Source organism: Biomphalaria glabrata, chromosome 5 (genome assembly GCF_947242115.1).
Source record: "Biomphalaria glabrata chromosome 5, xgBioGlab47.1, whole genome shotgun sequence".
Lineage (NCBI taxonomy): Eukaryota > Metazoa > Mollusca > Gastropoda > Planorbidae > Biomphalaria > Biomphalaria glabrata.
Genome location: NC_074715.1, coordinates 23,137,439 through 23,281,617, shown reverse-complemented (window position 1 = coordinate 23,281,617; position 144,179 = coordinate 23,137,439). Strand labels below are relative to the sequence as shown.

General features: G+C 36.1%; 4 protein-coding genes across 7 annotated transcripts; 1 reads left to right on the top strand and 3 right to left on the bottom strand.

Moving 5' to 3' along the window:
* Nucleotides 1-8,445: 8,445 nt before the first annotated feature.
* Nucleotides 8,446-30,566, bottom strand: LOC106063084 (ferric-chelate reductase 1-like). 3 transcript variants are annotated; one of them, XM_013221403.2, is made up of 5 exons: nt 30,409-30,566; nt 14,002-14,235; nt 13,184-13,314; nt 9,968-10,065; nt 8,446-8,984 (listed from the first exon to the last, which is right to left on the bottom strand). In XM_013221403.2, exons 2-5 carry the CDS (start codon nt 14,231-14,233, stop codon nt 8,831-8,833), a joined length of 615 nt encoding a protein of 204 aa, XP_013076857.2. In that variant the 5' UTR covers nt 14,234-14,235; nt 30,409-30,566; the 3' UTR covers nt 8,446-8,830. The 3 variants fall into 3 exon arrangements, with proteins under 3 accessions (XP_013076857.2, XP_013076858.2, XP_055886733.1); XM_013221404.2 differs by lacking the exon at nt 30,409-30,566 and adding an exon at nt 30,261-30,382; XM_056030758.1 differs by lacking the exon at nt 30,409-30,566 and adding an exon at nt 23,181-23,335.
* On the top strand, nt 15,558-19,605 carry LOC129926304 (G surface protein, allelic form 168-like). The gene is made up of 6 exons (XM_056029614.1): nt 15,558-15,717; nt 16,132-16,394; nt 17,257-17,271; nt 17,440-17,543; nt 17,643-18,629; nt 18,795-19,605. Exons 1-6 carry the CDS (start codon nt 15,558-15,560, stop codon nt 19,603-19,605), a joined length of 2,340 nt encoding a protein of 779 aa, XP_055885589.1.
* A 14,717-nt stretch (nt 30,567-45,283) lies between the features above and the next one.
* LOC106063085 (putative defense protein Hdd11-like) lies at nt 45,284-57,549 on the bottom strand. The gene is made up of 6 exons (XM_056030759.1): nt 57,390-57,549; nt 52,091-52,159; nt 51,657-51,890; nt 51,282-51,412; nt 47,060-47,157; nt 45,284-45,619 (listed from the first exon to the last, which is right to left on the bottom strand). Exons 3-6 carry the CDS (start codon nt 51,874-51,876, stop codon nt 45,478-45,480), a joined length of 591 nt encoding a protein of 196 aa, XP_055886734.1. The 5' UTR covers nt 51,877-51,890; nt 52,091-52,159; nt 57,390-57,549; the 3' UTR covers nt 45,284-45,477.
* Nucleotides 57,550-64,496: 6,947 nt separating this feature from the next.
* On the bottom strand, nt 64,497-115,952 carry LOC106063087 (acetylcholinesterase-like). 2 transcript variants are annotated; one of them, XM_056030743.1, is made up of 13 exons: nt 115,706-115,952; nt 95,600-95,709; nt 86,781-86,999; nt 82,404-82,579; nt 81,408-81,559; nt 80,686-80,871; nt 77,743-77,945; nt 72,967-73,105; nt 70,744-70,923; nt 70,254-70,327; nt 68,595-68,727; nt 67,811-67,946; nt 64,497-66,522 (listed from the first exon to the last, which is right to left on the bottom strand). In XM_056030743.1, the coding sequence occupies exons 3-13, from the start codon at nt 86,988-86,990 to the stop codon at nt 66,183-66,185; spliced, it is 1,929 nt and encodes a 642-aa protein (XP_055886718.1). In that variant the 5' UTR covers nt 86,991-86,999; nt 95,600-95,709; nt 115,706-115,952; the 3' UTR covers nt 64,497-66,182. The 2 variants fall into 2 exon arrangements, with proteins under 2 accessions (XP_055886718.1, XP_055886719.1); XM_056030744.1 differs by lacking the exon at nt 115,706-115,952 and adding an exon at nt 108,201-108,334.
* Nucleotides 115,953-144,179: the final 28,227 nt, after the last annotated feature.

The following is a 144,179-nucleotide window of genomic DNA, read 5'->3' as shown; positions in this document are numbered from 1 at the left end:
CTCTAAACTAGTACATAGCACTGTGTATCTTACTCTCTAAACTAGTACATAGCACTGTGTATCTTACTCTCTAAACTAGTACATAGCACTGTGTATCTTACTCTCTAAACTAGTACATAGCACTGTGTATCTGACTCTCTAAACTAGTACATAACACTGTGTATCTGACTCTCTAAACTAGTACATAACACTGTGTATCTGACTCTCTAAACTAGTACATAACACTGTGTATCTTACTCTCTAAACTAGTACATAGCACTGTGTATCTGACTCTCTAAACTAGTACATAGCACTGTGTATCTGACTCTCTAAACTAGTACATAGCACTGTGTATCTTACTCTCTAAACTAGTACATAGCACTGTGTATCTTACTCTCTAAACTAGTACATAGCACTGTGTATCTTACTCTCTAAACTAGTACATAGCACTGTGTATCTTACTCTCTAAACTAGTACATAGCACTGTGTATCTGACTCTCTAAACTAGTACATAGCACTGTGTATCTGACTCTCTAAACTAGTACATAGCACTGTGTATCTGACTCTCTAAACTAGTACATAGCACTGTGTATCTGACTCTCTAAACTAGTACATAGCACTGTGTATCTGACTCTCTAAACTAGTACATAGCACTGTGTATCTGACTCTCTAAACTAGTACATAGCACTGTGTATCTGACTCTCTAAACTAGTACATAGCACTGTGTATCTTACTCTCTAAACTAGTACATAGCACTGTGTATCTTACTCTCTAAACTAGTACATAGCACTGTGTATCTTACTCTCTAAACTAGTACATAGCACTGTGTATCTTACTCTCTAAACTAGTACATAGCACTGTGTATCTGACTCTCTAAACTAGTACATAACACTGTGTATCTGACTCTCTAAACTAGTACATAACACTGTGTATCTGACTCTCTAAACTAGTACATAACACTGTGTATCTTACTCTCTAAACTAGTACATAGCACTGTGTATCTGACTCTCTAAACTAGAACATAGCACTGTGTATCTGACTCTCTAAACTAGTACATAGCACTGTGTATCTTACTCTCTAAACTAGTACATAGCACTGTGTATCTTACTCTCTAAACTAGTACATAGCACTGTGTATCTGACTCTCTAAACTAGTACATAGCACTGTGTATCTTACTCTCTAAACTAGTACATAGCACTGTGTATCTGACTCTCTAAACTAGTACATAGCACTGTGTATCTGACTCTCTAAACTAGTACATAGCGCTGTGTATCTGACTCTCTAAACTAGTACATAGCACTGTGTATCTAACTCTCTAAACTAGTACATAGCACTGTGTATCTGACTCTCTAAACTAGTACATAGCACTGTGTATCTGACTCTCTAAACTAGTACATAACACTGTGTATCTGACTCTCTAAACTAGTACATAGCACTGTGTATCTGACTCTCTAAACTAGTACATAACACTGTGTATCTGACTCTCTAAACTAGTACATAGCACTGTGTATCTGACTCTCTAAACTAGTACATAGCACTGTGTATCTGACTCTCTAAACTAGTACATAGCACTGTGTATCTGACTCTCTAAACTAGTACATAGCACTGTGTATCTGACTCTCTAAACTAGTACATAGCACTGTGTATCTGACTCTCTAAACTAGTACATAGCACTGTGTATCTGACTCTCTAAACTAGTACATAACACTGTGTATCTGACTCTCTAAACTAGTACATAGCACTGTGTATCTGACTCTCTAAACTAGTACATAGCACTGTGTATCTGACTCTCTAAACTAGTACATAGCACTGTGTATCTGACTCTCTAAACTAGTACATAGCACTGTGTATCTGACTCTCTAAACTAGTACATAGCACTGTGTATCTGACTCTCTAAACTAGTACATAACACTGTGTATCTGACTCTCTAAACTAGTACATAACACTGTGTATCTGACTCTCTAAACTAGTACATAGCACTGTGTATCTGACTCTCTAAACTAGTACATAGCACTGTGTATCTGACTCTCTAAACTAGTACATAACACTGTGTATCTGACTCTCTAAACTAGTACATAGCACTGTGTATCTGACTCTCTAAACTAGTACATAGCACTGTGTATCTGACTCTCTAAACTAGTACATAGCACTGTGTATCTGACTCTCTAAACTAGTACATAGCACTGTGTATCTGACTCTCTAAACTAGTACATAGCACTGTGTATCTGACTCTCTAAACTAGTACATAACACTGTGTATCTGACTCTCTAAACTAGTACATAGCACTGTGTATCTGACTCTCTAAACTAGTACATAGCACTGTGTATCTGACTCTCTAAACTAGTACATAGCACTGTGTATCTGACTCTCTAAACTAGTACATAGCACTGTGTATCTGACTCTCTAAACTAGTACATAACACTGTGTATCTGACTCTCTAAACTAGTACATAGCACTGTGTATCTGACTCTCTAAACTAGTACATAACACTGTGTATCTGACTCTCTAAACTAGTACATAACACTGTGTATCTGACTCTCTAAACTAGTACATAACACTGTGTATCTGACTCTCTAAACTAGTTCATAACACTGTGTATCTGACTCTCTAAACTAGTACATAACACTGTGTATCTGACTCTCTAAACTAGTACATAACACTGTGTATCTGACTCTCTAAACTAGTACATAGCACTGTGTATCTGACTCTCTAAACTAGTACATAACACTGTGTATCTGACTCTCTAAACTAGTACATAGCACTGTGTATCTGACTCTCTAAACTAGTACATAGCACTGTGTATCTGACTCTCTAAACTAGTACATAACACTGTGTATCTGACTCTCTAAACTAGTACATAGCACTGTGTATCTGACTCTCTAAACTAGTACATAACACTGTGTATCTGACTCTCTAAACTAGTACATAACACTGTGTATCTGACTCTCTAAACTAGTACATAACACTGTGTATCTGACTCTCTAAACTAGTACATAACACTGTGTATCTGACTCTCTAAACTAGTACATAACACTGTGTATCTGACTCTCTAAACTAGTACATAGCACTGTGTATCTGACTCTCTAAACTAGTACATAGCACTGTGTATCTGACTCTCTAAACTAGTACATAACACTGTGTATCTGACTCTCTAAACTAGTACATAACACTGTGTATCTGACTCTCTAAACTAGTACATAACACTGTGTATCTGACTCTCTAAACTAGTACATAGCACTGTGTATCTGACTCTCTAAACTAGTACATAGCACTGTGTATCTGACTCTCTAAACTAGTACATAACACTGTGTATCTGACTCTCTAAACTAGTACATAACACTGTGTATCTGACTCTCTAAACTAGTACATAGCACTGTGTATCTGACTCTCTAAACTAGTACATAACACTGTGTATCTGACTCTCTAAACTAGTACATAACACTGTGTATCTGACTCTCTAAACTAGTACATAGCACTGTGTATCTGACTCTCTAAACTAGTACATAACACTGTGTATCTGACTCTCTAAACTAGTACATAGCACTGTGTATCTGACTCTCTAAACTAGTACATAGCACTGTGTATCTGACTCTCTAAACTAGTACATAGCACTGTGTATCTGACTCTCTAAACTAGTACATAGCACTGTGTATCTGACTCTCTAAACTAGTACATAGCACTGTGTATCTGACTCTCTAAACTAGTACATAGCACTGTGTATCTGACTCTCTAAACTAGTACATAGCACTGTGTATCTGACTCTCTAAACTAGTACATAGCACTGTGTATCTGACTCTCTAAACTAGTACATAGCACTGTGTATCTGACTCTCTAAACTAGTACATAGCACTGTGTATCTGACTCTCTAAACTAGTACATAGCACTGTGTATCTTGACGGTGACGGTGAAGGGATAGATCGTGTTCCACATGATGTTTTGTTTTTAATGTTTAAAATCTTTTCAGCTTTTTAAAGAATGTTTTCTCTATTAGGACTATACTATTGTCTAATGAATGTAACAACCTTTACAAATTGTAAAAATGTTACATCTGTGTAGGTCAAGGTTACTGCAATAGCGCGCACTTTTGTTTGAAAACATTCACACAATTATACAAATGTATTTTCAAAATCAAGACAGAGCGTTTCAACCCGAAACTTATATGTAACCTGAATGTCTCTGAACAAAACCTGAACAAAAGTCAGATTATTTGCAGACGATTGCATAATATATAGAACAATAAAAACAACACAAGATACAGAAATTTTACAAAGAGAATTAGATGAATTACAGAAATGGGAATCAAATTGGAGCATGTCTTTCTACCTAGAAAAATGTCAGTTATTAAGAGTAACAAAAAACTAAAACAAATTTATTCACTTATCTTATTCATGGCAAACCATTAACGCAGACTTAAAAACGCAAAATACCTAGGTGTTATAATAAATGAAAAACTGTCATGGAATCCCCATATTGATAAAACTATCCAAAAAAAAAAAAATCAAACAAAGCATTAGGGTTTATTAAAAGAAATTTCTATAAACCAAATAAGACCATAAAACTAAAATGTTTTTTAACCTTGGTTAGGCCAGTAATAGAATATGCATCCTCTGTTTGGGACCCTTCAACTCAAGAATACAGAAAATAGGAATAGATACAAAATAGAGCAGTAATATTCATAACAAACGAATATTCACATTTGACTAGAGTAACACCTTTAGTAAAATCACTAAATTTAGAAAGCCTTCAGGATAGAAGGCTCAAAAGTAAAGAAGCAATTATATATAAAACATTGAACCGTAATCTTCAAATACAAAAACAAAATTTAATAAAATACTCTGAAAGACACAAAGATAAAGGCACACTCCTCGTTCCTTATGCTAGGAAAAAATGTGTACAAATACTCCTTCTTCCATAGTGCTATTAGAGCATGGAATGGGTTGCCTGAGCTAGGCAGAATTTAAGTCATTGGTTAATATGCATGACTAAATGCATGCGTAGGACGTAATCATCTTCTTTTTTTAAAGTAACGTCTGTATCATATAAGGTAATAAATAAGATATGAGGTAATATGAAAGTACGACTGACCACAGGCGTAGACAAAAACTCTATTTGACACAAATTCCCTTTATTATCTTCCTAAGTAAACTATTAGAATCTGTTACAAAGCTCTCACAAAAAAAAAACACACACTAATTCTTGTCTCTAGAATCAGTACAACTCTAATATAGACTCTGGCCGAACGTAGACAACTACTGTGCACTAACTTCACCAGACAAACTTCATTCCTCCATTAGTTTGATGGTGAAAAGATGTCAAGTTTTGATCGAAATAGTCGATGGTAGCCTATGCTCAAGTTCAGTTCTATGGACTTCTATGTCGCATTGTTAGAAATAGTTTTTTCATGTGTTCTGGTAGAAAATGATTTTTGTTTAGGCCTAAATAAATAAAATTGCTTGAAACAGTGCTCTTTAAATAGAAGTTATGCTCAGACGGGAAAGGAAATTATTCCTGAGAACATATTCCAAATATCAGGGCCACCAACAATACCGTTCTCACAATAATTTATTTATAAAAGAATTTAATAATTTGTGCACCGCCATACAAATTACAACACTTTTATTTTGTTCAAGGGACATAAAAGATAAATTAAGGTTTTCAAAGTATATAATGCATTATTTCCCTTAATTCATGTCAGCGCTTATACAGGCTTAGGTTGTGTTTTCACTGGTCACAGATGTAGTGCATTTGAAATAGATCTAGGGCCTATGTCGTACATGGCGAAATGTTCCCTTAACACATTTTAATGTTCACTATGCAATGAAACTAGACGACATAGCCATCTAATCCTAATCTATATATTTTAGAGGGTTTTGTGTGTGTGTGTGTTTTTTTTTCAGTAAATTAACTTTGATTTGATTTTTTGATTTGAGGCACATCGGCACAATTTAGGCCATGTCGTGCCTGCAGTCCCTTAAGGACTACTCTCTCTCTAAACAACAAGGGCCAGATTCTATACAGTCATATAATTAAAATCAAGGTCTATTCACAGTTAAAATAGTAAAGGTAGTAAAAATTTAAATATTTGGTAAAAATCTAATGTAAATAGTGCATGTTCACAAATTCAGAAATCACATCTTCGTAGATAGCCCCACTTCCCGAATAAAGCCCAGTACCTTCCCAGGGTCGACATTATTAAATAGTGTTTTTAGATTAGTGGCTCTAAAATATTTCGCCCTGACATCCTGGTATCTGGGGCAATCAACGAGGATATGTTCCACGGTGAGGCGAGAGTCACAGTACTCGCAAAGTGGGGGCTCCTCTCTCTTCAGTACAAAAGAGTGCGTGATGTAGGTGTGTAAATTAACTTTGATATGAATGCAGTTTTATCTTAATGTTTTACATGTTTCGGATGTTCCTTCAGCATTCAGATAGTTTTCTTCCTAGTTCAAACCTCCCTCAGGACGACGGGGGATGGGTGCGGGCAGGGTTTGAACCCGGGACCATCGATAAATCCAAACGGCAGTCCAGCGCGCAAACCGCACGACCAGGCAGCCATCTTTTAAAAATTGTATCAAAAGAATGTCTGAATTTTGAAACAATAAAAACATTTTTTTAAAAAATTGCACTAAAAAAAGAAAGTCAATATTTTAAAATATTTTTTTTTTGTGTGTGTGTTTAAAACTGAGGGATCGAGCTCGTGATGTTGAGACCGTCAGTTTCTTGATTGGACGATTGTACTAATCAGGCCATTAGCGCCATTGTGTAAGGTAGAAGGTATTTATTGATACTTTTAATACTTCTAAGATGTAGTCTACATCTAGATCTACTTCTAAGGATCTAGTTTAGATCAGTGGCGGGCAACCTTTTTGTATCGAGGCCCGCATTGAAAAGATTTTGGGAATGGGGGGAATATATGTGTGTGTGCAACTTACACAAATACTCTAGCTAACTGTGTATAAAGTCTTTTTATTCCTATTTATACTGTATTATACATTCACTTTATATTTTTTTTTTTTCACAATCCCAATTGAGGAATTACAACAAGAGTTAGCAATTTCTGAAACCAATTTTATGATTTAAAAAAAATGTTCCGGAACTGTGTAAATAGCTTATTAGTCGTTGTTCATGTGGCAGATGTCAAATTACAGTCAGTCACCATCGAACTTTGATTACACTTGTTTAGTTTAAAAAAAAAAACTTGTTTACAGATGTATGTATATCCAAATTATATAAAAGTTTAGAATCTAATTTTTTTTTAAGTGTGTAAATACAGCTTCCATAAAAACTCCCGCGAAAGAACTGACTGGAACTTTTATTTCAGGTCATAATTTGCTTGGAGTTAAGTCCTCTGTAATTTGCCCACCCCTGGTCTAGATCTAGGTCTACTTCTAGATCTAGAATCTAGACGTTATCTATATTAGATTTACACAAAAATATAGGCCCTAAGCAAAGCTTAGATAATCCTTGGATAATCTATCAATAAACTTATAGCAACTTTAAATTTAATTAACAACTTTTTAAATTAAATAATTCCAATGATATAGATCTTGTATAGACTTAGAAGAAGGTGCGCAAAATGTTCTTGAACATTCATTTATTCAACTCTTGAATCAATAACGATTCATTACGAAATTCCCGAACGCGATACATTAACTGTTAAATCTCTAGGAAAATCGTTAGAGCCGTTTCTGAGATCAGGGTCCAGACTGGTTCCTGGCTGGTTCCAGGTTCCACGAAGTTCTGACTTAAATAGAGGTATTGTAAAAAGAAAATTATAAAAATATAAAAAATCTTTTTTTACAAACAAAGCTTATCTAAGGTGAAGAACTCCGCACTTACAACTATATTTCTCTATAGTGTAGAGGCTATTTCCCTTATTCGATATCAAACAATATAATTTATGAACAATAATTAATTGATTGATTGGTAATTTTTAAAAATTGATTCCTGTTTTGTTTAGGTACAATAAATAATTGTTTCAAGTTTCAACTGGATCCCAGAATATGGGCGTGGCAGAGAAAACGTGTACAATTATGTATGGGGACAAAACCCTAAATATTTAGCGATATCTATGAATACTGAAGGATTAGTTTCCCTTCTTGGTATCAAACAAAATAGTTCATAACCAGTAATTAATTGCAGTGGCGTAGCTAGGAATTTGCCATCATTTGGGGTCCCAGGGGACTTGATCTCATTGGGCGGCCCCTACATTTTGCATAATATTTAATGTAAAAAAACACTGATTTGGAGGCCCCCTCAAGTTGGGGCCTGGGGGGGGATTTTCAAAATTCCCCCTTCCTAGCCCCACACTAACTACGCCTCTGATTGACTAATTTGTAAAACAAAATTGGTTCATGTCTTGCCAATGAATAATTGTCTAAAGTTTCAACTTGGTCCGAGAATGGGTGTGGGAGAAATAACGTGTACAAACTTTTTACCAGACAGATTGAGTGAGTTGATATCAGCTTTGTAAAAATAGTCTGGTTTAATAAAGAAATGATCGAAACATCATCTGTATGTAATACATTTGACATATTAGAAGGACTATGTGCCACAATAACTACATAGTACATTAACTATGTATTATAATAATCATTTGAAAGACAGATATGATTTCAGTATAGCAAGAATACACAAATATTGAGAGATATTATCTGACATGTACCGGTACATTACTTATTTCTTGTTAGAGATGTTACATAACATGAACATAATTCATACAATATTAAATAGTTCATATGACTCGTATATTGTTAACGATGCCATTTGACATTCACATCGTACATTCAATGTTAAAGATGTCATATGACAACTACATCACTCATATAATGCTAATGATGTTATATGACGTCTACATCAATATGGTCAACATAAACGCTTGGAGCACAGTGAATGTCAAGATGTTAACTGATGACAAAATGTCGCCTGTTGATGATCCAGACAATTCCACAACATCAGATTCCACATTCATAAAGTAGGTCTTGTAACCTGTCACCACTGTGGCTCTGGAAACGTGAAAGTACAACGTAAAAACACAAATACAAGTTTCTAGGTCAACAGTTTACGTGAGTACAATAACTTAGTGACTGAACGAGATGTTTTAGTAGAACGAAGATTAATTGTATTTTATCATTAATCAGAGAGACTTCAATCAGTACAAAGTTAATTCCTTATTGAGCATAAATGTCTTAGGATCTACTTGGATTGAGGCTTGTGAAGACCTTAAGCTATTTGAGATATGTGCCCCCCCCCCTCGTAGCTATTTGAGATATGTGCCCCCCCCTCGTAGCTATTTGAGATATGTTCCCCCCCCTCGTAGCTATTTGAGATATGTGCCCCCCCCCTCGTAGCTATTTGAGATATGTGCCCCCCCCTCGTAGCTATTTGAGATATGTGCCCCCCCTCGTAGCTATTTGAGATATGTGCCCCCCCCCTCGTAGCTATTTGAGATATGTGCCGCCCCCCCCATCGTAGCTATTTGATATATGTGCCCCCCCCCTCCTCGTAGCTATTTGAGATATGTGTCTAACAATGACATGACAGCCAACCTCTAACAATGACAGTCAATGTCTAACAATGACATGATATTCTACCAATGAGATGACAGTCAGTGTCCAACAATGACATAACATGTCTAACAATGACATGACAGTCAATGTCCAATAATAAGATGACATATCTCACAATGACATGACATGTCTAACAATAAGATGACAGTCAATGTCCAACAATGACATGACATGTCTAACAATAAGATGACAGTCAATGTCCAACAATGACATGACATGTTTACCATTGAGATGACAGTTAATGTCCAACAATGAAATGTCAGTCAATGCCCAACAATGACATGACATGACGTGTCAACTAATGAGATGACAGTCAATGTCCAACAATGAATTGACAGTCAATGTCCAACTATGAGATGAAGGTCAATGTCTAACAATGACATGACTGCCAATGTCTAACAATGGGATCTGTTACTTACATAAACTTGATTTTTTCTTGAGTATCTTTTGATGCTGTCCAACTAAAAGTAATATTTGGCCACTTGTAATGTTTGCTGTGTGTAATGCCAGCACCAGACTGAAATCAAAGATAATAAATTGTTTTAAATATCATGACACATTTACTCCTAAACAATGAATATGAACTGAGAATTTCTTAAACACACCACGTGACCCGAGAACCATTGTCATAGCAATAAAATGCATGAATTATATTTTAAAGTAGGTCATTGTAGAACTAGTAAGAACAATTGGAGAATCTTGCTGCAGCTGTTATGGTGAAGTTGCTTCTTTATAGACCTGGTAACAAAACCCAGAGCTGCCTTTAAGTTTAAGATAGACTAAAGCCTGTCATTTAATTTTCTAGGACAGTGATGCCCAACCTAATTTGACCTTCTGGCCATTTTAATTTCCACCACTCGTGTCGCGGGCCACATGACCATACATGTACAAAACGATATGAAATTGACCTGAAACTATTTTTTTTTGAGAACCTCTGGATCTGGTACGTATATTAAATAATGGGTTATTGGAAGTTATTTTTTTACGCGTCGGAATATAGTTCAATTTAAATAATTAAAATGTGAGCAACATTGTAGCTAGCCTTACCACCGACTCATTTTCTTGTTTCTTTTTGGTAAATATTCCCATCGATCCTCCTATCTCTAGGCATAGTTTGACAATATTTTTATTCGCGGCTCAAACTAAGAATGCCGCCATATTTGGTTTATAATGCCATTTATATTACATGCTTTGTTTTTTAAACAGACTTAGTCTCTTAATAAAACAAATATGCTGGCTTATTATCATGTACCACAACTAAGTAAAGATCCGTGTCACTTTTCCTGGTAGATTCTACATTGGAATCCACTTGTAGTTTCTTCGGCTCTTCCATTTCGTAAACGTACAAATATTAAATGTCATGGTAACAATCCATCTGAGAAAATGTCAAGGCCCTAACGTAAAAAAAAGTAAAGTAAAGTTCCCCTTTCAGATTTTTTTTTTAAAAGGGGAGATTTTTTCTACACTTTGTGCTGACGTTTCGGCGGGCCGGATGAAACCACGTCGCGGGCCGGATCTGGCCCGCGGGCCGTATTTTAGGCATCAGTGTTCTAGGATATCTTGTTAGCGTAGTGGGGGGTCTGAGGCTTTAGCTATTGCATACAATGCTTTTTATAAGGAATCAATGTACTTTTGAATACAATACCTTTATAAAGAATCAATGTACTATTTTCTATGGTATTATCATAAAGAATCAATTTTTATTCAAGCTTATATTTATTTTTATATACATATTTTTGTGGTTACATTAACAACTGAAACTATTGGAACACTTGGTCAATAACCAGGGAGGCATGTGATAAATACATTCTCTAAACCCCAACCTCGTTAAGCGTGGCAAGACTTTGAGTAGTCTTGGTGTCAGTACTATGAACACATATCCAGGACTTGGAACCCACCGAAATCTTTTTTTATTCAAAGGAATTGTCTTTTGTTTGGAGGGCTATAAATAATTTTAAATAGACTAGCAGTAAAACTTACGGATACAAAAAAGAAAACTTTATTTGGAACATTTCATGAAAAGTTCTTCTTTTCTTTCCATTCTAAACTCTTGTGCTGTGAGATGCAGGATAAGCTTCAATGGTGCTGCTGTTTTCGCGTTACGAAAACTAAGGTCTTAAAAGGAAAGGGAGACAATACGATATTAAGTTATTCGTTAGAATAAAATATAGAGTTAATCCTCCCTGAGGGGTTTCTATCTATGCCAAAGTATGCTGTAAGATTAAGAGTCTATTAAAGTTGAGGGTTTGAATAAATGTGAATGTTGGACATTTTATTTTTCAATTGGACTACTCCCACGCTTACCCCACCTCACCCAAATAAAAAAAAGTCAGATGTGAATTAAATGCTCGGTGACCAGAGACCTACACGCAAAGATTAAAATTTACAGGAGAACAAAGCTTTAAAATAGAGGACAAAGAAAAAACTCAACAAACTAGACTTCATGTGTCCGCAAGTAAAGGTCGTCTAATCACTATATGAACAAAAAAAAAACATTTTTCAGACAAAGTAGTTTTTCACAGTTCATCATTCGCGCATACACAGATTACGTGCGTATACCTGGATTACGTGCGTATACCTGGATTACGTGCGCATACCTAGATTACGTGAGTATACCTAGATTACGTGCGCATACCTAGATTACGTGCGCATACCTAGATTACGTGCGTATACCTAGATTACGTGCGTATACCTAGATAACGCGCGGCACTTTTTGCACAACATTTTCTTGGGATTCTAGGCTCTCCTACATTTCAGTCTCTGACTGCGTTGTGCGCGGATCAGCGAAAACACACTTTCAAACATCATTGACACTAAAGGTCTGAAGTAGACAACAGAGTCCAACTCAACATCTTCACAATTTAGCCCAATGTCTGTCGGACAGAGGACACCACACACAAATGACACACAAAATAGAGGACGTGACTCCTTCTTTTGACAGACGCCAGGTAAATGTACCCTCTGCCACATTTCAATATAGTTAGTACAGTTAAAAGGTCTTGAGTAGGCCATGCACCACATCAAACACATATGATAAGACTTAGTACTTTGGTTAGACAGTCAGACACGTATGATACGACTTAGTACTTTGGTTAGACAGTCAGACACGTATGATACGACTTAGTACTTTGGTTAGACAGTCAGACACGTATGATACGACTTAGTATTTTGGTTAGACAGTCAGACACGTATGATAAGACTTAGTACTTTGGTTAGACAGTCAGACACGTATGATACGACTTAGTACTTTGGTTAGACAGTCAGACACGTATGATACGACTTAGTACTTTGGTTAGACAGTCAGACACGTATGATACGACTTAGTATTTTGGTTAGACAGTCAGACACGTATGATACGACTTAGTACTTTGGTTAGACAGTCAGACACGTATGATACAAATTACTTTTGTTAGACAGTCAAACACGTATGATACAAATTACTTTTGTTAGACAGTCAGACACGTATGATACAAATTACTTTGGTTAGACAGTCAGACACGTATGATACAAATTACTTTGGTTAGACAGTCAGACACGTATGATACAAATTACTTAGGTTAGACAGTCAAGATTGTGCGGCATGTACAATACCCCTCCCCTGCTCGCTAGACTTTGGTCAGAAACTTTGTACTCACACAGATAAGTTTAGCGTCCTCATCCAGGGGTTTAAAAGTTCCGTATCTCTTGCTGACATCTAAAGTATTGGAGGCACTTCTTGCTTGTAAGATAAAGCCTTCGAAATAGGACTGATCAGCTTGAAGTAGAACTGCGAACAAATCAAATGTAACGTTTTTGTTTGATACTAGATCCAGAAAGTAAAGTTCAGGCCTTGCCCCAACTAATGTCAGGTACCCATTAGAGCTGGTTGCACTAAATATCCCAAAATTAAAAATCCCACTAACCCGGGTTTCGGAAACCATGCGGTTTACCCCTCAGCCAGCACGTCTCACTGGCGGGGGGTGGGGGGGTATACAAAATGTTGATACTTTTATTCGATCAATGCATCTTGTTGTAATGACTAAGTTTGACTACTAAGATGTACACTTCACAACGATTACTAAGACTTCACTAAAGGTATGGCCAGAAAACTTTCCAATCTTGACATTCAAATGATTTGATTGGCACTTCAAAGATAAGGTAAATATTTGAATATTGCGCAGCTATGTATTTACATGTGGGAAGAGACTTTGAAAATGTCGCCTAAGAAATAAAGTAAAGAAATACTTATTTTAAATAAAATACTAAGAGAGAAGATTTTAGCCTAGCAAGATTTAAGCCTAGCAAGATTTTAGCTTAGCAAGATTTAAGCTTAGCAAGATTTTAGCCTAGTAAGAGTTTAGCTCAGCAAGATTTTAGCTTATCAAGATTTTAGCGAATCAAGATTTTTAGCTTAGCAAGAGTTAAGCTTGGAGCATTATGATTGTACTGATCGTGAAACTATTAAAGATTTTACCTTCAACAGCCTGTCCAGAACTGACGCTCATCCTGCTCACGTGGATGCTATAATTTAAAGGTTGACTCAAGTTCGGCTCCCAAAGTCCAGAGCTTGTGTTACCCTTTATTTGATAATGCTTCGGTTTTAATGTGTTACAAATCTCTGCATTGTCTGGGGCTCCGTTAGGATAACCTTGGACAGTTACCACAAGCAGGAGAATGAACACAACAGCAAAATTTGATGGCGTCATCACTGTTTTGGAAAAAAGAAATGGAGTCATTAATGCAATTAATTTGATTTAATGATCAAGAGCCTGCTAAATAGCAGGTAAACAGTTCTTCGCATCAATTTGTTTCTCTTTGACACAAGTTCTTAGTTCTTACACCAGTTTCTCTCTACCAACAAGGCCTTTGGAAATATAGATCATGTGAAAGTAATAGGTCTAATTGATGTTTTTTTCAAAAGGCTTAGGATAATAATGAGCAATAGATGTGTAATGTACTAGTTTAGAGAGTAGGTTAGTTTTGTTAGACAAATATATTGTGTATAGTTTGAGCGACTGTAAAAGTAGTGACGTAGAAAGACAGACTAATGACGTAGTAGACTTAGGCGAACAAGAAACCAACATGGCGTTATGTTAGAAGTAGGCTGTGTTTTAAATAGTAGTTGGAAATAACGACGTTTTAGGAAGACTGGACGGATTTCCCAGTGATTAATAAAGTCTCATTTGATAGAACTGAATGTTGTTATCAAGTATATTTAATTAATAATGTTCTGTGGCTAATGTTAAGTAATAAATGATACATAGTCGAAGTCAGATTAGATTAGCCCATAACATTATTTTGGCGACCCGAGACGAAACCGAAGAACGCCACGCCATTATTTTGACGACACAGAGACGGGATCGAAGAACGCCAGAACATTGCCTGGAGTGAGCCAGAATTTTTTTTTTTTTAGCAGTTGAACTAAGAGTTCGAGGGGCTTGAGAAGTCGACAGTTTCACTTCGCTGTCAAGTAAGTCGTCTTGAAGTACAGTATTTGGAGCTGAGCTCGTTATTAACATTGAAAGGTCATCGGAGTTGACCGTTAGAATCACTTTGTCAGACAGTGATGTATAGAAGACCTCATTCTTCTAAAGTAGGTCCTACTAGTCTAAATCTACACACGAGTGATGGTATACCCTGCTCCCACATTGCGTGATTGTCCATTCAACCTGTGAGGTGGATTATTTGATTCATTGGAGAGAGAGTTGAAAGAAATAGATAGGGAAGCACAATTAATAAAAGAAGAGGCAGATAGAAAATTACAGTATGATTTAGACAAATTGAGGTTAGATGCTGAATTGAAAAATACAAAACACAACTACTAATAAGACTAGTAATGGCAATAACACAAGCGATAGACCTACCATTCAGAGTGAAAACATAAACAATAGTAATAGTACAAGTAATGTTAATAGCAGGAATGAAAATAGGGATAATCAAAGTACTAATCATTGGCTGAGAAAGAAACTGCAGCCCTTTCAGGAAGATAAAGATAGTATTTCAGACTATTTAAAGCGTTTTGATATCAAAATGAACAGTTGTAACATAAGAGAAAATGAATGGTCTCAAATCTTACTTGAATTTGTTCAAGGTCAAGCATTAACTATTTGTCGGAACCATGATCATACCATTCAGAATAGTTATGATATATTAAAGAAAGAGCTTCTTAATGCCTATGGTCATAATGCCAGTACATTTAGGAAAAAAATATTTTGAAAATTTTCCTAGTAGTCAGATTGATCCTAAAACAACAGTAAATCTTGAAAAAGATTATTTCAGTAAATGGATGTCATTTGAGCAAATAGATCAAAGCTATGAGGGACTTAAAACTTTATTTTGATAGATAATTTTACAAACAAATGTGAATCTCAGTTACAGTCATTTATAAAAGAGAGAAAACCAAAAACTTTAGAGGGCATAGTTATTATTATGAGAACTTACAGCAGTGCTTATCCTAATAATTCCTTTTCAAATAAAGACAAGAAACACGTTGATTTTGTAGGATATAGTAAAGAAACTAAGAATAAAGAGAGACATGAAAGCAGAAATGATAGAAATAGAGACAATACAAACTATAGAGAGATCATCTGTTTTAATTGTCAAGGTAGAGGACATATTACAGCACACTGTAAACAAGTGAATTACAATAGATCAGAAAATAGGGACAGTTACAGGAAACAGATTAGGAAAGTTGAGTTGAAAGAGAACAGAAACAGAAATAACAAAAGTAGAGTGTATTTCACCAATGTTAGGGACAGCAGAGAAAGTAGTGATAATGAAGAAGCAGAAGAGATGAACTATTGTTGGGGTGTAGAAGAAATACATTTTGTTGAAGATGAAACCAACAGAGTGAGAGAAACCTATGAGGTTTGTAAAAGATTCTGGTTGCAGTACAGTCGGGATTAGGAGTAACTTTGTTAAACCAGATTGTTACTTAGGATATTAGAAAAAAGTAAAGTTGATAGACGGCAGTATAAAGCGCTATCAAGCCTGTAGAGTGTTCTTAGAAACAGCATTTTAGACTGGATATTGTAGAGGTTTGGCAATACCAGGATTGACTCATGATTTGCATTTAGGCAATATACATGGATTATAGGAACTGACTCAAAGAGAGAGAGAGAGATAGCTGGAATAGAAGACATGAATTTAGAATGAGACAAAATAATTATGGTAAAGTGAGAAGAAACATGATTTGTTTTAAATGTCATAGAAAGGGACATATAGCCAGGCAATGTAGAAGTTGTGATAATTCAGATAGCAGATCTGACCATTATGGGTATGACAGACATTTTGATGGTTATGTTTATGATAGACAGTATCATAGAGGGAAGCCTCAAAGAAGATGTAACTCTGATGAGTACCAGGGTACAAGGGACAATTGTAGGTCATATAGACCTTACCAAAGAAGAAATGGAGAAGCAGAATATAGTAAATTCTTGATGGTTTACTTATAAGTATATATAGATATATATACTAGCAGCATTGGTTAATTATATTTTGAATGAACATTTTGAGTTCTTTTAAGCTGTAAATAAGTTGTATATGTTATGCTGTTCATTTGTATGCTATAGTATGGCACTCATAAGACTGTATTGACGAGAAAGGGAAATAATTTGAAAAGTTATAATTTTAAAGGGAGATAATATATATCGAGAGCTTACTGGAAAGTAAGTATGAGCATTATATTTTCTTTATGTGTATCATCACATCGATCATTTGTACATTTCAGATTCCTGAGGAAATGGTAAGCGAAGGAAGAAATAAGCTTGAATCTATTGATGGGTTGGAAATTTAGGGATGCCTCAAGTATCACTGTTTAAACGTTGTAATAAGTTGTTAATGGATTTTTTACTGTTTGTATCCATAATAGGCAAATGTCATGAAGTTGTGATGCTTCTTGGTGATCTTGAAGATGGACAGTGAGATGGTACTTGGCATCGTAAACAACGTTATTGTGACGCGATGGACTAAACCTTGTACAAAGTACAGCTTGAACCTTGTACAGCGTAACTTGTGGTAACTACAACGTAATGTTTCGTACTCATGGACTGTTACACTTTGTACAGAAAGGTTACAATTGGAACTGTGTATCACATCATGTACTATATTCACCAGCAATCTTAGTGTTGAACTGTGTATCACGTCATGTACCACATTCACCAGCAATCTGAGTGTTGAACTGTGTATCACGTCATGTACCACATTCACCAGCAATCTGAGTGTTGAACTGTGTATCACGTCATGTACTACATTCACCAGCAATCTTAGTGTTGAACGGTGTATCACGTCATGTACCACATTCACCAGCAATCTGAGTGTTGAACTGTGTATCACGTCATGTACCACATTCACCAGCAATCTTAGTGTTGAACTATGTATCACGTCATGTAACACATTCACCAGCAATCTGAGTGTTGAACTGTGTATCACGTCATGTACTATATTCACCAGCAATCTTAGTGTTGAACTGTGTATCACGTCATGTACCACATTCACCAGCAATCTGAGTGTTGAACTGTGTATCACGTCATGTACTATATTCACCAGCAATCTTAGTGTTGAACTGTGTATCACGTCATGTACCACATTCACCAGCAATCTTAGTGTTGAACTGTGTATCACGTCATGTACCACATTCACCAGCAATCTTAGTGTTGAACTGTGTATCACGTCATGTACCACATTCACCAGCAATCTTAGTGTTGAACTGTGTATCACGTCATGTACCACATTCACCAGCAATCTTAGTGTTGAACTGTGTATCACGTCATGTACCACATTCACCAGCAATCTTAGTGTTGAACTGTGTATCACGTCATGTACCACATTCACCAGCAATCTGTGTGTTGAACTGTGTATCACGTCATGTACTATATTCACCAGCAATCTTAGTGTTGAACTGTGTATCACGTCATGTACTATATTCACCAGCAATCTTAGTGTTGAACTGTGTATCACGTCATGTACTATATTCACCAGCAATCTTAGTGTTGAACTGTGTATCACGTCATGTACTATATTCACCAGCAATCTTAGTGTTGAACTGTGTATCACGTCATGTACCACATTCACCAGCAATCTTAGTGTTGAACTGTGTATCACGTGATGTACTACATTCACCAGCAATCTTAGTGTTGAACTGTGTATCACGTCATGTACTATATTCACCAGCAATCTTAGTGTTGAACTGTGTATCACGTGATGTACTACATTCACCAGCAATCTTAGTGTTGAACTGTGTATCACGTCATGTACTATATTCACCAGCAATCTTAGTGTTGAACTGTGTATCACGTCATGTACTATATTCACCAGCAATCTTAGTGTTGAACTGTGTATCACGTTAGATACCACATTCACTAGCAATCTTAGTGTTGAACTGTGTATCACGTCATGTACCACATTCACCAGCAATCTGAGTGTTGAACTGTGTATCACGTCATGTACCACATTCACCAGCAATCTTAGTGTTGAACTGTGTATCACGTCATGTACCACATTCACCAGCAATCTGTGTGTTGAACTGTGTATCACGTCATGTACCACATTCACCAGCAATCTGTGTGTTGAACTGTGTATCACGTCATGTACCACATTCACCAGCAATCTTAGTGTTGAACTGTGTATCACGTCATGTACTATATTCACCAGCAATCTTAGTGTTGAACTGTGTATCACGTCATGTACCACATTCACCAGCAATCTTAGTGTTGAACTGTGTATCACGTCATGTACCACATTCACCAGCAATCTGAGTGTTGAACTGTGTATCCCGTCATGTACCACATTCACCAGCAATCTTAGTGTTGAACTGTGTATCACGTCATGTACCACATTCACCAGCAATCTTAGTGTTGAACTGTGTATCACGTCATGTACCACATTCACCAGCGATCTTAGTGTTGAACTGTGTATCACGTCATGTACCACATTCACCAGCAATCTGAGTGTTGAACTGTGTATCACGTCATGTACCACATTCACCAGCAATCGAATAATGTGTCAGAGACTCTATGGACTTTTTAAAGTTGTGTTTTACAGTGACATTACTATTTGTTCAGTAATAGTGTGTTACTGAGCTTACCTTGTTGGATGTCAAAGGACTTACTTTGGTGAATTGTCATTGAACTAACCGCAGTGAGATGTCTGTGAATGAACTTTGTGAGATACCAGTGAACCTACCTGAGATGTCAAGAGAATCTATTTGTTGTGTTGTCCATCCCCATATTTACTGTATTTGTTTTTTCAAACAAAATTATCCTTGCTGTTGTAAAGACATTTTACTGTACTTTTTGTAAAAATTTGTAAAAAAAAATTTTTTTTTTAGAAAGAGGGGGAGGAAATGTAATGTACTAGTTTAGAGAGTAGGTTAGTTTTGTTAGACAAATATATTGTGTATAGTTTTTAGCGACGGTAAAAGTAATGACGTAGTAAGACAGACTAATGACGTGGTAGACTTAGGCGAACAAGAGACCAACATGGCGTTATGTTAGTAGGCTGTGTTTTAAATAGTAGTTAGAAATAGCGACGTTTTAGGACGACTGGACAGATTTCCCAATGGTTAATAAAGTCTCATTTTATAGAACTGAATGTTGTTATCCAGTATATTTAATCAATAATGTTCTGTGGCTAATGTTAAGTTATAAATGATACATAGTCGAAGTCAGATTAGATTAGCTTATAACAGATGCTATTTTATTAGACATTTCTAAGGCATTTGAAAAAGTTCTTCACCACAGCTTGCTTAAAAAATGATAATATTTCGGTACAACTACTCCACTAAACCAGTGGATTCAGGATTTCCTTAAAGGGATAGAACAAACTGTAACAATAAATGGCTCTAAATCAACACCAATAACAGTAAACTCAGGATTGCCCAAAGGAACAGTCTTAGACCCACTACTCTTTTTAATGTACATAAATGACCTATTAAATAGCATTACTTCAGGAACAAAACTCAGATTATTTGCACTTCATTGCATAATATACAGAATAATAAAAACAACCCAAGACACAGATATTTTACAAAGAGAATTGGATGAATTACAGAAATGGGAATCAAATTGGAGCATGTCTTTCCACCCATAAAAATGTCAATTATTAAGAGTAACAAAAAACTTAAAGAAATAAAGTAGCAATAATCACTTAAACACTAAACCACAAATGCAAAAACAAAACCTAATAAATACTTAGAAAGATGCAGAGATAAAGACACATTTTATATTCCACTTGCTAGGACAAATTCTTAAAAGTTGCCTGAATCAGCCAGGAAAACCAACGACTCGGCAGAGTCACTGATACAAAGCATGACTAGATTGACACAGGGATACACGTAGGACGTAATTATCTTCTCTTTTGAAGTAACGTCTGTTATTAATAAGATAATATAAGATCTCTCCCCTTCCTATCTCCCACAATGCATTGTAATTAAAAAAAAAAAGATTTCACAGAGAGTTTATGTTTGCATACAAATCAGGAGGCGGCCGCCAAATGGTCCACATCTTAGAGCGTCATCTGTTTGGTAAGCAATGTCGATAAAAAGGCAGGTTGGAATATTTTCATCACAAATAATGGTTAGTTTTATGAATTACTAACATTACTCTTAGTAAACTGGGAGCTGTTCATTTAGCTAGTTTTATGAATTACTAACATTACTCTTAGTAAACTGGGAGCTGTTCATTTAGCTAGTTTTATGAATTACTAACATTACTCTTAGTAAACTGGGAGCTGTTCATTTAGCTAGTTTTATGAATAACTAACATTACTCTTAGTAAACTGGGAGCTGTTCATGTAGCTAGTTTTATGAATTACTAACATTACTCTTAGTAAACTGGGAGCTGTTCATTTAGCTAGTTTTATGAATTACTAACATTACTCTTAGTAAACTGGGAGCTGTTCATTTAGCTAGTTTTATGAATTACTAACATTACTCTTAGTAAACTGGGAGCTGTTCATTTAGCTAGTTTTATGAATAACTAACATTACTCTTAGTAAACTGGGAGCTGTTCATGTAGCTAGTTTTATGAATTACTAACATTACTCTTAGTAAACTGGGAGCTGTTCATTTAGCTAGTTTTATGAATTACTAACATTACTCTTAGTAAACTGGGAGCTGTTCATTTAGCTAGTTTTATGAATTACTAACATTACTCTTAGTAAACTGGGAGCTGTTCATTTAGCTAGTTTTATGAATTACTAACATTACTCTTAGTAAACTGGGAGCTGTTCATGTAGCTAGTTTTCACAAATATAAAGATCTGTCTAACCAGTTCATGTCACTTTAGAGGCGAGGCGGGAAGGGCAAACAAGCAAGGGAGAGAAAACACGATGTATACTAAATGCCTGAGTCTTGGGCCTTGTTCACAAAACATGCCGGGAAACTAAATAATAATAATAATAATAATCTTTATTGTCAATATGGAAATTTGTCTTACAATTTGCGCATTACACCAAACAAAACACATTATAACTATAAGAAACCAAAATGTACATTCACACCTGACTCACTCATAATTTACATGTGATAAAGTTTATATTCAGATTGTTCCTGAGAGATTTGATTTGATTTGAGGCACATCGGCACAATTTAGGCCATGTCGTGCCTGCAGTCCCCTAAGGATCCCTCTCTCTCTAAACAACAAGGGCCAGATTCTATACAGTCATATCATTAAAATCAAGGTCTATTCACAGTTAAAATAGTAAAGGTAGTAAAAATTTAAATATTTGGTAAAAATCTAATGTAAATAGTGCATGTTCACAAATTCATAAATCCGATCTTCGTAGATAGCCCCACTTCTCGGATAAAGCCCAGTACCTTCCCAGGGTCAACATTATCAAATAGTGTATTTAAATTAGTGACTCTAAAATATTTCGCCCTGACATCCTGGTATCTGGGGCAATCAACGAGGATATGTTCCACGGTGAGGCGAGAGTCACAGTACTCACAAAGTGGGGGCTCCTCTCTCTTCAGTACAAAAGAGTGCGTGATGTAGGTGTGGCCAATCCTAAGTCTGGACATGGTCGTGCTACCACGCCTTGTCAGACCCTTAGATGTGGGCCGCCACCTGACATCCGCCACAATCTGCCTGAGTTTACTGTGAGTCTCAGCCTCCCATCGGTTCTGCCACTCTCGATAGGTGGCAGAGGCAATACTTTGTCTCAGGTCTGAGTAGGGAATTTGGGTTCCTGACACCGCATGATTTAGGGCTCTCTTTGCTTCTCTGTCTGCGGCTTCGTTTCCCTCAATGCCAACATGGGAGGGGACCCAAATGAAGGTGACATCCCTACGGTCGGCTGTTATTTGGTCCAACAGCTTTAGGCTCTTATGTACCAATGGGATGTCAGTCTTCATCCGCCCCAAAGCTTGCAATGCAGATTTGGAGTCGGAGCAGATTATAAATTTCCTCCTTTCTGATGCTTTTACGGCCATAAGTGCAAGCAATATTGCGTGCAATTCGGCCGTAAAGATGGAGCAGCCATCGGGGAGTCTACGGGAGATTGTTTTGTTCCGAAAGGAGCAGGCACACGCGACCTTTCCCTCCATTTTGGATCCGAGAGAGAGAGAGAGAGAGAGAGATAATATATACAGATATAGATAGATAGATAGATATGATGTAGGGCCTATAATATCTATTACACAAAGCAGACACTTACCTTGAGAATTGTGCGAGCTCTTGTTTATAGAATTATTTCTTATTTTTCATCAAATCCTCATAAACTAAAAGAAGGAGTATGCAGGAAAACGGATGCAATTAAACCAAACTGTTCCTCTAACTGGCCATCTAACTGTTCCTCTAACTGGTCATCTAACTGTTCCTCTAACTGGTCATCCAACTGTTCCTCTAACTGGTAATCTAACTGTTCCTCTAACTGGTAATCTAACTGTTCCTCTAACATGTCAAGTAGGGCCTACTACTTCAGATACATATATATTTACATAAAAATTTACATACAACAGTCTAAAGACCAACTACAATCACAATGATTTTCGAGATAGTTAATGATCACCTGTGTTGATTGATTTCGCAGGTGAAGGGGAATTTTGATTGACAAGTGAATATTTGACATTACGTCACATAGAATCATGCACTGGCGTCGATTGTAACTTTAAAACTTAAACAAAATTACGTGGAAAAAAATGATTTGATGTCTGTGTCTGTGTGTGTGTTGTTGGGAGGGGATACAATTGGAGCTTTTTAAAAACAATCTACCGCTGTGGATGTCGCTTGTGACCGAGTCCTGTAAAGAAAGATTACCTCGCAGGAACCTCGAAGTGAAAGTAATACACAATGAGGTCAAATCTCGTGAATACTCTAAGTGCAAGTAATACACAATTAGGTCAAGGGTCAAATCTCGTGAATACTCTTAGTGCAAGTAATACACAATTAGGTCAAGCGTCAAATCTCGTGAAGACTCTAAGTGCAAGTAATACACAATGAGATCAAATCTCGTGAATACTCTAAGTGCAAGTAATACACAATTAGGTCAAGGGTCAAATCTCGTGGAGACTCTAAGTGCAAGTAATACACAATTAGGTCAAGGGTCAAATCTCGTGGAGACTCTAAGTGCAAGTAATACACAATTAGGTCAAGCGTCAAATCTCGTGGAGACTCTAAGTGCAAGTAATACACAATGAGGTCAAATCTCGTGAATACTCTAAGTGCAAGTAATACACAATTAGGTCAAGGGTCAAATCTCGTGGAGACTTTAAGTGCAAGTAATACACAATGAGGTCAAATCTCGTGAATACTCTAAGTGCAAGTAATACACAATTAGGTCAAGGGTCAAATCTCGTGGAGACTCTAAGTGCAAGTAATACACAATTAGGTCAAGGGTCAAACCTCGTGGAGACTCTAAGTGCAAGTAATACACAATTAGGTCAAGCGTCAAACCTCGTGGAGACTCTAAGTGCAAGTAATACACAATTAGGTCAAGCGTCAAATCTCGTGGAGACTCTAAGTGCAAGTAATACACAAATAGGTCAAGCGTCAAACCTCGTGGAGACTCTAAGTGCAAGTAATACACAATTAGGTCAAGCTTCAAACCTCGTAATGCTAACAAGAGACGGTCTCATTTTCGTTTTAAAACGATTTTTCAGAAGCTGCATCGTCGTGTTGTATGCACTCTGGACTGTCGTTCGATGGTCTCGGGTTCAAACCCTTTCCTGTGCCACCTCCCGTCGTCCTGCTGGAGGTTTGGGCTAGAATAGAATTCTCTTTCTGAAGGAACATCCGAAACAAGTAAAACAAATCAACAAAAGTAAGCAAAACCAAAATTCAAACCCAATCCACAAAGCTATGTAAATAAGGGGCGTTTGTGTGTGTGTGTGTATGCGTATATTGCATAACTAATAACTAGCACAATAAAAAATAAAAATATACTTTCAAAAAAGCTTATAAAAGGAAAAGAACTGCACATTCACATCCATATTTCTTATTATTGAAAGATTTATTTCCCATTTTCTATATCAATTAATTACCAATAATTAGTTCATTAATTGGTTAATTTTTTGATTAATGCACGTTTTGTTTGGGACAATAAATAATTATGACAAGTTTCAACTTGATCCGAGAATTACGTGAACAAAATGTGCACCAGATAGAGTCAGATAGACAGACAGTGTTATAGTATCTATTATGATGCAATACCAACACTGCTATTTCAGGGACACTGCCATTTTATGAACATGACAAGAAAGTGAAAAACTAACAGGAAACTTGAATACACACTAACAACAGACTTGAGACAAACATGTGAACACATGAACATACTGAGCAGTAGAACAAGGGAGACTACAAGTAAACAAACAAACACACACAAAAATACATAAACATAAATACATATATACATGGAACAGACAGAAAGACGGAGTGACTTGATACAAGCTTTGTACAAATTAAGGGCAGAAGAAAGCTCGCCCTCAGGTCATGGTTCGTAAGCTTTCTCTTAAGTGTCCATTCCTACCGCGTGTGTAGGTAGTGGTCACACCAAAAATTTCGAGCATTACATTTACTCTTATTATACTAAATGTCGTGCTCTAGTCAGCTGTGCAATAGGCAAGAGAGAGGTGGTGATCTAATGAAGATTAAAGTTTAATTAATTGTGTGGATGGGTTTGGGGTTAAGAGAGAGAGAGAGGGAGTGTGCTACCAGTATGCACTTTTTGGACATAGACACACAAACACACACACACACACACACACACAGAAAGAAAGAAAGAAGGAGAGAGAGAGAGAGCACTATGGCATGTGTAAGGCCAGTTTGAAAAACAAAGTAAGTAAGTTTAAAAACAAAACTTGAAAGACTTAAATTGAGACAGATTTATTCTATCCTGCTTTGAAGTGCGTTGCAATCCAATACCACAAGCAAAAGGTTGTGTACACATTGATATGAATAGTTCAAAGATGAAATACACTTTGAACAATTTCCTTCAATGAAAACTTCAATTCTAAATGAAATGTTTGTTTTATAATAACGACATGTTGATGATATAATAATATACAGGTCAGTGACAATCTGTGTGTTAAATGTATTTGACAAGGAGCAAAGTACACCTTTTTCATTTTATATTGACTGCACATTTGAAATGTACATTTTATATTGACTGCACATTTGAAATGTACATTTTATATTGACTGCACATTTGAAATGTACATTTTATATTGACTGCAGATTTGAAATGTTCATTTTATATTGACTGCACATTTGAAATGTACATTTTATATTGACTGCACATTTGAAATGTACATTTTATATTGACAGCACATTTGAAATGTACATTTTATATTGACAGCAGATATGAAATGTTCATTTTATATTGACTGCACATTTGAAATGTACATTTTATATTGACTGCACATTGGAAATGTACATTTTATATTGACAGCACATTTGAAATGTACATTTTATATTGACTGCAGATTTGAGATGTACATTTTATATTGACTGCAGATTTGAAATGTACATTTTATATTGACTGCACATTGGAAATGTACATTTTATATTGACTGCACATTTGAAATGTACATTTTATATTGACTGCAGATTTGAGATGTACATTTTATATTGACTGCAGATTTGAGATGTACATTTTATATTGACTGCACATTGGAAATGTACATTTTATATTGACTGCAGATTTGAAATGTTCATTTTATATTGACTGCACATTGAAAATGTACATTTTATATTGACTGCAGATTTGAAATGTACATTTTATATTGACTGCACATTTGAAATGTACATTTTATATTGACTGCACATTTGAAATGTACATTTAATATTGACTGCACATTTGAAATGTACATTTTATATTGAGTGCAGATTTGAGATGTACATTTTATATTGACTGCACATTTGAAATGTACATTTTATATTGACTGCACATTTGAAATGTACATTTTATATTGACTGCACATTGGAAATGTACATTTTATATTGACAGCACATTTGAAATGTACATTTTATATTGACTGCAGATTTGAGATGTACATTTTATATTGACTGCAGATTTGAAATGTACATTTTATATTGACTGCACATTGGAAATGTACATTTTATATTGACTGCACATTTGAAATGTACATTTTATATTGACTGCAGATTTGAGATGTACATTTTATATTGACTGCAGATTTGAGATGTACATTTTATATTGACTGCAGATTTGAAATGTTCATTTTATATTGACTGCACATTTGAAATGTACATTTTATATTGACTGCAGATTTGAAATGTTCATTTTATATTGACTGCACATTTGATATGTACATTTTATATTGACTGCACATTTGAAATGTTCATTTTATATTGACTGCACATTTGAAATGTACATTTTATATTGACTGCAGATTTGAAATGTTCATTTTATATTGACTGCACATTTGAAATGTACATTTTATATTGACTGCACATTTGAAATGTTCATTTTATATTGACTGCACATTTGAAATGTACATTTTATATTGACTGCAGATTTGAAATGTTCATTTTATATTGACTGCACATTTGAAATGTACATTTTATATTGACTGCACATTTGAAATGTTCATTTTATATTGACTGCACATTTGAAATGTACATTTTATATTGACTGCACATTTGAAATGTTCATTTTATATTGACTGCACATTTGAAATGTACATTTTATATTGACTGCACATTTGAAATGTACATTTTATATTGACTGCACATTTGAAATGTACATTTTACATTGACTGCACATTTGAAATGTTCATTTTATATTGACTGCACATTTGAAATGTACATTTTATATTGACTGCACATTTGAAATGTACATTTTATATTGACTGCACATTTGAAATGTACATTTTATATTGACTGCAGATTTGAAATGTTCATTTTATATTGACTGCACATTTGAAATGTACATTTTATATTGACTGCACATTTGAAATGTACATTTTATATTGACTGCACATTTGAAATGTACATTTTATATTGACTGCAGATTTGAAATGTTCATTTTATATTGACTGCACATTTGAAATGTACATTTTATATTGACTGCACATTTGAAATGTACATTTTATATTGACTGCACATTTGAAATGTACATTTTATATTGACTGCACATTTGAAATGTACATTTTATATTGACTGCAGATTTGAAATGTACATTTGATATTGACTGCACATTTGAAATGTTCATTTTATATTGACTGCACATTTGAAATGTACATTTTATATTGACTGCACATTTGAAATGTACATTTTATATTGACTGCACATTTGAAATGTACATTTTATATTGACTGCAGATTTGAAATGTTCATTTTATATTGACTGCACATTTGAAATGTACATTTTATATTGACTGCACATTTGAAATGTACATTTTATATTGACTGCACATTTGAAATGTACATTTTATATTGACTGCACATTTGAAATGTACATTTTATATTGACTGCAGATTTGAAATGTTCATTTTATATTGACAGCACATTTGAAATGTACATTTTATATTGACTGCACATTTGAAATGTTCATTTTATATTGACTGCACATTTGAAATGTACATTTTATATTGACTGCACATTTGAAATGTACATTTTATATTGACTGCACATTTGAAATGTACATTTTATATTGACTGCACATTTGAAATGTACATTTTATATTGACTGCACATTTGAAATGTACATTTTATATTGACTGCACATTTGAAATGTACATTTTATATTGACTGCACATTTGAAATGTACATTTTATATTGACTGCAGATTTGAAATGTTCATTTTATATTGACTGCACATTTGAAATGTACATTTTATATTGACTGCAGATTTGAGATGTACATTTTATATTGACTGCAGATTTGAGATGTACATTTTATATTGACTGCACATTGGAAATGTACATTTTATATTGACTGCAGATTTGAAATGTTCATTTTATATTGACTGCACATTGGAAATGTACATTTTATATTGACTGCAGATTTGAAATGTTCATTTTATATTGACTGCACATTTGAAATGTACATTTTATATTGACTGCACATTTGAAATGTACATTTAATATTGACTGCACATTTGAAATGTACATTTTATATTGACTGCACATTTGAAATGTACATTTGATATTGACTGCACATTTGAAATGTATATTTTATATTGACTGCACATTTGAAATGTACATTTTATATTGACTGCAGATTTGAAATGTACATTTTATATTGACTGCACATTTGAAATGTACATTTTATATTGACTGCACATTTGAAATGTACATTTTATATTGACTGCACATTTGAAATGTACATTTTATATTGACTGCACATTTGAAATGTACATTTTATATTGACTGCACATTTGAAATGTACATTTTATATTGACTGCACATTTGAAATGTACATTTTATATTGACTGCACATTTGAAATGTACATTTTATATTGAGTGCAGATTTGAAATGTACATTTTATATTGACTGCACATTTGAAATGTACATTTTATATTGACTGCACATTTGAAATGTTCAGTTTGATAAGAAATAAAAAACAAAAATCTAATAATACCACTTAATTAAATCAAATTGATATTTTCGAGAGTAAGTACCAAAATAAAGGTGTTGGCGGGGGGGGGGGGGGGACTCTCTCTCTCTCGAGTACACTTATGTGTTGACTAGTGTTGAGTGGTACATAACTGACCAGACCAAATTTACGAATCCCTCGCCAGCGAGTCAAAGACTTCAGACCCTGAGGGCGTTGTAACAGACGACTGAGACTGGGTTTGAGAACTAAAGACAAAACATGCTGTCTAGAGCTAAAGACAAAACATGCTGTCTAAAACTAAAGACAAAACATGCTGTCTAGAACTAAAGACAAAATATGTCTTGGAAAAAAAAATTTATACGAAAAACAGTTCATGCAAATATATTTATACGAAATTGAGCCTCTGTTTACACCAGTCCATGATCAGATATTTACAAACTTAACGACCAAATAACTTTCAATGAAATGGGCCCTAATATAAAAGGTTATTTAGTTTATAGGGGTCAGACTATTGGATAATAAAGAGCTTTAGTTAACGTTGGCTGGGGAAAGTAAAGGCGCTTGGTGGTTATGCTGGCCACATGACATTCTTGTTAACTGTCGGTCATAGAAACAGATGACCTTTAAAATCTGCCTTATAGACGCAAGTCCCTTACTTTTTTAGTTTTATTTTTTTAAATTATTTTTTTAAAGTAAAATTATTAAAATGTGTACACCACCTACGAATGACTGAAGCGACAAAAACAACACAAAATGCCCAGCAGAACAAGAGCACTTAACTTCAATGTAAATATCCCCAAGGTCTCAAAGTCAATACAGTGCTTGAAGTTAGCTGACTCTAAATCTAGATTGAACAAATAGATCTACCTGTTTATGAAGTCCAGGACTCGCAATGTGATGTCAACTGGGATAGAACAAGCCTACGTAATGTAACACAACTATTGAATGTCACAGACCTATGTTCAACGTGCAAACATTGTTAGTACATTGGAGCTAAAAATATCTCCACGCTCGGGATTGGTCCAACATTTGGTGACACAAGGGGGCTCACCCCGCCTCTCACTGCTCACTTTACTAACTGTGTGTCAAACGAAATGGAAATATAAAAAACACTATTCTAGTTTTTCAATGTTTTGTTTTTTATTTTATTTATTTTGGCTCTTAAAGAAAGCTTGGCTTCAACCCTCTCTCTTATTTTTTTTAAAGAAAAAGATTTCACAAAATGTTATAATTTTATCTTAACTCCACCATTATTTGTCTAAGCTCAAACACTACCCCGTCCCGCCTTAGTCACAGGTTCCCACTTGAGAGGTCATGAGTTTAAATCTCACTATATGTAATTCGTCTGATATTTGACATGCCTTTTGTATGACTTTTGTATGAACTTTGTATAACTTTCACTCGTATGACAAAAATTGGTAAAAACTAAAATTCTTCGACTGATTGACCATAATTCATCATCATCATCTATCCTTTAACTTTAGTCATAGAGTTGCTGTGATCATTCATATATGGTGACCTCTCCATGCTTCTCAGTCACCAGCTGTTTTAGCAGAAAATCGAGAGAGAGAGAGAGAGAGAGAGAGAGAGACAGACCGATCAACTATTGTAAGTTGTCTCACCCTACTTCCTCCACTGATACCCCATCTCTTGCTATGTTTACTTCTAGGTATTAAAATGTGTTACCTTCTAATGTTTGGTCATTCAACTGTAAGCAAGATCTTATCTCCACTACAAACGAGTACTTTGTTCAGTACATATTTCCATGACAACTCTAGCTGCAGCATCTGGTTCTGAAATAAGATCTTGTACCTGGTTGCATTTTCACCAATGAGGTCTATAACATTTGCCAACACGAGAGAGGAAAACGTTTTGTTTTAGAAGTACTGAGCTATTCTACCTTTGGTAAAGGTCTTTGATAACATAGATAATGTTCTTATCTCTGTTAAACACCCTCAATTGAAGTATTTGAACCTGCCATTATGCCACACCCGGTCAAAAACTTGCTGTATTCCACTGCTTAAGAATTGAGACACCACAGAACGATAAATCTGATCAGTCATCCTAGCAAGATAATGTTTTAAAATGAATTCTCGACAGACTCAAGATTAAAGCCGAACAGGTCCTTGGTGAAGAACAGGCAGGCTTCAGAGCAGGTTCAAATACAAATAGTTAACATCAAACTGTTAAATGAAAAATGGCTTCAACACCAAAGAAACTGTTACACGATTTCATAGACCCATAATTACAAGTTTATAGTACAAAAAAAAACGTATATGTTTTCAAAGAAGACTCTAGTAATAATTGAAAATTTTGTATTCCAACACAGGACTGGCTTAGGTAGAGACAACAGGCACATTTACACCGTTATTCTATCTATGTATCTATTTATTTCAACCTGCATATAAGAAGTGCTGTAGCACAGAGACAGCAGTGGTCAGGGTACTAAACCACTTACTTCACAATTCCGACATAGGCCACATATCATTTCTTTCCATTCTGGACTTGTCCGCAGCATTTGATAAGCTAGACCATGAAATTATGATGGCCAGATTCTCTGCCACTTTTGGTTTAGCAGGAGTCGTCCTAAAGTGGCTTGGATCCTACCTGACTGAACGCACCCAAAGTGTCGTTGTTAGCGGGACGGAATCAACAAATTACTCTTGAAGTAAGAAGTACTCCAAGGATCAGTTCTAGGCCCAGTACTGTTCACAATGTATACATATCCACTCAGCGGTGTCATACGTCCAACCGGCATTTTATACCATTTCTTTGCCGATAACAGTTATACGATTCCTCAGTACTCTCAGAGGTTTCGCATCTGGCAGAGAAAATCAGTGGTACCGTTGCAAGGGTGATCAATTGGATGGTTGAGAATAAGCTCAAAATGAACGAAGACAAGACAGAAATAATTAAGATTGGCACTCGGAATGGCACTCGGAATGCTCGGAACAAAGTCTCAAAAAGTCGAAAGCACAGATTCTCTTTTTATCACGAACTGCCATGTTCCTTATGTCCATGTAGTGCGGAATCTTGGAGTTTTCTTCGACTCAACACTATCTTTCGACCCACACATAAGTCAGCTCTCCAAGGGTCTTTATCAGCAGCTGCGCAGATTAGGCCAGATCCGACCAATATTTAACAACGGAGTTAACAAAAACGCTAGCTGTGGCATTCATACTCTCCCGCCTTAACTACTGCAACGCCGTGCTAGCAGGTATACCTGATGACAAAATAGCCAAGCTGCAACGTATTCAGAACAATGCCGCACGAATAGTCCTTAGAAAAGCAAGACGAGATTCTGCTACTACGCTCTTGCGCACGCTCCATTGGCTTCCCGTGAAAGCGAGAATCGATTACAAGGTCGCCACACTTTGTCATCAGTGTATATATATAACAATGAGATGCCCTTGTACCTTAGCGAACTGATTACTGCAAATGTCCACCAGAGAGAACTGCGCTCAATGGACTCAACGCTTTTAGTGGTGCCACGTTTCTCCCGCAAAAGCTACGGTCTGCGGGCTTTTTCAGTGCACGTAACAAAGGCTTGGAACTCACTCCACAGACCCCATTGATCTCAGACAGACAACATGCTACACCACTTTTAAGAAGAACATTAAGACCTATCTGTTAAAAACTTTTTTAGATTTATATTCATTTATCCGTCGTGTTTGTGTTTGTCCTGTTATTACAGCACCTTGAGCCTAGTTTGTTAACAGCGCTTTATAAATAAAATTATTATTATTATTATTCTGAGTCGGTTTCTTTTTGTTGTTTTTCAAGGCATCTCATCAACTTTCACCTGCTCTATTCTTAGCCCTCTTATTTCTTATTTTATTTTATGCACTTAGTGTGAACCTTCCCCCCATCCCGACCTGACAATGGTCTGCGACGTCTGCGTTAGGACTAAATGTGGAGTTTAGAAGTCTACACAGTCACGTGATATACTTGAACTCATTGTTTTTCATCCTGGAAGTCAGTTAGTCCTAGTTACTTCCAGGTACACACGGAGCAGAGCACTCTAGTCAGCGTACCGCAACAACTTGGTCTACAACTCTCCAGTGTCTACTCTACACCAATTCTAGTCTAGAAGAAGGTTTGCAGGGAATTGAATGGCCTTGATTTCGTTGTATTGTCCTTCGTTCTTAGTTCATCTCAGCCTTGTCCAGTGTGTGTGTGTGTCATTTCTACTGGTACCTAGTGGTATCGATACACTGGTTCTAGAGAGAAGCCATCTAGATAAATATAATTCTCTTCTTCGCTCAAGAGTTTGGACGAGAGAAGAAGTAAAGGAAAGATCACTCTTTTCTTTCTGCAGATAGAGTTATCCCACGAACTTTACGAGCCTTGCGTGTTGCGAAGTCATACAGTATATCATAAAAATTCTATTTCCTACATAGATCACGCTCAATAGCAAGAATTAACAAATGTTTCAATCTATCTACGAGAATTGTTGAACTAAAGTAATTTTTCATTAGTTTGAGGTGCCAGAAGCTTCTTTCATCAGATTCCAAAATTACGGGATAATGCCGTTTTTTTTTTATCGCGCGTAGGATTGGCATTTTTCTTATTGAATGACACCCCAAAATGACAATTTTGTCTATATATTTCAGGAGATTCGTATTGAGTTTTCTAAACATTTTAATAATTTCCGGATATTTCCAGGACTTTATCGTATATTTTGCAATTTCAGTAGATTTTCAGGAGATCCTGGTAAATTGGCAGGAGGGCGCGGGAAATCTGTTATAAGTTATACAATGGTTTAATTTAATAATTTATACACCTAGAATTAGCGCGGGTCCTATGAAAGTGCGGAGCCCACTGCGGTCGCATAAGTGCGGGGCCCACTGCGGTCATTCTAATGAAAAGAAAAAGAGATTCAATGACCCTCTTGTCCCCAACTGCTGTAAGGTCTCTCAATGTCAACACACACTATTTTAACACGCCCATACTCTCTCTCTCACTCTCTCTATCTCTCTCTTTCACACACACAGACACACACACACACACACCTGTCAACTTGTCTGTTCAACTAAGTGACTAGTAGGCTACAAGTGTTTTTAATAATTAACAATTTTAGCCCCAAATACAACATCCTGGGTAAATGAAATGTCCTTATGACCACACAACCCTGACAAGACCACATACAACTATGTGTAGGCCTACGTGATTGAAAAGAATAAAACATTAGATTTGATTTGTCCAAAAGAGTACACTCGATCTCCAGTGAAGTACGACATATATAGTAGGTCTTTTAAAGTACACAAGAGTAAAAAGTAAAACTGACCATATTCTACTTTTTTAGCGGCCCCCGTAAGGGGAAAAAGCCGCTATTAGGTTTGTGCAAAATGTCCGTCTGTCCGTCTGTCCGTCTCTCTGTCTGTCCGTCTGTCACACTCAAATCTCGAAAACTCGAAGAGATATGAAAAATATTATTTCATCATTAAATGCGGCTAGAAAAGTTTAGGTGCAACGGCTACTTTTGGTTTTCTAAAAGCAAACCGTTTAATTTATAAAGTTAATTATGCAAGCGATTTTTTCATAAAAATACACCAATTCTAAAACAATTACGTAAATGTAAGGGAGGCAATGTTACAATATGCTAACAAAGATGGACAATTCTTGTGTATTTTCAGTATCACTAAGTCAAATATATTTTTAAAATGTACAGGAAATGTTTACAACAAATATAAATAATAGTAAAAGATGTTTTTTCTGGTCAACTAGCTGCTAAAATTAAAAGAAAACATTTCTGTTTGTTTATAAAGGCTAATAATGCACTTTGTATGTAAATATCACGCACATTTTTTTAAATGGACTTTTTATGCAGCGATTTTCGTGCAGTAGCGTAACCTCGCAATATGATCAGGTTCTAAACCAATTCCTTAAACTTTTTTAAAAAATCAGATTTTATTTATTTTTTGTTTAGTGCCCCCATCCGAATAAAAGAAGATTATTTTTGTGCGTTTTGTCTGTTGGTCGGTCTGTCCGTCACGATTAGATTAAAAAAACTAGAACTCTAAAAGCTATTGAAAATCTGATTTACTCTTTAATGTTCCTCCCGTAACATCTCAATAGTTTTAAGTATCTAAAAATTGATTGTTCCGGATTTTTTAGTGCAAAACTAATCAACCCAAACAAATGTTTGTTTGCTCTTCTAATTTATATTACATTCCATTTCCATGCTTAAACGTTGCAAAAACACATTATCAATAATATGTTGTTCCGTTTTTTATGTAAATAGCATATTAATGCTAAATCAAAATCTCTATACTGACTTATATTTCATTAAGTGTAAAAATGTTCCGGATATTGTTTTATAAAACATGAATTATGCCTAATGATTGTTTGAAATCGCATAATTTACTAATATTACACTTATATTATTTGACAATGCGTCACTATAATTTGGTTATCAATATCAAATTGTTCCGTATTTTCATCTTTAAACAAATTTTAAAAATATCGACAATAGGTTGTTCAGGGCTTAAAAAAAAGTAATTTACTAGAATTGATTACTGAAAATTACTTTTTAGACATTTAATTTTCTTGCTGAAACATAACATAGAAGTTTTGTAATCGATAAAGAAATTTCCGGATTTTTTTCTTACAAATCGTCGCCAGAAATTTCCGAATTTATTTAAAAATCTACTAACGCCAAATATTGTTTGAACTCCCTCTTCTAATTAATAAACAAATAATCTTCTCATTTACGAAATAATGTTTTTACGGATTTTTATGAAAAATATTTTAACTCACTACTCTCTTACAGTACATTTAAATTTCTACCTAAAACATTAAAAAATCTAATTATCGTTAATATTATGTTCCGATTTTGAAGGAAAACAGAATCCAAACACCAAAGTAAGGTATGAAAATCTCTCCACATGGCTGTAGTACATCTAATTTTTATACGAAACCATCCAAAAAATTTAATTAACGGTATTACATTTATCTGAAAATCTCTTTTTCTTTTACTATTTATACAAACATCCGGAACAATCTATTATATAAACTTTTCAATTGTGTTCATACCTAAAAATTATTGCGATGTTTTGAAACGTAAAATAAAGATTAATCAATTTTTAATAACTTTTAGTTGTTGTTTTTTTTTAATATCAAGATGACGGACAGACCGACTGACAGACAAAACGCAAAAATAATGCGGCTTTGATCCTTTTTAAATAAATTCTATTAGAACTCAGTGCACCAATGTCTATGAACCCTCGTTAAATATCTCGTGTATTTTTTTATGGTACCGGTACTAGCCTAATGTGAGGTAATGGAATTTTTTTTCTTTGACGTCATATGAATGGATTCTTTAAATGTAATGTTAAAAGAACGCACTCGGTGCACCAATGTCTATTAACCCTCGAAAAATTGCTCGTATTAATAAAAACATATTTTAGTCTAACTAAGCCGTGTGACGTAGTGTTTTTTTTTCCTTTGACGTCATATGGAATGAATTCTTTAAATGAAATGCTTAAAGAACGCACTCGGTGCACCAAAGTCTATGAACACTCGATAAATGGCTCGTAATGATGAAGGCGATTTTTAGTCTAGCTAGGCCGTGTGACGTAGTGTGTTTGTTTTCCTTTGACGTCATATGGAATGAATTCTTTAAATGAAATGCTTAAAGAACGCACTCGGTGCACCAAAGTCTATGAACTCTCGATAAATGGCTCGTAATGATGAAGGTGATTTTTAGTCTAGCTAGGCCGTGTGACGTAGTGTTTTTTTTCCCTCTGACGTTATATGGAATTAATTCTTCAAATGAAATTAAAAAAGAACTCGGTATGGTAATGTTTATTAAGCCTCGTTATGTGACTCGCGTTTAAAAAAGGAATGATATCTTGATTTAGATCTAATCTAGATTTTTTAAACTAGATCTAGATTTTTATTACAGTATATCTAGATCTGGATTTATATTCTAATTAAAATTATTTTAGAGTCTAGATCTAGAATTTCTAGATCTAGTTTAGACTAAAATAGACTAGATTAAGATGTAGAATTTCAATTTCTAAACTTAAAGTGTAAAAAAAAAAAGTGTAGATTTTCATTTCCAAACGTTTTGATCAATATTGCAATGTTTTAATATACTAAAACTAATCTACTATTTTTAATTAAATTTAAATTTAAATTTACGGCAAATGAATCTTTGAAACATTATTACTTTTGACCATCAAAATTAAATCACCTCTTGAATATTATTTGCGAATATGCAGATCCGACAGGGATCCGACTTCGACGGGGGCCGCCTCTGAGTTTGTGTAACACAAACTCCCTTTGTAATCTTGTTTAAAATAGATTTCTATTCGAATATATCTATCTATCTATCTATCTATCTATCTATCTATCTAAAATAAATTTTAAGATATAAAACAAACTACTTTATGATATTACAATGATATGTTCATTTGAAAGTATTTTATTGATCTTCTAATTCATTGGTGTCTGGAATGTTTTGCAATCAATTCCTTAATAATCGCCAATTACATTTATGAAGGACAGACATCTTCATTATTTTATGTCCAAACAAGTCTTATTGATTATTTTTTAATGTCTAATCAAGCGAGAGCGAACTATGGCCCGAGAGCTAACTCTGGCCCAGAGAAAGAATCAATTCGGCCCGCCATAAATCATAATCATAATTTTGTAAATAACAATTACACTCTAAATTCGAATATTGAGGTATCTCTATTTTTTTATTTATTGAGGATACAAAGTGTACGTGTAAAAAACAACAAAACCAAGATTACAAAGAGAGTTTGTGTTATCACATAAACTCAGTGGCGGTCCCTTCGGATTCGCCAATGGGCAAGGAATATTGAAGAAACGACATTGTTTTGACTGTCTAAAGTTATAAAGTTATCTCAACAAATCATTTAGCGTTGCTTTTTAATTGTTTAAACAAACTCAATAACCTTTTATTGATGAAGAGACTTCTAGACCTTCTGGGAAGAAAAATAAATAATGATTTTAGATTCTAGATCTATAATGACTATGTAGCTCTAAATCTATTCAATTCTAGTCTAAGTCTAAAAGATCTAGATTAAGAATTCTAGATCTAGCAGAAGAAGATTGATTGATGACTAGGCTTACAAATTATTGATAACTTAAAAAAAAACATTATGACCACATCGTCGTGTCTCTTACACGTTTCATCTCTAGAAACTTCTTGGGACTCCCTTGTACTTAGAAACTTTTTTCGCCCCCAAACTCACTGTTGTCATACATGTATGTGTTTTTGGTATGTCATTGTGACAATTGCATTATTTTGTCTGTAATGTCATAAGACTGTACACTTACCAGACTGTAGTGACGTGTGAAGTAAGCATAGCGAGCAGACTGACAACTTCAACACATTGACTCATTTCAACAGCCTTAATAGACACTTGAGATTTAAAAAAAAAGGGTTGAAAGGTTAAATTTAGAGTTGCATCTTCATACACACCGGATACGCCCATTGCTATGTTCCCTGTCCAGAATATATTTTTGTTTTAGTTTGGCCGGAACAGTCCCTTCTTTTGTGACACTTCTAACAAAACGGCCCTCAGCTCCCCTCTAACAAACTTTTCTAACTCGCTGTTCTCTCTTTCTTTATATCCTTCGATCTCTCTCCCACCCTCTCTTATATTTATTAATCAATAAGTGACACTATTAGTAATCAACATGTTCATTCTGTAACACCCCTTTAATATGTGCAAATGTTAAGAACTTTGCGCTGGAACAGTACATGTATGACTAATGTCTATGTCAGTGATTATGCCTATGTGGAAGCATGACTAAATTTCTCTTTGAAAAAAAAAATGGTTCTAAATTCTAGATCTAGGTCTACAGGAAATCTAGCCCTAGATCTAGAGAAGAGGTGGCCTTAGCAGTGCGCGGGGCCCTGAGGGTAGGCCACATATATCGTATCATGTCAAGCTAATGGGCTAGTCCGCCTCTAACGCAGTAGGCCTTATTTTTGTTACAAAACATACTAGCTTACGTAAGTACTGTAGTACTGGGTTTTTAACCACAGAAAGTGAAGTGTTCTCCAGGGTCTGGATCTGAGACGTTCACAAAACGTATGTAAAAGACTTCTGCTCTTTGTGGTTAACATCAATCATGCAGTCAAGGATGACGGGAACATATGCCATCAGGTCCATCAGGTCCATCAGCTCACTTTGAATACTATATCCGAGGCACTGGTCGTGAGCCTTAATTAGCTGAAGATATTTTTGCATGGATGGGTCGATTTTACCAAGAATCTCGGCCAAGCCTAAAAACTCAGCACATAAAGTTTCTTTGCTCTCCCACGAAATTTTTGTATGGGTCAAGCTACTAAACAATCGCTAGAATTCTTGCTGAGATTGCGCGTTAACGGTTTTTCTTTTCTACTTTGTTCTAGCATCAAGTTATCCGTTGCGCTACCATTGGACATTCTCGGAGCTGAATCTAACCACGCTGACACATACTTATAAGTGTGGATGGCTGCCTGGCAGTACGGTATGCTCACTTGACTGTTGTTCAGTCATCTCAATGGTCCTGGGTTTAGACCCTGCTCACTGCCATCTCCGTCGTCCTGTGGGAGATTTGGACTAAGAAGTAGATTATCTTGAACTCTGAAGGAACATCTGAAACATTTAAAACATTTTACAAACATTTGAAAGTGATTGACAGAAACCTCGTGCTGCTGAATGTTTATTATCAAGATGCTTCCAGTCGCAGCAGCTTTCGTTTTGCTAATTGGCCTCCAGAAGCTACCGAGCCAAACAACTTTCTAGGAAAAGTAAATACTGTCGTAAGTCTTTTGTATAAGAACAAAGTGTACGATAGAAGCTACAGTGGTCCATTGACTTTCGCAGATCCGACTTCCTAATGAAAAAAATACATCCTCGGCCACCCGATGTATTAGCCTATTGGAGAAAAATGAATACGTCATCGTCAAACTGTAGGGATGCTGGGTGGCCAAAATAACTCTACAAGATAGGCCACAGTACAAAACAAGGAATCCTTCTCACACACCCTCGTCCCTTTTTTTCTATGACGGACTAAAGTAACAGTATATATTTTGTGTACGAACCTGTTCTTATTATATTATAAACTATTTTGATAGGTTGCTTCCGGCTGCGTGTTATTTATTTATTTTTGTTGTTGTTGTTTTTTATGCCAAGTTGAACTGTTAAACAGTGATAGCCGCTTTGAATGTACAGGTCATAAGATGCTGTCTTTATCGAAACTGAAAGGTATTTCGAAACCAAAAATATCATGCTAAGAGCTTGCATGTTATCGTATAGATGACAGAAAATATTGAGCAACATGTCCTAGTTTATGAGAACGCGGTGCCCCACTCAGGCGCGGGGTCTGGGGCAATTGCCCCACTTGCCACCCCCTATAGCCGCTACTGATCTAGAGAAAGGACATGCCACTCTACTCACGCACATGCATTGTACTTTCGAAAAAAAAAAAGAAAAAGATATAATATCTTTTTCATGTTGTAAGTGTTTGTTTGTGTTATTATATAAACTCGAGCGAGTGGAAAAGGAAGCGATAATGAGCAGACAATAGGACGTACGGCAAATTAAAAAAAAATAAATTAGGGAAAAAGAAAGAGAGTTTTCTTAAGAAACACGGAGGTTTTATTTTTTTGCTTTTTGGGGAAATGCCAAAAATAAAATACAAAGTTTTGTTTGGTTCAAAAGAAAGTGTGCATTTTGTTCTCAACTCGCGACGTTCAAGCATCGAATCTGTCAAACCACAGACCTATATATATTACTAGACATATGTTACCCGCGACCCGCGGGTCTTTATTTGCGCATTACTTTCGATATAGTCACTGAGAGTGTTTTGTAAACAATTAAACGAAATAATAATGTAATAGTAAAGCGAATGTGTCAATGTAAAAATAGCTAATAGGCTTAAATCCATTTTTTTTTTTAAATTAAAACATTTGCTTTTGAATAATCTAGTGGATTGGATTTAGATGTATGTTAAACGTAGCTAATGATCTTTTCACGTTATTTCTCTTTCGCTACGAAAATAAAATTAGTTTTGCGAAAATGGTTTACCCGAAGTCGATACATTCTTATCTATTAAAAACGAAAAGTGCGATAGCTTTGTTAAATAAATGGGATTATAAAGTGAACAATTAAACGAAATAATTTTTAGTACGCGAGTCATGAATGAATATAGATCTAGGCCTATCTCAACTCGGCTTCGCAGCTTTCGTAGGAGAATGTAGCTTTAGAAAACCAAATTTGAATGTTTATTTGATCAAAATATGAAATGAATGGACTTTAATTAATATGTTTATGTGTTAAAGTATAAGACTATCTGTTCGAAGAGAAGTTTTATCATCTTAGTGTTGAATTAGAGTTTTAGATCTAGGGATGGGATTATAAAGTAACAATAAAACGAAATAATTTTTAGTACGCGATTCATGAATGAATATAGATCTAGGCCTTTAACTCGGCTTCGCAGCTTTCGTAAACGAATGTAGCTTTAGAAAACCAAATTTGAATGTTTATTTGATCAAAATATGAAATGAATGGACTTTAATTAATATGTTTATGTGTTAAAGTATAAAACTATCTGTGCGAAGAGAAGTTTTATCATCTTAGAGTTGAATTAGAGTTTTAGATTTAGATCTAGGGATGGGATTATAAAGTAAACAATTAAACGAATTAATATTTAGTACGCGATTCATTACTGAATTGTCTAATGAAAGAATGTTCGTCAGGAAATCTGTAATCACAGATATAAGGAACTAATTAATGTAAAAAATGCTTTTGAAACACAAAATTGAAGGTTAATTTTATTATATAATGAAATCAATGGATCTTCTTTTGTCTTTTCATGTGTCAAAGTAAAAAACTATCTGCGCAAAGTGTATTTCTTAAAATTAGATCTAGGTCTAAATCCTTTCTATCTTTTCTCATGTCAACATTGTAGACATGGCCTAGATCCATAAAATACTATAGCTGTAATAGAGTCGGACAACTTTATTTTTTTTTTAGGGTCTTACATTTTTTTTAGGGCTACAATACATTCACTAAGGTCTAAGTTGGTACCCAAGGAACATTCCTGCCTAGTTTTATCAAGATTGGTCAAGCGGTTTTGATGTCTATAAGTAACATACATACATAAATACATACATACATACCCCTCACATTCTACTTTATAATATAGATATCTAGACTGGATATCGGAAACTTCTTATCCACGATTGATCAACTCACAGACCTATATATATATAGATTGTATGATTGTTCGGTATTAATCACAGAACTATATTCGAGCAATTTCATTAAATGAAGCCATTTCCTGTTAGTTTCCTTTAAGATAATGTTACCTGGATCTTTTTACATTACGTATCTAAAAATTGCGAAATAATAATTATGAGCCGAGAGTGCTCTTTTTTCCATTTTTAATTACTAGATCTAGATCTATATGTTACATAGGTTAGGGTTGAAAAAAAAGACTTTACTTCTTATAACTACTTTACAAAACAACGCCTTGTTTTAAAAATTTTCACATATTTTTGTAGTGTTAAAAGATCTCCATGTCCAGTCTAGATATAATATATATAGGTCTGTGGTCAAAAACTTTTCCTAGCATGCACCTAAGATCTTTAAAAAGCTTAGTACAACATTTCTTACTACATAAATTAATCCGTCAATGGTATCTAACGAACATATATACAATTATGTTTTGAATTTTAAAAAAGTCTTTAACGGCCTCCGAAATGGGAATAACTGCTATCTGCTATTAGTTTTCTGTAGTCTGTCTGTCCGCCCGTTCCATTAGATCTATTAAACTAGAAAAGATACTGAAAATCCGATAGCATGATATTTTAGATCTTGCTAAGTTCTGGTGCAACGGCGACTTTGTTATTTCTCAAAATCGAAACATTGAGTAGAAACAAACAGAGAGTACACCCCCCAATTTGTAATATCCAAACATGTGACCATGTGACGTAACTTTCAAGTTGAGCAGACGATAGTTTCAACTTAGCAACTACTCACTCAACAAGTCACATGGTTTATGTTGACGATTATTTCATAAGTGCTACTTATAGGTCCGTTAGATATTGTCATCTAATAAGTTAGATATTAAGCTTTACTTTAAACTATGTATTTGTACAAACAATGTCAAGAAACGCAGAATTGAATCATTTAATTTCACAGCTTTTTAATTTCCCAACGAGCTGAAATTTCGTACATAAATGTATGTTGAGTGACAATAAATTTCATCGACATTTCAGAAAGGTCACTCCATTATTGAGTGAATACAGTAAATCACTGGTTTTACTGGAAGTGGATAGAAGTCAAAACAAAAATTGTCGGCCATTTTATTTTTCGAACCATTGAAATGTTATTTATAGATCTAGAATCTCTATATCCATGTTTGAACATCTGAAATCTGGGTGGTTACCTAAGGTGGTTTCATCTCCATACAAAGTAATTAAACAAAAATTCTCAATAACAAATGAAATATGAATGGTTTACTATATTATTTGAACATAAAGAAGGAACACATTTTTTAAACAAATTATAACACTCGTTTTGTTATTCTCTCGGTAATTGTCTTTGTGCTAATGACAAACCTTTCTCTGGATCAGCTGCGAACATAAAGGGAAACAATCGAAGTAAACCAAACGAACAATGAATTTCATTTCAAATTGAATACTAATTATATAGGCTATGCTCATATCTACATCTATCCACTATGTGCGTACTTGTGTTTCCATTCAGCTACTGTAAATGCTTGAGTGATATAGTGCTAGAAAACAAATGTTTTTCATTGTTAGGACGTGGTGGCCTAGTGATTTCCTTACTTGGGGGTCGTGAGTTCGAATTCCATTGAAAACTAATTTTGAATTTTATGACCAAACTGACGACTTCCCTAGCTTCCCACAGACGGGTGCAGGTAATTACTCTGGCCACACTAGACGCTCATGAGCCGTTGGCCAGAGAAGACAAACAGATGACATGCTTATCAAATAAGTTATCATTTATCCATATCTCTTATCAATTGTGCATTTTTATTTTCCTTGAAATCTGTCTCATTACTTTAGTTCAGAGTTAAATCTTGATCAATGTCGACGTTCTGTTTGATTAACATTTTTTTATTAAAAGTTTAAATTATCGACAAAATAGGAAATGTAGAATGATCGAGAAAGCTTGAATTAATTTTTCAGGGAAAATTGGAACTACCGTATAAATGTAGATTATTTAGTTAAAACTTATTATATTTTTTTTTTTACTTGTTTACTGCTTATAAAAATTGTGGGTCTTTACTTTAAGAAATGTAGGCTATTTTGACGATCTGGAAAGAAATGAACTTAAAAAGACATGCAAATGTTTAATCTTAAGATTTTATTATTTGTTTTTCTATTTTTTTTTACATTTGTGTAAAAGTTTATTTCTAAACATTGAACATTTGATACTTTACTTAAACTTGTTTTATAAAAAGCAAAGCCACATTTCTACATTGTCTGTAAACGCGACATTCTATAAAGTCTAAAATGTAGACTATGTCAATGTTGGAGATGATTACCTATTAACAATATATTTTGTATTTATAAGTAGTATTAAAATTCTTATTTTTTGGTTCATTGAGAATTGTGAATGTTTTAGCTAATCCTTTTTAGAATATAATTAATGCTTGTTAACAAAAGTTGTGACATAGAAATTTGAAGAGACTCTCAATGTCATTAATCAATCGTCACCAAACTAAAATTGATTCAATAAAAAGATAAAATGAGAACATTTTATTAACACATTTCACAGTGGTTCCCAAACATTTTATAGATACAATGACATTGACATCGATAATGATCAGTAATATTATGAAGATGAATATAAACAGTAATGTGACACTATATACAAGGAACTTGTTTGAAACATTGTCTACAGGTTGAAGAATTCTATTTCGATTAGGTGAATTAGACTACACTAAATGTACAATGTTCATAGCAGATGCTAGAAGCAAAATGAGTGTTGATATGCCGACTGCTGATGTTCCAGACACTTTCACAACATCAGATTCAACATTCATGAAGTAAGTTTTATAACCTTTGACCACAGTGGCACTGAAATACAAAGTGGACACTTCAATCAGATTCTAGGATCATACAGGAAACATTGGTGAAAGCTGTCAACACAAAGTCTGGACAGTATTCACTTCCTCCCCCGCAAAGAACAATCTACAATTTTCCAACTAAGAACAGGACACACACCACTATTAAATTACCACCTCAACAAAATAAACTCCACACAACTCCCCCTTTGCAGACACTGCGCCCACCCCACTAAACCATATCCTCTTTGAATGCCTCTCCCTAATCCACCTTAGGCATACCCTACTTCCACTACAGCCCGACATAACCAACACCCTGTATGGCAGTGCTGAACAACTGAAGAAAACAGCACACTTTTTTTCCTTGGCACAGTCTGCAAAAGAGCTCACAGCTCAGCAGCAATAAAGCAGGCTAGATGAAGAAGAAGTAAACAAAAATTACTTTGACATGAAATGTAAACACAAATATATTGGTAATCCAACACAGGACCTACGAGAAGAATCCAAAACTGTATCGGCCATTTACCATTATTCTGTTCCAACAGCTGCATGGAAAAAAAAAGGGGGGGGGGAGGAGAGGAACTGCTGTGTGGACGAGAACACTAGGATCCTAGCTAATGAATGGAAAAACTCTCACCCCAGCTCTGCCTCTTTAGTCTTTTTACGACCAATGACTGCCAACTAAAGTAAAACTTCAAATAATTAGCAAAACTGATATAATCTCTAAAACGTACACAAATTAACATATGAATGGCCAGACTCTAACCCAAGCTCTAACCCAAGCTCTAACCCAAGCTCTAACCCAGACTCTAACCCAAGCTCTAACCCAAGCTCTAACCCAAGCTCTAACCCAGACTCTAACCCAAGCTCTAACCCAAGCTCTAACCCAAGCTCTAACCCAAGCTCTAACCCAAGCTCTAACCCAGGCTCTAACCCAAGCTCTAACCCAAGCTCTAACCCAAGCTCTAACCCAAGCTCTAACCCAAGCTCTAACCCAGACTCTAACCCAGACTCTAACCCAAGCTCTAACCCAAGCTCTAACCCAAGCTCTAACCCAGACTCTAACCCAGACTCTAACCCAAGCTCTAACCCAAGCTCTAACCCAAGCTCTAACCCAGACTCTAACCCAAGCTCTAACCCAAGCTCTAACCCAAGCTCTAACCCAAGCTCTAACCCAAGCTCTAACCCAAGCTCTAACCCAGACTCTAACCCAAGCTCTAACCCAGACTCTAACCCAGACTCTAACCCAGACTCTAACCCAAGCTCTAACCCAAGCTCTAACCCAAGCTCTAACCCAAGCTCTAACCCAAGCTCTAACCCAAGCTCTAACCCAAGCTCTAACCCAAGCTCTAACCCAAGCTCTAACCCAAGCTCTGTGAGATGACTCTTTTTTACGACCAATGACTGCCAACGACCTTCGATACTTAGTCAAACTATAATTTCTAGAACTTACACAAATTTCACATTTTCCTCAACATTTTGTGGAGCAATCCAGCTAAAAGTGATGTTTTTCCAATGAAAATGTTTAGTGTGAGTGATGGCAGCGTCATTCTGGAGTAAGACAAGATGAAAATGTTTAGTGTGAGTGATGGCAGCGTCATTCTGGAGTAAGACAAGATGAAAATGTTTGGTGTGAGTGATGGCAGCGTCATTCTGGAGTAAGACAAGATGAAAATGTTTCGTGTGAGTGATGGCAGCGTCATTCTGGAGTAAGACAAGATGAAAATGTTTGGTGTGAGTGATGGCAGCGTCATTCTGGAGTAAGACAAGATGAAAATGTTTCGTGTGAGTGATGGCAGCGTCATTCTGGAGTAAGACAAGATGAAAATGTTTGGTGTGAGTGATGGCAGCGTCATTCTGGAGTAAGACAAGATAAAAATGTTTCGTGTGAGTGATGCCAGCGTCATTCTGGAGTAAGACAAGATAAAAATGTTTAAGAATGATGCAATCCAAGAGTAATAGGAGCACATAGGATACTAAATTATTATAGGGTCGGATTTAAGTAGGTGGAGACCTAGGTAGAAATATGTAGAGAACTTTCTACTTTTTATCCTTAAGACTTACAACTTTAACTCAATATAGTGTATGTAGTAGATCATTGTCTGAAAACAGAGAAATCTTTGTTTTGTTACATAATATTTAAAGAAGCTTTAAAATTTATTGACTACAAAAACAAACAAAAAAAAACAACAGCAATAACAAACAAAAAAAAAACAAGTCTTTTAATAAATCAAATAACTTCTGAGAGATCGTAAATATAAAAGATGTTGTTTGCATGTAGACAAGATTTATTTACAAAGCAGAGGTATTTTACCGCAACTGACTTTTGCAAAGTCCTCGACTTCAATTTATTCAACTCTCATCTTGAAAATCTTTGATTGGCTAAATATTCAGTACACTATAGGACTATAGGATCATGTCATCAAGTACATTCATGGTATCTACGTTTGAAAATATTTCAGAAACATTTTGGAGAGAGAATGTTTTGTATTTCTTCATTGCTTTAACTGCTAGATGCTGCTTAGCAAATGTTGAAACCAGTGGTTCCCAGACTGTTTTGTCTCATCAACTTCAAATGTGGTTTTTTGTCACTGATTCCTAGGCCATATATATTCATGAATGAAATTCAAATTAAAATAAAGCAAAATCAAATTTAATATGTATTACATGAATTGACGAAACAGAGGAAAAAAATAGACGTGTCTATTGGTGAGCAGCTTTGATAATAAAATTTCAATATTGGGCTTCAATTGAGTTTTGTTTAATATTATAACTTCTTGATTTGATAATGTTTGACTGTTGTAAATTGAGTTTTGTTTAATATTATAACTTCTTGATTTGATAATGTTTGACTGTTGTAAATTGAGTTTTGTTTAATATTATAACTTCTTGATTTGATAATGTTTGACTGCTGTAAATTTGGAAAATCCATCCTGTCCATTTTATGCTTCCTTCATTTAATCCTCATAAGAAACACTAAGATTATGACTTCGTTTTGATCAAACTTAGATTATCACCATGTAGCTGCAAGTTAACCTCATTAAATGCATGAAACAAGACTGTTAATTAAATAGACTATTTCTGATTCCCACTTGATTTTTTTTGTTTTTAAAATTGGATCTTTAGCATCCAAGAACTCAGAAAAAATATTGTCAGACAAGCCTTTCAACAACTATTAAACTTCAGTGTGTGAAGGAGCAATGGATCAAAGTTTCAGACAAAGAACAGTTCTTTATGGATTTCATGGTCTAAAACAAAACGAATATATGAAACTATAACACTATATTAAAATGCAAGGTTTAAATAGTCCAGCTTTTGTTTTTTGAAGTATCTCCTTTGAAAGTAATTCAATCAGAATCTTTCAGTGTCTTAACTCATTTTACCATTACAGCTTTGAACTGTAGTGTTGCTTACATACATTTTTATCGTGATATCAGATATAGTGGGAAGCGTGGTCAAGAGGCCAGGTACGCTTGAACTTAGCTTGGCTACCTATGAAAGGGGCCCGAGGTTCGACACCCGACTCGAGCAGAGTTGTGTTTACTGAGCGTCTAATGGCAGCACGGAAAACCTTCATCCCAGATGCTATAAGCATAAAAGTAGCCCTATATAAAAGCCATAATTTATTTTTATTTATAGGATTGTGTAAACCAGGTTTAAAAATCTCTTCAATGACTGGCAATCCATTTGTTACTTCCATTCATATAGACCTCAGTAAAAGTGTTGTAAGCTGCTCACAAACCTCTTCCCTTTTGGTGATGTTTAATGAAACATTTTTCTACTATTCTAAATTTAAAGTGTTCAAAACTATTTCACCTTAGATGGTTTCATAGCAACAGAACTTCAAACTTTATGCATAAAAAGCACCAATGGCTTGTTCGACAAGAACGGAATGAAGCAGATAGTATAATGTTTTTAATCGATTATCAAAATTGAATTCAAAATTGAACTCATAAACTGATCAATAAACGAAATGGCTTCTTTATATCTTGCAACAGAGGGTGTCACATTTCTTTGTTTAGGTTTAGTTTTTACTGCAACAAAGTCAAAATCTTCAGTTCGAGTCCAATCTTTTTTCTCTGATAGAAATGAAAACAATTTTGTCATGCACTGACTAGAGTCACTGTAATTAGGAGATTCAAGGCTTTTAAGAAAGTAAGAATTCAATGCAAATGTGATCTATTCTAGTCTTTATTTTTGGGTTATCTCTCTTTAAAAAACACTTCTTTCTAGTTTACTAAAATGACCTGCCAAACTGCATTAGTTCAGAAACAAAAGTCAGATCATTTGCAGACGATTGCATAATATATAGAACAATAAAAACATTACAAGATACTGAAATTTAACAGAAAAGAATTCGATGAATGACAGAAATGGGAACCAAACAGGAGCTTGTCTTTCCACCCAGAAAAATGTCAGTTGTTAAGAGTAACACAAAAATACAACTAAAACAAATAAAGACCAATTACTTTATGTAACGTACATTAATAACACAGACTGAAAACGCAAAATATCTAGGTGTAATCATAAATGAAAAGTTATCATAGAATTCCCATATTGATGAAATTATTTAACAATCAAGCAAAACATTAGGGTTTATTAAAAGAAATTTTAACAAATCAAACAAAAACATAAAACTAAATGCTATTTAAATTTAGTTAGGCCAATATTAGAATATGCACAATCTGTTTGGCATCTCTAAACTGATGAAAACATAAAGAAACTAATAAAAATACAAAATAGAGTAGTGAAATTTCGACAAACGAACATTCACATTTGATTAGAGTAACACCATTTGTAAAATCCATAAACTTAGAGAAACTTTAGGACAGAAGAATAGAAAGTAAAGTAGCAATAATACATAAAACACTGAATCATAGTTTACCAATAGAAAAACAAAACCTTTGAAATACTCAGAAAGACACAAATATAGAGGCACATTTCTTATTACATGCACTAGAACAAATTCGTACAAGTGCTCCTTCTTCCCTAGTGCCGAGAATGGAATGGGTTGTCTGAATCAGCCAGGAAAACCAACGGCTTAACAGAGCTTGTCATCGATTAACATGCATGACTAGATTGACACATGAAATGCATAGGACATAATTATCTTCTTTTTTGAAGTAATGTCTGTAATATATAAGATAAGATATATTATTCCCCAGGTTTTTTTAAAGAAGATATATACAATCCATTTACTTTTAAAAGTATTTTAAACTTTTGATAGCACAGACTCTTTGAAAAGTGACTGCAGAGTGACTGCAAAGTGACTGTAAAGTGACTGCAAAGTGAGTGTAAAGATGAAACAGGACAGAATTAATGAGGTCTTTTTTTTTCTTCATTTTCTAGGCTTTCATTATTTAGATATGAATATAATCATACATACTTTACTTCAAAAGAGTTGATACGCATTTCTTGTGTTCATGCATGTTAAGTAGTGACTAAAACTCTGCTGCTAAGTCGTTGGTTTGGGTTTGGCTTTAAAGTTCGTTTCTCGCAAACAGGAGAAACATATATAGGAGAAACATACATAGGAGAAACATATATAGGAGAAACATACGTTTCAAATAATATCAGAAATAAAAAAAACCATAGGCTTAAGAGTATCGGGAATGTTTTTGGGGCTCTAAATATGAAACTCAAGTCTTCATTAGATTTAAAAAGTCTGTACTCACACATATAAGTTTAGCGTCTTCATCGTGGGGTTTAAAAGTACCATATTTCTTGCTATAATCTAAAGTATTGGAGGCACGTCTTGCTTGTAAGATAAAGCCTTCGAAATACATCTGATCAGCCTTAATGATAACTAGGACAAAACAGAATAACAACTTATTAATTTAGCAACGAGGTTGAATACTATGCGCTATATTTAGCTGAAAGGACATTGCTACTATTGAGAAGATATGACACATCAACTATTGACAAGAGAGGACACATACACTTTGACAAGATAGAACATATACACTTTGACAAGAGAGAACATATACACTATTGACAGATAGTACATTTGATCTTGTCTACAGTCAGTAAAGACTACAATGCAACCTTACTTTTCACTTCCTTTCCAGGATAGACACTTTTTCTATTCACGTGAATGCTGTAATTGAATGGTTTCAGGGCTGTCGGTTGCCATTGTCCTGAGCTGCTATTCTCTTTGATTATGTAGTGTGTCGGCTTTAAAGTATCACACATCTCCGGAGTGTCTGGCGCCCCATCAGGGTATCCATGGCAGGCGACAACAAGCAGGACCGAAATGAAGACAGGAGACATTGCTCACGTTATAACTGGATTAAAAACAACAAAAAGCACAAACACAATGATTTGAATTGAGTAGACAATTTCTTTGAATACGCTCTCTATACGAGGACTAATGTATAGTACACGTACAAGTGAGTGTTGATTCAGATACATAGGATATTTCTTATTTGTTCGTAGAATAAATAATTAAAAGCAGAAAATATTGAACACTATGTTTGAGACTTACTAAAATTATGACAAGGCCGGCCTTAGATAATTGGAAGCCCTAGCCTAGACGAAGTAAGTTCAGTGGCCCCTAATAGAATAGAAAAAAAAAGCGAACAAATAAAATGACTTAATTTATTGAATTCCTGGTGTGTTCCACCAATAAAACTGGACACGCGTGACGCTAATTTCTAAACAAATTGTTTTTTGAGTCCTGTGCGAGGTCCCCTACCAATCGGAGGCCCTAGGCTGCTGCCTAGTTTGCCTGTGCCTAGGGCTAGTCCTGGTTAGGGCAATAACAAGTGAAACAAGAGTTAAAATAAAAAACAACAAGAACAAAGACCTGAATTGGAACTTGTGAGCTCAAGCCTTCTCCGGCCTCTTAAGCCAACGCGGTAACCACTCTACTAGCGAAGTGTCTATATACATGGAAGATTGTAGAGTTATCTCTCTTGATTCTATTTCATGTTGGTGTTCACTAAGCCTGAGACGGCAGCCTCATATAAAGGGAACTAATTCAGCTTATACCACCATTTCAGTCAAGTACTATTTCATTTCCTTATTTGAGATACCAAACAAAGTAATTTGTTACCAATAGTTAATTAATTATTTTTTTAATCGATTCTTGTGTTGTCAGGTAAAAGAAATAATTGTACAAAATTTCAGCTTCATTCGAGATTGGGTGTCGGAGAAATAGCGTGTAAAAAATTTTGCCAGACAGACACGCAGACAGAGTGAGTTGATATAAGCTTTGTAGTAACTAGACAACTAGATCAACCAACCAAGAGATATGTTTCTGACAACTTTTGTTTCCCATGAATTCTGCATTAAGAAACTGTTTACCTTTGGTTGCGTGTCATTCTTCATGTTCTTTGTCTTACTATCCCACGAAACACACACACACATCTCTCTCTATAGAACAACAGTGACACAGAACTTCAGAACACACACACATTGACACATATAAACACACACACACACAATGAAAGTGATGCACAATAGACAAACAAAATTACTGAAGACAAAAGTCAAACAAAGTTCTTTGGTCTACTATAAACATCACAATAAGAGTAAGTAAACTAGTTGTGCAAATGTAGAAACATATATTTAAAACGCACATTTCAATTCTTTATAACTTATATAACTTTCATAGCAGTATTACCCCTGAAGGCATCAGAGAACTATACTTATTTTAAATCAACATTTCTCAAACTGTAGGCGCCTCGTCCTAGGGCAGGGGTTCTCAACCTGTGGGTCGCGACCCCTTTGGGGGTCGAATGACCATTTGTCAGGGGTCGCCTAAGACCATCGGAAATTTGGGTTTTAAAAACATTTTATTTATTGATCATCTGAATTTTTTTAATTTTTTTTTTTGTAACAAGCATAGTTGGTACCATAGGTGGTATACTTTGTTATTAGATATAACAAAACAAAGGGACATTACCCGGATTGATTCCAACTATGCAAATGAAACCATCGTCAAACAAAAATTTTATAAAACAAGATTACAAAGACAGAAACACAAACTCAAAATCGGCCCCCGAAGTGGTCCACTTAGGCAGGCTTCAATATTTTCAGAAAGAACATCCAAATGAAATTATATTAAAGAGAAATGAGAGATAAGAATGGAGAAAGAAGGTTGACAGATCTTGTGTAGTGCCCCAGATCAAAGGATAGGTGCAAGTGAATGCAAGGTTAGATGTGAACCTGGCCTAACAAGTTCCCCTTTCAGACCTTGTGGTCTATAGGGCAGATGATGTAAAGTTCATCTGTTTTTGTGGCCTACGGTTAGCGAGGGTGTCATGTAGCCAGCACAACGACCAACCGCCTTAAATTTTCCCCAACTAATATCAGGTACCCATTGGAGCTGGGTGGACTCAGGGGCGCCTAAGGATTCCGAAGTTGAAAATCCCAGTCTTCACCAGGATTCGAACCCGGGGCCCCCGGTTCATAAGCCAAGCGCTTTGCCGCTCAGTACTGCGCCTCTCCTGGCCTAACTGAAGTCTTATAATTGATGTAATTGTTTTGAAACGGCTCAATCTCTTATTGGAATGCTCAAAATTAAATTGTACCCTGCAACAGTGTAAAAGTTGACGAAAATGAAGTTTACAAGATTACTGTTCGTTTTAATTTAGGTCTAACTTATAATGCATACTAAATAGCTTTTTCTCTTTAAAAAACTGCTTGCATAATTGATTTTAAAAATTAGATTTTTTGCTTTCAGAAAAAAAAAGTAGCCGTTGCATCAGAACTTTGAATGTTCTAAAATATTGTGATTTCGGATTTTCAATATCTTTTCTAGTTTACGAGATCTAAACGGGACAGACGGTCAGACGGTCAGACGGACAGACATTTCGCACAAAACTAATAGCGTCTTTTCCCCTTTCGGGGGCCGCTAAAAATGAGGGGGACATATTTAAGAAGGATATTTTCTAGAGGATAAAGATGGCAATTAAAGTTAGTGAGTGTATCATGACTGTTGGAGGGTAGACATGTTCTTTGATAGATAGGCCTACTATTTTATACTGAGCTTGATGGCTTCAACGTGCTCTGTTATTTCCCACTGATGTGACGTGGTTGTTATGAGGCAAGGTTCTAAAATAGCCGACCAGGTACTGCCTGGTAGACATCTTTGTCACCTTGAATAATTAAATTTTTCAATAGAAGGATCAAATACATGAGGCCTTGATTTCTCTGAAAAAATCCGTTCGTCCAAATGAAACTTCAACTTTGGCAAACAAAACTGGATGAAAATAAAACTTATATCTTGCCAACTTTATCTGCTTTCTGTGAGGAAAAAGGGGCATTTAATCTAGACTACAATGGTCATTTCTGTCTTAGAACATTACCACTAGCGTGCGCGTGAAATTTTTCATCAAAATGATTGTTTTTCAATGTCAGTAACACAATTCTGGATCACATTTTTGCAGTCATATCCCATTTTGAGATTGTGTTGCGCCATCTTTATCCATTTCTAACAGTAGGCATATATTTTGTTTTTCCAAAATGGCGCTGCACTGTGGCGACATGCAATTTGTGCTTTCATTATTCTAAACTTTGTCACATGTAAATTATGAGTGCGTCTGGTGTGAATGTACACTTTGGTTTCTTATAGTTATAATGTTTTTTGTTTGGTGTAATGCACAAATTGTAAGACAAATTTCCTTACGGATAATAAAGATTATTATTATTATTATTATTTTTGAGGAGCAGGGTTTTCCAGCCTGTAAGGTATCAAGTCTAAATAAAGAAAATGACTTGATGCTGAAGATGACATTCATTGAGCTCTTACAAAGACTCCCACAAGAATCCAGCCAACGTTGGCGTATTGACAAATGTGTGGCAATGTAATATCATCATCCCCCATGTTTCGCCATACTTTTGAAATTGTCACACAAGTCTGTGCACATGAAGATGGTGAATACGCAATAGAAAAGTTAATAAATGTAAGTCATAAAATAAACTTTTTGATAGCAATGTAATTCTAAAAGACATTTATTTGACACTCATGACAATGACATTGTCCGTGTTTCATGTCTCCCACTGACACTACATCCAACAAATCAGATAGAGACATGACGAGAACGGTTTTAGAACATGAGCAAATGTTCATTGACCGAGGCCTAGGAAGGAAAACGAACAAATACGGTTGGGGGTCGCTGTCTAGTGGGGAATCGTTTTAGGGAGTCGCGACAACAAAAAGGTTGAGAACCGCTGACCTAGGGGAAAGTGCACGTGACAGGACATTTTATTTTTATGCAACAGATCGATTCAAAATCTTTTGTAGAGGACATATCATAACGCGATTCTTCTTGACGTTCTTATGTCAGAAAGGTCGAGTGTCTCTCGACATCATTATGATTACGACCTTGAGTACCGGTAAAAGAAATAGATAATTAAATGAATAATTTCCGGTACAAGATTCCTTACTTTTACACAAAGATGATTAGGCGCGCGGAACAGACCTAGGTGCGCAGAACAGACTTAGGTGCGCTATATTGACCTCGCATAAAAGTATTGGCCAGTACTAATGAGACCTGCCTATTAGCCCATCACAATCTGTTTAATACAACCTGCCTATTAGCCCATCACAATCTGTTTAATACAACCTGCCTAATAGCCCATCACAATCTGTTTAATACAACCTGCCTAATAGCCCATCACAATCTGTTTAATACAACCTGCCTAATAGCCCATCACAATCTGTTTAATACAACCTGCCTAATAGCCCATCACAATCTGTTTAATACAACCTGCCTAATAGCCCATCACAATCTGTTTAATACAACCTGCCTATTAGCCCATCACAATCTGTTTAATACAACCTGCCTATTAGCCCATCACAATCTGTTTAATACAACCTGCCTAATAGCCCATCACAATCTGTTTAATACAACCTGCCTATTAGCCCATCACAATCTGTTTAATACAACCCCCGCTGGGGTAGACAGCAGAGCTCCCCCAGACCCCCGCTGGGGTAGACAGCAGAGCTCCCCCAGACCCCCGCGGGGGTAGACAGCAGAGCTCCCCCAGACCCCCGCCCCCAGACCCTTTGCTGGCTGAACTTGCTCCCAGTCCATGTTTGTTTTCTCTTGTTTACAAAAATCTTTACAAATCTCTACGAAATACGTTTGAATAAACTTTCATGACACTATTTTGGATTCCTGTCATATTGAAACTATATATGTTCAGAAAAACTCGAAAATTTGGTTAAAATTATGTCTATAATTTTCATTCTTTTATCATTATATCATTTAAACCCTTCCGGACCCCACTCTGGCGAGTTTACAGCGCTCCCCCATGCCCCAGGTGGCTCCGGGGGAGCGAATGTAATTTTTGTTTATTTGGTGGGTGTGGGGGTGCAATTTGTACACGTTTAAAATAAAACTTTGGAAAATGATTTTATGGCTAGAATGACACTGGACTGTCTGGTTTAGCCTACATGCGGTAATTATGCAGTGGTATGCATTTTTTAAAAATACATTTATTTCTTTAGAAATTTAATATGAATGCCATTATGGCAGCCATTAATTCCTATCCTATGATACTGAACCTCTGCATGCAGCAATGAGCGTTGGATAAATGTATTGTGTAGACTGGAAACAAACTGAAACAACCGTCTGTCCTGTACACAGACTTTGTGTGTGTGTGTGTGCCACAAATGTGATAGATTCTAGTTCTAAATCTGTAGGGACAGGTTGAAAATGAGCAAGTCACATGATGCACTGCTTCCGATTTTTAAAAAAAATGTATGCATTTATCTTGGTTAAAAAACAACAAACAAACAAGATGCTAGATATTTGAGATCTATCTCTACAAACCTGACTGTTGCTAGAAGGTAGTCCAGGAACAATGTGACCTAAGCTAACGTGCTGTGTGCTACAGTGTTTTCCGTAAGAAGTCCTCCAGAAATGTTATTTGGTAGTGAGTGTGCTGTATTTGGAGGTCTTCCTCGCCTGGGAACGTAAGTGGGGCGGGGGAGGAAATACGTATAAACAAAGACTCTGGCGGATCCAGGCAGCAGTGGAGTTTGTAGTGTTGTTACAATCACAGAAAATCATAATGTATTCAGAGCCAAACATTTAAAAAAAAATTCTCAGGGGAAAATGACACTCCCCCTTTTCGAACACTTTTATGAACTCATTTGAATGAAATAGTGCGCCACATAATTGTATTTCAAAATGTGCCCGCCAAATAATAAATCCAAATAAATGTCCACTATTTCTTTACAGTTAATAGTTTCGATTTCCTTATCACTGTGAGACGTTAGTCTAAAATTGTTTTTAAATCCATATGAGAGTTACAAAATAAACACAGACTAAATATATTGGAGATGCAAATTTATTTTTAAATTTCATTTTCTACAACAACGTAAGTAAAAGTGATCCCTACAGATGTCTTAATCAGTCTGATGTTGATCCCTACAGATGTCTTAATCAGTCAGATGTGGATCCCTACAGATTTCTTAATCAGTCTGATGTTGATCCCTACAGATGTCTTAATCAGTCTGATGTGGATCCCTACAGATGTCTTAATCAGTCTGATGTGGATCCCTACAGATGTCCCAATCAGTCTGATATGGATCCCTACAGATGTCTTAATCAGTCTGATGTGGATCCCTACAGATGTCCCAATCAGTCTGATGTGGATCCCTACAGATGTCTTAATCACTCTGATGTGGATTCCTACAGATGTCCCAATCAGTCTGATGTGGATCCCTACAGATGTCCCAATCAGTCTGATGTGGATCCCTACAGATGTCCCAATCAGTCTGATGTGGATCCCTACAGATGTCTTAATCACTCTGATGTGGATCCCTACAGATGTCTTAATCACTCTGATGTGGATCCCTACAGATGTCCCAATCAGTCTGATGTGGATCCCTACAGATGTCCCAATCAGTCTGATGTGGATCCCTACAGATGTCCCAATCAGTTTGATGTGGATCCCTACAGATGTCTTAATCACTCTGATGTGGATCCCTACAGATGTCCCAATCAGTCTGATGTGGATCCCTACAGATGTCTTAATCACTCTGATGTGGATCCCTACAGATGTCTTAATCACTCTGATGTGGATCCCTACAGATGTCCCAATCAGTCTGATGTGGATCCCTACAGATGTCCCAATCAGTCTGATGTGGATCCCTACAGATGTCTTAATCACTCTGATGTGGATCCCTACAGATGTCCCAATCAGTCTGATGTGGATCCCTAAAGATGTCCCAATCAGTCTGATGTGGATCCCTACAGATGTCCCAATCACTCTGATGTGGATCCCTACAGATGTCCCAATCAGTCTGATGTGGATCCCTAAAGATGTCCCAATCAGTCTGATGTGGATCCCTAAAGATGTCCCAATCAGTCTGATGTGGATCCTTAAAGATGTCTCAATCAGTCTGATGAGACTATTTCATGATGAAATAAACTGGCATTAACAATACATAATACTAGCAGCTCTGGAGAACAGCAGTTATCTAGAGAAAAAAAATCTTTGTTGTTAGTTTTTATATTAGTCTCTGAATCACTGCCTGTTTGATAGACAGTGTAACACTGAGCTTTCAAACAAACCTCATTACGAACATCTCTGTAGAGAGTGTAGTATTGATCTTCCTAGTGAAACAGGTTGAAGAACATCTCTGTTTCAAAATAGCAACGAAGTTTTCAAGAGATCTCCATGGCCAACGATTAGAAACATCAAGCCTGGTGGTACCAGGTCATGTTAGTTAATCTGTGCCCTGTGTATGCACATGGGTGCGCGCGTCTGTTTGGGTCAGCCAGTGACCTTGATAAGATGCACAGTGAAGGGGGGTACACGTCTTCACGTGAACATTCAGTAGTTGCTCTGGCACTGCAAAGTTTTGTAGCGGACACAGGATAGACAGAGAAGAGGGAAAGGGAGGGGGGGGGGGTTGTTGAGCTAACATTTTTTTTTCTTCTTAAAAAGGAAACCTCAGAATTAGCGCTATTCAATTTTAGCTTTATCATCATAGGAATATTTGGGCCTTAGGCCTATTTTCTTTGCTTCCTTTTGGGTCTTTATATGCCTCTTTTGTGGGATTTTTTAAAAATATGGTTCCTACTGCCGTGTGATATTATAACAATTTTTTAATGTCTTTTAAATACATTTAAATGAATTACTTAAAACGGGTGCAATGTTTATGATTAAAATAATAATAAGGTTGAAATGTATGAACATCTTTTTTTAAATAAACGAGTCCCAGTTTACTTGTTCACTTGTTAGTTGCTGCCGACACAATAACTACACCAAACACGTCACTCACACCGAATTCTTCAGCATTTAATAACAGAACTAAGACATTGTTTGGAGTCCAAAGAGGAATGCAGTATTTCACGTGACCGTTGCGACCTGCTTATTTTGCCACATCTAGCGCAGACAAAGCCGTAGTTCTCCGGAAGTCTAATTTTATATTTTTTCCGACTGCCCGTGTCTTCGGCAAGGGTTTTTCTTTATAAGTCTCTCACGACTGTCTCACTTCAATCTTCATTCAGTGTTGTAGACACGTGATTAACTATTTAATGATGTATAATCCTTGTTCAGATGATCTGGATAACTCTTTCGCTCTCTTTCTTCAAAATGAAAATGAGACGAGTTACAGAACTGGGAATTCAATTAGACACTTTTTTATATTCTAGGCAACACAAAGTAGCATTATTTATGGTAGTTATAGGCATAAAGCACCAGCGCATACAGAACTTTTGAATTGGGGGGGGGTGTTTCCAAACCCTAACCCTATCGCCCAGTAAACCCTAACCATATATATAAACAGATACACACAGAATATTAATAAATAATTCTCTTGGCACTAATGAGGTCTGGGGAAGTGCTGCAAGCTACTCCAGTGGGGTTTTGGACGAAACCCCGACGCTAGGCGTTTTCTTACATTCTCACTACAGAAACGCATTCTCCTGACATCTTCAGCTCATTATTCATCCTATTAAAAAAAAGGCAGGTCAAATTTAGTAAAATGAGGTAACGTGGGGGCATGTCCTGGTGTGTAACTGACTATCGAGGCACATAAAGAAACTAGAACGAATACAAAATAGAGCGGTGAGATTTATAACGAACGAATATTGCAATTTGATTAGAGTAACACCATTAGTAAAATCACTAAACTTAGAGACACTTTTGGACAAAAGAATAAAAAGTAAAGTAGCTATAATACATAAACACTAAACCGTAACTTACAAATAGAAAAACAAAACCTAATTAAATACTCAGACACATACGCTAGAAGAAATTTGTACAAGTGCTTCGTCTCCCTGGTGCCATTAGGGAATGGAATGGGTTGCCTGAATCAGCTAAGATAACCAACGACAAAGCAGAGAAGTCACTGATTAACATGCATGACTAGATTGGCAAATGAAATGCCTAGGACGTAATTTTCTTTTTGAAGTCACGTCTGTAATGTATACGATAAGATAAGATAGTGTAAGTATATCTTGAAAAGATAAGATACCCCACAGATTAGTCGTGTAAGTATATCTTGAAAAGATAAGATACTCCACAGATTAGTCGTGTAAGTATATCTTGAAAAGATAAGATACCCCACAGATTAGTCGTGTAAGTATATCTTGAAAAGATAAGATACCCCACAGATTAGTCGTGTAAGTATATCTTGAAAAGATAAGATACCCCACAGATTAGTCGTGTAAGTATATCTTGAAAAGATAAGATACCCCACAGATTAGTCGTGTAAGTATATCTTGAAAAGATAAGATACCCCACAGATTAGTCGTGTAAGTATATCTTGAAAAGATAAGATACCCCACAGATTAGTCGTGTAAGTATATCTTGAAAAGATAAGATACCCCACAGATTAGTCGTGTAAGTATATCTTGAAAAGATAAGATACCCCACATATTAGTCGTGTAAGTATATCTTAAAAAGATAAGATACCCCACAGATTAGTCGTGTAAGTATATCTTGAAAAGATAAGATACCTCACAGATTAGTCGTGTAAGTATATCTTGAAAAGATAAGGTACCCCACAGATTAGTCGTGTAAGTATATCTTGAAAAGATAAGATACCCCACAGATTAGTCGTGTAAGTATATCTTGAAAAGATAAGATACCCCACAGATTAGTCGTGTAAGTATATCTTGAACAGATAAGATACCCCACAGATTTAGATTAAAGATTTGTGGGTACCAAGCCTTGTTTAAACAAGGCAAAAGACAGGAAGGAATGGAGAAAGACGGTCGACAAATCTTGCTTGGAGCCCCAACGGTCCAACAGACTAAGGGATAGGTAAAGGTAAGGCAAGGGTACCAGGTGAAAACAAAATGTCTGGCGTGTTTATTCAGTTACTTTCCATGGTCATTCATTGGTTCTGGTTTGGTTGAATTGTATTGCTATCAAACTGACACTGACATGACAATATTATCATGTCAATAATTATACAGCTCCTCCTTCGTGGTTGAAGATGAGCACATTTCTCATTTCCTATGGACTCGAAGATGAACACATTTCTCATTTCCTATGGACTCGAAGGTGACTGTTAAGTCCAATCCTCACTTTAAAAAGCCGGCCGCATACGTGACATGGGTGTGTTAGGTAAGATGCAGATAGGCCTGCTTCTTCTCTCAGCTTTTTGTTGGTTCGGCGCTCTTTCGCCCTGGCCACTCTTCTTGCTTCAAATCTTGAGACTTCGAGACTCACAGCTTCACGCCATGAGGAGCGATCGAGAGCTAGTGCTTCCCAGCCGTGAATGTCGATATCGCATTTTTTGAAGGAGCTATTGAGAGTGTCTTTGTAGCGCTTGTATTGGCCTCCCTGGGAGCGTTTTCCTGCACACAACTCCCAGTACAGAAGTCGCTTTGGAAGGCGATTGTCTGTCAAGCGGACTACATGTCCCGCCCTTCGAAGTTGGGAACTTTTTACTGTCGCATTGATACTTTGCATGTTGGACAGCTTTAAGATTTCTGTGTCCGGTATGTGGTCGGACCAACGCACCTTATGGATACTCCTTAGACAGCGTAGTTGGAAGGAGTTTAGCTTTTTTGTGAGGCGGGAATATAGGGTCCAGGACTCTGATGCATATAGGAGTGACGGGAGAACTACGGCACTGTTGACTTTCAGTTTTGTGGATATGCTGAGTCCTCTCCGTTGCCAGATAGACAAACTTTTTGACGTTTGCTAATATCTGGCCATCTATAAGAAAGTGTGGTTCTGTGACAGATTTATTTAGAGGAGGTTGGTGCAGCACTTTTTAACATTAATGGGTTAGGGCCAAACTTTTTGCAGGCATTAGCGAAGAGGGACATGCTCTTTTGTCATTCCAATAATTATAATCAACTTAAAACAATAAAATGCCACCAATGAGTTGTATAAAAAGTTGATACAAATGTTTATTATTATATTGTATTAGTAGACAAAGTAGTTAACATAACAATGAATGGTACATATAAAAACAGACTTGTAGATACTACATTCTTTGGATTTAGTATTGAACTTGTCATATAGCCAGTGTATGAGAAACAAAATGATAGTCAATAAAGTGTATATACAAAATGAGAGTCATTAAGATGTAGATACAAAATGAGAATCATTAAGATGTAGATACAAAATGAGAGTCATTAACATGTAGATACAAAATGAGAATCATTAAGATGTAGATACAAAATGAGAGTCATTGAGATGTAGATACAAAATGAGAGTCATTAATATATAGATACAAAATGAGAGTCATTAAGATGTAGATACAAAATGAGAGTCATTAAGATGTAGATACAAAATGAGAATCATTAAGATGTAGATACACTTGAAAATGACAATTTGAGTTTATTGCCTGTGTAGACAAAATGAAGATAGTAAAATACATTCATAGAAAATAATCAGAAAAGAATTGAACAATTAAAATTTTGTTTTCAAATAAAATTGAACAAGTGGAAACAATCTAAAATCTTGTCAACAAAATCTGATTTTAATGTTTTGATTCCAAAATCGAATTTCGCATGCCCTGATGCATGAAATCAAATGTCTGACGACATGATTAGGCAAGCTTAAAGTTTCAACTCATTTTTTGTATGTGATTACATCATAGTGCATTTAATACTTTGAAACATTCATTTGTGACTAGATTGATGTTAACTCATAAGGTACACACTAAAAACTATTTGTTGATGCATTCTTACACAAGGAGTTTCACGTAGCATTCATCTGAATCCAATCAAACTTAATGAACCTTTTATTAACAACACAGACATAACCACCTCAGCGTGCAGAGAACTCAGACATGACCATCTCAACATGCAGAGGACTCAGACATGACCATCTCAGCATGCAGAGAACTCAGACATGACCATCTCAGCATGCAGAGAACTCAGACATGACCATCTCAACATGCAGAGAACTCAGACATGACCATCTCAGCATGCAAAGAACTCAGACATGACCATCTCAACATGCAGAGAACTCAGACATGACCATCTCAGCATGCAAAGAACTCAGACATGACCATCTCAGCATGCAAAGAACTCAGACATGACCATCTTAACATGCAGAGAACTCAGACATGACCAACTTAACATGCAGAGAACTCAGACATGACCATCTCAACATGCAGAGCACTCAGACATGACCATCTCAGCATGCAGAGGACTCAGACATGACCATCTCAGCATACAAAGATCTCAGACATGACCATCTCAGCATACAAAGACCTCAGACATGACCATCTCAGCATACAAAGATCTCAGACATGACCATCTCAGCATACAAAGATCTCAGACATGACCATCTCAGCATACAAAGACCTCAGACATGATATCGCAGCATACTCCGGGTACATTCAGTAGGCCAATGTTTAACAATATCAAACAGTCAAATTCTACATTTAACACAATTTCATGGACATGCACAAGCGTAATTATACATTATTGATATAATACATATGGGTCCCAAGTTATGGGATGAATACAAAAGGTTCTAAACTTAATTAGATCCTAGGCACATCAAAGCAGTGCAACAAGGGACATGGCAGACTGCAAGACTAGATCATTAGTTCAAGCCGCCTAGTCTTCATTCATTTTGGCACATTTCGTGAAGTTCTTTACATGTGGCTCGAAACCTAACCGATACATTCTCCTACATTCATGGCATGGGGTATATTGAAGTCCCAGCCTTAACCATGCAACTTATCTCATGTCTAAAAGGAAATATACTTTCTACATAAAAACATTTCTAAAGTCTAAAAGGAAATATATTTTCTATGTAAAAACCTTTCTAAAGTGTAAAAGGAAATATTATTTTCAACATAATAGAGTGAGATGCATACTGTAGGAATTAAAATGGATGATCATTCCAAAATCTAGACATACACGTTCTTCAAATCATTGTTTTGTTTAATTGTACACTCATGGAATCCTGGAAAAAACTACTTGCTGTATTTGTTCCTAAGTAAGAGATAAGAATTTCTTTTGTCAAAGTGTTTCTTTGTATTGATTTGTTCTTTTTTTTCGTGGGTGTTTTTGTGTGTGTGTTTATTTCAAAGTTGTTTAGCAGAATACAAACTTGCGATGTTACAGTCTCTTACGTCTTGTGGACGAAATGAAAACTTTGTTTCGTTTGTAATTAACCATAGTTTGAGTCACAAGTCATTTGGACAAAAAACATTCTAACAACAAGAAATACAGAAATTGATTTTGGACTTTTTTAAAAAGAAAACATAAACAAACTTTCGAGAAAAACAAAAGATGCTAAACAACATTTTTTTTAAACCTATCCAAGTATTCTCTTACAAATGACTAATTTTTGCAAGTCCATAGAACTTGCTCAAGTCTTAAAAGTATTACAAATATCAGTCTAGAATTAAGCGTCAAGTACTGTTATTTTCCAAGTGATATTCATATAACTAAAGTAACGTCTATTAATTTTAAGTCTCTAGTAAGTCTATGGGGCTAACTATATTGACCTTTAGCATGGTGAACTTAGATATAGTGAACTCTGGCATGGTGAACTTAGATATAGTGAACTCTGGCATGGTGAACTTAGATATAATGAACTCTGGCATGGTGAACTTATAGTGACCTTAGACTCAGATTTTTGAACAGTTTCACCAGGACTGTATCTGTTTGAATAAGTTCACCAGGGCTGTTTGAATAAGTTCACCAGGGCTGTTTGAATAAGTTCACCAGGGCTGTTTGAATAAGTTCACCAGGGCTGTTTGAATAAGTTCATCAGGGCTGTTTGAAATAAAACGCAGTTAGCAATGTTTTCCCTGAGTGGCGCTGAAAACTTGAACATGGAGTGGAATCCTAAGCAAGGACTTATTATGGATGAGTAAGATGAGGTAGATAAACATCTTTTTGCTATGAAAAAAAAAAAGACTCTAAGGGACATTTAAGAAACTGAGGGTCTGATTCTCTACAGTGACGCAGTATGCCTATATGATTGAATGGCCTGAGTCTATTATACATCGTTCTAAATTAAATTATTGAATGACCTATAGTTATTAATTAAAAGATTGAATCCCCTTGAATTATTAATTAAATGATCTACAAAGCAGCGTTTCAAAAACTGTATTGACATTTAAGGACGCTACGAACCCCCCCCCCCCCCCCCACACACACACATACATACATGACGCAATATTACAACATCGGAATTTTCCCCACATCGTCTTCAGCACTTAAAGTGACTCCAATGTCCAGCTGAGCATCCTGTCTCCGGTGCAACAAGCAGACCACAGCGATGACCAATAGTGCAAACAGCGTAAGACACAGGGCGACCAACACCCAGATGCGGAAGTCGCTACTCATTTTGTTAACTACTGTTGAGTGGGTGATTAGAGAGGGAAATAACTCATTCCAAAACCCGACATGAGATGCACGGAGATAGTTTCCCTTGGTTATCAGTAGATCCGTTTCGTTGCTGGCTATCCTTAAGAAAGTTTTGTCCACTCGATACCCTGCGTGTTCTGTAGTGGCAAGTCTGTAATCGATACAAATTTAGCAATGGTTAGTTGTGTCCGTAATAAGATGGAATATTATCATTGACTCGATACTAAAACTAGACTTCGAATATTTAATAAGAACGTGTGCAACAACAGATTATCGAAGCCTATTGTTTCAGTTTGACAATAGCGACTGTAAGTGAACAAAATATTATACAATTTAGTGCCAATATTTTATGATCCATTTATAAAATGCCTTGATTATAGTCTAACTTAAATTTACATTAAGCACGCACACACACACACAGAAAAAAAAGGAATAGCAGACATTTTATTTACTGACACACCTTCAAGGCTTGACACGGGATCAGTTCAGTATTAAATAAGGTTTGGGCATGAAATATTGAAGTTTGCCTGTTACAAGATGTCGTAAATAAATCATCATATCTGAACATGTGGGCAGGGAATTTTATGACTGAGAAACTCTGGTCTAAAGCAACTATCCAATCCAACCATCGAACCATACAGTACAAAGTAACCCCCTAGGCAAACGTTCACACCTCACTTTGGGATTTTAGTGCTAGAATGAAAAGGAAATGATGCAAATCTGTTTGTAGTCGGGCTCAAGAGACATTGTTTTCCAATCCATAGAGAACACAAACATTTTGTAAATGGAACTATGGTACCTTTTGGATAGAACTTATTTATATGTTGATCTACAATCTACATTCTCTACAACCTAAACAAGTGTTTCCTTTCCAAAGAAATAATGTAGCCGATGAAAGGAAGGCTATTATGGGATAGAATGAATGGATGTTGACTTTAGAACAAAGTCTATAAGTTTGAGTTTGAAGAATTTATGGAATCTGAATGCTTTTTATTGTGCATTCATAAGTATATTTCATACTTACAATTGTATTCTAAATAGGCTAAAGTAATTATACAGGACTTTGTTTCGTATTCAATCATTTAGAAGATATTCAAGATTCTTAAGTAGATATCTTGTGTTTGTTCTGGTTTCATTCCTATATTCACTAGAAGTTGTCTACTCTAGTCTAGATCTATTTAGGAATCTAGTAAGAAGTTGTCTACTCTAGTCTAGATCTATTTAGGAATCTAGTAAAAGTTGTCTACTCTAGTCTAGATCTATTTAGGAATCTAGTAAAAGTTGTCTACTCTAGTCTAGATCTATTTAGGAATCTAGTAAAAAGTTGTCTACTCTAGTCTAGATCTATTTAAGAATCTAATAGTATGTATAAGTACTAAATAAGTCGTTACAGACGCTACTCTCTTTTTCATTAGAAATGTTTCATGGTGACCACCTACCCAGTGTAGACAAACTTTGACCACATCTCAATAAATCCTAAGCTGACCTTCTTGTCTAGCTCAGTATAATTATGGCGTGGATGACCATCGACAGGACAACCAAATAAGAAGAATATGTCCTGACCATGTGGTACACCTGCAAACAAAAACAAATATGAAAAGAGTGTGGACATTCTATTTCTATTAGTCCAATGATCAAAAGTAAATGATGCCCCCCCCCCCCCCACTGGCCACAAAAAAACAGAATGCACAATATACCCGGTAACAATGTTTCCATTCCACTCAATGGTAAAACAGAATGCGCCACTCACAATATACCCGCCACTCACAATAAACCCGGCTACAATGTTTCCATTCCACTCACAGTGCATGTTAATGTTTGAGGGCAAAGTGAAGTGTTGACACATTTTAAAATGGACATCAATAAGTGTGTGTGTGGGGGGAGGGGTGAGGTGCCCAGGTGTTGAGCTATTTGAAGAGAAATCCCGAACTGTGTTTTCACAACAAACTCTGCAAGCCTTTTTACACATCTTTACACTACATATGCGCCCCCTTTGGGCCCTCTTTAACCATCTATGGGCCCTCATAGCTCTGTCTATGTGCCCTCTTTGTCACTGTCTATGATGATACTATTTTTTTTCTTTGAGGCTTCAGTTTAAACTAATTAGCTTTGAGGCTTCAGTTTAAACTATAATTAGCTTATCTCAGTAACATAACTCTCATGTAAGGTCACGAACAACAAAACTCAACTACAAAACATCTTTAGTATTTTTACCCAACTTACCCATCCAAGGTGGGAAATTGGAACTCACTGACCTATGTTCAAAGACATACAAAAACAACTCCAGGTTAGTTATTGCTGATAATTTGTCTGCTATGTCCACAGCAGGAGCAGTGAAGGTCGTGTCACCTATCAGCTGCCAACAGAAGATTCATCAATAGAATGTATACGTTCATTTAAAAACGATTTAAAATTGACAACAGATACTAAAAAAAACTGAATGAATGAAATATTTACATACAAGATAAGTGAATGTAATTATTTAGATAAGAAAAAAAAATGAATTCAAATTTATATTTACAGGAGTATAAAACAAATAAATAGTGTTCAGTCTCTCCACCATCAGTACTAATCATAAAACAAAGTGAATTATAGCCTCAGTTAAACAATTAGTAAACTCAATCAGTGGCGTGGTTAGAGGAGGGTGAAGGTTGCGGCTGATATTGACTGAAAAAAAGTAAAATGAGTCAATCAGTGGCGTGGTTAGAGGAGGGTGAGGGTTGCGACTGATATTGACTGAAAAAAAAGTAAAATGAGTCAACTCAATCAGTGGCGTGGTTAGAGGAGGGTGGTGGTTGCGACTGATATTGACTGAAGCTAGCTCAACTCGAAATACGCCTTTCTCAACGTTTTGTTCTGATATATTGTTTTGTCACGAATATTTTTTTTTTGTAAAATATGTGCATAACGTTACACCATACTTTCAAACCGAAAATATCAAAGCGTAGTTTATGTTCGAGGCTTTTGTAAAAGTTGGCTATTCCTATTCCCTTTAAGATGTGTCGTTGATGACAGATAGATTTACTGGCGTGTCATTCAGATAACTATCACCTCGCTCTGTTGGAAAGAAAAATTCAATGAATTGTGGACAGAATCCCCACTGAATCTCTTGATAGTTTTTTTTTAAAATGTACATAACAGCGGGTCAAGAACTTTTGTCAGTTATTTGTCAGTTCTACATTTCTTTGCTTTAGTTTCTCTTTTTTTTTAAAGATGTACTGGCAGAGTTTGAAAATACATAAGTGTATTTTTAAGTTTAGGGTTAAGTATTGACAATCTGATGGCCAAGTTAGAGGTGCTTAATATGTTGACACATTAGCTCAAAATGCTTTTGCAAAAGCTCTGCTGAGATCAAGTCTAGCATTTTAATTGATAAATAAGTTTGATTGATACTTAGTGTCTTAATTGCATTAAGAATCCTACATAATAAGCCTTTAAATAGAATTGACACACTTTTTTTACAGCTGTAACAAAGTATTGAAGGGAGGTAATTTTCTCATTAAAATAAAGAATATACCAACGATAAATTTTAGGACACAACTTTGTTAGCTAAGTTATGATGGGGTAAGCGATGACACAATGAGCAATCCGCGCCGTGTGGCACTAACTCTAGCGACGCGTCTGACTTGTTGCACTCTTACTGTTCAATCCAAATGCTGTCGAGAAGAATGGTGTGGTCAGCATGAAAACATCTCTTGTAGCTGTCTTCTTTCTAAAGCTAGTCAACCCTAACGCTTGGGTGAATCTAACAAAATGATATGAACCAGAGACCCTCGGTTTGACAAACAGGAGCTTTACACCGCAGCCAAAATAGTCATGTTATGAGCACGACACACACTGCACACGTCAAACGCTTGGGACACACGATCACGTGATACTTACATCAGAGAAGCTGATCATGGCTGCTGTGGCGTTGTGTGGGTCTGCCCAAGGCTTGTACATATAGTAGGACCAATCTAAAGATACACAATCACATTTTGTTTCAGTGTACACAACTCTAAGATTTCGATTCAATTGGATGAGATACAAACTAAATAGAACAGAACATTCACTTTCGGATTCTTTTGGTAATTCTTCGATTTAGACCATTGTGTATTGTTCTCGATTCCTGTTCAATTTTTGTTTTCATTTACAATTGATCCCAACAAAATCAACACACTTTCTAAAACATGAATCTAAGCTGATACACATCTAACCTGATACACATCTAAACTGATACACATCTAAACTGATACACATCTAAGCTGATACACATCTAAGCTGATACACATCTAACCTGATACACATTTAAGCTGATACACATCTAACCTGATACACATCTAAGCTGATACACATCTAAGCTGATACACATCTAAGCTGACACACATCTAACCTGCCATTGAACTAAAAGATATGTAAGGTTCCGTAGGTGGAGATGAAAATTGACGTAGTAGGGAGTAGTTGAAGAAGTCCGGTGGTTGGACGTGGTTGTGACTGTCTCTGACGAACTGAGCCTCGGTCATGTAGCTGCCAGTCGTGTCCTTTTCATTCTCGTTTTTCATTATTATGTCCACTGTAAGGTAGAACAACAAAGTAGAGTTAGGGTTATAGCAAGAGTGAATTGTTTGATAGAACTAAACTAGCAAGAGTGAATTGTTTGATAGAACTAAACTAGCAAGAGTGAATTGTTTGATAGAACTAAACTAGCAAGAGTAAATTGTTTGATAGAACTAAACTAGCAAGAGTGAATTGTTTGATAGAACTAAACTAGCAAGAGTGAATTGTTTGATAGAACTAAACTAGCAAGAGTGAATTGTTTGATAGAACTAAACTAGCAAGAGTGAATTGTTTGATAGAACTAAACTAGCAAGAGTGAATTGTTTGATAGAACTAAACTAGCAAGAGTGAATTGTTTGATAGAACTAAAATAGCAAGAGTGAATTGTTTGATAGATCTAAACTAGCAAGAGTGAATAGTTTGATAGAACTAAACTAGCAAGAGTGAATTGTTTGATAGAACTAAACTAGCAACAGTGAATTGTTTGATAGAACTAAATTAGCAAGAGTGAATTGTTTGATAGAACTAAACTAGCAAGAGTGAATTGTTTGATAGAACTAAACTACCAAGAGTGAATTGTTTGATAGAACTAAACTAGCAAGAGTGAATTGTTTGATAGAACTAAACTAGCAAGAGTGAATTGTTTGATAGAACTAAACTAGCAAGAGTAAATTGTTTGATAGAACTAAACTAGCAAGAGTGAATTGTTTGATAGAACTAAACTAGCAAGAGTGAATTGTTTGATAGAACTAAACTAGCAAGAGTGAATTGTTTGATAGAACTAAACTAGCAAGAGTGAATTGTTTGATAGAACTAAACTAGCAAGAGTGAATTGTTTGATAGAACTAAACTAGCAAGAGTGAATTGTTTGATAGAACTAAACTAGCAAGAGTGAATTGTTTGATAGAACTAAAATAGCAAGAGTGAATTGTTTGATAGATCTAAACTAGCAAGAGTGAATAGTTTGATAGAACTAAACTAGCAAGAGTGAATTGTTTGATAGAACTAAACTAGCAACAGTGAATTGTTTGATAGAACTAAATTAGCAAGAGTGAATTGTTTGATAGAACTAAACTAGCAAGAGTGAATTGTTTGATAGAACTAAACTACCAAGAGTGAATTGTTTGATAGAACTAAACTAGCAAGAGTGAATTGTTTGATAGAACTAAACTAGCAAGAGTGAATTGTTTGATAGATCTAAACTAGCAAGAGTGAATTGTTTGATAGAACTAAACTACCAAGAGTGAATTGTTTGATAGACCTAAACTAGCAAGAGTGAATTGTTTGATAGAACTAAACTCGCAAGAGTGAATTGTTTGATAGAACTAAATTAGCAAGAGTGAATTGTTTGATAGAACTAAACTAGCAAGAGTGAATTGTTTGATAGAACTAAACTAGCAAGAGTGAATTGTTTGATAGAACTAAACTAGCAACAGTGAATTGTTTGATAGAACTAAACTAGCAACAGTGAATTGTTTGATAGAACTAAATTAGCAAGAGTGAATTGTTTGATAGAACTAAACTAGCAAGAGTGAATTGTTTGATAGAACTAAACTACCAAGAGTGAATTGTTTGATAGAACTAAACTAGCAAGAGTGAATTGTTTGATAGAACTAAACTCGCAAGAGTGAATTGTTTGATAGAACTAAATTAGCAAGAGTGAATTGTTTGATAGAACTAAACTAGCAAGAGTGAATTGTTTGATAGAACTAAACTAGCAAGAGTGAATTGTTTGATAGAACTAAACTAGCAAGAGTGAATTGTTTGATAGAACTAAACTAGCAAGAGTGAATTGTTTGATAGAACTAAATTAGCAAGAGTGAATAGTTTGATAGAACTAAACTAGCAAGAGTGAATCGTTTGATAGAACTAAAATATCAAGAGTGAATCGTTTGATAGAACTAAAATATCAAGAATTAGAGCATTTAATAGCCTTTTCTTCAAGTCACTGATTGACACGCATGACTAGATTGACCTATGATATGAGTAGGACGTAATTATGTCCTCTTTAGAAGTGACGTCTGTAACATATAAGATAATAAGCATCTCAATATATTACCAGTTAGAGAGCCTTCATCTTTGACTAGACCAATCATCACAGACTTTGCATTCACGGCATCAGCTATTCCTTGTTTGGGATCCCGTAAAAGAAAAGTTCCGTCAACAACCGGAGAGAAGTCGTAATATGCAAAACCATGCTGTCCATGAACAATAAGACAGAATCAGACAAGGGCCGAAGAAGATTATTACAAACTGTGATCAAATAAGAACAAAACATGATTTTAACCATTTCTGACCAACTTTTAAAGGCAATTCTTAGTTTTGTTTTAGACATCATCGGCATTGACCTTTTATCATAGTTAAATAGGAGTCACGTTACTGAAGGCGTGTGTTTACATAATCGTTAGGTTATCAAATCTGTAATACGATCACTTGACTATGTACACGTGCAGAGCAGACAACATCCATGTTAGAGTTCTGAAACTGGATATTCACTCCAATTCAGATGAATTATTTCTGAATTATTTTTAATAAGTACAAAAAATCATGTGATTGATAAATAGTCACGTGCATGGCTGCCGAATCCATGTACTTATTTCTTTACTTTCAACAGGTTAGGATTGTTAGGATTGTAAAACGATTGAATTTCTGTGTTGATCTTTGACCTACGCTTTTTTTATGTAGGGGGCAGTAAAATGCATTTCTGCAGTCAGACGATGATAAAACAAAAAGGAGGGAGGGGGTGGCTTCACAAGCAAAAGGTGGAGAAACACTGTCCTAACCCAATGCTAAAGCATGCCATCTTCCCTAAATAACAGAAAATTGTAAGTGCCTACTTCAATGTGTCTGGAGCATAGTTGAGCAATACCCTCTACCCCACACAGTTACAAGCTAACATACAATAAGAACATCTATTCATACACATTATCCCAAAGACATTATAACTCAAACTTAAACATGCATAGCTTACTAACTTGTCAACAAAGGCCAACTAGCAACGAATATGACAGGTTATTCACTCTTGATGGTCAGAAGAGTGAAGGACATTGTAGGACCATGACATATAGCAGAGAAACTTTCAAAACGCAAAATTAGATTTTTTTTTTTTCAAACTTCAATCAAAAGAGAAAAAAAACTTAAAAAAAAACACAAAGCTTATTTAAAGTGTTATTGTAGCATCAGTTTGGATTCAGTCATGTCATTACGTTTGTAATAGATCTAGACTAACAATCATAAATATGTGCGATTAGAAATAATTTTACCAATGTTAGAGCATTTTCATTATTTTTAGATTTCTCAATGCGCTATGATCCAATCACTTATCTGGACCAGTTGGAACGGGGGAGGGGAGTGAGAAGGAAGGGGGGGTATCTTGTGAATGTTAGCGTGATCGCTTTATTCAATGTACTAAAAAAGGTGTATGACTTTGAACTCGATGACTCATGCCTCCTGAAGAACATACACCACTGAGCCAGTGAAGTGTTTTTGAAAATAGGTTTTATAGTTATTTGTTGTTAGTTTCAAACTTTTAAGCGACGACCTTTTTTTCTACACAAAGAATAAAGGGGACTTATTCAACGTACATCTGTCAATTACAATTTCTTTCCCCTGTTCATTGCCAAACAAAATAATTACCAATACTTAACTAGTTCGTTAATTTTAAAAATTTATATTTTGTTCTGTCAGGTTAAAAATTATTGTGGAAAATTTCAACTTGATCCAAGATTGGATGTGGAGGAAATAATGTGTATACACTTTTTTTTACCAGAGTGAGTTAATTGATATAAGCTTTATAATAAAAAAAAATAGGTGGACCTAAATAGAACATTTGTATATGAAAGACTTAATGACTCAATATGACCTGCAGAGCTGCAGGTATTAATGACTCAATCATCTCAATGTGGCAGCTGGGGTATTAATGACTCAATCATCTCAATGTGACAACTAGGGTTTGAATGACTCAATCATCTCAATGTGATAGATGGTGTATTAATGACTCAATTATCTCAATGTGATAGATGGTGTATGAATGACTCAATGTGACAGCTGGGGTATGAATGACTCAATGTGACAGCTGGTGTATGAATGACTCAATGTGAGAGCTGGGGTATGAATGACTCAATGTGACAGCTGGGGTATGAATGACTCAATGTGACAGCTGGTGTATGAATGACTCAATGTGACAGCTGGTGTATGAATGACTCAATGTGACAGCTGGTGTATGAATGACTCAATGTGACAGCTGGGGTATGAATGACTCAATGTGACAGCTGGGGTATGAATGACTCAATGTGACAGCTGGTGTATGAATGACTCAATGTGACAGCTGGGATATGAATGACTCAATGTGACAGCTGGGGTATGAATGACTCAATGTGACAGCTGGGGTATGAATGACTCAATGTGACAGATGGTGTATGAATGACTCAATGTGACAGCTGGGGTATGAATGACTCAATGTGACAGCTGGGGTATGAATGACTCAATGTGACAGCTGGTGTATGAATGACTCAATGTGACAGCTGGGGTATGAATGACTCAATGTGACAGCTGGGGTATGAATGACTCAATGTGACAGCTGGGGTATGAATGACTCAATGTGACAGCTGGGGTATGAATGACTCAATGTGAGAGCTGGGGTATGAATGACTCAATGTGACAGCTGGGGTATGAATGACTCAATGTGAGAGCTGGGGTATGAATGACTCAATGTGACAGCTGGTGTATGAATGACTCAATGTGAGAGCTGGGGTATGAATGACTCAATGTGACAGCTGGTGTATGAATGACTCAATGTGACAGCTGGTGTATGAATGACTCAATGTGACAGCTGGTGTATGAATGACTCAATGTGACAGCTGGTGTATGAATGACTCAATCTGACAGCTGGTGTATGAATGACTCAATGTGACAGCTGGGGTATGAATGACTCAATGTGACAGCTGGGGTATGAATGACTCAATGTGACAGCTGGTGTATGAATGACTCAATGTGACAGCTGGGGTATGAATGACTCAATGTGACAGCTGGGGTATGAATGACTCAATGTGACAGCTGGGGTATGAATGACTCAATGTGACAGCTGGGGTATGAATGACTCAATGTGAGAGCTGGGGTATGAATGACTCAATGTGACAGCTGGGGTATGAATGACTCAATGTGACAGCTGGGGTATGAATGACTCAATGTGAGAGCTGGGGTATGAATGACTCAATGTGACAGCTGGTGTATGAATGACTCAATGTGAGAGCTGGGGTATGAATGACTCAATGTGACAGCTGGTGTATGAATGACTCAATGTGACAGCTGGTGTATGAATGACTCAATGTGACAGCTGGTGTATGAATGACTCAATGTGACAGCTGGTGTATGAATGACTCAATCTGACAGCTGGTGTATGAATGACTCAATGTGACAGCTGGGGTATGAATGACTCAATGTGACAGCTGGGGTATGAATGACTCAATGTGACAGCTGGTGTATGAATGACTCAATGTGACAGCTGGGGTATGAATGACTCAATGTGACAGCTGGTGTATGAATGACTCAATGTGACAGCTGGTGTATGAATGACTCAATGTGACAGCTGGGGTATGAATGACTCAATGTGACAGCTGGTGTATGAATGACTCAATGTGACAGCTGGGGTATGAATGACTCAATGTGACAGCTGGGGTATGAATGACTCAATGTGACAGCTGGGGTATGAATGACTCAATGTGACAGCTGGGGTATGAATGACTCAATGTGACAGCTGGTGTATGAATGACTCAATGTGACAGCTGGTGTATGAGAGACTCAATGTGACAGCTGGTGTATGAATGACTCAATGTGACAGCTGGTGTATGAATGACTCAATGTGACAGCTGGTGTATGAATGACTCAATGTGACAGCTGGTGTATGAATGACTCAATGTGACAGCTGGGGTATGAATGACTCAATGTGACAGCTGGTGTATGAATGACTCAATGTGACAGCTGGTGTATGAATGACTCAATGTGACAGCTGGTGTATGAATGACTCAATGTGACAGCTGGTGTATGAATGACTCAATGTGACAGCTGGTGTATGAATGACTCAATGTGACAGCTGGGGTATGAATGACTCAATGTGACAGCTGGTGTATGAATGACTCAATGTGACAGCTGGGGTATGAATGACTCAATGTGACAGCTGGTGTATGAATGACTCAATGTGACAGCTGGGGTATGAATGACTCAATGTGACAGCTGGGGTATGAATGACTCAATGTGACAGCTGGTGTATGAATGACTCAATGTGACAGCTGGTGTATGAGAGACTCAATGTGACAGCTGGTGTATGAATGACTCAATGTGACAGCTGGTGTATGAATGACTCAATGTGACAGCTGGGGTATGAATGACTCAATGTGACAGCTGGTGTATGAATGACTCAATGTGACAGCTGGGGTATGAATGACTCAATGTGACAGCTGGTGTATGAATGACTCAATGTGACAGCTGGTGTATGAATGACTCAATGTGACAGCTGGTGTATGAATGACTCAATGTGACAGCTGGGGTATGAATGACTCAATGTGACAGCTGGGGTATGAATGACTCAATGTGACAGCTGGTGTATGAATGACTCAATAATGACTTTAGATACAACAAAAGTTGGCTACATAGAGTTTTTCTTCTGCTAAATCTAAAGACAGCTGCACTAGCCAGGTCCATGTACCCACACTAAGTCAGCTGCACTAGCCAGGTCCATGTACCCACACTAAGTCAGCTGCACTAGCCATGTCCATGTACCCACACTAAGTCCGGCCATACACACAACTTGACAGCCATTCTACACAAGTATACATACGTCATAATAATCATTGACTATTTCAGAGGCGTTGATCTTCTCCAGACACGCCCATGTCTGTAAGACGTCGTCTTTAAAATAGCAGCCTAAAGTTTTGAGATGGCTGTTAGGTCCTACGCTCTCTTCTTTGGGATCTGTAGACGGAATGACTGCCCAGTAAGCTGTTGGTGAGCCACTCATTAGAATGGCGTATTGGAAAAGACCTGAGATAAAAGTGTGAAGTTTGGATCAGTGCATAGATATATGTATTGTCATTATGATTATTTTACTAGCCCTCAGTTACGCCCGTTGATTTGTTCCCAGGCTATGTATTGTTTATTATAGAAAGACCCGCAAATGTACGCTCCCTCAGGCTTACATTTGGACCGCGAATTTTAGTATCTTTGACATAGAATTGGAACAGCCCGCTTTATGCCCCCCCCCCCCCCAAACATATATTTGTAACCCCACCCTCTACCTAAAATAAAGTTATTCATAAACCTGTTTATTCGTCGACTTTTCAGTTCTTTATTGAAATAGTTGATAGACTCTATGTTGCTGTTTGCCCCCCCCCTTTTTTTTTTACCTAGGGCGTGGCAATGTTCTACAGAGACTTTTTACCCCTAGACTTCTATTTCTCTTCCTGGCTCAGTGGAAGGAGTGACGTAAAAGAATGGACACGCCTCTCTCTTGACTTCAGAACAGCTGATGACCGAAAACAATGGAGGGATTTGGTTATGCGAACTATCACAGCACCCCTAGGACGAACTATCACAGCACCCCTAGGACGAACTATCACAGCACCCCTAGGACGAACTATCACAGCACCCCTATGACGAACTATCACAGCACCCCTAGGACGAACTATCACAGCACCCCTAGGACGAACTATCACAGCACCCCTATGACGAAAGTTGATGGACAGATGATGATGACCCACAGCACACACACATATATAGTTATACATACAATTCATTTTGTATTTATCAAGTGTACACACCAATGCAAGCAATCACACACCTTTATAAGGAAACAGAAATAAAATATGCTTTAAAAATACGGAAGTCTATTTCGTGTTACTCAACATTTGTGGGGTTAGGACGTGGATATAATGAACCTATCAAAATCGTTTCGTAGCGAGAACCCAAAAGGTAAAAGAAGCTTCTGTAAGAAATTTCATGTAAATCCGTTCGTTGGTTTCAGAGATCTCTTAATACATTGGAGATTTTCATACATGGAGGCAAATCTATTATTGGCAAGATTTGTGGTGCATCCGGTGTACAAACTAATGAAACTGTTGACACACACACACACACACACACACTGTTTTATAAGCTAGGAAATGATTTTGTTGTTGACTTTTTTGTCTTGCAGCCAAATGTTTTAAGTTCTTCCGTTTGTAGCTTTTATTTGGTTGGCAACATTGAAGATTGATTTACGGTCCTTGACATTGTCAATCCATAGCCCCCCCCCCCTACGGTCACCTCCGCATAGAGTCAAAGAAGCTTACTGTCTTCTATGATAAAATATCGTTTAAAAAATGTTGAAAAAAAAACCACTGCTAGATAGAATTGAAAATACGAAAAACATATATGTAACCCTGCCGGACCAAGTCAAACAACCCATATATGTAACCCTGCCGGACCAAGTCAAACAAAACATATATGTAACCCTGCCGGACCAAGTCAAACAAAACATATATGTAACCCTGCCGGACCAAGTCAAACAAAACATATATGTAACCCTGCCGGACCAAGTCAAACAAAACATATATGTAACCCTGCCGGACCAAGTCAAACAAAACATATTTGCATGTTTTTCGTATTTTCTATACAGTCGTTTACCCCTGCAGTCTTTGAACTAGATAGAATTGAGCCTCGTTTTAATCAAATTTAATAATCCAATAAAATATTGCTGTAAACCAGGAAACCTGTGGGTCGCGACCCTTTTTGGGGGTCGATTGACAATTTGTCGGGGGTCGCTCGATGGTTGAAAATATGGATTTGTGTGTGTGTGTGGGGGGGGGGGGTTAATTCTAACGTGAAACTAGACACACAGTTTTTTGTTTTTGTTTTTTTTTAAATATTGCAGACAACATCATCGTAATAGATTTCAAACATTTAAATTGTCGCATCAGAAATATGTTGAACTCTTCAAGTGAATGCGCATCAATGCATAACGTAGCGTTACAGCTGGGCGTGCGTTTTAAAACTCTTGCCGGACTGGCGTCTGTAAGGTCAGGAGGCAGTGTTAATATTAAGGTCCTTTTTTTTTCTTTTTTTTCTTGTTAAGGATACCTCAGTTTTCGCTTTAACATCAGTTGTCGAGTTTTCTGCATGTACATTAGTGAAAGCACAGTTACTTACTCATGAATGAAAATAATTTACTGTTTGGAGGGGGGGGGGGAAGGTCGCGGCGTAGTGAGGAATTGTAAAAAGGGATCGCCAAGCAAAAAAGGTTGAGAACCGTTTGTTGTAAACATATAGTATAGTCAATAATATGAACACTGACCTTGGGGAAAAACATTCGATGAATGTAGCATAGTACAGGACTATAGCGGGCGTAGTGGCTGAGAAATAAAGCTCTTGACCTTCGAACTTTAAAGTATCGTCTTTGGGTTCCGGTGAAAACTGGGATTTGAATTTCGGGATTTTTGGGTGTTTACCCAACTCTAATGTCCACTAACTCTAATGGGCACCTTAGGTTAATTAAGGAAAGCAAAGGCGATAGTCAATGTGTTGGCCACATGAAACTCTCGTTAACCCAGAAACAGATGACCTTTACAATATATCAATGTTGTTGTTGACATTTTTAAAAGTCACAGATCTATATCAGTTTGAAAATGTAACATATTACTTGGTTTCAAGTTACTCAACACAAGACCTCTGTTTACTATTTATTTATCCAATTGTATATCCGCAGCATGCCCTCTACAAGAAACGGCCCAATGAATTGTATTTATACCTTTAGAAATGGGAGACAAGATATGCACTCCTACATCTGCACCACCGGCGCTGTGGCCTTGAACTGTCACCCTGACAGGATCTCCACCAAAGAATGCAATATTTTCTTGCACCCAGGTCAAGGCCATAGTCTGGTCATAGAGTCCATAGTTACCTGGGATGTTTAGGTGAGGTACGCTGAGAAAACCTGAAAGTAGGTGTGAGTACGAGTACTAGTTATGTGCGAGTCTTTGAAAATATGCATACAGAAATATCAAGGTCGTCAAATGAATTTCTTTACCAAAAGCGTTATGAAGACAAGGTCAGGGGTCAATGTGACTTAAGAAGTAGTACACACAGACCTATATATATATATATATATATATATATATATATATATATATATATATATATATATATATATATATATATATATATATTCATTAGACTTGTTTCAGAAGTAGTTGTATATGTGTGAGTGTGTATATGTATGTTTGAATGTGTGTGAAGTGCGTGAGGTGAGAGAGTGTTTGTCAGTGAGCACGTGAGTACTTAAGTGTATAGTATTCAAACTCAGATTGAGTACTCTGGACTCTTCCCATTCTTTTAACTCTAGTCCACACGATATTTAAAAGCCCCCCCCTCCCAACTACTTTCCGAATTAGAGTTTGTCCAAAGTTGAGATGGTTAGTTTGATGCACGAGACCCTTGTGATGTCTGCAAGTAACAAAGACCTGCACTTACCAAGGACTCCCAGTCTATAGTTCAGTGTGACGACAATCATTGTCCCCTCACTAGCCAAGACATCGCCATGGAGCATGGAACCCATACCAGCCTCGTTAGAGCCGCCATGAATGTGAACCAACACAGGAAAAGGTTTCTCAAGGTTTGCCTGTCTTGAAAAGATGCAATCAAAGTATTATCCATGGATCTGGCCTCTACACTTCTTTACGCTATTGGAAACATTGAAAGATGGCTGTCTATATGTCAGGAAGCAAGTGTAACATCAAGTTATGCTCGAAAATGTAAAGATGCTTTAAATCTCACAGGATATATTTAAATTGAGTTCACACTTTATTTGTAGTAAAACAAAATGTTTTCAACAGGCGCAAGTCAAAAACTTAAGTAGAAACATGAATCATTGAGTTAATCTAACATTTTGCTGGCTAGTTAAGTTGATAGAGCGTCGCGCTTATTACGCGAATTTCTTTGGTTCGATAACCACACTTTTATTTGATTAAGATATAAATGTTTAGTTGACTCTAGTATTTGAACATAAAATATGAATTGTTGATTTTATAAAATATTACTTTTACATTAACAGTAACGATCTAGATGCAAATACAAACATACTAACACACAAACACACTCAGTAGGCTCCCATTAATAATGTACTTCGCCATGACGACCAAACTGATCTATTGATTTATCACAATTTGTTTTATGAACGCACTAGCCTTTATATTAAATGTACCATTATAACAAAACCTTACTAAGTTGTGGTCATTTTAACGAGCACATTGCTTACCTCTTAGATGTGACAGGAACATAAATGGTGACCAGACACAAGACAGTGCTTACCTCTTAGATGTGACAGGAACATAAATGGTGACCTGTCATAAGACAGTGCTTACATCTTAGATGTGACAGGAACATAAATGGTGACCAGACACAAGACAGTGCTTGCCTCTTAGATGTGACAGGAACTTAAATGGTGACCTGTCACAAGACATTGCTTACCTCTTAGATGTGACAGGAACATAAATGTTGACATGCAGACAGTCTTCTGTCATTCTGCCATCAAAGTCAGGATTGTGGTCTCTAATGTAATGTAGATCTATCCACGACTGCATGCAAGCAGACGGCTGGTTGGTAGCGTCCCGAACACCTTTCCAAGATGAGGGCGCCACTGGACGCTGAAAACCAAATGAATTTCTCAATCAACACACACACACATACAGATCTAGATTTAACAATGCGTAAAGAATAATATCTGAATGAACACTTGACCTGTGACCCGATAAAATTATTTTTGTCGTTGTCAAGGAAGGAATATATTGTAGAAACTTATTTATTTAATAAGCAAAGGTAATCAATCCATAGTTATGTATAAAAGAAGAATTATAGTTTGTTGACTATTTGAAACGTAAGCTAGTCATATACTGTTTGCATTGATAACTTGAATGTTGCCACAGAGAGGGGAAGGAACTCTTTCTAAGTTTAAACTTTACGACGTAGATCTGCATATCTTCTAGGTCTAGATCTCCTATGGCAGTGATGCCCAAAATACGGCCCGCGGGCCAGATCCGGCCCGCGACGTGGATCCATCAGGCCCGCCGAAATGTCGGCAAAAAGTGTAGAAATCTCCCGTCCAGAAAAAAAAGGTTGAAAAAATGTATCTTTACCTGCGTTTGGGCCCTCACTTTTTCTCCGATGGATTGGTATTGTGATCTTTAACATTTATGTGTTTATGAATTGGAACTCAGAATGTAGACTCTACCAGGAAAAGTGAACCTATCTTTACTTTTTTTGTTGAACGTGATAATAAGCCGATATATTTATTTGATCAAGAAAGTGTCTGGACTGTTTAATAAAGCGACAACATAAAAAAGGCATTGTAAAATAAATATGGCGGCATTATTGGTTTGAGTCGCAAATAAAAAGATTGTTAAACTAGAGCCTAAAAATTGGAGGATCCATGTGAATATTTACCAAAAAGAGACCAGAAAAATGAGTCGGTTGTAAAGCTATCTACACTGTTGCTCACATTTTAAGTAGAGAAATAAAGCTGTTTTCTGACGCGTGAAAAAAATATGTCAAATAACATATTAATTAAGTATTAAATTCACAATTTCTACTAAAATAGTTTCAGAACAATTTAATTTCGTTTTTGAAACTTTTCGGTCATGTGGCCCGCGAGACAAGTATCGGAAATTAAAACGGCCTGCTGGTCGAATTAGGTTGGGCATCACTGTCCTATGGGTTCAGCCAATGCTTCAGTGCTATACATTTGACAGGGAAACTTTAAATGAAGTAGAGAAGGACATAATTTAGTATTGAATTATTTTAGAACTATTAGACATTTGTATGATCAACTCTACACTGCAAAAGACAAGTACAAACAAGGTTACAAAGACAGTTTGTGTGGAAACACTAACTCTAAATCGGACCCCGAAGTTGTCCACCCAGGCAGGTGAAAGTGAAGTTAGATGTGAACCTGTCCTAAATGATGTCATATGATGATTATCTAAATAATCAAATAGTATTGTAAAGGGTCAATCTCTCATTCAAAGCCTTTCCGTATAAAAAAAATAAAATTCCTTTTGTTGTGTGCATGCTGCTGCATTGTAGGTCACGCGATAATATGAAAAAAACTACTTATTAATTGTTGTTTTAAATTGAATTCCACTTATATGCATTTTAAATAGATTTTTTTCTCTTTAAAAATAAAAGTTAAGATTTTTTTGTAAATTTAGTTCTCAGTATTACAGAACTTACTTTACTTTGCAATACACTTGTAGAAAAAAAAATATTTTTTTTAAATAAAAAATAAAAAAACAACCGTTTGCATATTTGTGTTAAAAAATATGGTAAATAGTCATCTCCCGTGTTTGTTACTATAAATCAGCGATTCCCAAAGTGGTCTATATAGACCCCCAGGGGTCTACGAAGACTTTCAAGGGGTCTACGAAAGTGAAAAAACAAATTGGGGGTCCATGAGATGTCCAAGGGGGTCTATGATAATAGATTTCATATAAGCAGGTCGTGACTTTAATTTTTACATCCCATTAATGTAATTCTTCACACTATATATAATTTGTAACTTAGTTAATCATTTAAATATTTATCCTACTATTCAAACGAAAAATTGTTGTATTTAATTTCAATACTAATTAAAATAACTTAATTTTGTCTTCATGTAAATAATGTTTAACAAAAAGAAATGTAGACTGTCTAGCGTTGATTATATAAAATTGTTCATTCTTTCCTTGTCAACCGAGCGGTTACCGATTGCCTTTTTTATCACGATATGAAACTAATTACGCTTGAGGATCATCTGCGACAATATCACCCTGATAAAAAGATATAGATTTGAAAAACTTTTGAACATTCAAAGATAAAGTTCATAATAGACCCACAAAATCTCTATTCAACATCATGTAGAGAAGATGGTGGTTTATGAGTCTTACAATATCTGTTCACTTATAGCAAAATAAGGGTGTGGTGGTAGTTGGCGCTTGACTTCCGTAATTGGGGTCCTGGGTTCGAATCTCTGTGAATTTTGAATTTCAGGATTTTCAGGGCTCCCCTGAGTCCACCCATCTCTAATGGGTACCTGGATTATGTTAGTAAAAGTAAAGGCGGTTGGTCGTTGTTCTGTCCACATGACACCCTGCTCGTTAACCGTTGGCCAAAGAAACAGATGACCATAACACCATCACAATGTCTGAAAGGGGAAATTTACTTATTTCTGGCAAAATGCGGAAAACACCATAGGTAAAACATTGATTTTTACCAGCCGTTGTAGTTTCAAAACCTGTTTTACACAAACCCACATCTGATATTCTGTAATTCTTTGCAAACGACATATATAAGTTTGGGCTCAACAGCGTCACAGGTTCTGACAGGATGAAGTGGTGTGTGCTGCAAACTGCATTATGGTCGCCGGCTCCTTATTTTTCCTCAGGTTAACCCACAAATCCTTTCCCATGTTTGAGTTGCAAGACAGGAGAGTTTTGAATTCAGTTTTACTTCTGCTAGGTGGGTAGCCAGCCAAGACTAATGAGCCCTTTATGCTCGAAGCTTACTGGTTTAGGCGACAGTCACTCGCCTTCGCTCTTTCTCCCGATAGTGATAACATCTTCGCGCGGACTCAATATTTGAGCAACACATGAAACATCAAGAAATACGCGAGAAACTGCTCTTTGCGAAAACTGTTACAATGATACTTAAAGCCATTGTGTTTGGAGATTCCAGCAAAACATATTGCTATTTGAATTGGTTTTGAATTTTATCAATAAAAAAGAGAGATCTCTAAAATCTCTAATATGTAGCTTTAAATTACCTTTTCACTTTTCAACTCTCTACAGATAGAAATAAGGAGGCGTTTTGGCTGAGCGGTAAAGTGCTTGGCTTCCCGAGGGTCCCGAGTTTGAATCCTGTTGAAGACTTGGATTTTTAATTTCGGGATCTTTTGGGCGCCTCTGAGGCCACCCAGCTCTCTAATGGGTACCTGACATTAGTTGGGGAAAGTAAAGGCTGTTGGTCGTTGTATGGCCACATGACACCCTCGATAATCGTAGGCCACAAAAACAGATAACCTTTCATCATCTGCTCTATAGACCACAAGGTCTGAGGGGAACTTTACTTTTTGTACAGATAGAAATTAGTTTTAAAAATGTTGAATTTGCAAAAATTTGAAAGTTAAGCAGGGGGTCTACCGAAAACCAGAAAACATGGAAAGGGGTCTACGAGACAAAAAATTTGGGAACCACTTCTATAAATAGTGAATAGTTGTAAAAATGGTGTATTTTTATGAAAAAACTGCTTGCATGGTTGATTTTAATAATTAAATTTTTCTCTTTCAGAAAAGAAAAAAAATTAGACATTGCTTCAGAACTTAGTAAGGTTCAAAATAGCATGATGTCGGATTTTCACCATCTGTTCTAGTTTACGAGATCTAAACAGGACGGACGGACAGACCACACAATATTAATAGCGTCCATTCTGCTCTTGGGGGCCGCTAAAAAACGCAAGCCAAATTTAATTTTAAGATAATTGTGGCCAACTATCAAAGATTATTAGTTGTAGCTTGGTGATAAGATTTAAAATTGAACCTTTATTCTCAGTTGAGATACACATTGTATAAACAAAAATGAAAGGAACATAGTGTAACAAGAAAAAAAAATATATGCAAGAAAAGAGAGACTGTTTAAACATGAATATAACATCTATATATGATATAACCAAGAAAGACACACTGTGTACGCCAGAAGAGAGGCATTGTATAAGCAACCTAACAGACACATTGTTTAAGCAAGCAAACAGATAGCAGTAAGTATAATTTTGAACCTTAAATCTTGACAGTTGGAGACAAAACTAGAATAGGAATGTTACCTGAAATCTTAGTTTACCCACTGGCGGGGCGGCGAACGGCACCCCTAGGTATCTCTCCACCTCTCTCCCGTTAGGGCGCTTGTATACGTAACCTCTTATGTGTCCATACACCGTCTGTCTGACTGGGTGCGTGGTATCCAGCTGCTGGTCAGTACGTCCAGTCAGAGTGTGGAGCAAGATGACCATTAAAGTACACCAAGAAGAAGACATGATTGGAATCTGAAACGAACATTTTAAATCTCGTGTTTTACTGGAACAAAAACAACAACAACATTCCTTCCTCACACAAACACCATTTAGTTTGAATCTACAAGTTCTCTGCTATTTGTCTGTATAAAATTAGATGTGACTTTTCTGTTTTAGATTGAACCATCAAAGATCTAATGTATCAATCACTTGGTTGTTTCTTCTCTCTCTGTCGGGATGCTTGGAAAGGGACTGAATGTCACCAAACATAGACGAATGCCCAATGTATAGGCCTACTAAGATAAGTGAATTGGTTGCTCAACAAACACTCATCTTGCTAATAAGATAATAATAATGTAAAATACAAGATTACAAAGAGAGCGTTATCACACAAATTCAGGATCCACCGGATACGCCAATGAACAAGGAATATTCAAGCCATGGTTTTGTTTTGATTATCTAAAGCAGTGTTTCCCAAATAGTGTTCCGCAGAATCCTTTTGTTTCGCTAGGCCTAAATGGGTGTTCCTCGAACTTCTTGAATAATTAATAATTAAATCTCTCTTTTAAAAAAGCAAAGTGTTCTGCTAACTACTCTGAATGTGCGAAGTGTTCCGTTAAGGGAACAGTTTGGGAACCACTGGAAATACCATTTCAAAGCTTGATGTCAGGTGTACACGGAGGACATGTCACGACTGCGCGATAAAAAGTAATCCCTTTTATAGATATCTATAGCGAATGTCCGGATCGAAACTCTTTAAAAAAAAACCACAATGAATGACTATTTTATTCATTAAGTTAGTTAATAAATGGTGGAAAAAATGAGCCATTAACATTTTTTAACTGTAACCTTAGATGAATTAGGTTTAAATTTTGTTTGTACTGTTGCGCGAATCTATCAATGAAGCCATATAGTTCTCAATGAATTCTGTGACCTATTATACAGGCTTACCCAGTCAACAATCTGTTATTAAAAATGTTGTGTGTGTGTGTGTGTGTGTGTGTGTGTAAAGGTAAAAGTGTGTGTTTTTAACTCAAACAAATAAAATACTTGCAGGATTCATGTTCAAAACAAAACGTTCACTTTCAAATGTGACAAAGTGACGCCGTTGCACCATGGCGGTATTGGATTGTCAATCTTTTCTAGTTGTGTGCGTTTTAAACGGGTGGGACGGATGGACGCAGATACAGATCACGCTACACATGCTTTTCCCATTCAAATGGCGCTAAAACTGGACAGGTCACACAATCATATTTCCTGGTAAAGAGCCAAGGAGTAAAGACTGACTAGCTATACAATTTCAAGCATTGCAAAGAGTTTAGAAGGATACAGAATACCTTTGCCTAGATTTTCTAGAAGTTTAAGAACTCCAAAGATCCATATAGAAACGAAGACCAGACCTAAGCCATACTGGTCATACATCAGAGTCAGACCTGGACCACACCACTGATTTAAAAGTTAATAATTCGAATTAAACAGAAATTAACTAAAATTATTTGTCTCAAAATGCATTAAAATAAGCACCTCGCCGTCTTTATATCGACACAAGCTGACGATTGGTTCAACGAACAATGATCTTGGTAACCAGTTTCAAATAGATCTAGGGTCAAGCTGACGATTGGTTCAACGAACAATGATCTTGGTAACCAGATTCAAATAGATCTAGGGTCAAGCTGATGATTGGTTCAACGAACAATGATCTTGCTAACCAGATTCAAATAGATCTAGGGTCAAGCTGATGATTGGTTCAACGAACAATGATCTTGCTAACCAGATTCAAATAGATCTAGGGTCAAGCTGATGATTGGTTCAACGAACAATGATCTTGCTAACCAGATTCAAATAGATCTAGGGTCAAGCTGATGATTGGTTCAACGAACAATGATCTTGCTAACCAGATTCAAATAGATCTAGGGTCAAGCTGATGATTGGTTCAACGAACAATGATCTTGCTAACCAGATTCAAATAGATCTAGGGTCAAGCTGATGATTGGTTCAACGAACAATGATCTTGCTAACCAGATTCAAATAGATCTAGGGTCAAGCTGATGATTGGTTCAACGAACAATGATCTTGCTAACCAGATTCAAATAGATCTAGGGTCAAGCTGATGATTGGTTCAACGAACAATGATCTTGCTAACCAGATTCAAATAGATCTAGGGTCAAGCTGATGATTGGTTCAACGAACAATGATCTTGCTAACCAGATTCAAATAGATCTAGGGTCAAGCTGATGATTGGTTCAACGAACAATGATCTTGCTAACCAGATTCAAATAGATCTAGGGTCAAGCTGATGATTGGTTCAACGAACAATGATCTTGCTAACCAGATTCAAATAGATCTAGGGTCAAGCTGATGATTGGTTCAACGAACAATGATCTTGCTAACCAGATTCAAATAGATCTAGGGTCAAGCTGATGATTGGTTCAACGAACATTGATCTCGCTAACCAGATTCAAATAGATCTAGGGTCAAGCTGATGATTGGTTCAACGAACAATGATCTTGCTAACCAGATTCAAATAGATCTAGGGTCAAGCTGATGATTGGTTCAACGAACAATGATCTTGCTAACCAGATTCAAATAGATCTAGGGTCAAGCTGATGATTGGTTCAACGAACAATGATCTTGCTAACCAGATTCAAATAGATCTTGGGTCAAGCTGATGATTGGTTCAACGAACAATGATCTTGCTAACCAGATTCAAATAGATCTAGGGTCAAGCTGATGATTGGTTCAACGAACAATGATCTTGCTAACCAGATTCAAATAGATCTTGGGTCAAGCTGATGATTGGTTCAACGAACAATGATCTTGCTAACCAGATTCAAATAGATCTAGGGTCAAGCTGATGATTGGTTCAACGAACAATGATCTTGCTAACCAGATTCAAATAGATCTAGGGTCAAGCTGATGATTGGTTCAACGAACAATGATCTTGCTAACCAGATTCAAATAGATCTAGGGTCAAGCTGATGATTGGTTCAACGAACAATGATCTTGCTAACCAGATTCAAATAGATCTAGGGTCAAGCTGATGATTGGTTCAACGAACAATGATCTTGGTAACCAGATTCAAATAGATCTAGGGTCAAGCTGATGATTGGTTCAACGAACAATGATCTTGCTAACCAGATTCAAATAGATCTAGGGTCAAGCTGATGATTGGTTCAACGAACAATGATCTTGCTAACCAGATTCAAATAGATCTAGGGTCAAGCTGATGATTGGTTCAACGAACAATGATCTTGCTAACCAGATTCAAATAGATCTAGGGTCAAGCTGATGATTGGTTCAACGAACAATGATCTTGCTAACCAGATTCAAATAGATCTAGGGTCAAGCTGATGATTGGTTCAACGAACAATGATCTTGCTAACCAGATTCAAATAGATCTAGGGTCAAGCTGATGATTGGTTCAACGAACAATGATCTTGCTAACCAGATTCAAATAGATCTAGGGTCAAGCTGATGATTGGTTCAACGAACAATGATCTTGCTAATCAGATTCAAATAATCTGTATTAAAAATATGACCAAAAAAAAAAAAAAAAGAAAACCAGATTTAATTGGTCTGATTAATCAGAAATGAATTAGAAGTTGTTTAAAGGCCAAAGATTACCTGAAGTAAAGAAGGAAGTGTTAGGAAAGAGATAGGGAAGGGGTGGGGATGTTCACAAAATTCAACACACAATTTTTTGGAGAGTCGGGTTTTTTTTATCAGTCATTAAATAACTTTTTAAAATTCTATAAATTAATTCTTTGTAAGATTAGACGTCGTGACTAGAAGCTGACAATTTGTTCTAAATATAAGTCGAACTATAACTCCGTAGATCCAATCAAAACTTGTAGTTTGTAGACGTGTACACAAAAAAAAACTTGTAGTTTGTAGACGTGTACACAAAAAAAGACATGAATAAAATTGATTATAGAGGAAACTTAATCCCATGCTAAGGGAGATAAGCGAAGAAATTCGCTTGCAGCTCCATGTTACTTTGCTGTTTGTAAATATTGAGCTATACATTGGGAGTTGTGGATTTAGAACTGACATGAGTTGAAATAGTGTCTGCCTGTCTGTCTTTCTATCCTTGGCTAAGCCTATTAATCTATCTGTAGATATCCTTGGCTAAGCCTATTAATCTGTAGATATCCTTGGCTAAGCCTATTAATCTATCTGTAGATATCCTTGGCTAAGCCTATTAATCTATCTGTAGATATCCTTGGCTAAGCCTATTAATCTGTAGATATCCTTGGCTAAGCCTATTAATCTATCTGTAGATATCCTTGGCTAAGCCTATTAATCTATCTGTAGATATCCTTGGCTAAGCCTATTAATCTGTAGATATCCTTGGCTAAGCCTATTAATCTGTAGATATCCTTGGCTAAGCCTATTAATCTATCTGTAGATATCCTTGTTTTTCCGTGAATCCATTTTTTCTTTATTTTTTAATCTGTATTTTCTTCCTCCATTATAATCCCCCCCCCCTCTCTCTCTATCTCTCTCTATAATTCTTTCATTGATGTAGTTTTAAAATTCTGTTAGCTATTGCTATCCCTGGCTATTAATTAATGCATAGAGTAGATTGATTGAGTGCATCATATCTATTGCACAGTTTCTACTTTCTAAGTATTTCAAAGAACTTACTTTCTAAGTATTTCATTGAGCTTACTTTCTAGGTATTTCACAAAACTTACTTTCTAGGTATTTCACAGAACTTACTTTCTAGGTATTTCACAGAACTTACTTTCTAAGTATTTCATTGAGCTTACTTTCTAGGTATTTCACAGAACTTACTTTCTAGGTATTTCACAGAACTTACTTTCTAGGTATTTCACAGAACTTACTTTCTAAGTACTTCACAGGGCCTTCTTTCTAAGTATTTCACAATACCTACATTCCAGTGTTTCACAGTACCTACTTTCTTGGTATTTCACAGACCTTCTTTTTAAGTATTTCAAAGAACTTACTATCTAGTTATTTCACAGTACATAATTTTTAGTTATTTCACACAATCTTTTTCTAGGTACTTCACAGTACCTCATTTATAAGTATTTCGCATAACTTACATTTTAAGTATTTCACTGTATCTAGTTTCACCGAACCTATTTCTAAGTATGTCACAGAACCAAATTCTAAGTATTTCACAGAACCTATTTCTTAGTATTTCACAGAACCTACTTTGTAAGTATTTCACAGAACCTAATTCTAAGTATTTCACAGAACGTATTTCTAAGTATTTCACAGAACCTACTTTGTAAGTATTTCACAGAACCTACTTTGTAAGTATTTCACAGAACCTACTTTGTAAGTATTTCACAGAACCTACTTTGTAAGTATTTCTCAGAACCTACTTTCTAAGTATTTCACGGACTATTTACAATTTGTGAAACATAAATAATTGAGTTACATCAGACATGAAAATAAATCTATGTGATTTAATTTGTTAGGAAAACAGCAGGGTCACACAGTGTCCTGTAACTAGAGCTTTTAGTTGAACAATTATGAAAGAATCTCACTGGATGACAACAGTTACAAAAGATCTGTTTGAATTTTGTCAGCATAGAACTGCATCACGTGACGTCGGAATTAAAACACACCTGACACGTGCCACAGGAGAAAACACAAGACAATCCGATGGCTGAACAGAATGGACACATATGAACTCAAGCCTTGTAGCTGTCTCCAGATAAAATGTGGCCAATTTTCTGACTCCATCCAAAACACCGAAAGTATAAAACAAAAAAAAAAAACAAAACAAACAAGATTTACTGTTGCCAACCCAACATGTTACTGAATTCAGTGTGTGAGAGTGTGTGAGTGTCGACCTACTGGGGGCTGTTAATTGATCTGTCCGCACCAGAGATTTGTCTAATGTAAACAGTCTCAGAGAGTCTGGTTTAGAATGTCTTAAGTCTGCAAAAACTTTATTAAAAAAAAGGTTTGCCATGTTGAGATGTTTCCAAACAGAACGATTACCTGCCCTTTGTTCTCATTGACACGTAAAGTATACAATAATATTTTTAATTGCAGGTAGAGCTATGTCACTTTTAGATCTATGTACAAACAATGTCACTTTTAGATCTATGTACAAACAATGTCACTTGTAGATCTATGTACAAACTATGTCACTTTTAGATCTATGTACAAACAATGTCACTTTTAGATCTATGTACAAACAATGTCACTTGTAGATCTATGTACAAACTATGTCACTTTTAGATCTATGTACAAACTATGTCACTTTTAGATCTATGTACAAACTATGTCACTTTTAGATCTATGTACAAACTATGTCACTTTTAGATCTATGTACAAACAATGTCACTTGTAGATCTATGTACAAACTATGTCACTTGTAGATCTATGTACAAACTATGTCACTTGTAGATCTATGTACAAACTATGTCACTTTTAGATCTATGTACAAACTATGTCACTTTTAGATCTATGTACAAACAATGTCACTTTTAGATCTATGTTCAAACTATGTCACTTTTAGATCTATGTACAAACAATGTCACTTTTAGATCTATGTACAAACAATGTCACTTGTAGATCTATGTACAAACTATGTCACTTTTAGATCTATGTACAAACTATGTCACTTTTAGATCTATGTACAAACTATGTCACTTTTAGATCTATGTACAAACAATGTCACTTGTAGATCTATGTACAAACTATGTCACTTTTAGATCTATGTACAAACAATGTCACTTTTAGATCTATGTACAAACTATGTCACTTGTAGATCTATGTACAAACTATGTCACTTTTAGATCTATGTACAAACTATGTCACTTTTAGATCTATGTACAAACTATGTCACTTTTAGATCTATGTACAAACTATGTCACTTTTAGATCTATGTACAAACAATGTCACTTGTAGATCTATGTACAAACTATGTCACTTTTAGATCTATGTACAAACAATGTCACTTGTAGATCTATGTACAAACTATGTCACTTTTAGATCTATGTACAAACAATGTCACTTGTAGATCTATGTACAAACAATGTCACTTGTAGATCTATGTACAAACTATGTCACTTTTAGATCTATGTACAAACTATGTCACTTTTAGATCTATGTACAAACAATGTCACTTGTAGATCTATGTTCAAACAATGTCACTTGTAGATCTATGTACAAACAATGTCACTTGTAGAGCTATGTACAAACAATGTCACTTGTAGAGCTATGTACAAACAATGTACAAATAATGTCCTGTGTAAATCTGAGTATAAAGTAAGTCCCTTTTCATCCTATAGCTTCCAGTATAGGAGGTAGATTACAAAATGTTAAGCTGCTCTTTTAGTTTCCCGTATCTGATGCACCATTAGGCCTACTTGAAAGTATCAACATGTCAAATTTGTCAAAATGTCTCCAGAGACATTTTCTGAAAGAATGTTCTAGACTCTGCAAGTGTTGTAGCGCCTGGTCATACAGAATTGCTTCTTGAAACTGAATGTCTGCAAGCTCATACTTCCAAGATCTATCTATACATACCCTTGTGTTGGTGTCTCCGGAAATAGAGACGTTGACTTTTCTTTAAGCAAGAACATTTCAATTCTTATTAGTCTAAACATAATACATAACTACATGTAAGTCTAAACATAACTACATATAAGTCTAAACATAATACATAACTACATATATGTCTAAACATAATACATAACTACATACAAGCCTAAACATAATACATAACTACATACAAGTCTAAACATAATACATAACTGCATATAAGTCTAAACATAATACATAACAACATACAAGTCTAAACATAATACATAACAACATACAAGTCTAAACATAATAATTAAATAATGATTTGAAAACGTACGAAAAAATACTTTTTTATTTTCTAAATGTCCATTTTTAACACACTGCGTCAACATTTCGGCGGGCCGGATAGCACCATATTTCGTGTAGGATTAGGCCCACGGACCGTATGTTGGGCATCAATGAATTCTTAAAGTATTATTCTAACAGGTGAATAGTGTTTAATCTCTGGGTAGAAGGAAGAAATAAACTTTCCTTTGAACCACAGAAAATAAAACAAGAAATGCCCAACTTTGTGTGTGTGTTGACCACATTGCATAGAGTCGGCATAGACGATACACTTTATGTTTGTGTGTGTGTGTTAACCACATTGTATAGGCGATAGACTTTGTGTGTGTGAGTTAACCACATTGTATAGGCGATAGACTTTGTGTGTGTGAGTTAACCACATTGGATAGGCGATAGGCTGTGTGTGTATGTGTGTGTATGTTTTGACAACATTGTATATATAGACTATACAACATGTGAGTTTTAGATTGAGAAACATTACATATAGTACAGGAACATTAGATTTCTGAACATTAAAGTAACATTACTTATAGCAACATTATAAGAACATTACTTATAGAAGCATTATAGAAACATTACATGGAAGAACATTAGGTATTGGAACATTAGATAAAGAAACGTAGGTTGTATAACTTTATAGAAGAAACGGATTTATCACATAAAATCCAAATCTGTAAAACTATTCTGTGCCACCACGACCATGTCTTCTATTGTAAAGAAAACTGCTTCTAGCATGTAGATCTGAAATCAAACGTTTTATAAAGTGTAAAACTTACCTCTGGTCATTAATAATTCTTCAAACACCTCGCCAGCTCTCTGTAGGTTACACTACAACAACAGAGCACGTGACCTCATTGAGTCCAAATCACGGGCATGGTGTTGAAACCTTGGGAAATACAAAACAAAGGGGCGTAAGTCTGTCAGGAAAAACAACAATAAATATTACATCAGCGTTTCTCAAACTGTGGTACGCCCATCCAGGGGATGCGATGTCCTCTCAAGTGGGGCGCGACGTCCTAACACAAGTTTTTTTGTTTTTTTTTTTTTTGGTGGGGGACAATGCAGGTCAATATATTTTCCAAGGTACAAAAGAAAAGTTGTTTTGAAATTTCCAATTCATGTTTCAATATTCCCCAAGTCAATAGTCCCAAGGCTTCAGAGATGCCTACATGCCAAAAAGGGAATATATATTCCCAGACTTGGAAATGTGTATTTTGAGGGGCAAATGTGTATTTTCCTAAATATTAAGAAATATACTCAGGAAAGACTCAAATCTTTCAATCTCGTTAGATACACGCATGCAGCAATCCAAAAACTGAACACAGCCTAGAGTTCTATAAGACATTCTGTCAAGTTTTCAAAATATTAACACTATTAGTCTTTGTCATAATGAATATAACGGTAGCTTTAGATCTTCCTACTTTATGTAATTTTAGAATCAGGGCACATCAGTTTGATTCTCTTTGTCATGTTAAGGGAGAGAGAGAGAAAGAGAGAGAGAGAGAGAGATTAACCACCATTTTGTCCAATATGACCTCAGCCCAACTTACTTTCTTCTGCTGTATTTTGTAACTTACAAAAAATCAAATCTAAATCTAGAGTCCTGATGCTTGTTGGTTTTAATGTGCATAAGCTACTTAAAGCTATTTTAATAATCCTACGGAATTGTAAGCTACTGTCCTGAATGTGAAATACTAAAATCCAGATCTAGACTAATATGTGCCCCCTTTCATTTTACATTCCATAATTGATAAGAAAGGAGATCAAATACATCTCTTTAATGAGATGGCAGAAGTTGTTGCACATTTGTGAGTTACAGAAAGCTAGATCTAGAATTTAGATCTAGATCCCATAGCTACAAGACCTAGTCAGTAGTCTAAATTTAGATCGATAAATAGATCTACTTTGATCTAGATCTATATTAGTTCTACATCTAATTTTGTCTAGTACATACCAAGTCACATCAAGAACTAGATAACAAGACTAAGTCTAAATCTAGATCTTAATTCTAAATCTAGAATTACGTAAATTCGCGATGCCTGACATTGTAAAACTTTTTAACGCAATACTAGATTTATACGAGTCCAATGATTTAATGTCTAGAACTAAACAATCAATTGATTCCCAATCAGTTTGAAGACTAGAGTCTAGAAATAAGCTGACACATTGAAAGGAACTCCGCTTTATTGTCATCAGCAAGACCTAGTAGATCTAATTAGTCTAAATTTTTTAAATCTTCGCGCGTAAGCGCGAGAACAAAATAAGGTTAATCTTGTAGTAGATGTAATAAGAATAGACCATTTCCAGGCATTGACGCACTGATCTATATATATCTATAGGATTGAAACAACTTTTTGTTTTTTGTATTAATTTTTTTTTTTTTGCTTTCGCGGGGGAAATGCGTATTTTCAGATGATAAACTCGCGTATTTTCGTGTCCATTTGCGTACAAAATACGCAAGATGCGTACTTGTAGGCAAATCTGCCTAAGGTTAAATATTTTTAACCTTGTACACTGTGTATAGACTGTAGAAAGATTTTGTGAGAGGTGTCTGAAGCTATATGAACTAAAAAACTTTGCTTAAGTAAGACTTTTGAAATGTCTTGTGCCTGATCTTAGAGAAAACGTAAATGATCTAACGATAACCATGACCTTTACAAACGTCCGTGGCCTCTATGTACCTCGAATGTCCTCACATAATAGTATTGGTCAGTGTTGACATTTACTTTATTAGACTTAATTTGACCTGTAACTTTTTTTTTCCAAGAATGAATAGTGAGCTCTTATTAGAAAAAAATAACTAAAAAAAAACATTTCAATTTCGGTCCGTCACAACTTTTTTTTTACTTTAACCTTTAGCCTCTCGTGCAAAGAGAAAACGTGAGTTGTACACGACAGGAGAAAGAATATCTGAAGCTCGGAACGCATGAAAACAACTGCAGTCCTCCAGTCCCTGGATAAAGGGAGAGAACCTCTTACACTATCTCCAGAGATAACTCATCAAAATTATCCACGGGACACAATTTCCGAAACAAAACAAAAGACTAAACGGACTAGCTTTTATAAACACGTAACATACGTACATTTGGATTATTGATATAGTGTCCATATTGAAAGCAAATAAAGTCAGGAAATAATGTTACAATTATATGTCTTTAAGTTTCTTTCCTTTCTTTTACAAACCTTATTTCAACTCACTCTGTCTGGTACAATTGTCAACATGTTATTTTTTCCCACACCCAATCTCGGATTTAGTTGAAAATTTGCACATTATTTCTTGTACCTGACAAAACAAGAATAAATTTGAAATAAAAATCAAGTAAATTTATTATAATTAATTAATTATTTTGTTTGGTAACGAAAAAGGGAAAGAAATTGTATTTGACTAATGTAGTGGTATAAGTTGAATTAATTCCCTTTTTACTTTGTGTAGAGAACTAGACGAACTAAAAGTTTGAACCTAACAACAGATAACTTTAAAATCTTATTTTTTCATAAGCACTGCGCAGACACAGTGGTCAGAGTATTGGCTTGAGGAGGCTTGGGCCGTTGAGTTTGAATTCAACTTTTTGTTTTATAAATACATTTAAAAAGCTATCACGGTAACATTCACACAGATATTTTCCCTTCCCTTCCTTTCCCTTCCTTTCCCTTTCCCAACTGGTCATTCCGCATTGAGAAAGATAATAGCATGAAATTTTCATGTCCCGCAAACTTCTTGCAACGCTCAGTAAGTTCGGCATAGGATTTCTTTGTTTGTGACCCGATCTCTATAACTGACTTCTAAAATCTTAGCCAATTCTCAATTTCGGCAGATAACTTCTATGTCCAGCATGGATACATCGCTGTTGGGATGACGATTGTGTTAAATCGGTGGATTTTTGAATCAAGTCCAATAGCTTGGTAGTGTAACATTGTCAGTGAAGTCCAAGTCTGTCATTCGATTCAGTTCACGTCATGATTCATTCTGTCCTCATTCTCTCATCATTATTAGTCGATGGCTACGCGAAAGAGGAAGAGAGAGACAAGATACACCCCTGTCTCTCACCTGTGTCGATGCTAAAGAACTCTTCTTCTGTTTTAATACAGCAACTAGATTGGCTGTATAGCTGTCATAGGATCTGCATGAATTTTTACTGGGATACCATATTCTCTATTTTCCACAGTAAATCTCGATGGACATTATCAAACACTTTTTTGAACCAAATAATGAATTGTAACCTCTGGACTAATTGGCAAGCCAATAGAGACAACCATAATGAATGCCAGGTGTTTCTTAAGTGATGATTTGCAATCCTAGAAGAGGAACTATTTAAAGTTTGGCTCTTCTTCGTTTGACAGGTAAAAAACAACTTTTCTCTGACCTAGAAGATTGATTTTGTTCCTTCATTATCATAAAGTGTTTACATAAAACGCGCTAACAATCATTAAAGATTAGTGTCATAGACACAGAAATATACAGATTGGTCGACAGGTATTGGTTTCATTTGATTATTAAAAAAAGCAACTGTGCTCTTCAATTTGGAAAATAAAATTGTACACTCAATCTAGATAAGTCATTCACAAAGTCTTCTAGACAGACCCCAAGGGGACTATGAAGACTTCCAAAGAGTCCATTAGTGTGATAATTAAAAGGGTCCATTAGTGTGATAATTAAAAGGGTCCATTAGAGTGATAAAATGAATTAAGGATCCACGGTAGTGGATCTCATTTTATCAGGTTAAGACTTTAATTTTGATTTTCCATTAGTGGAATCATGACCTACACCTATAGGATTTGAACCTTAGATTGATTTCTTTACGGTCTCATTTGGTGTAACGAGGGCTAGATGCTTGCATGGCGACACCAATCCCTCTCCATGCTTGACCACAGCCGAGTACCTCCAATTAGGTGGTTCGCTTTAGTGTCTGAACATGTGGCCATTGTAGTCCATCCTGGAACTCTTCCGCCCTGGCCGGTGACCTTAGTCTAGAAAGCAGTAGTGCCATGTTATCACCACCCCCTCACATGGTTTAGTCCACCAGCTGAAGCTGCTTTCCAGGGCATGGCGCTTGGAGCGACAAGTGAGAGATGTAGGGGTTGGAAGGGGGAGGCCGTCCACCTAAAGGTGCAGCATGCCGGACCCTCGAAGGTACTAGCTCTTTTTTTCAGTATCCCCTAGGTCCTTATGTTATTTATACATTTAATTACTTATTTCAACGCATTTTTGTCTCTAAGGTAACGCATTTTAGAAATGGCCGAATCTCTAAAGAAATGCTGACAGTACAGATCAGTGTTGATTATTTGAAGTTTCACTTCATTCTTTCCGTGTTTAACTAGCCGGTGCGTTTCTGGCCAGAATTATATTAAGGAAGCAAATCATTCGACTGGGAAAATATTCCCCAGTTTCCAAATTTAGTACAGTCAAACTGACAGGAAGATGACTTTAGGATTATGGTGAGTATTTCAATGTCCTTTCTTCTGATTTTCAAATAAGATTTGAGGATAATCTGAATAAGATTTCCTCAATGGAAATCGATTTATATGATGCTATAGAAGAGACGACAAACATTCTCAAAAGAAATACTCGGAATAAATATTAATCGAGAACTTAAAGTATAATTTTTAAAAAAAGGTATCAGCTCTTATGGCTCCAAAAAGATTCAACCTGATACTTTTCATATATTACGTATTATAATAATAAAGTTTTTAATGGCTTTTTCATCTTCATATCTAGTGGAAAACGGTTTTAGCAAGGTACCAATATTGTGATAATAAAAAGAAAGAAACCAATTAGACAAGACTAACAGAGAAAATTGAAGATGAAACCTAAAGTGAAAGCCCTATATGGAATCTTTTTATGTTATTCTGAAAGCTCATCTTACCCAGAACGTTGGTTTCTTCTTTGACTGACTTTAAACTGCTTCGTTTTAATTTGAATTTCATTGATAAATATAGACAACTTAACATGTTTTTTTTTTCTTCTTTTTTAAATCTATAATCTATTTTCTATAAACTTTTTTAAAAATTACTTTTTGACTCTTCCTATCCCTTGAGCTAGAAATCATTTTAAAAAAAAACAAAAAAAGTAAATCTATTGAATTCGAAAATTTTATTTTTTTTAAATTGTTACGCTTGGGGTTTGCCGAAAACAGGTATGGGAACCTTTGATCTAGATCAATTTTAGTTAATGGTTTTCCTGATCGTACGGTTTCAAATAGAGTTGGTTTTTAAGGAAATTGTTTTTCATCAGAACTCCCAAATAAGCTAAAACTTACAACAATTTTAGAACAAGAAATGTCACCTGCCATAATAGGCACACGTAGATCTATAATAATACAGACTAGGTTGCATTGATTATTGCGTTTATAATAAAGATATAAACTATGGCTGAAAAAAAAAATAAACTTTTACTTTTATACTGCTAGTAATAATTCTAACAAGATTATATTTATATTTATATATAGGTCTTTGGTTTCAAAGGTTGTCATGGCCAGGGGTGTCAATGGGGATAAGCTCCCATTGTCTATAAAATACTCCTAATGGCATGCGTCTCAAATAGCCTCTGACAACTAAGTCCAACACCTGGCCTGCTCGTATGGCTTAGATATTTTTAAGCTCGGCGAAACTGCTCTTACTAACAGGTGAAGCGGTGAAGGCGGATACCTGGCGCCACAAAACCGTGAGCTTCGGGCAGATGGAGCTCGTCAGCCTAGTAAGGCAGTTCATCTAGGAGAGGGGTACTCTGATTTCAAACCCCCGCTGCCTTGCGGTACTGGGGCTTCAGGAGACAACCTCAAGGAGAAATCAGGAGTGAAGCCCCTTAGGCGTTGGGAGTATCAGCTATGAAATTCCCTCCGGCAGCTTCTGCAACTGAGTTGGTGCCAAATGTAATGCGATGCGTTCCTTTGGATCACATCAGCAAGGTCGAGAGAGGGATCATGACGCATGGGCCACCCATGACCCCTTTATCCAAGGCCCAAGAATGCGCCCCGGAGAGGAAACTCTGGTGCTGCTGCAAAGCGGCTAAAACAACACGGGAGACAACAGTTATTAAGCCAAAACCAGTGACGCATTTGGGCGCATCCATTGCCTTTCGAGACAAAAGGAGCCATATATATAGGTCTGTGGTTATTTCTTACAAAAGTTGCTCAGTTTTCTGCCATAAGATGCGAAACAAAACGTCCATGTTATTTTTCAAGCTAATTACGCAGCCAATTAACGGTCTATAAATGTAATTCAATGATCGATGTGTCTTGGGTATTTGCATAATGAAGTAAATCTTCTCTTTGTTTACATTTGTTTGAGATCCGCTGCCCATTCATAAGACAACTCGTGAAGCAAAATAAAAAATACAGGACTAGAGAGCGATGGGGAGAAGGTGGAGACCATTTAATGGAAACATGTAAGAAAATAAACAGTTTTGGGAGAGATTGTGAAAGAAACAGACAAAACAGTCAAAAACACTGCATTCCAAGTCACTATAGACAATTAAATAAGACAAAAAAAAACTGCTTTTGTGTTATAAGGACTAGCTCATTACTACTTCTATATTCTGTACACCGGAGAGTGTTCACATAAAGACTCTTTTAGATTTGACTGTATTTTCTACTTTTTAAATTGAAGAACTCTTATTTTCACTGAAATTCTAGACTAGGGTGAAGTCCCGTGGTTGATAGTGATACCCGCTTTGAATCGTCCAAGCATATGTACGATTCGTGTGAGTATACTTGTGAGACTCTATACACAGACCTATATATATTATACCGTGTGCGTACAGTTATGATTCTAGGCTGTATATTTGTAACACTCTTGTGCGTACACTTGAGAGACATTTGTGCGTACATTTGTGAGATTCTTGTGCCCACATTGGATTGATAATCAACTAGCACATATACCTCCTTGCACCTCGATGCTAATTGCTCACAAGTACTGCCTCTCACAAGCACTGCCTCTCACAAGTACTGCCTCTCACAAGTACTGCCTCTCACAAGTACTGCCTCTCTTGCTACTCGCTCGATTCTCCATTGAAGTCTCACATTTCTCATTGCTTTTGTACCCAGCAGCGAATCAGTTTTCTAAAGCGCTGATTAAAAACTGAGATTTAAACAAAAAAACATTTTTAAAAAATAACAATAATAAAGCAAATCCTAAATAAGGGGAAGAACTGCTTTATTACTGCCATTTATCTCAATACTGCAAGGTTTATCTCCCCTTTTCTATATAAAACAAAAATGAAAAAAAAAAAACTAATTAAGTAATAATAATAAACTAATTGTTAAATAATTTTTGGATAGATTCATGTGTTGTCAATGACAATGAACATCGTGAAAATGTTCCACTTAATCCGAGAATGAGAAGTCGGAGACAAATCGTGTACAAACATCCTACCCAGACAGACACAGAGGTTATAGAAGATTTGTACAATTAACATAAAAACTAGGCCTCCCCCTCCCCCATTCTCCTCCCCATTCACTGTTTTTTTTTTCTTCTCTCCACTAAAACCGTTTAATTGGAAAGAAACTGAGACTCTGGTTTAATTATTTGTTGTTTTTTTTTCTATTAATTGTTTTGTGCCCCTCTCCCCAGACATTTCTTCTCCTTCAGGCTATCATCATTATAATAGTAGCAGGAATCTCCAAGATAAACATCTGGTGTACAGCTCTGTCTGGTTGGCCTTTTTTCTTTGGTCCAATTAAAAGTTTATTGGAATCTGTCATAGAAGGGATTTTTTTTTCTTGTCCCCCCCCCTCAATTTTCATTTAATAAGAGATGGATGGGGTGGGGGAGGGTTATAGCGGAGTGTAGAGTCAACTCCAGAAAGGACACTTAAAAAAAGACACCCTATATTAAGCGTAATTATTCAAATTGGTTTGGATTAGTCATGTAATTAACTTTGTAATAGATCTAGACTCAGGGCCGCCGCAACCTATTGTGCATTATGTGCACTGCACGCAGGTGGCCTAATATAGGGGGCGGCCAAATAATTATGCCAAGGTTCCTTTTTCTTTACATTTTTGGTTAAATAATATAAAATTACTTAAATATTTTGTTTCAATTCTAATGAGTCCATTATCCTTTAAAAACTTGGGAGAAAAAAAAAACGATATTTGTACAAAACAAAGTTATTTTGGAAACTTTAAAAAAAAAATAAAAATTAAAATAAAGCGGCGCGCGAGGGATTCCCACGAGCTTTTCCATAGGTGCCTACTCATTTATGGCCTTGAATTTTCGCGGGTTGTTTGTAACATTTGTTTCGAGTTGAATAGCTAGCCCTGTAGGCCTAAGTTGATCTAGATCTGGTTATTAAAAAGTCAATTTTAAAACATTTTCGCTTCTTTTTTTTAATGGCTGTTAGTTGAGAGTACAATATTTTTGGCCGATTATACAATCTAGATGTAAATCTACATTAAGTTCATTTGTGTTAATATTTAAAATACATTTTTAATTAGCCTATGTTCTTTTCGTAGAAAAATCTGTTAAAAACGGTATCTGTTTTTTTTATCTACTTAATATTTAATTGGATACATATATATATATATATATAACGGTATTTAAGTTTCTTTTTATTGTTTTATTTTTGTTTAAATGTGCAAGTATTCCCTAGTGGATTAGTATTACTGTCAGAAAAGGGAGTTGTAGACGCCAGGAACAATAATTGTCTAAAGTTCAAAAGGTCAGAACTGGCTCGTTGAAGTGAAATTTTATTACTTAAATTTGGATTCCATATGTAGTGTTAAATTATTATAAATAAAAAATTAAAATTAAAAAATTGTTAAAATTAAGACAAAGGCTCTTTTCCTTTTCATTACAAAAGAAAAATGCTAAGTTAAAGTTGAAAATAAAACATCTTAGAGGGCATGGCGATACGACAAGGGTGTTAATATGAAAAGAAAAAAGGAATGGTCAACAAAAATCAAAGATCGCTTTTGGTACAGTGTCCAGCTCAGTATTAATGACTTTAAAAAAAAAAAGGGGGGGGGCGGCATTTTAAAATTTCGCACGCTGGCAGCCAGAATCCTCGCGGCGGCCCTGTCTAGACTAACAATAATAAATCTGTGCAATTAGAAATATTTGTATCAATTGTTTTTGTTTAGCGTTATTTCATGTGTTTAGATTACTCAATACTCTATGATCTTATCACTTGTCCAGTTTTTATTCTACGTGTTATAAACATCACACAATCTTGACATTGATTTATTATTGAGTTGCTTCCATTAGAGTGTATTACAATATATTTGTTCACAGCACGAAAGCATAACAGAAAACATTTCATTGATGGAAGAACAGGAACACATAACTAAAAAAGAAAACATTGCAATGATGGTAGAACAGGAACACATAACTAAAAAGAAAACATTGCAATGATGGAAGAACAGGAACACATAACTAAAAAGAAAACATTGCAATGATGGAAGAACAGGAACACATAACTAAAAAGAAAACATTGCAATGATGGAAGAACAGGAACACATAACTAAAAAGAAAACATTGCAATGATGGAAGAACAGGAACACATAACTAAAAAGAAAACATTGCAATGATGGAAGAACACAACCAAATAACTAAAAAGAAAACATTGCAATGATGGAAGAACAGGAACACATAACTAAAAAGAAAACATTGCAATGATGGAAGAACAGGAACACATAACTAAAAAGAAAACATTGCAATGATGGTAGAACAGGAACACATAACTAAAAAGAAAACATTGCAATGATGGTAGAACACAAACAAATAACTAAAAGGAAAACATTGCAATGATGGAAGAACACAAACAAATAACTAAAAAGAAAACATTGCAATGATGGTAGAACAGGAACACATAACTAAAAAGAAAACATTGCAATGATGGAAGAACAGGAACACATAACTAAAAAGAAAACATTGCAATGATGGAAGAACACAAACAAATAACTAAAAAGAAAACATTGCAATGATGGAAGAACACAAACAAATAACTAAAAAGAAAACATTGCAATGATGGTAGAACAGGAACACATAACTAAAAAGAAAACATTGCAATGATGGAAGAACACAAACAAATAACTAAAAAGAAAACATTGCAATGATGGAAGAACACAAACAAATAACTAAAAAGAAAACATTACATTGATGGTAGAACACAAACAAATAACTAAAAAGAAAACATTACATTGATGGTAGAACACAAACAAATAACTAAAAAGAAAACATTGCATTGATGGTACAACACAAACAAATAACTAAAAAGAAAACATTGCAATGATGGTAGAACAGGAACACATAACTAAAAAGAAAACATTGCAATGATGGAAGAACACAAACAAATAACTAAAAAGAAAACATTGCAATGATGGAAGAACACAAACAAATAACTAAAAAGAAAACATTACATTGATGGTAGAACACAAACAAATAACTAAAAAGAAAACATTACATTGATGGTAGAACACAAACAAATAACTAAAAAGAAAACATTGCATTGATGGTACAACACAAACAAATAACTAAAAAGAAAACATTGCAATGATGGAAGAACACAAACAAATAACTAAAAAGAAAACTTTGCAATGATGGAAGAACACAAACAAATAACTAAAAAGAAAACATTGCAATGATGGAAGAACACAAACAAATAACTAAAAAGAAAACATTGCAATGATGGTAGAACAGGAACACATAACTAAAAAGAAAACATTGCAATGATGGAAGAACACAAACAAATAACTAAAAAGAAAACATTGCAATGATGGAAGAACACAAACAAATAACTAAAAAGAAAACATTACATTGATGGTAGAACACAAACAAATAACTAAAAAGAAAACATTACATTGATGGTAGAACACAAACAAATAACTAAAAAGAAAACATTGCATTGATGGTACAACACAAACAAATAACTAAAAAGAAAACATTACATTGATGGTAGAACACAAACAAATAACTAAAAAGAAAACATTGCAATGATGGAAGAACACAAACAAATAACTAAAAAGAAAACATTGCAATGATGGAAGAACACAAACAAATAACTAAAAAGAAAACATTGCAATGATGGAAGAACACAAACAAATAACTAAAAAGAAAACATTGCAATGATGGAAGAACACAAACAAATAACTAAAAAGAAAACTTTGCAATGATGGAAGAACACAAACAAATAACTAAAAAGAAAACATTGCAATGATGGAAGAACACAAACAAATAACTAAAAAGAAAACATTGCAATGATGGAAGAACACAAACAAATAACTAAAAAGAAAACATTGCAATGATGGAAGAACACAAACAAATAACTAAAAAGAAAACATTACATTGATGGTAGAACACAAACAAATAACTAAAAAGAAAACATTACATTGATGGTAGAACACAAACAAATAACTAAAAAGAAAACATTGCAATGATGGAAGAACACAAACAAATAACTAAAAAGAAAACTTTGCAATGATGGTAGAACACAAACAAATAACTAAAAAGAAAACATTACATTGATGGTAGAACACAAACAAATAACTAAAAAGAAAACATTGCAATGATGGAAGAACACAAACAAATAACTAAAAAGAAAACTTTGCAATGATGGAAGAACACAAACAAATAACTAAAAAGAAAACTTTGCAATGATGGAAGAACACAAACAAATAACTAAAAAGAAAACATTGCAATGATGGAAGAACACAAACAAATAACTAAAAAGAAAACATTGCAATGATGGAAGAACACAAACAAATAACTAAAAAGAAAACATTGCAATGATGGAAGAACACAAACAAATAACTAAAAAGAAAACATTGCAATGATGGAAGAACACAAACAAATAACTAAAAAGAAAACATTGCAATGATGGAAGAACACAAACAAATAACTAAAAAGAAAACATTGCAATGATGGTAGAACACAAACAAATAACTAAAAAGAAAACATTACATTGATGGTAGAACACAAACAAATAACTAAAAAGAAAACATTACATTGATGGTAGAACACAAACAAATAACTAAAAAGAAAACATTGCATTGATGGTAGAACACAAACAAATAACTAAAAAGAAAACATTACATTGATGGTAGAACACAAACAAATAACTAAAAAGAAAACATTGCATTGATGGTAGAACACAAACAAATAACTAAAAAGAAAACTTTGCAATGATGGAAGAACACAAACAAATAACTAAAAAGAAAACATTGCAATGATGGAAGAACACAAACAAATAACTAAAAAGAAAACATTGCAATGATGGTAGAACACAAACAAATAACTAAAAAGAAAACTTTGCAATGATGGAAGAACACAAACAAATAACTAAAAAGAAAACATTGCAATGATGGTAGAACACAAACAAATAACTAAAAAGAAAACATTGCATTGATAGAAATGCTTGGTGAAGACTATAGATTTCATACTTACTAGTTATGAAATAAACATACATAGTTTACAGATTAGCATTAATTTGAAATGAAGCTACAAGCTAATAAAACCTGCAAATCACGTGATGCTTATCACGTGATGCTTGTCAAAACTAAGTCTATGAAGCACACAACATCATCCAGAATAAAGTCTGTGAACCACACTCTTTGTGGCCATTAGCCAAAGCACGAGGGAAGCCAAAACATTCTTTCTATCAGATCAAATTTTATGGCGTGCAACGTACTTCTCATTTTCCTTTGACCCTAGAGTTCACAAAGGTCAGACTAGTATTACACGAGGCATCAATATGCATGGGCATGTCTTCCTAGCATTCCACGTTACATCATCTCGTCTGATCCTAAATTGCACGCGCTCTTGGTCGACGCATGCACTAGTGATACCATTGTTTTAAAGATATGAGCTTTGTTGCATACCTGACGTCTAGTAGGTAGTGTTAAGGCTTCCGCGCGGTGTTGATTCTTGGAAATAAATCTAGTGTAGATCTACGTCTGACTGGAAGTAATGCTGAACTCGAACTACTTCAGTAACACCGACGAAAGGCCGAAACAATCAAAATATGTAGTCGACGCTGATGTTGTTCTACAAATATATTTAATAATCAAGAAGGGAATCGTCCGATGTCAGCTATGTCCGTAAATCCGTATATCTATTGTACTGCTCTACAAGAAGCGTCTTCTTTGTAGCGTCACTTAGAGCGTTCTTGTTTTTTTAACCAACTTTACGTCATCGTCGCTAAGTAAAACTTTACCCTATTCCCGAAACAAATAACGAATTCCTAATCATGTCCTAACAGTAGAATACAGGCGTGATAGAATCAACACTGATCGGCAATTTTTTTTCCATTAATATTTCATTGGTCTATTTTTCACAGTTGAAATTGATCTAATTATTATTCCATTGCTATGTCATTCTTTTATTTGGTCAGCCATCTTTTGGTAGACCTTGTCTTTGAGCACCCTTCGCTGTACCTTGAAGGGTGACTTTTGACGTAGAGTCATGTCTTACAATAGGACCAGCTCAGCTTTTGTGTCTTCGAAGCATTGAGGAGTTCTTCCTTTTAGCCAGCCTGTCAGTTGAGGGTAACTGACAATCATTTGTCTTCTTTCCTTGGTAGCATTTTTCAGTTTTATTCTCTGTAGTAGAGACCACAAGCGAAGACTTACACTGTTAACTGTAGCTGGCTGGATAATGTAACAGGGGAGGGATTTGGTTACACAAACTGTCTAGCGCCCCTACAAGAACTGTCAAAGCACCCCTACGACGAACTGCCAAAAGCACCCCTACGACAAAAGTTAAGCGACAGATGAAAGATGAGAGATAGAGAGAGATAGAGAGAGAGAGAGAGAGAGAGAGAGAGAGAGAGAGAGAGCTATGTAGCTTAATTAATTCATTAGTTTGTTTGCAAAGAAATGAATCAGGATGGATTGAGATGTTATATTTCATGTAATGTTGAACTGTGACAGACACTTGTTGAATGTAGATTTCATTTGCAGTGTTGTTCTATGTTTGTGTATATGTATTGGATTATTGTATATGATGTTGCTTTCGATATATTAGAGTTGCAAACAGTATTATTATTAATAGTAGTACTAGTACTAGTTGTACTATGGATGTCACATTGCGTTGCTGTAGTTTGTTCAATATTTGTTCCAGTAACATTTCACATGGTTTAGTTCTTCAGCAGCTTTTGGATTTACAGTTGCTCCCAGGCTCTGCGTGAGTCTTTCAAACTAGATCTGGGTGTGGGTGTGTGGGTGTGTTCTGTGTGCAATGACGTGAGGCAAATATTTCACGTTGGATTTAATTTCAAAGAAGGTTCTCACAAGGTTTCACTTAGCAGATCACTGAAATAGTTGTCTCTAGCTCAATACCTAGCAATAAGTGTTTTTGCTTTGCTTATAAATAAGCTAAATAGCCACAGATATTCTGAAATCTCCTTATTGGTGATTCGAAAACAAGCTAAAAAAATGTTTTACCTTCAAACCAGCTAAACACACATACATAATGGGATGTTAGTTTATGCTAAACATTTTTATACATACCATAGAAAAGGTTATTTTAACAAGAACAACATACAAAAAATAAAGCTTATATTAAGTGTAATTGTATCAAATACTTTGGATCACTCATCTGAACTTTGTAATAGATTTAGACGAACAATACTAAATCTGTGCGATTAGAAATAGTTTTACTGTTTTTGTTTAGTGCAATACCATGCTTTGAGCTTTCTCCATTAGGAAAGGAGGGGGAAGGGGGAGAAAGAATGAAGTATCTTGTGAAGGTTACCGTGATCGCTTTGTAACTGTAGTTTATATAAAAAAAAAGTTTTGCGGCTTGAAGTTGAGCACGAGGGTTCAAGCCAAGGCACAAATCACTTTGAAGTGACTTAATTCTCTACATAAAGTATAAGGGGGAACAACTCAACTTATATCGCCACATCTGTCAAGTACAATTTATTTCCGTGGTTCAATAACAAACAAAGCAATTACTGTTATCAATAATTAATTACATAATTGGTTGATTTTTTTATTGATGCTTGTATTTGTCAGGTACAAGAAATATTTCAAAATTTCAGATTGATCCGAGATAGGGTGTGAGAGAAATATCGTGTACAAAAACTGCACCAGACAGACACATAAACAAACAGACAGACAGATAGAGTTATTACATGTTTTGTTCAATTGCGTGTTGGAATCCTGTGACGATTTAAAGGAAAGGTTAAAGCTAGTTAATAGTTAAATATATAAATCTATAGTCTATACCTTACATTGAAAGAAATTCTATCCAAGGCAAAGAGAGAGAACAAGGGAGAAAGATGATCAACAGATCAACAGATCTTGTGTGGTGCCCCAGTGGTTTATCAGACTAGGACTAGGTAAAGGTGAAAGTGATACCTTACATTAAACCACCCAAACATAACACCGCGCATGGTGCTTCTTATCTCCCTTGTTCTTTTCATCGTCTCCCATTTTCATTTATCTCCTTAGTTTTCACAAGTTCCGTCCCCTTGTTTTTTAACACAATTATTGTTGGCGTTGCGTTCTATGGTCTGCCCGCGCGTTCGATCGTCTGCTGTCATACAGTAATTGATGAGGAAGAAGAAAATCACTGTTTTGACTTCTGCTTTGGCTGTTTAGACATTTGATCAATCTAAAGACACAAGCACGCACAAGGCGCACAGCAATGCCCAACGTCACTTGTTTTGCATCAGGATAAAGTATTTATTCAAACTTACTTTTTACAATACATTTTCACCAACATATTTGTCGACTGAGATCCTATTCTAGCAATAACTGGCAACATGTGTGAGATGGAATCCATTCAAACCAACACGTCTTGTTCCATCTGACCTGGTTTAATACATGTGTGAGATGGAATCCATTCAAACCAACACTTCTTGTTCCATCTGACCTGGTTTAATACATGTGTGAGATGGAATCCATTCAAACCAACACTTCTTGTTCCATCTGACCTGGTTTAATACATGTGTGAGATGGAATCCATTCAAACCAACACTTCTTGTTCCATCTGACCTGGTTTAATACATGTGTGAGATGGAATCCATTCAAACCAACACGTCTTGTTCCATCTGACCTGGTTTAATACATGCGTGAGATGGAATCTATTCAAACCAACACGTCTTGTTCCATCTGACCTGGTTTAATACATGTGTGAGATGGAATCCATTCAAACCAACACTTCTTGTTCCATCTGACCTGGTTTAATACATGTGTGAGATGGAATCCATTCAAACCAACACTTCTTGTTCCATCTGACCTGGTTTAATACATGTGTGAGATGGAATCCATTCAAACCAACACTTCTTGTTCCATCTGACCTGGTTTAATACATGTGTGAGATGGAATCTATTCAAACCAACACTTCTTGTTCCATCTGACCTGGTTTAATACATGCGTGAGATGGAATCTATTCAAACCAACACTTCTTGTTCCATCTGACCTGGTTTAATACATGTGTGAGATGGAATCTATTCAAACCAACACTTCTTGTTCCATCTGACCTGGTTTAATACATGTGTGAGATGGAATCTATTCAAACCAACACTTCTTGTTCCATCTGACCTGGTTTAATACATGTGTGAGATGGAATCTATTCAAACCAACACTTCTTGTTCCATCTGACCTGGTTTAATACATGTGTGAGATGGAATCTATTCAAACCAACACTTCTTGTTCCATCTGACCTGGTTTAATACATGTGTGAGATGGAATCTATTCAAACCAACACTTCTTGTTCCATCTGACCTGGTTTAATACATGTGTGAGATGGACTCCATTCAAACCAATGGAACGAAACAAAAGAATCCAAAGCAACGAGTCACCACGTGTAAGGGTAAAGCTCTAGAACTCACTCTGTGATTGTGGTATATACTTCCATTCTTACAGGATGATTTGGAGCATGCTTCAAGAGTAGTTTAAGATGTAAGACCTGAATGAACTTGAAGATAAATGAAGACGGGTAAGAGAGAGAAACAAAAAAGAGAGAAAGAAGAAGAAGAAGAAGAAAGAAACAATTTCTATACAGCCTTCATATTACTTTCATTAGTTCTTCCTATCTCCTTCAAGCGTCATTCCTATTCCCTACATACTCAATTAATACACCGTTCATGATCCATTCAAACACCCTTCACATGACCTTCATAGGACCTTCATATGGCCTTCATAGGACCTTCATATGGCCTTCATAGGACCTTCATATGGCCTTCATAGGACCTTCACATGGCCTTCATAGGACCTTCATATGGCCTTCATAGGACCTTCACATGGCCTTCATAGGACCTTCACATGGCCTTCATAGGACCTTCATATGGCCTTCATAGGACCTTCACATGGCCTTCATAGGACATTCACATGGCCTTCATAGGACCTTCACATGGCCTTCATAGGACCTTCACATGGCCTTCATAGGACCTTCATATGGCCTTCATACGCCCTTCCAATGACTTTCTTATGGCCAATATGGCCTGCACATGTCATTCATACGTGATTCATATGGCCTGCACATGCCATTCATACGTGATTCATATGGCGTGCACATGCCATTCATACGTGATTCATATGTTTAGGTCAGAAATGTTTACGTTGACAGATCTTGTGTGGTGCCCCAGCGGTCCAGCAGACCAAAGAATAGGGAAAAGTGAATGTGAAAAAGATAAATGCGAACCTGGCCTAACTGATGTCTTATAATGAATATCTAATTGATCTAATTGTTTTGTAAAGGGTCAATCTCTTATTCAAATCCTCAAAAAAAGAAAAAAAAAACATTTCCTTAAAAAAAAAATTCCTTTAGTTCAGTGCTCTATGGCCTTTCTTAGTGTCCCCAGTTCACGAGATAATATGAAAACCGACTTAGTAATTGTTGTTTTCAATGATATCCGACTTATATGCATTTACATAGATTTTTTTCTCTTAAAAAAAGTAAAAATTATTTTTGGGTAAATGTAGTAGTTAGTAGGACAGAACTTACATAACGTAGCAACACAAATGTAAAAAAAAAAAATTTAAACAAAAAGTCTAAAACCATTTTCATAAATGTGGTAAAAATATGGTAAATTGCATTCTCCCCTACTAAAGAGCCTCCCGTGTATGTTACTATTAATAGTGAATAGTTGTAAAAGTGGTGTATTTTTATGAAAAAAATGCTTGCATAAGTGATTTAAAAAATTAGATTTTTCGCTTTTAGAAAAGAAAAAAGTAGCCGTTGCATAAGAACTTTGAATGGACTAAACTATTATGATTTTCACTACCTTTTCTAATATACGAGATCTAAAAGGGACGGACAGATGGACAGACATTTCACACAAAACTAATAGCGGCGACTTGTCCCCTTTCGTGGGTCGCTAAAAAGAATTAAGCTCTAAGTTTAACAGTATTATAACTGTGGCGGTCGGTTTACGTATCGAATCTCCTTTAGACCGCTAGATGCCCTTTTGTGTTTTTAATTAGGAGAGAAAATCTAATATACAGAATTTATTTAGCGCTATAAATGTATGAGGTTAGAAAATGTGATTCTGCTGTGCCAAAAGTGAACAGAATTGTCATGTACCTTTTAAAAGCACAGCACATTAAACTTTTAAGAACACAGCACATTAAACTTTTAAAAACACAGCACATTAAACTTTTAAGAACACAGCACATTAAACTTTTTAAGAACACAGCACATTAAACTTTTAAAAACACAGCACATTAAACTTTTAAGAACACAGCACATTAAACTTTTAAGAAAACAGCACATTAAACTTTTAAGAACACAGCACATTAAACTTTTAAAAACACAGCACATTAAACTTTTAAGAACACAGCACATTAAACTTTTAAGAACACAGCACATTAAACTTTTAAGAACACAGCACATTAAACTTTTAAGAACACAGCACATTAAACTTTTAAGAACACAGCACATTAAACTTTAAAAAACACAGCACATTAAACTTTTAAGAACACAGCACATTAAACTTTTAAAAACACAGCACATTAAACTTTTAAGAACACAGCACATTAAACTTTTAAGAACACAGCACATTAAAACTTTTAAGAACACAGCACATTAAAACTTTTAAGAACACAGCACATTAAACTTTTAAGAACACAGCACATTAAACTTTTAAGAACACAGCACATTAAACTTTTAAGAACACAGCACATTAAACTTTTAAGAACACAGCACATTAAAACTTTTAAGAACACAGCACATTAAACTTTTAAGAACACAGCACATTAAAACTTTTAAGAACACAGCACATTAAAACTTTTAAGAACACAGCACATTAAACTTTTAAGAACACAGCACATTAAACTTTTAAGAACACAGCACATTAAAACTTTTAAGAACACAGCACATTAAAACTTTTAAGAACACAGCACATTAAACTTTTAAGAACACAGCACATTAAACTTTTAAGAACACAGCACATTAAAACTTTTAAGAACACAGCACATTAAAACTTTTAAGAACACAGCACATTAAACTTTTAAGAACACAGCACATTAAACTTTTAAGAACACAGCACATTAAAACTTTTAAGAACACAGCACATTAAAACTTTTAAGAACACAGCACATTAAACTTTTAAGAACACAGCACATTAAACTTTTAAGAACACAGCACATTAAAACTTTTAAGAACACAGCACATTCAACTTTTAAGAACACAGCACATTAAACTTTTAAGAACACAGCACATTAAACTTTTAAGAACACAGCACATTAAAACTTTTAAGAACACAGCACATTAAAACATTTTTTTTTTACACCGGAGACACCAAGAAAGCTAGCTATTTATAGTTTCTATGTCATGTATAAAAATATCCAATAAGAATTAAGATAGAGAAAAACAAAAAAAAAAAACAACTTCTTTGTCAACTTGTACGCACTGTTTTAGCCTCAGTGAGGTCTAACTAGTCACCCAATATTTAGATATGGATCTAGATCTAGTACCCTTAATGTTATTTTGTGCATACTTACAATGCTCCAATCAAGAGAGTTTCTCTAGGAATAAAACACAAAACAACTTGGAACAGAACATCTCCCTTCAACTTCGCTTTATTTGTTGATAATTATTTCGGTACTTCACATTAAGAGACTACGAATAGTTTTGCAGAAGTGTAGTAACCTTATTATTTGCCCTAAATGTGTGTGTGTGCTCGTGTGGTTACTTCTACTTCACTTTTGTGTAGTTCTCAGGGTGAAACTGACGTCTTAATAAAAATATAACAAAAGCGCACTGCCATCGTACTCACAGAGCAGTGAAAGGTGCTCACACTTCACGGGAGAGATTTCAATCTCAAGTATTAGTTTTCCTAGCTTCAAGTTGGCAACACTGAATGAATAATAAACAAAACTTGTTTGGGGGACAAAACACTACGAGGAATAAAAAGAGTCAAGACCGATTAATGTATTCATTCCAGATAAAACATGGCAAGCTGTGGTTCTCAATGTGTTAGATGCCTGGGGTACTTTGTCAATAAATCAAGATCAATTTAGTCTAAAACAGTCTTAAGTAGAAAATCAAACATTCACTTTTCGTATTTAAAAAAAATGTTTAAAAAATCGATTCACTTGGCAGTGAGTATCACAAATTGACAATAATTGTATTCCTCTTCATTATCATCGAAAAGTTCCTATTACTTTTCTTAGTCCGTCCGTCCGTTTGTCTGTCACGTTTAGATCTCAAAATCTAGAACAGAGATTGTAAGCTTGATTACTATTTTGAAGCTTGCGAAACTTCTGGAGCAAAGACTATCTTTTATTCGTAAAATTACACCATTTTTCAAAAACTATTTACTATTAATAGTAAAAAATAGAAGTGGCTATATTAGATAGGGGAAGTCATAAATTTATATATTTTTACATCACTTATGCATACACTTTTGCCATTAGTCAATATACATGTTTATTAGTACTCCTACCTTTCAAAGAACTACTAATTTACCTATTGAATTTTATTTTAATTTTGTTGAGAACCTAAAACACTGCACTATGTATATGAAAAATTGTGCATACTTTAAAGACATAATCGAATACGCCAGTACTCTACAATTCAATACTAAAATATATTTGGCATTTTAGACTTCTAGAGCTCTTAAAGAGGCCATACACCAGCCCCTTCACCATAGGTCAACCATCAATTAGATGATTTTTCAATCATGTCCACATCGTCCCCACGTTCGCCCCATACTCAGTCCATCTACAGGTGGCTGTGGATACCTTTTACTTTATCTCTTTTGATGCTGACAACTAGCGCCACGTGTCCGCCACATTGCTTCCCATGGCTGGACCTCAAACTCTCTTCTTTTGTTTTAAGATCAACGACTCAAACGTAATTGCAAACATAATAATAATAATAATTGTTTTTATAAATAAGCGCTGTTAACAATCAACCTGTAGTTCCGAGGCTCTTTGATAGCATTACAAACCTAAACACGAGAGCTAAAATGACAAACTCATCTAAAACAGTTGTAAACAGGTAGCAGGTCTTAATGTTCAAGGTGAGGACTTTGTATTTGTTGCCATAAAGACTAACCACTTGAAGTAAATACTTAGTTTTTGCCTTATAGTATTTTACTTATATATATATATATATATATATATATATATATATATATATATATATATATATATATATATATATATATATATATAAATGATAATAGTTATCCTACAAAATAACAGAAAATAGTTTGGGAACCAATGTTTATATTTAAATAGTGCCATATATGGAAAACACAGATCTATTTATTGCTGTTAATGTTATAGCAGGAAGCCCCCCCCCTTTACCAAGCAATATATTTAGGGTTCAGAGACTGAAAGTCATCTCAATCTTAATATGTTGGTCTTATTCAAAACGGAGACGGCTATCACGCATTATTAAGAAATATCACGAACTAATAATTCAGATCTATCAAGATGGGTTCACTTATAACATTCTATCGGGCAGTGCTGTTTCTCGGGTTATCCTAAAAACAAAGATACACCCACCAGGTCTGCAGTGATAAGTTTGTCACAAGGGGGGGGGAGGTGTTGTAGATGATAGAGCAGGCAAGGATGAAACTGAACACCTGGATTGCCTTCTGTTTGACCTACTGCGGTAGTTCCACTGGCCGGCTGGTATGGGACTAACAGAGAAGGACAAAATAAGTGCACTCAATGGCATATGTTGATGTCTTCACATTGGCAAACAGGCTTCTTCCATTCATGAGACAGAGACAGAGAGAGACGGAGACAGAGGGAGACACACACACACACGCACACACACACAGACCCTAAACAAAAAGATCTACTTGGTAAATGCGAGTCGAGAAATGCAATGAATATGAAGGAATAAGAGCTAAGAATGAGGTCAAGAAGAGCTAAGTAAATGTGTGAGGTTAAAGAAAGCTAAAAACGGAGTGTGAGATCAAGAAGAGTTAAGAGGAGGAGTGTGAGATCGAGAAGAGTTAAGAGGAGGAGTTTGAAATCAAGAAGAGTTAAGAGGAGGAGTTTGAAATCAAGAAGAGTTAAGAGGAGGAGTGTGAGATCGAGAAGAGTTAAGAGGAGGAGTTTGAAATCAAGAAGAGTTAAGAGGAGGAGTGTGAGATCGAGAAGAGTTAAGAGGAGGAGTTTGAAATCAAGAAGAGTTAAGAGGAGGTGTGTGAGATCGAGAAGAGTTAAGAGGAGGAGTTTGAAATCAAGAAGAGTTAAGAGGAGGAGTGTGAGATCGAGAAGAGTTAAGAGGAGGAGTTTGAAATCAAGAAGAGTTAAGAGGAGGAGTGTGAGATCGAGAAGAGTTAAGAGGAGGAGTTTGAAATCAAGAAGAGTAAAGAGGAGGAGTGTGAGATCGAGAAGAGTTAAGAGGAGGAGTTTGAAATCAAGAAGAGTTAAGAGGAGGAGTGTGAGATCGAGAAGAGTTAAGAGGAGGAGTTTGAAATCAAGAAGAGTTAAGAGGAGGAGTGTGAGATCGAGAAGAGTTAAGAGGAGGAGTTTGAAATCAAGAAGAGTTAAGAGGAGGAGTGTGAGATCGAGAAGAGTTAAGAGGAGGAGTTTGAAATCAAGAAGAGTTAAGAGGAGGAGTGTGAGATCGAGAAGAGTTAAGAGGAGGAGTTTGAAATCAAGAAGAGTAAAGAGGAGGAGTGTGAGATCGAGAAGAGTTAAGAGGAGGAGTTTGAGATCAAGAAGAGTTAAGAGGAGGAGTGTGAGATCGAGAAGAGTTAAGAGGAGGAGTTTGAAATCAAGAAGAGTTAAGAGGAGGAGTGTGAGATCGAGAAGAGTTAAGAGGAGGAGTTTGAAATCAAGAAGAGTTAAGAGGAGGAGTGTGAGATCGAGAAGAGTTAAGAGGAGGAGTTTGAAATCAAGAAGAGTTAAGAGGAGGAGTGTGAGATCGAGAAGAGTTAAGAGGAGGAGTTTGAAATCAAGAAGAGTTAAGAGGAGGAGTGTGAGATCGAGAAGAGTTAAGAGGAGAAGTTTGAAATCAAGAAGAGTTAAGAGGAGGAGTGTGAGATCGAGAAGAGTTAAGAGGAGGAGTTTGAAATCAAGAAGAGTTAAGAGGAGGAGTGTGAGATCGAGAAGAGTTAAGAGGAGGAGTGTGAGATCAAGAAGAGTTAAGAGGAGGAGAGTGGGGTCTGACTGTTTTTCCTAACAAAAGCAGTTTTGTAAATCGTTTTTGTAAATTAAAACAGGATTGGACCTAAGACTTGTTCCTTGGGGTACACCTGAGTTGACTGTTATTGGTGTTGATTTAGAGCCATCCATTTAGTATTACAGTTTAAAAACTCACAAATTCATTAGTATTCAAAATGTTCCCTTCAATATTGATTCCTGGACACGATCATTTTGTTTTACAAAATAAAGAAAAGAAAAAATCTTTCCAGGCATTTTTAAATTCAAACATTCAAATAGAAATTCTTTAATTCATAAATAGAATCTAAATATTTATCAGTTCCCTATATTGAATAATACTAAATAAAACCCAATATTATATCAACTAATGTCTACTTAGAAAAAAAAACCTAGAAACCTAGAAGATGTATTGCAATGAAAAGTTGTTGTTTTCTTTAAATCTTTTAATTACTAAAATAATGTCCGAGTAAACAAACGATACCCAGTGGTCCTCAATCAACTTGGCTCATCAGGATGTTAAGATGGCGAGAGTGACGTTAACCGCCTGGCTATTCAGATCGCCATGGAGACTAGAAATACTTCCTCTTCTATTCAGACGCTGTAGCGTCTGCTCAAAGAAGCAAGACAACCTCAAGACAACCTCGAAGAGACAAGGTTTAACTGCCGTTCAACTAGCTCGAAGGCTATTATTACTAATATTACTGGCTAAATATTTGATGTAATAATTGTCGGTTACTTTGAATCGCTGGTGGCACTATAAAAAGTCATGTCAATAAAGAAACGATTAAAATACAAGCAAAATATAAGAAAAAAAAAATTAAAAAAAAAACAACCTTATCTAAAGTTGAAGAACTTCGGCCTTAAAACTTTATCTATCCATAATGTATATTATAAAGTTATTACCCTTATTCGATATCAAACAAAAGAATTAATTAACAATAATTGAATAATTGTTTTTTTTTAAATTGATTCATGTTTTGTTAGGTACAATAAATTATTATTTATTGTTTCAACATCATCAGAGAATGCGTGAGGGAGAAATAGCGTTAACAATTATTTAAGGGGACTTAACCCAACAAATTTAGCCATATCTATGAATACTGAAGGATTAGTTTCCCTTGTTGGTATCAAATAAAATAACTAATTACCAGTTATTAATTGACTAATTGGTTACTGTATTGATTTATATTTTGTCTATGCCTATGAATAATTGTGCAAAGTTTCAACTTGATCCCAGAAAATGGGTGTGGGAGAAATAACGTGTACAAATGTTTGACCAGACAGACAGACAGACAGACAGAGTTGATATCAGCTTTGTACAAAAGGCAAGTTCCACAGATTCAGTCAACAAGAGCAAGCGCAGTTTGTAGCTGACCATGACCAGCTACCAGCGGAGGCAATGCAGCCCCTCTCACCCTGATTGACCGAGGTGGTCGTCATCAATTACGAAGTATGAACTAAGGAATTTAAGTTAGCATTCCACACTATGTAGGGTTACTAGACGTCTGGAAAAGGAAGCCATGTCCTCCTTTTTGTCATCTGGCCGGCCGGCATTAGTATTTAGTGTGAAAATGTCCGGCTTTTTGACTGTTGTTTACTGCCATGCAAATAATCTATTAATTGAATGTCAAACTTCGTAAATTCTGGTTTCAACACAAACATTCCCTCAACATAGAAAGGTCAAAATGTGTAAAGCTGCACCACAAGACACATGTCCACTGTGTTGCTTTAGACATCTATAAACTCTATGTAATGAGTGACATGATGAATGCCATTGATAACGACCATTGCACGATACATAGTAACAACCAATCAACGTTACGTGCTCGCTGTTGTCGTTTGTGTTTATTAAATAGAATGTGTCTTCAAGATGTCAGTGAACGTTAGCGCTACTAGTCTACTAAAGAGGAGATGTCAATTCTCAGATCAAATGAAGGCTTGTAAAAAACAAATCTGCCAAGAAGGCTACGAAGAGGAATGCATGGCATTAGTGACACACACTCAATCTACATACCAAAGGTGCATTGAATATTTGGACAAATGGATGGCACCTTTCAAGGAATTCCTGTGGTTTGAAGGAATGTTTACAAATACATTAAAAGACACTATATTTGAACTGAACTATTTTCATGCATACAGCACCTAAAGGAAAGAGGTATTGATGTCAATAATGTTTAATTGTTTGACCATAGCTGCAATTTGAATTCCTTTTCAGGATAAAGTTATAGTATTGAAACTTGATGCAAAGCATCTTGAAATGTGTGAATTTTTCTTTGTATTCCCAGGCAGAACATTGAGAGAGTGTTTTCTCTGATAAATGCACAGTGGAAAAAAAGAGAGAACTAAACTATGCCTTGACTCAGTGAGAGCTATTCTTCTGACTCAGTGAGAGCTATTCTTCTGACTCAGTGAGAGCTATTCTTCTGACTCACTGAGAGCTATTCTTCTGACTCAGTGAGAGCTATTCTTCTGACTCAGTGAGAGCTATTCTTCTGACTCAGTGAGAGCTATTCTTCTGACTCAGTGAGAGCTATTCTTCTGACAGTTCAATTTGAGAAACATTTCCCGCCTGGAGTTCCACGCGTATGTTACGCATATAATGAATTAATGCGACAAGTTCTATCTGGCTTTACAACACGTTGAATGAAATACACACACGTTCTATCTGGCTTTACAACACGTTCAGTTTTTAAAGTTTACTTTTCTTTTTTTTTCCTCCTTTGTTAGGCTTTGTCCTCCTTTTTGTCCTCCTTTTTTGTCCTCCTTTTTGTCTTCCTTTGGCTATGAAGTTCTCTAGTAACCCTTAGACTATGAGGACAGTAGAAACTTTTTGAAACTCAGATCGATCACTTGCATCCTAACAATCCATCTCAGTTCCGAAAGCAACTTTTGACTCTTTGCGGCTCTCAGATCTTTGTGTATGTGGCACACGATCTCTCTCTCCCTCCCGCCCATTAGATGCATAGCCCCCTACCACTCTACCAAAGTCTTCTAGTCTGTCTAATGGAATGGAGTTGTCTACTCTGTCAAAAATTCTCTACTTATGTCCATTTCTACTTCTATTCTACTCGGGTCCAACTCTACTTCTATTCTACTCGGGTCCAACTCTACTTCTATTCTGTCCAGTGAAATGTAGTAGAACATACCAACATACTGTTCTGTACATTTTTGTGAGCATAAAATAGGATGAGTGCAAAGACTTTTTCCAGGACCCGCCCATTGTATGAGAGTAATCCTGGAACTTCTGTAAGAGAAGATATCAAGAGAAAGGGGGAGTAATTCTTCGGTTAGGAAAACACCTGTTATAGAATTCCTCGATATTTAATTTTTTTTTGTTACCTCCCTTATATATATTATAGATGAATTGCAGATAAAAAGAGTTGCAGTTTCTGTTTTCTTTCTTTAAAAAAACAAAACAAATATACCATCCCAAATATTTTTTTTATGGGGTGGGGGTGGGGGGATCGCCCTCTATATCACATAAACTTCTTTCTCACTCACACACACTTTGTTTTTCTGTCCTACTCTTTGATCCCCTAATACAATCAATGGGGTGGGGGTGGGGGGATCGCCCTCTATATCACATAAACTTCTTTCTCACTCACACACACTTTGTTTTTCTGTCCTACTCTCTGATCCCCTAATACAATCTCTGACTATTTGTTTGCTATTGTTGGCTTTGTCTTACATACAATAAGTGACTTTTTTTTTCTTTTATTAGCTTTTCTATTTTTTTTCTTTTACTTTCTCTTTCAATCTCTCTCTCTCTCTCTCCGTATATATATATATATATATATATATATATATATATATATATATATAAATAATCACTTTAAAATACTTTGCCGAGGCTGCCAGTTTATTATATGATTGCCCTAGGTGTGGCAAAATATGTAGGTCACAGTTGGGGCTGCGTGGCCACGGGAAATACTAAAAAATACTGCACTCCTCATTAATCTTCGGACTCGAAGACAGGCCTTATATATATATATATATATATATATATATATATATATATATATATATATATATATATATATATATATAAAGTGCTTTTTTGTAAAAAAAAAAAAATAGGTGCGGCACTCAATGATGGTTTGCCTAACTTTTAACTAACTAATAAATTAATACTAAATGTTAAAATACAAGAAAAGTAATATTTTTTTCACCCAGTGAAAAAGGTACCGGTACGCCGTACCGGTGCGTACCGTCACAAAAAAGCAATATATATATATATATATGGTTTATTGATACTACTAGGCCAGGACCTGCTTATGGTGTATTGATACTAATATATCAGGAACTTCCTTTGTATCATTTTGTTTACTTTGAGTGCCCCCCCCCCGTAGGAATGGTTTAAATAAGGTTTCCTGCATGACCAATATCTATTGACTGCTATCCATAGCAGCCGGGGGTGAGCGAGAGAGGATTCGACGCTATTGGAATCGACGTTTGTTAAAGAGGAACTAAAGTCGCCATGACAGTGTCTAAGGCGATATTTTGAAATGAGAGAGCAAGTTTTTAGCAGTACTGCAAGCACCTGATTGGGAAAACGTACATCGAGACATGTCCGGGCCCTCGAGGATGTTTGCCTGTGATATTAGTTGTAGTTACTTTCCCCTTATCACACGATTGTATGTACTTATTATATTTACGTTGACATTCCAAAGTCGGTTGGTGTTCAGAATGTAAGTCCGTAGTACTGTAAAGTCAATCATTATAACATTTTGTTTTGTTTGTTTGTCAATCCAAAGTAAACTTGGTCGATTCAAATCTATCGTTTTGTTTGTTATTACAGGTCGATCCCAGTACATGAAGTACTCACTAGAGTAGAGCCAATTACTTCCCTTGGAGAGTATTAAGGTGTTTTTCTACCAGGTCATGAGATATAGCAGGATATTTCCCTTCAGTTATTTCTACCAGGTCATGAGATATAGCAGGATGTTTCCCATCAGTTATTTCTACCAGGTCATGAGATATAGCAGGATGTTTCCCATCAGTTATTTCCACCAGGTCATGAGATATATCAGGATGTTTCCCTTCAGTTATTTCTACCAGGTCATGAGATATAGCAGGATGTTTCCCTTCAGTTATTTCCACCAGGTCATGCGATATAGCAGGATGTTTCCCATCAGTTATTTCTACCAGGTCATGAGATATAGCAGGATGTTTCCCATCAGTTATTTCTACCAGGTCATGCGATATAGCAGGATGTTTCCCTTCAGTTATTTATACCAGGTCATGCGATATAGCAGGATGTTTCCCATCAGTTATTTCCACCAGGTCATGAGATATAGCAGGATGTTTCCCATCAGTTATTTCTACCAGGTCATGAGATATAGCAGGATGTTTCCCATCAGTTATTTCTACCAGGTCATGAGATATAGCAGGATGTTTCCCATCAGTTATTTCTACCAGGTCATGAGATATAGCAGGATGTTTCCCTTCAGTTATTTCCACCAGGTCATGAGATATAGCAGGATGTTTCCCTTCAGTTATTTCCACCAGGTCATGAGATATAGCAGGATGTTTCCCATCAGTTATTTCTACCAGGTCATGAGATATAGCAGGATGTTTCCCTTCAGTTATTTCCACCAGGTCATGAGATATAGCAGGATGTTTCCCATCAGTTATTTCTACCAGGTCATGAGATATAGCAGGATGTTTCCCATCAGTTATTTCTACCAGGTCATGAGATATAGCAGGATGTTTCCCTTCAGTTATTTCCACCAGGTCATGAGATATAGCAGGATGTTTCCCTTCAGTTATTTCCACCAGGTCATGAGATATAGCAGGATGTTTCCCTTCAGTTATTTCCACCAGGTCATGAGATATAGCAGGATGTTTCCCATCAGTTATTTCCACTTAGATGCCACGTCATCTATGTTCAGAGTTTGATGTCAAAATTTTAGTAGAAAAAAAAAAAAAAGCAACATTCATTGCTAGATATGTGCATTTTACTTATTTGTGTTTAAACCTGTCTGTCGTACAGACAGTTTGTACGGTGGAGACCACGACCGCTAAGAATAATAAACATTATCTATGTCGCGCATGAAGGAACAATGTCCCGCGTTCACAATTATTTTAAGGGGAAATAATCTAGAAAAGTAAAAAAACGATTATTATTGAGTCGTTATTTCCCTTTATTTAAAGAAAAAACATCACAAGACATATAACCGTGATATTGTCACTTAATTAAAAAATATTCTCTTGAAGTCAGTTAATCGGGTCATGAGTCTTATTAAAAAGTGGATTCTTTTTCAATAAACAAAAGAGTTAGCCTAGCCTATTGGTTACGTTTTGAAGATAGATGACTTCATAAAAGTATCACTGTGACTATCCTAGACATATATTCAGTGGTGACAAACATTTTTCTTTAGCCAGGGGCCTCATTCCCAACAAGCGCTTGCCACATTACCTCTAAAAATTGTGAACCCAGCCCATGTGGCTTCATTATGCACTGTGGCAGAAGTCGAAAGTCTGCATAGAATTTTGGTTAAATCTGTTTTGTTTCTAAATTGTTTACGTCTGAAGGCTATGATAGTGTTTCTTTTCTATTTCTTGGATTGTATCAATGTATAAAAAGTTATTTATGTATTACAAACAAAGACGCGATGAGAGACAAATCGACAATAACAAAATAGAAAGTAAGGAAAAACATAATTAAAATAATCCAGAATCTTTATGACCAGGACAATAGTGCTGGGCACTTCAACAATAACATTGGAGACTGGATTAAAACCACAGTGAGGGAGAGACAAGGCTGCCTACTTTCACCAACACATTTCAATATTTCATTGCAAAGGATAATGGAGGATGCTCTTGAAGGTACTGTAAGCATTTGGTGGAAGAAGAATTAACTTACGGATGACTTAGAGGGTATGGCAGGGTCTGAGGAAGAGCTAGCTGACCTGTTGATGCGAATAGACAAGACTTACGCAGTATGTGGCATGCAAATCAATGCTGAAAAAAACGCACATTATGACCAATAATGGACATCAGTTCTGAAGGCTAAAATCTGGCAAGTGCCAGACGTTTTAAATACCTCGCGGCTATCGTTTCATACAAAGAAACCAAACCTGAACAGAATTGCAAAAGTCCACATCAGCTTTTGAGTAGCTCAAGACAATATGGAAAGACAAAGGCATAGCACTCGGCATTAAAGTCAGACTGCTGCGCGCGTTTGGTGATGGTGGTATTCTTGTACGCTTGGGAATCTTCGACCCTAACTGCAGAACTAAAGAGGAGGATCCTAGCCATGGAATCGAGATGCCAGGGCCGCCGCTACTTATTGTGCAATGTGTGCCTTGCACGCAGGCGGCCGATTGTAAAGGGCGCCAAATCATTATTTCAAGATTCCTTTTTTTTAATTCTTTGTTTAATAATAATAATATAAAAAATTACTAAAACATTTTATTTAAATTCTAATGATTCCATTATCCTTTCAAAACTAGAAAGGGGGGGGGACGATATTCGTACAATAAGTTATTTTAGAAACTTTTTGGTGGGGACGATCAATAATTGTGCAAAGTGTCAACTTGATCCGAGGATGGGGAATAGGAGAAATGACGGACACAAAAAGTGTAGGCCAACCAGACAGACAGACAGACAGAGCGAGTTGATATAAGCTAAGATTTTATAGCTGCTTGTTTTAAATATTTAGAAGCACAATGTAGTGCAGTGTTTCCCAAACTGTGTTCCACGGACCGCGGAACCCTGGTACTCCGCGAGGCCTGAATAGGTGTTCCACGAACTACTGGAATAATTAATTAATAGGTCACCACGTGAATTAACCTCTCTAAAAAATAAGCAAAGTGTTCCGCTAACTACTCAGAATGTGCAATCTGTGCCGTTAAGGAAAAAAGTTTGGGAAACACTTATGTAGAGAATGTGAGAATCATTTCGTTTTTTAACTGTTAAGATCACAAGTTTCTTTAGGATGAAGTGAGAATTCATTGAATTTGTGTTTTGTTAATGTCATTGTCATACATAGACCTATAGCAGATTTCCAATGAGCCAATGTGCTTGTCCAGTTGACATAAAGTCTACTCATATGTTCACATAGTGAAACATGTCAAATCAACTCATCTAGCTCTTCCCTTGCTGTACTCACTGCAGGGGACAAGAAAATGTTCATTATCATGAAATGTTCAAAATTTTAACATTTGATTTGAAACCATTTCTTGTTGATTGTGTTTACATCACCTGCGGCTAGTTTTAAATGAATTGACTTCATTGGTCCTTTACTTCAGTGGACTAACTGGCTTTATCGCAGGATGACATTTTGATTTAAGCTTTAGTTGTCATAGTGATTGCTGAATGTCATTATTCTAGTTCACCTCCCATCCTCCCCCCCCCACACACACACAGACACATCCACACACACAAAGACACATCCACACAAACAGACACATCCACACACATACACAAGTGAGGCCAAATCAAAGTGTATGTTTGCTGTTTAAAAAGTTTATGTACAAATATTTAAGTTTAAAAAAAGTAGATTTCATTTAAAGTTCAATACTGTTTAGTGACAACGAAATGTGCTGTAGTAGTTTCTAACTTTTAATTAGGTGAACTAATTATGATAGAAACTATTCAAAGGATTTCACTAGATGAGAGGTAACGGGTGACGTCTCCTCATGCCTGGCTCGCAGTCAAGGAGAAACCTAAGTTAAAAGTTGACCTTCAAAGTCTTAGCTCAGAACATGCAAGTCTAACACGGACGTATGGCGTCAAGACTTCCAGCTTTAATGGACGAAGTAAAAAGTTGGATCAAGATTTCAACACGACGACTTCCAGCTTTAATGGACGAAGTAAAAAGTTGGATCAAGATTTCAACACGACGACTTCCAGCTTTAATGGACGAAGTAAAAAGTTGGATCAAGATTTCAACACGACGACTTCCAGCTTTAATGGACGAAGTAAAAAGTTGGATCAAGATTTCAACACGACGACTTCCAGCTTTAATGGACGAAGTAAAAAGTTGGATCAAGATTTCAACACGACGACTTCCAGCTTTAATGGACGAAGTAAAAAGTTGGATCAAGATTTCAACACGACGACGAAATATCCAGCGTTTCTTCTCATTTTTACACTTACAATACCTTTTCACATTTAATGCGTGTCTGTCTCTCTGTCTGTCTCTCTGCGTGTCTCTGTGTGTCTCTATGTGTCTGTCTGTGGGTCTCTATGTGTTTTTCTGCGTGTTTCTGTTTCTATATGTGTCTCTATCTCTCACTGTGTGTATATGTCAGGTGTTTCACTGTTTCTCTACGTATGCATCTGTCTGTCTCTCTTTCTGCGTGTGTCTTTGCCTCAGTGTCTGTTTGCATGTCTCTCTTTGTCTCCATGTCTCTCTCTGCGTGTCTTTGTGTCTCTTTACGTGTGCCGCTATGCGTGTTTTTCATTTCGTGTGTCTCTGTGCATTTGTGTCTCTTTACGTGTGTCTCTGTGCATTTGTGTCTCTTTACGTGTGTCTCTGTGCATTTGTGTCTCTCTGCGTTCGTCTCTGTGTGTTCTCTTGGTACTGAAAATGTGTTCAACATTCTTGTGAATATTTTCCAGAGAAAACAAAAACGCGTCACACAAAATAAGTAATTTAACCTCTTCTAGACAGTAACTGATCAAGTATATGTCTCTTGTCTCTTTCTTTTTTTCTCTCTCTCTCTCTCTCTCTCTTTCTCTCTCAAAAACACACACACACACTTTTTCACTCTCTTTCATATCTCCTCTCTCTCTCTTTTTTTCAGGATCACCTTTTTCACTCTCTCTCTCTCTACTTTGTCATTTTTTCCCTCTCTTTGTTTCAACGTTTTTCTATTTCGTAATCATTATGTTATTATATGTATTAGTCATTCTGTCTGTCGGTTTTTCTGTCTGTCTCACTTGAAACAATTACCGGTTAAAATGTAACCTTTAGTTGTGTTGAAAAAAAAATGAAAATTTCGTTCTAATTCTCTTGTTGTTTTTTTTACATTATGTTCTGATTGTTTGTTCTAATCCTAGACTAGTATCTGTTTCTTCTTTATATATACATAGAGCTACATTTATAAGGAACAACAAGAATACACAAATTAATTTCAACCAAAACATGGTGGCACCCCTCTATCCCCTCTCTCTCCTAACACACATTGATTGCCACTTGTGTTTTTGTATTGTCATCCTTGCAACTACAGCAGCACTATACTTTTCATTAGACCCACACCTACAACGAGAGAGAGAGAGAGAGAGAGAGGGAGAGAGAGAGAGAAATAGAAGAAAGAAAGGGAGAAATAAAGACAGAGAGAGAGAGAGTGAAAGAGAGAGTGAAAGAGAGAGTGAAGAAGAGCTGGAGAGAGAAATACAAAGAAAGTATCAGGGACAATGCTAGAAACAAATGGGTGGTGGAAATTGTTCATCTGAACTAGTCTACTACTTTAATTTGTTCATCTGAACTAGTCTACTACTTGAATTTGTTCATCTGAACTAGTCTACTACTTTAATTTGTTCATCTGAACTAGTCTACTACTTGAATTTGTTCATCTGAACTAGTCTACTACTTTAATTTGTTCATCTGAACTAGTCTACTACTTGAATTTGTTCATCTGAACTAGTCTACTACTTTAATTTGTTCATCTGAACTAGTCTACTACTTGAATTTGTTCATTGGACCAAATAGTAAGCCAATGAAATGAAGTTTTCAATGTTACATTTTATTTTGATGTATGTTTAAGACTCACATGAAATAGTCCAGCTGTTGACTTGATTGTTGGTTTGTCAGTCGCCATACATTTGAGATACTTTATTGTTAATAAACTCAAAAAGTTTATGAAAATTAAACATATTTTTTTTCTAATAACTAGCGAAGGTCACTGACCTAAACAATGAAATCCAAAAGCTTATATTGAACCGACTCTTCTCTTTATAATTCACATTTATTCATTTCTGATTGGAAGATTTCAAAAGATAGCGAATACATGTACTGATAGAAGACATTGTAGGACTGCTTCCAATAGTAGACTCCATGTCTAAAACATTCCCAGATAATTGGAAAGATGTTTTCTTGAAGGATTATCAAAACCTATTATTATTATCATTTTTTTTTTAAGATTGCTTTCTGACATCGTCACGGTTATGAGTTCATGGCCTTGGGGTAAGAATTGAACGATATCTCGTCTGCACAAGATGATGAAAGGGAAGCAATCAATAGACCTGACAAAGACTGAGGCGTAATCTCATGACATTTATTATCAAACAAAAAAAAAACAACAATTAAAACAATAATAGCCAACACTCTGTAGTTTGTAGACATCCAAATACTCAATGTTTGAATGTACAGTGGGTAGAATGGTTTAGTCTAACCGTTCAACTCAGTTCAAAGTGAGATATTCCATTGTTATTTTCATTCTCATTAGATGGACACTTTCATTACTTTGTATTATTCATCACAATACTTTGTCTGAACAGAAGAGAGCAACGGCGGGGTGGGGGGGGGGGTCTAAAGTGTAAAACGGACACCCGAAGTCGAACAAATAGGCTGGTAACTTTTCAGCGCTAACCCAAAGATCATTCAAGTTTTTCAGACAATGGCGTGTGTTAAGTTTAGGTACAACTGTGTTCAACGTCAGGATAGTTAATTATTGAACGTGTCAAGACGGAAGACGGTGTATCTAGTCCAAGCCAAAGCCAGTTAGACAAACTTGGTCTTATAATTTGAGGCTGAGACTAAGATTTGTATGAAATCAAAACATTAAAATGTGTTCCATCCAGTAGTGGTGCTAGGATATCAGAAACTCTGTGAGGCCGTTCCTCGCGATGCCCTGTGAGGCCGTTCCTCGTGATGCCCTGTGAGGCCGTTCCTCGTGATGCCCTGTGTGCCTGCTCTTCGTGATGCCCTACAAAAAAAAGACACGAAAAAAAACAGCAAAAAAAGGTTTTTATGTCAATGTCTATTCATTGTTGTTAAACTATTTGCTAAGTCGGAAAAAAATACAAAGAGATATTACAATTAATAGTTACGAGCTTCAGAGACTATAGGTAATTGTATAAAAAAAAAATTTCCACCAGCGCTTATTTAATGGACCAAATGACCAAACTAGCGTATTTATGATCGTTAATCACAATTAATTTTGTATCAACGGAGTGTCAGAGTCTGCTTTGAGTCTGATTTGAGTCTGCTTTGAGAGAAAACGCAACGATGTCCAAGATTCTTGTCCAATGGTCTCTCCACTTTTTTTCCTCTGATTTTATTCAATATTTGAGACGGTCAAAACTATCCCCTACTTGCAGACAGACTCCAAGTTTTCTTCCAGCAAGCGTAGACTCAGCTGGTCCCATGGCTTTCATTTTAGGTGATAACCTCTGTCAGGACTTCAGTTATTAGTTATCAGATGTATACAATGTATAGACAGTTAAGTATATTTTTAATTGAAATCAATGGAATAACTTTATGTTGATTTGAGAAAAAAATATTATTCTTTATAATTATGTTGATCCCTAGGTTCAGCCTTACAGACACACCATGCACACACAATCGTACATAAAGTAATAAACTATATGTATGATGACTTAAAATATACATTTGCATTAAACACTACGATACTTACACAATGATATTGATAGTGTTGAGAAGAGGAAGCAGGAAGCAAATTAAGGATTTCTAACATTGAAAGTCACACCGTGTGTCTCAGAAGCAAGTGGACGGGCAAAGTGCGTTGTCTTCAAGCAAATCAAGTCAATTTAATTCAAGCTGGTCTACAGCTGACATTTAATTTATAAAAGAATATAGAATACTGAAAAGTTCAGGGACAGGGGCTTCGTACATAACAGAGAAAGATTCCCCTCATCACTTGATGCACCATGCGGCCTGTGCGCACCACCCGAGCTCTAGCTAGCTAGATAGATGGATAGATAGATAGATAGATAGATAGATAGATAGATAGATAGATAGATAGATAGATAGATAGATAGATAGATAGATAGATAGCCGGATGGATGGATGAATGAATGGCGTCCCATCTTAGCCTACTACATTCTAGCCACCGAAAGTCTGGGCCAAATGCTTGTAAGTAGAGCAGTAGAACACATTTTAATTGAGTTTTATTTGTGTAGAGCTTTTGGGTTGTAAATTATTCTTAAAACGACTTTATGTGTCACCACATTAACATTCCTATCTTGTACCAAGCACTTGCTAGACAGATTTAACCCAAAGACAGGTTGTTTTTTTTATTTCTGTAGCACGGGGTAATAAAAAAATATTTGCTAGGGTTTACCAAGGATCCTAAAGATTGAATTTCTTAAACGTGGAGTCAACACAAAGTTGTGAAGTCTGCATCATTCAAAGATCCGTCATTTGATCTCTGCTATTCAATTACGGTGGGGAATGTTGACCTTATGGAGGTTGAGATTTTAATAGTCCAGCATAAACGTCGTTTTATATCTTCTGTTAGGCCTTGTGCCTAGGTTCTGTTAGGCCTTGTGCTTATGTTCTGTTAGGCCTTGCGCCTAGGTTCTGTTAGGCCTTGTGCCTAGGCTCAGTTAGGTCCAATGGCCTGCCTTGTTTTCAAACTCTTTAAACTACAAAGAAGAGATATCTTTAAAAACAATGAATGCTTTTTGAGACGATAATTAAAAATGTATTTTTAACCTCCCTTAGTGCTGGATCGAAACTTAGAATTGAACCTAAACCCAATCTGAAAAGTTTTGCTTGTCTACTTATGTCCGTCTGTTCTGAAATATATCTATCTTCTAATCCGATGAGCTCTGAGCCTAGTGACAGATGTGGCAAGGGTCGTTTGGTCTAGATAAGATCAGCGTGCCCTCAAACCACTTTGTGTGGCTCTATCATGTCAATTTGACATTGTTAATGGCATTCTTTTAACTGGATTTTAATAATAATCTTTGTCAAGCGCAGGGCGTCCCAAACCATTATTGAGTTATCCTCCCTTGGTGCTAAGGGAAATAGATAAGTGTTACCCCTCCTGATATTTGCGTAGAGTAACCACTGGCCTACACGAATAATCCGTTTCCATGTCATGCTCCACAAAAATAAATAGCAAGAAATGAAATCAGATGTTCTTGCATGACACAATGTCATCAGCGTGTCAGTTGGTACGAACATTCAAAGTCAAATAGGAAACCAAAGCTCAGTAACAAGTAACATTCAAAGTCGAATAGGAAACCAAAGCTCAGTAACAAGTAACATTCAAAGTCAAATAGGAAACCAAAGCTCAGTAACAAGTAACATTTAAAGTCAAATAGGAAATCAAAGCTCAGTAACAAGTAACATTTAAAGTCAAATAGGAAACCAAAGCTCAGTAACAAGTAACATTTAAAGTCAAATAGGAAACCAAAGCTCAGTAACAAGTAACATTTAAAATAGTATTTTTGAAATGGACTCTTCCTCCTGTACGAAACAAGCGTTACTTTTGTAAGAGCGATTACTTTGCTTTTAAGTTTTATTAACTAATGACAGATACATTTTAAAAATTACACATTTTAATAATTACAAGCAGGGCCGGCCTTACGTAACTGGAGGCCCTAGGCGAAGTGAATTTGGTAGCCCCAAAAAAATATAAACAATGAACAAATAAAATCAATCAATTTATTAAAAACAGATCTGTATCTATATTGAAATCAATCAATATGTTTTCGGTGTGTTCTTTTTTTGTTAATTGAAGATAGCCATAAGCCTGGATCTTTCCAATCGAAGCCGATAACTTGACTCTTGTCTGCATCGCTTGAACCTACAACTTCCTTGACCGTGTTCATCATCTCCTCCTGTCAATTAGCCGAGTCGTTAACCACTTCTTGCTGTTTCATGCACCAGAAGCAAAATAACGTCTCAACATTTACATCAAAATGTCCTCTAACATTGGTAGTCTAACAAGTAAATCAAGTCAAGGTAAAAGCTAGTCTATCAGACGCTGAGCAATACAGTTTGGTTGTGTGTGCGCATTAATAAACCCTGAGTCAAGGTAAAAACTTGGAGCTAGTCTATCAGACGGTGAGCAATACAGTTTGGCTGTGTGTGCTCATTAATAAACCCTGAGTCAAGGTAAAAACTTAGAAGCTAGTCTATCAGACGGTGAGCAATACAGTTTGGCTGTGTGTGCTCATTAATAAACCCTGAGTCAAGGTAAAAACTTAGAAGCTAGTCTATCAGACGGTGAGCAATACAGTTTGGCTGTGTGTGCTCATTAATAAACCCAGAGTCAAGGTAAAAACTTGGAGCTAGTCTATCAGACGGTGAGCAATACAGTTTGGTTGTGTGTGCGCATTAATAAACCCAGAGTCAAGGTAAAAACTTGGAGCTAGTCTATCAGACGGTGAGCAATACAGTTTGGTTGTGTGTGCTCATTAATAAACCATGAGTCAAGGTAAAAACTTAGAAGCTAGTCTATCAGACGGTGAGCAATACAATTTGGCTGTTTCACTGATTTTTCTCTAATTTTTTTTTAGTCATATGCGAGGCCCCCACCTAGGCCTAAGGCCGGTCCTGCTACTAGTAAATTTGTTCAGTAGTTCATGGAATACCTATTCAGGCCTCGTAGAACAGTAGGGTCCCGCGGAACACAGTTTGGGAAACAATGGTCTACTGTTTGAAAATGTTAGCGACCTATTGACCTAATTCTCTATACAACGCTTATTTCCCCTTAGCTTAATATAAAACCAACATTAATGACGACTAATTGATTAACTAACTGGTTATTATTTTTAAATTGAATTATGTGTTGTCATCATCGACAATGAATAATTGTGCAAAGTTTCAGTTTCAACCAAGAACGGCTGTCTGGAAATATTAGAAATAATGTGGGAGAGATTCCATTCAGATCTACAGAGTGAGTTGATTGTAATACAATAATTCAATTCAAATTTAAAACTATAATGATTTATTTCGTAACTGACTACATATACTCTCACGCACTACACTTAAATATTCAAAAGTCTACTATATATTTTTCATTTTTCTATTTCCATAGTTTTACTGAAAGTAAATTATCTCCCTTTTGAAAGGAACAGGTAGGCCTATTACTGTCTTTTTTTATTCAATAGTTAGGGCCGGCCCTGATCTTCCCTAATTAACCGTTCAGGAATAGTTTATTGTGTCTGTTCTCTTTTGTGCAATTAAATTTAAAGTTCCACTGAGTTTATGTAATCGTAAATATTACCAAAAGAGATTCAATAAGGTAGTATTGGTGTGTTAATCTTATTCACTTAGTCTTAGTGTCTCTTAGTCTCAATCCCTTAGTCTTAGTCTCTTAATTTCTTAGTCTTTTTTTATGAGATCTAAACATAAAATTAAAAGATTTTTTCCTTACATACCCGCTTTAAAATGGGTTAATGTAACATCGATAAAATAAAAATGTTTATAATAATGGTAATAAAATAATAATAATAATAATTTTTGTTATCCGTGAGGAATTTGGTTTTCCAGTTGTGCCATGCACCTAACCCTACATGATTAGAGCCAACAATGTGTAGGATAGCACACAAGGTATACGTTCAGACCGCAGTTTCTCTTGAACATTACTTGTGAAATGTACATTGTGTTTAGGGATTGAATGGTCAAAGGGTCAGTTGCTTATTTCTTCTTTGTGATGGCTGTCTTATATCTACTTTGTGATGGCTGTCTTATATCTCCTTTATGATGGTTGTCTTATATCTACTTTGTGATGGCTGTCTTATATCTAGCCTATATATAGGTCTACTTTGTGATGGCTGTCTTATATCTACTTTGTGATGACTGTCTTATATTTACTTTGTGATGGCTGTCTTATATCTACTTTGTGATGGCTGTCTTATATCTTCTTTGTGATGGCTGTCTTATATCTTCTTTGTGATGGCTGTCTTATATCTCCTTTGTGATGGCTGTCTTATATCTACTTTGTGATGGCTGTCTTATATTTACTTTGTGATGGCTGTCTTATATCTACTTTGTGATGGCTGTCTTATATTTACTTTGTGATGGCTGTCTTATATCTACTTTGTGATGGCTGTCTTATATCTCCTTTATGATGGTTGTCTTATATCTACTTTGTGATGGCTGTCTTATATCTAGCCTATATATAGGTCTACTTTGTGATGGCTGTCTTATATCTACTTTGTGATGACTGTCTTATATTTACTTTGTGATGGCTGTCTTATATCTACTTTGTGATGGCTGTCTTATATCTTCTTTGTGATGGCTGTCTTATATCTTCTTTGTGATGGCTGTCTTATATCTCCTTTGTGATGGCTGTCTTATATCTACTTTGTGATGGCTGTCTTATATTTACTTTGTGATGGCTGTCTTATATCTACTTTGTGATGGCTGTCTTATATTTACTTTGTGATGGCTGTCTTATATCTACTTTGTGATGGCTGTCTTATATCTCCTTTATGATGGTTGTCTTATATCTACTTTGTGATGGCTGTCTTATATCTAGCCTATATATAGGTCTACTTTGTGATGGCTGTCTTATATCTACTTTGTGATGACTGTCTTATATTTACTTTGTGATGGCTGTCTTATATCTACTTTGTGATGGCTGTCTTATATCTTCTTTGTGATGGCTGTCTTATATCTTCTTTGTGATGGCTGTCTTATATCTCCTTTGTGATGGCTGTCTTATATCTACTTTGTGATGGCTGTCTTATATTTACTTTGTGATGGCTGTCTTATATCTACTTTGTGATGGCTGTCTTATATTTACTTTGTGATGGCTGTCTTATATCTCCTTTGTGATGGCTGTCTTATATCTACTTTGTGATGGCTGTCTTGATGGCAAACTCTTAAATATTGCCAGACTGAGGGCCAAAACTAAAATCAGAGCCACCCTCGTAAGAGATATGCTATTCGCGGATGACACATAGGGAAGGCTGCCTCGACCTTCGCTAGACTCAGGCCAAGAGTTTGGGAAAACCATAGCTAACTACGGTGACCAAAATGGAAGTCTACAAGGCATGCGTTATGAGTACACTGCTGTATGGCAGTGAATCATGGACCACCTACGCAAAGCAAGAGAGAAAACTGAACTAATTCCATTTGAGATGTCTCCGTAGGATCTTGAATGTCACATGGAAAGAAAAAGTGTGCAATACTCAGATCCTTGCGCGATCAGGTATTCCCAGCATCTTTACAGCCCTCAGACAACGCCGTTTGCGCTGGCTTGGACATGTTCGCCGGATGGAGGACAATCGCATCCCGAAAGTCATCCTCTATGGACAACTCGCGTCTGGCACAAGAAAAACTGGTCGCCCCCACCTCCGTTACATAGATGTAATAAAACGTGACCTCAAATCAGTGAACATCAATACTGACAATTGGGAAGACATAGCTCTAGACCGCAACAGATGGAGAGAGACAGTGACCAAGAAAGCTATGGACAGTGAAAGTACATGGGTCTCAGCTCAGGAAGAAAAACGTACAATCCGAAAAACGGCCAGCTTCTCTACCACCGAAGCAAAAGCCACCTTAACCTGCGTTATATGTGGACGGGAGTGTCTCTCCAAAATGGGCTCCACAGCCACATGAGGAAGTGTGCTCTTGAGATGAACCATAGTCGTTCTACGACTGAAGGAGGCCAATGATGGCTGTCTTATATCTACTTTGTGATGGCTGTCTTATATCTCCTTTGTAATGGCTGTATTATATCTATTTCTATCTTCCTCAGCAATGTTTTTTCTCGAATAGGAGTCCAAGTGTGTGGTTTGGTTGTCTCGAATAGGTGTCCAAGTGTGTGGCTTGTCGCCAGCAGCATTTAAGATTTAACAAAGTTTATTTCATTTTTAATATTGAGATTGCTAAACCAGGCAGTGATGTTGAAATTTACAATACTACAAATGTGCGCATGATAAAACACTGACTAGACTTTCTGTTATCAATAAGGTTAAACATTTTTCTTAGTAGCTTTAATCTTTATTGTCCCTTTTTTTGGTGACGGTCTTAACAGATCATGTGTGGAGCCCCAACGTTTCAACAGACTAAAGGATAGGTGAAGGTATCTGTGTTTGCAGTGACTATCTTTATCATGTTTATTTTTTTATCGTAGAGGATACGGACTCTGTCCATAATGCTATTAATGACCTCAGCCTGTGGCGATCCTTGTCCCAAACTTGATATGTGTGTGTTCTTTTTGTTATTTGCAATGTTGCATGTATTTTACATTAGTGTTTTGGGGGAGGGGGATATTTTGTAGGTATAATTTAACAGTTAATTTAACTTGAAATCTGATTGTGTGTGTGTGTGTGTCTGCTCTAAATTTAGGAGTGCATCATAATCCAACCTCTTCTTCTCCCCCCCCCCCACCTCACTTGAGCCCTCAACTTCACATGTGGTTACCCTCACTTGAAATATTTCTATGATATGGTCAAGTATTGCTACCAACCAACCAAGCCTGCGTATGCGAATACCCACGCTCATACATGGAACTTAACACACACACACACACATACTCCTCACCACACCCACACACGCACCATAAAACACGCACGCACACACATCAATGTGGTATGCATAGCCCATCCCTTCGCTCATCTCCTCCGCCAGTGAAAGAAAAGGGGACCGGGGGTGGTGGTGTGGGTGGAAGGAAGCCAAGAGGGCTGAAAGAAAATAATGATCCAACAAGGGCAGGCATTCAGCGGGCCGCCCAAGGGAGATAAATGGCACCTATCAAATAGAGATTATCTCCTCTTGGCAAAGCCTTTCAAGACTGACGATTAGAATCTGTTTTGTTCGGCTGGTATGAAGCGAAGGTAGCGAACACAGAAAACAGTTGACATGTTCAACACCCCCTCCCTTTTTCTAGAGCTATCGTATTTAACATGACAGTCGGGTGTCGGAAACTGGTCTCAACACTAAAACCCTTTGACTAAAGGGCGGACCCTGTTGTATCATTCACTGACTTCAAATAACAAACGAAACCTGCAGAAATTTGTTAGTAGGGAAATAGTCGCGAAGAAAATGTATTCTCGAGTTCTTCAATTCAAATCCCAGAGAGGACTTCGGCACTTTTAGGACGCCTCTCAGTTCAACAAACTCTAATCGGTACCTTATATTAGTGGGGGGTAGGGGGTGTGTAAAAGCGGTTGGTCATTATGCTGGCCACACGACACCCACGTTAAACAATAAGCTTTACATCATCTGCTCCATGGAGAGCAAGGTCTGAAAGGGAGCTAACTTCACTAACCTTTCTTTACACTAAGATTACATTTTTTTTAATTAAAAAAATAAATTAGCAACTCGATGGCCACGTGATGTTACTCACCAATCATTTCACTCTTATAAAAAAGAATTAGACACACATGTCTTCAAAAGACTATAGATCTGCACACATACAATGGTGATACCATGTTTACAGTAATTCGGTGAACTAGAAATGTTGGTGTCTTTTTAAAACTCAAACGTTCTAAAAGTGCCTAGAAGACAAAGGAAAGAGTCTTCCTAAAGCTGACAGTAGCCCGTGTTACTTACACTCATTGTCGTGAAGGCCATTTAGAGAGTCAGTGACGTAATGCAGATATGAGTGTTTCCCCTTTGATGTCTATTCCCTGCTATTGAAGGATGCAGGGCAGTGCAATGGAAGTGATGACATCACAAAGATAGCAGACCGCAGAATGCCAGTGGCCATTGTTAAAGGGGTATTGGTTGTATAAAGTACTAACGATTAGTTGTTTCGTTTATTTTTATGTTTGTACTACAATTGGGTATAGTAAAAACATCGGTCTAAGTTTTAATAATATTACAGAACCTAACACAAACCTTAAACATAAACACTTAAAGCGTTCGATCTCTACATTGTCTAGTAAGTATGTCAAGGTTGTAGACTATTTGTAAAAATCATATCCGTTTTTTTAACACTTCAGAAAACTTTACGGTTAAAACAATCATATACTTGGACAACATAAAATTATAAAAAGTTTAGACAATATAAAGATTTGAAACTTTGAGAACAGAACTACTAAGGGACAAAGATGGCTTAGTGTTCATTTTGAAGAGATGCAATGATGACTACAACAATTGTGAGTGAACAGACTTCAACAATCGTATCCAGTGTTCTATCTTTTTGTCAGCTTTTACATTATATACAGACATAGGAATAAAGTAAAATTATACAGTAGGTTCTGTTAATGTGATAGACTTAGACTCAAACAATGACATCTTTGTTTCCTGTTTGGTTTTTATTGCATTGAAAGGAGTCTATCTATGATTTCAAACATTTGTAAGCTGGACTCGTTATCCTGTCAATCCTGTTTTGAATACAAATAACAGAAATAGACCTAGAACAGAAATAGACTTAAAACAGAAATAGACCTAGAACATAGGCGTAGCAAGAGTGTATGATTATCTATGTCATAATTTAGTAAACAACAACAATAGAAAAAAAAAAGATTTTTCCTCAGGATGAGCCGCCACTGTCGGATCACAAATAAAAAAAAAGGTACGTTTAAATAAAGCATACAATTTGATGGACAGTCTAAATACTCAGCCACAGAGGCGAAGTAAACCAAGTAAAGAATAAAAAAGCCATGTCTCATGTTTTAATGAGTGTCCCATGTCAATGACCCGTGCGACTACAATGGGCCCGTCTGTGTAAACTAAAAGTTACATCATGTACTTTTTAATGATAATGTCACGTGGCGCCCATGTCTTGTTTTGATTTAACTGACATTCTCTGTAACTCATCCATTCTCGATGGGGATTATGTAGACTTGAGTCTTCTTGCCTTTGTTTATTGTGTGCGCTACATTACTTATTGTTTAGTGTTGATCAGCTATCATAGAATAGTTTGCTTAATGTTGTCATAATGACCTCAATCTAATAGTGACTGGATATAATCCCTGCTAAGTCAAAGTGAAATAAAGTTGGTCTATAAGTATTATTATTACAAGGGTTTTGTGTTCCTAGCATAATGACCTACTGCCCTCACTTTTTTTCCCCAAAAGATGTCTGGTATTTATTAAAGTAATACCCTAGTGTAAACAAATATCAACATTTTCAAATATTTAGGATACAAAACAGCTTTGATAATAAAGTATGGTTTCAAATGCGATATAATAAATAGCTTTGAAGAAAAACATAGACTTTAATGAATAGGCCTAATCTAAGATAAATACTCATTATTTGATTTAGAAATACACATCTCAATGTAATGGGTACCCATGGGCGTAGCGGGGGGGGGGGGTTCAAACCTCTTCCAAAATGAAATCCCCCCACTCCCCCCAGAGGGAGGGGTCGGAATTTAGTGACTGATTTTTTGCTTTGATTTTGTTTATTTTAGGTGAGATTTTAATACTAAACCATCACTTGCCCCAGCACAGCCAAGGGGGTTTTGAGTTTAAAACCCTCTACCAGGGGGTTTTGCAGTTAAATCTCCCTCTTGTGTAAAACAAAACAAAAAAAAATGCAAACGACAATCCCCAATTTCCAAGAGCACAGCTAAGGAAGATTTTGATTTTAACCCCCCCCCCTTTTCCGAAATTCACGATAAAACCCCATTTTCAATATAAAAAAAGCAAATTACACACTCAAAATTCTATGAGCATGGTTAAAGGGGTTTTGAGTTTAAACCCCCCTTCAGCGGGGTATGATGCTAAAAAATACCTCTTCAAAATAAAAAAAGGAAATTACACACTAAAATATTTTGAGCGTAGCCAAGCCAATGAGGGGTTTTGAGTTTAAGCCCCCCTACTCCAGGTGGCTTTTTTTAAAGTTTAAAACCTTTCAGGTGGTTTTGAGTTTAAAATCTCCCTACAGAGAGTTTTGAGGTTGAAAACCTCTCTCTTCAATATTATTCTAAAGTAAACTACATTCACCAAACTCTATGAGCGTAGCTAAATGGGGTTTTGAATTTAAAAAAAACAAAACTTAAGAGATTTTTTTAGTTTAAACCCCCCAACAGATGATTTTCACGATAAAACTCCCTTTTCGATATAAAATCTAAAGCAAACTACAGTCACCTAATTCCAAGAGCGTAGTCAATAGAGGTTACACATTTCTACCAGTGGCTGGGCTCCAATAATAAAGTGCAGTGAATAGTCATCTGCCGAAATTGAAAAACTCTAAATATGGCTCAACAAAGATGGCTAAAACGAATCTTAGGAGTCAGTTATAGAGATCGGGTCTAAATCAAAGAACTCGGAGTCGACCCCTTAGTAAGGTTGCGACAGAGAGTCGCATGAGGTTTGCGGGACATGTTTTCCGACAAAATGAGCTACGCACAATAAGAGTTGCGATGACACATTAGTAAAACGAGGCGCTACACTTTCATGGAGGTCCTCAGAGCAGGTGGGAAGAAGCTTCAGACATTGCCAGTGACAGATTGTTGTGGAAACAGCTTGCCGCCCAATGCGCAGAAAGGCACGGGAGGATCTAAGTCAGTAAGAATAGCACATTAGGTTTTTGAAATAAAACTTTTTAATAGCAGGATAATGCACTGTAGATACCTCAGAATATGCATTTTGTTGGCTTTCAATACCGGAAATAGTGCTTGGCGGTGAGCTCCGTCCCGCGCTGGGGCGGCACGGAGGTCACGACTGGGGGCGCTTCCAGCGCACCCCCAGACCCCCTTGCTGGCAAGGGCGGGGAGTCTACAATTTTTACACTAACTCCAGAAAGAACCTATTCTAGGGCACAATAAACTTCTTCCGAAAGAATGAAGGGTCAGAATGTTATAAAGATTAATTATGGACATAAAAACTCACACACATACATACAAATATTTTTTCTGGCGCGGGAGGGGGGGGGAATTCCCCCACCACTTCCCACCCCCGAACAAAAATCCTACCTACGCCCATGTGGGTACCATCGACCAAATGAATCGTAGTAGTCTAATTAGAGTCATGAAACCTAGGCTACGGTAGGCTACACATAAGTGTGGTGGCTACACTAGGCTACATATACATGTTGTGGGTTTGGCACGGAAGAATATAATTTGAAGCCAACGTGTAGGCCGATTGTAATATTTTAATTGTAGACTAAAGACCTGCAGCCATAAAATAACACATAAAATAACACATAGGCTTGAAACAGACACAAAAGGAAGGCAAATCACAATCATAGTTTCGTAGTGGCCTAGAAGTAGATCTAGTAACGTGCAGACGAGAGATGCCACAGGAATGGATTGGGTTCACTTTTTGTTTCGCCTTTTATGCGCGGACACTCTTTAGCCATTTTGGAGAAAAGGTCAAGTGGCTATTCTTTGCCGGCGCGGTCTGAAGAAAAAGAAGAAATATACACCTCTCTACATAAGTAGCCTAAATGCAGCCCAATGTGTACCAAATACATTTAGGTTTTCAAAGTAGAATCACATTGGATTTACTTAAAACAATAAACAGCTTAACAGAAACGGAATATCTCTGCGTAGTGGAAGTAGAATGACGTCACAATAGTGTAATCAATACACAGTTTGTAAATGGAGGCTTCCTAAAAGTTCATTTATTGACAGTTTGCTATGTGCATAATTATAGAATGGCACGATAATGCAAGATTTATTGGGGATTTTCCCACTTAAAACTCCTCCCAGTAATATGTTCTTTATTTACTTTTTGATTTGTTAGTTCCCGTTTACATTCTTTGAGCAATAAAATACAGTAAAAGGGGGGGGGGGGGAGGGTAGGAGAAAAGAAAGGAAAGAAACATGAAGAAATGTGGTGGAGATCAAATGAAATCTTAAGAAAAAACGCACAATAAAATGAAAAGGAGACGAGTGGGAGAGAATTAAATAAAAATAAACAAAATAAACAATGTCAACAAGGACCTTGAAGAACGCTATATTCAACGATCACTGCCGCTAACTTAATAATACAAATTACTTTGTAGTTGAAACAAAAAGGGCTCAGAAATGTGACTCTGCAGTGCTGAGAAGTGTTCAAAAATGAGTGT

Bases quoted from the DNA above. Each gene is read 5' to 3' on its own strand.
- LOC106063084 (XM_013221403.2), bottom strand. From the start codon at position 14,233: ATGACGCCATCAAATTTTGCTGTTGTGTTCATTCTCCTGCTTGTGGTA. The intron at 10,066-13,183 runs GTGAGTACAAAG...CTTTGATTTCAG, and splicing joins AGGACGCTAAACTTATCTGT to TCTGGTGCTGGCATTACACA. The intron at 8,985-9,967 runs GTAAGTAACAGA...TCACGTTTCCAG, and splicing joins CAAGAAAAAATCAAGTTTAT to AGCCACAGTGGTGACAGGTT.
- LOC129926304 (XM_056029614.1), top strand. From the start codon at position 15,558: ATGAACAGTTGTAACATAAGAGAAAATGAATGGTCTCAAATCTTACTT. The intron at 15,718-16,131 runs GTACATTTAGGA...TTAATTGTCAAG, and splicing joins TGCCTATGGTCATAATGCCA to GTAGAGGACATATTACAGCA. The intron at 17,544-17,642 runs GTAACTACAACG...TATATTCACCAG, and splicing joins CTTGTACAGCGTAACTTGTG to CAATCTTAGTGTTGAACTGT.
- LOC106063085 (XM_056030759.1), bottom strand. From the start codon at position 51,876: ATGTCTCCTGTCTTCATTTCGGTCCTGCTTGTTGTCGCCTGCCATGGA. The intron at 51,413-51,656 runs GTAAGGTTGCAT...GTTTTGTCCTAG, and splicing joins TCCTGGAAAGGAAGTGAAAA to TTATCATTAAGGCTGATCAG. The intron at 47,158-51,281 runs GTGAGTACAGAC...GTCTTACTCCAG, and splicing joins AAGACGCTAAACTTATATGT to AATGACGCTGCCATCACTCA.
- LOC106063087 (XM_056030743.1), bottom strand. From the start codon at position 86,990: ATGTCTTCTTCTTGGTGTACTTTAATGGTCATCTTGCTCCACACTCTG. The intron at 80,872-81,407 runs GTAAGTGCAGGT...ACCTACTTTCAG, and splicing joins CTATAGACTGGGAGTCCTTG to GTTTTCTCAGCGTACCTCAC. The intron at 73,106-77,742 runs GTATGTATACTT...GTTCATGGACAG, and splicing joins TAGTCAATGATTATTATGAC to CATGGTTTTGCATATTACGA.